Consider the following 138997-nt stretch of genomic DNA (forward strand, 5'->3'; position numbering starts at 1 on the left):
ACCGGAGACAGTAACGGACATTAGAGAAAGTATTTGCTCTTTAATTGTTTACTTTTTTCTTAAATTTCTAATACGTGTTCTAATTTGTTAAAAACACATTTAATCAAAACAAATTTACATAATGTACAATAAATACTTTTTGTATCAATAAATAATATTTACATGTCAAAGACATTATTCACATAGTGTATAATGAAATACATAGTACGTACAATTAACAAATTTTGCACATTTGCAAAACTAATAAATAAATAAGTAGGAAAAGCGAGATAAATTAATTAGATGTTAGAAGTGCGTCTAATTTGAAGTGAAACTTTACGAAAAATATTTTTTGTTATATGGAAAAGAATTACAAGTGTATTTAGGTGAAAGTAGTAAACGAAACGTGACTAACAAATTCAGATGAAGGAGGTCACGGTGTCTATTTAATTGAAATAATCCGGTTTTAACGGTTACTCGATTCATTCAATAAATCGAGTATCCCATCAATGTGTTAATGCAATTAGATTAATTGACGAGAGCACCCTGTGTTTCAGTTACTTAATTGAAATCGTTGCCTGAATCCTTTGGAGCCGTCGGGTCCCTGTGGCATTCGAACGATGTTTTCGGGAAACGCCGCGCTGTTACTTCTAGATCTTGCACACCCATTTTCGGACGATTGGCTACAGGAGGACATTCTTCGAGTAATAAAACTGGAGCCGTCCATGCTGATACTGCTGCAGGTGCTGTATTTGCGCGGCAAAAACAAATTTGAGTCGCTGGAATCGCGGCTGCTGTTCGACATGCGTCGTGGGATGAACATGAAGTGCGCCTCTGTACTCGATGCCGACAGTCTTCTTTGCAACCAAGCGGCCGGTTCCGTACATTTTGAGGGGAAATTAATCGACGATCCTCTTCGTATTCTTCGAGGGTCGAATTTTAAGCGCAAATCTTCTGCTTCCGAGCTACTTGGACAGGATGAGTTAGTCGAGTATTCAGGCAAATCGTGGGCGATTCGAGGTTTGTTGGTCTTGTGGTTGTTTTTCTTCTTACGCTCCATGTGAGGAACGCCGTTTAGTTCGTATACCTAGAGAAATAAGGGTTAATAGGAAGGAAAAGGCGATGTGAACTTACTTTCATGTTTTCTCCGTACAATTCCTGCAACTTGATGGCGTTTCGAGCAGATTCGGATATGACAAACTCCACGAGTGCACAAACAAGGCCGTTTAGCGAAGGGTTTTTGTTGATAAACTGTCTAACGTCGGCCGGTATTGGATTTCCAGGTCTTAAAATTCGGACCAAGGCGATTTCACCGCATGTCCGAAACAGTTCAGCTACGTTCTCAATCGTCACTTTCTCAATCGGCATATGAACAGCCACAATAGTACGTGAGGGGGTGGTTTCGTCGTACTGTGGTAGCGGTTCTTTGCGCCTCAGCTTTGTACCGGCTTCATTAATCTCGAGCTTAGTCGATCGTGCCAAAGCATGCGCGACTACCCTCCAATCCTTGGTCAAGTGTTTCACCCTTTTAAAGCTAGATATGAGTTTTAAGGAGACATATCCTTCTTTGTTGCGTTTGACGTGCTTAAGTAAAAATGCATCCTTGGTGATATTTGGATCGCTAAAGTAAAACTCTACTTGGGCCACTATTTTTTCCGAAAGCTCATCGGAGGGTGGTGTAAACGGCGGTTCCGTTACCTCAGGCGTAACCTCGCAACCGGAATCTTTACCTCCACCATCTCGAGAACCGGTGTCGGACGCGCTGTCAGATAAGTCAGCCATGTGCGCACCTTCATCTTCATTTTCCGTGGTACTTTCTTTCGGTTTTTCGTCGAACGATAAAGAAACGTCACTATCGATTGAAGAGATGCTATCTCGCGGTTCCAGTATTTTACTTGTCGAAATGGGAAGAACGCCCAGTTTGTCGTTAATTTCTTGCATTTGATCCTCAATTGCGGACGGCATCTTGCACTTATAATCTAATATCACAAAACAGTTATCACTAATGCAGTCTTTTAAGAGTTCTTATGGAGTAAGTATGTCACTAGCAAGCACGTGTCTGAACTTTCGCCACTGCCACAACACACTTGTCTTATGACCTAGCTTTCATCGACAAACTGTTGTCAATATTAACATCTTCTGGCTTTTATAACTGCGGTTGTTGAAATCGTGCTTTAGAGGTGGTGTCGTTTCCCTCTCTTTTTTATAAAATATACTAATAAGATCAGTAGTCCTTGTCGGCTTTGAATTCACTTTACCTTTAGTTAGTGTCACGGTCGAGTACGTGACCTACCGTAACGCTTGCCATGTAATAGTATTAATAGTATTGGTTTATCTTTTACGATATTCCGTATTCTTAATTTTGTTAATCGGTTTTAACAATTCATAATATAAAAACTTTCTCTGGTATTTAATTGTGTGTTGCTATACCTTCGGTTTATACAATACTTGCAACTTTCTTTACCAATTAGTCTAATTAGACGTAGGTACATCTCTCTCATTTTTTTTAGAACGGTAACGTATTTTTTACAATATCCTAGATATGGGTTTCCTAAAGAAGTCCTAATACTACTATGCTAATCTTTATTTTAATGCCTTTAAGTGCAAATAAATGGCTAAGCATTTGTCGCTACCAGAACGTCCTTAGTAAGGAGCTTTAAAAGTAAGTGCATGACCTTCCTCTTTACAGTTACTCTTTTTATATACCAAAGTACCTACGTTTGGTGCATAGTTTCCAAAAGCAATACGAACTTTCCTAGGCTCCTAGGCGTGTTGGAACGTGGACATTTCATCGAATCATTAACATTACGTCACTCGAAACAAAATGCCGATAAATTTCTACAAAAATAGAGATCGTGGTGCGGTTACTGTTATACAAAACTTATTAAAGGGCAAGTCGGTCTTTGGTTTTTTACTGAAATGTTAAAATATCTCTGTCTACCCATCTTCAGATGATTGAAAAATTTTTGTTGTTGGAAAGAAAACTGCGTAGTCGGTAGTAAGGGGCACTAACAGTTAGTGGGTCGAAAATTCTTATTATATGCCGTCTTATATTGTAGCGATCCTTCTAGAACATTCTCGAGGTGCCATCAAGTCGATAAAGGATTAGCCACCGGCCATGAGGAATAAAATGGATGCGACTCGTTCTTTCTGTGTGAAATTTCTTTTCAACCTGTCAAAACAGGGTAGGCTATTAGCGCGTGGGTGGAAGATTGTGGGTTTATTAACACACATATTTAAAATTCATTGTCGAGGCACGTCGATTGCAATGCGGTTATATAGGGTGATTTATATCAAAGTTGCGTTTTTTAAATAAAACTCCCTGTATATTTTTGCATATTTCGATTTCTTGGTCAATTTGAGTGTGACTGTGTGTTATACATAATATCTAAAATGAGTCGTTTAGCTGCTATTCATCATTTTTACCACCCGCAAGTTAGTAAGGGAGGTATTGCGTTGGGATAAACAATGACACCTCACTTTTTTGACCGAAATCATTGAATAAAATTGATTCAGTGCCGAAATACACGTTTTGACGCACCAGGAATCCGAATAAAAGAAAATCTCGATGCTGTCGGTTTGTGTGTCTGTCGGTCGGCGGTTCGTCTGAACCTTATTTCCGACTAAACGGCTGAATCGGTTTATGTTAATGGAAAGTTAAAAATCTGGTAAAATGATTTACAAAGATAACATATAAATTTTATTTCCAAATTAGAGCATTTCACGTTTATTTTTAAAATACTGCATCAGGAATAGGCTAAATTGAGTAACCCAAAAAATATCCAGGTAGACGCACTTTGTTTGTCCATTGCCATCCGCGTCTTTCAATTTAGCTAAGCAGGTATTACATCTCCACTCTAAATTTTGAGATTTCAGAACTTGTAAATCTTCGCGTTTCACATTTGCACATTGACGATGATAATAAGAATTACAAGAAGTGCATTCTAACTTGTTAGAGTTACAGCTGTATCGTACACTGAACAAATACCCATTATTGCGACTAATTGCAGTGACGTGCCCCTAATTAGATAATTAAAAAGTGTATTCAGTAAAACGCAATAAATATTGGTTTAGTTGGCCTTCTTTGATAAGTTAGAAAACCGCGATAATGCACCAAAAATTAAGAAATACACGCTATGACCGCACCGTGATCTGACTGTGACGTGACCGATAATGTGAATCGGCCTTAAATCTTCATACATACAGTGCGAATATGTTACTTTCTTAATATGTAAGTGAACATTTGCCTGTTATTGCATTATATGATTAGCGTGCTCGCGTTAAAATAAATTGCTACCAGGAAAGCGTTGTGGTCCCAGGTGCAGAACTTTCATTGCGTCTTCTGAGATTTACTTTCATCGGGCGGTCCGGTTACTAGGTGATACAAAAGGGTCGATTGTATTGCACAAAAAGTTCCACTATCCAACTGGCAATGGGAGAAAACTTTGACTCATCGATAAATGTAAGTTATTTTGATTTTTTTGCATTGTGTAACAATAGAAGTCGATCGTTTTGGGGATTTTCTATAAAAATTTATACTTGAAGTCAATTTAGCATTCCGTGAACGAATTTGTATGTTTTTATAAATAACGACGGAACGCAAACCAATTAATCTTGTTAGTTAAATTAAATTTTAATTGATACGATCTTTTGTCCTGGCGTTAATTATCTAGATTTTTAGCGTATTTTCCTCATGGTGAAAAATCGCTATTGGCTGCGCTTTGTCGGTCGTCCGTCCGTCACACGCACTCCTTTTACACCACTGAACCGATTTGGGCGATATGGGGCTCATTTGAAAGGGCTTGGTCCAAAGATTACGTGTATGCCAATATTTTTTGGTTTTGCGCATGCGCAGTGTGACAAATTTTACTTTGAAAATTTATCGCTCTAATCAGCTAGCTGGTGGTGGAAAAACATTGCGAATAAAATCTCAATAAAGTTTCTAAATGCTTGGAGATATTGGAGATCTTTCCGTCCTTACCTCTTATGAGGAAAGTCTCAATCTGCCCAGATATTCGTCTGCAGGGGCATGCGGGCCGGTCTGTAATTGGGCGCAAGCCTGTCCAGAACAAGAGAGACAATAAATCAATTTTGATCTTTTGTTAGGACAATTATACGGCATTTGGCAGAAAGATTGTCTTTTGTGTATTTACGACAAGCAACATGAAAAACCTGTTTTGACTCTTAAGTTTAATCGGCAGTTGCTGATGTAAGCAAGGGTGGCGTAGGTGCGGATACGTTGACAGTATTTCTGTTGAAAAAGCTTTTTAGTTGATTATTTCCAAATGGACGTAGGGAAAAGAAGTTCACGCCGACTTCGCAAGGAAAAATTACTACGACAGGGTTAAATCTTGTTAAAAAGGAGAAGTTAAGTCGGGGTCACGCTGTCATTACTTATACCAATTAATCTGATATTTGCTATGCAGAGAGCCTTGCCCCAAAAGACCTATAAATATTAAGTTGAACACATAAGTCGCAGTCTAAATCCACAAGGTTAGACGATTCGATCATCGTATGTGGAACGGCTATTAAATTTTATGAGGTGTACAAGTAGAAAATCCTTGATCAGGCTTCCGGAGGTCGAGCAATTCGATTTTTGATTGATTACGAGATTTTCATTTTTTACTACGCCGCCGTCGAGGAATTAAAAAAAATCTACCAACTTGACCCAAAACATTTTCACTTTCTGAATTAATAATTTTTAAGTGCATTCTAGGAAGGTAACAATACCTTCTCAAAGTTGTTGCACTTGACCTAGTAATTTTTATAAACATTATCTCAACGTGTGTAAGTATACGGAGTTAATTAATTTACTTATTTGGCATTTTAATGTAATTCGTATTTTAAATTAACTTGTATGAACGGCTATGGTACGGACCTACCTTTTAATGATATTCATTGTTACTTACCGGAGCAGTTTTTGAAATATTTTCCATTCTAATGGAAATGAAGATCGTGGGAATGGTTTAATTATTAGTTAATTAAGTGCTGTTCTATTTTCCTTTTTTTTATTATTTTCAGTGTCAATTTCCGTCGAGAATACATGTTACAAAAAATACCTTCTGTTCCAGTTGGGATCAAAATTGCAAGTGCAGAAGTTTAGACCCTTGTACGCCCATTGGATTAAATTTATGAACAATTTAGTAACTTGGTTTAGAATATGCACCACCACAAGTCAGGTGTGGTTCGCCTTTTCCAAGCCGGTTCGTCTCTCAGTCTACGTTGACTGTTGCTTTTTTAGAGAGTTTTTGGCGAATCTGCAATTCACCTCTTCCTTCGAAATGAACTGTACCTTTCCCCAAATAGAAAAGATATGGGACTTCGAATTCCGATTTTACACATTCAAAATAAAGCAAATAATGAGCTCAGATGCTTGATATTACCAAAGAATATGGTTACTCTTTGATATTACTATTACAAAAATGTTAAATTTGAACCTGTCGCCACTAATAGCATTCTGATCATTTGAACATTACGAAACAGAAATCTTATCAACCGTTATCAGCAAATTTGCACGTATCTGTCTATGGTAACCGGGTTAGACTGTATATTTCCAAAGAGTTATTTATTTGTGTTTCATGCAGTTCTTCAATCTCGATGGATTAATAAAGGACAAATTCTGGTCTTCGTTTTCTTAGTTAACAGTGTCCACCATCAGCTCAGCACAACCTTTAAGAAGCGAATGTGGCAACAACGTGAGTAGGTAATAAGCAAGGCTTTTTAGAAATCCACCTACCAATTGGTAGACAATGCACGGAAAAATTTGTATATCCATCAGGTGTCAGTCACGTCTTCAAGTTTAAAATCAAATTTCTTGGTGTCATTTTTTCAATTTCCGTCAATGGGTAACTTACCTAATTGTATTTAATTCAGTTCCAAGAGCCATACACGTCTCCTTTGCCCAGGTCAGGGTTACTACTACTGCATTACGATAATTACCGTCGTGTTCACTCATGTGAAAATTAAAAGATACGTCTACTACAAACGAGGAATTAAAAAATGCTGCAATGTCAAGTTCTCCAAGTTTTCAACGGTATTATTATACAATTTCATTAATTCTAATTTTTCCACCTATGCCTACGGAGCGTAAACGATTAATAAATTTACACAAAAAACGCATCATCAGGGTCAATCAGTAGGTAAATTATTAATGCAAAAGGTAAAAGACAGGGGCCACGGTCGTAGAGGAAGGATATCCGAATAAAAGGTTATTAAGTGACCCTCTACACAATGCCAATGTAGGTATATTATGCTGAGAATGTGAAAATTTATTTATGAAAATCAAGATCAACTAACTTCCGGATTGAAAGTAAATAAACAAGGCTCTTTATAGGTACGACGTTCAATTCATCTTTTTGTGCCGTTTATCCTCAAATCGGAATTGGAGGAATAATGTGTGGGTCTGGCAGAATGCAACCTGATTTGTTAGTAAAAGATCTGAATCTTAGATACCTATTTGATATTGCTAATGTTTAATTAGTTAAAGTTTGTTTTAAAACATGAAACTATCCTTCGATCTATACTACTATAATTTACTAAAATGATACAGGGCGTTCAACTACGAGTCGATTGGTAGGTAGCAATTATCACAGATTTGTGCTATTATGAGCAACTAATACAAGCATATTTCTGAAAAGGCGTATCTGCCGTTTCAGCTAGAATTTGATTTGATTCGCCCCTTAGTTATTTTTAGTGGGATCCTGTAGTTTTTATTTATTTTTTTAATCTTCGCAAAATTTGGTATCTATAATAATTATAAGTTTTGTATGTGACCATAGACCTCAACCGAAACGTTTGTAATGAAATGTTCGTGAATAATTTTTGAGCCTGTGCTCTTCTTAAACCGTGACCAAAATTATAAAAATCTTGTAATTTGTACGCCATCTTATTCAGGGGACTTAGGTATATAAATGCCGAAGGTAGATTTATTTATTTATTTATTATCCCTCTCTTGTTCTGGGCCCTCAACATCAGGCTTGCGCCCAATTACAGAGTGACCCGCATAATGCTTTTTAGAGGTACCTCTGCAGAAGGTCTGAAGTTGTTATATACTACTCCGGTATTTACCTTACGAATTAGGGAAACTGCAGGAAAACCTAATTCGGAGTAGACGGCAGTACGCTCGAAACTGGTCTAAGGTAATTTCCATCTCTGCCATCAGAGCTGGGCAGTATTCGATTTTGTAAATACTTTTTAGTATTCAAATTCTTTAAAGTATTCAAATACTTTGTAATTAAATACTTTTATGGAAGCAGTATTTGTTTTTGTAACTCAAATACTTTCACAAATATTTAGTATTCGAATACTTCGCAAAGTATTTGGATACTTCGTAAAGTATTCGAATACTTCGCAAGGTATTTGAATACTTTAAGAAGTATTCGAATACTTCGCATAGTACTTGAATTAACCTTCCTTTTTTTACCAAAAATCGACTACTCCAAAATTTCTCGGGAAAACACTTTTTCTTAATTTTGGTGCGTAGAATCCAAAACAATTCGTACTTTTTCGATCAGACTTCCCAATCAAAAGTTATAGACTAGAAACCAATTTCGAATGAAAATTCAAAGGGCTGTAACTTTTGAACTAATAGCCCAATCTTGGAACTGTTTGAAATTATGTGGATTCTACAGGCCACATTCTATAAGAAAAAATTTTTCCGGGTCGATCTGAGACAATTTTTTCTTCGAGCCTCAAAAAAAGGCAGTGTATAACCTTCCTTTTTTACCAAAAATCAACTGCACCAAAATTTCTCGGGAAAACACTTTTTCTTATTAATTTTGGTGCGTAGAATCCAAAACAATTCGTACTTTTTCGATTAGATTTTTCAATCAAAAGTTATAGACTAGAAACGAATTTCGAAAGAAAATCCAAAGGGCTGTAACTTTTGAACTAGTAGCCCAATCTTGGAACTGTTTGAAATTATGGATTCTACAGGCCACATTCTATAAGAAAATTTTTTTCTGGGTCGATCTGAGACAATTTTTTCTTCGGGGCTCAAAAAAAGGCAGTGTATAACCTTCCTTTTTTACCAAAAATCGACTACACCAAAATTTCTCGGGAAGACACTTTTTCTTATTAATTTGGGTGCGTAGAATCCAAATCAATTCGTACTTTTTCGATCAGACTTCTCAATCAAAAGTTAAAGACTAGAAACCAATTTCGAAAAAAAATTCAAAGGGCTGTAACTTTTGAACTAGTAGCCCAATCTTGGAACTGTTTGAAATTATGGATTCTACAGGCCACATTCTATAAGAAATTTTTTTTTCCGGGTCGATCTGAGACAATTTCTTTTGAGGGCCTCAAAAAAAGGCAGTACTTTTAAGTTATTCAAATATTTGAGAACAATTTAGAAATGTTTAGGGAAAGTTTCCATTGTCACAAAATCAAATATAAAAATCCGATACATCTGAATACCGAACTCGATAGTCTACGTAACTTAAAAACAATAGGGACCTTTCTTATATCCTTAAGACCATGTGTACCAATTTTCAAAGCGATCGCACGTTTCTAACAAGTTATCATGCACACGGACAAACGGATGGTCAAAAATGGATCTGTTCCAAAATCGCTAGGATTAATTTCAGAAAGGCGTACGTATCATGTGCACGACGTACGATCGCTTTGAAAACTGGTACACGTATTCTTAAGGATATAACTGGTATAAGAAAGGTCCTGGTAGGTAACTCCTATATAATAATATAATAATAATACGCTTTTACTCCCCTTAAATTTGTATATAACAATAGAAATATAAAAAAAAGCTAACCCCATACAAAGTATAACTTGATTTTTTAAGTAGTATTAAGCCTTTTATCTAGTATACTATTTTAAATTTTTAATGTATTTGAGTGACAAGTATTTAAATACTTTTTACTGTATTCGAATACTTTTCAAAGTAAGATAATGAAATACTTTTCAAAGTATTCGAATACTTTTTATATAGTATTCGAATACCTTTGATAGTATTAGAATACTTTTGAAAGTATTCGAATACATTCTAAAGTATTTGAATACTTTTCAATGTATCTGTATCTAGTATTCGCTTGTGCTGGACGTAAAAGTATTTAGTATTCTAATACCTTTGATTTGTGTAAAGTATTTACTATTTAGTATTCAAATATGTACTTTTTGAAAGTATTCTGCCCAGCTCTGTCTGCCATAGATGAAAAATTCACCTCAACCCAAGTTCGAACACCAGACCTCCGGATCCTAGATCCTTAACATTAATTTTCAATCCCTTGTCCGCTTCTATTTCTCTTTTATTTGAAATTTAACTTGTATTCTCCTATTCGTGATTGGGCGAGTTTTGTTCTGAATTGTTGTGGAGTTTCCGGGCATACTAAATTAAGGGGTGGTTTCAGGTTTGTATGTTTTTGAGTGGTGCGCTATTAAATCGAATTGCGCATCTATGCCATTTAATGGGAAATCCAGTTTAGTTAAAGCACATGTATGTACCTAACTTTCGCCGTCTCAGAAATCACAGGATAGGAAACATTCGAGTTTGACAAAAAGTTACCCTCGAAAACAATGCTTCCTTTGTGTTGATTCGACTATAACCAGGGATCTAGTTGATAGAATCATTACCCTGAAGGGTAGTATATCGTTGCAAGGGTTGTGCCCCTTTTTGAGCAAAAAAATGAGCGGAGCATTAACAGCAACGGAATGGAAAACACGTTGAGAGCCAACGACTAGTAAGTATGCAGAAGGATTTTCAAGTTAAAAAAAAACTAACCGAGAAAGAGCCATCCCGAGGTTTGAAATAAAACATTACATTTTGCAAAAACGCAAGTGACTGGAAAGCATGTTTATAATAATAATAATAACTATCAAGCGTTGTAACACCAATCTGAGAATCTATGAAGTTAAAGTGGAAATTGAGACGTAAGCCGTGATGTATCTAATTTATACTGGCATTCGACCTAGTTGTCCTCCAAATAAATGATCCTTTTCACCTGATAAAGACGCGTTTAAGATGAACAAAAATAGAAAGCTTTGGAAGTAGTTACCTTTGTGGAGGTGCCTGTACTTTACACTGACCTTTTCGTAATCAACAGAATTTAATTTCGTGCAATCTCAAGTTCGTTTGCGTTCACAAAATTCCCACGACAGGCCACGGGGGGTAGCTTTGAGAAAATTCAAAGTGCAAAACTGTTGAAGCACAAGTTGTAAAGAACCCTGTAGTATTATTAAAGTCATTCACCTGACGGCATTCTCAAAATTAAAGAAATCAAAGTTGATCGGGGACATTCCATTAAATTAGATTTGAACCAGGGGACCTATCCAGGGGTATTTAATTTGGTAACTTAGTTAAGAATCCACACATTAATATAACGTATCCTTTGTTTGCTGTTCTCACTAGTGACGGTATCCTTGGTACCTAGTGTAAGTGTAACCCTTGACGAAGTGCTTAAATCTTGAAGTAGCTGGTTGAGGATAGTCTCGTTTTGACCATCAGCACGTATATCTTCGTCTGTTGAAGTTGCTGCATTGATACCAAATGAGGAATATAGTCGACGTTTGTTTGCAAGATGTATAAAATAGTACACTAATTTGGTAATGCGCTTAATAATTTGTAAGTGATGATCTAATTGCATAGTTTCGCCCTCAGTTTGCCAATTTAGACTCTTACCCAACCACGTCGTGGACCAGCACGATTACATCACTTTGAGGTGAACGCTTTTAGTATCGTTAGACATAGCAGTAAATTAAAAGCGTGCATGCCTTCTTTAGCTATGGTGAATAAACACCTATCACGCTATTAATTTTTAATTTTAATTAATCCCTTAATTAAAAGAAATCGTTTCTTCAAATTTCCAGTTAACTTCGAAAAAGGCAAACGTTTGTTCTAGATCTTTTCATTGCGCAATTGCGTTAGGGTTTGGCACAATTTACGCGGTAAAATATCTTGTCTTATCATGTTGCACAATCTCCAACAATTTGTTATTCTTTCAATACGCAATGAATACATATTAGTCATAGGTACAGAACCCGTTAACCTAATTTCGCGATGGGTAAAGGTGGCTTTTTCAAGAAAGTCTTAAAATTTCTTTTAGGCAAACGCCAAAAAAGCGCGTTAACATTATATTAAACGAGTACAAACTACAATCACAGTAATCGAGGTATCCATGGCCTAGTTTAAGTTTGGTGATGAGTGACCCTTTATCAAGGTTTTCAGGTACCACTCTGTATATTATATGAAAGGACTGGTTTTACGCTCCGCACCTATTTAATTTAAACGATTATTAATAAATCGATTCGTAACGTTTAATTAATGCCATTTATAATAATAGATCTTTTTACGTGTAAGTGTAAGTTTGCTAACACTTCTATAATTAAGCTTTCATGCGCAGGGGTAGGTAGGTACGTTTTCAGAAGACATGTGATATATACGTGCACGAGAAGATATTGAATTTTTTTAAGGTAATAAGTGAAGGTTCTCTTTGGAAGTCGCTAATAACAGTACAGGCACAATAAAAAGTACACGGCCAGTCAGTATCCTTTCTGATTCCGGACAGCGAATTTTTACTCCCATTGTACTGTAGGTATACATACGGCTCGTGGTACCTATACCTACGTCATTATTTATGAAGAAGTAAAAAAGTCACCAATTTGTCCTAATTCATGCATATCTAGGGCGGTGTTTTTTTTTCTTACTTTTCAAAATTAAGGGGAGGAATTAGGAAATAAGTTTACCTATTATCGTAAATTTTTGACATAGCCCATGGTGGTAGAGAAAGCATGGATGGACAAACGCAAACCTAATGGACATTTTTGGAGTTACTGTTAAGGCTATTTAGGTATACGAAAGAATATTTCGGTAAATGCACCGCACCATAAAAATGAAACAATAAAAAATTGAAACAATTTCTAACAATTCAGTAGGTAATCGTCAATAAAAATCACGTTGAGTATAAAAATAAACTATAGGCTTCTAAGAAATGTTTATACATTCGAAAACCGGATGCAGGATACGCAATGCGTGTTACATTTGGGAACTAGGAAGTACGTACGAAATTATTCGCAGAAAAAGTGTAGGAAAAACCTTGATAAGTTAAAGGAACAAGTTGTTAACTCTACACATTACCTATAGGCGCGTTTCAAAAAAAGGGTGGTAATTTGGTAACTTTCACTATCTTTAAGGGTATTGATTGCTCTGCTCTGGCGAAATCATAGTATCGACAGTTTAGTCCATTATTTCCACTGGGGCCATAATCTGTCCCCAGAATGTACGAATGGCCGTTTGGACCGTCTAAGATTATTAATTCGTTTGGTGTAGGTAAATATGGACACAAATGCAGTGCGCGGGTGAAAAACCATAACCAGACATTCTTTTTTACTGCAATTACTGAACAATGTGTGTTTTTCATTATCTCATATACATGTAGGTACTTACCTATATATTAGGTTTAGATCTAGGGCAAGTAACTTTTTCTGCAGAGAATGTATTCGAAAGTATATATTTTTATCGTTTATTAAAAGCGGCGAAAGTCACGATCGTTTGTTATAACAGGTCATCCAACATTTATTTTTATTAATTTTATGAAGATACAAATTCGCCAATTTTTAACCTACCGCATAATGGGTGAGGTAACAATTAGCGCAAGGAATATTGACGTATATACACTCTCAACTTAGGTAATTATTGTAACGACATATGTATAGGCCTAAAGGTAACTGCTATCGGAGCAAATAGTTTATACGGAGTGGTGACTTGACGAACGCACCATAGGAATTTCAATAGTAATTTTTTAATTTCCCATTATTGGCTTCCCTAATTATTTTAGAAGTAAAGTCTATTTAGGTTTTTTGTAGAGACAAAAATTACCAATCCGTATATACTATTGTTTCCTATTTTATAAATTCAGAAATAGTAAAAATTTAAAAATTAAAAACTGTCGCGTTTATAAAGTCGGTAATGCCATGGAATTATGAATTCAAACAAAAGCGCCTACATTTGCCATTAGTTGGCTTTGTTTGATCTCAAACTGCCATGGCACCACGGATTTTCTTAACAGCGCCAGTTTTTTGTTATCCAATTTCTTGGTTTCAAAGTTCAAAAAATTAAAAGGTATAATATGCATGGATTCGTAATTTTTTTCTCTACAAAAAACCTAGATACACTTTATCTCTAAAATAATTAGGGGAGCCAATAATCGGAAATGGAAAAATTACTATTGAAATTGCTATGGTGCGTTGTTCAAGTCACCGCCCGGTATGCTCGAACTCGGTTAGTTTGATTTTGACAAAAATGGTCATTGGATTAATTTGAAGCGATTTTGTGTTAAGAACGGTATAAGTTATGGAGTTTTGTCCGCCTTTCAGTTCATTTCTCAAACTACATAAGTACTGTGTAGGTACTGTTAGTAGTTGTATGTTTCTTCTCCCTCTCTCCACCTCTATACAGTGATGGTGTACTTCAAGGCTCATTTTCTGCAGGAGTCATTCGACAGTGTCCCGGCCTTTAATAGACCTGTCAATAGGTATATTCCTACCGTGTTTCGGGCAGGGCTTCTTCCTTTTGGATGGATGGTACCTCTAGTATACCGTTGGTCAGCCGTCTCTTTGCTTATGTTGCATCCTCTGCAAGAGGACGTTACTGTCAAGCACATAGGTACATTTTAGGGTCCAGAAAGTATCTGCATAGGCAATCTTGTACAGAATCTTATCAGGCTGAGTAGGGTTGTCAGATTGGGAGTATTAAAATACACAGTAATTGAGACACGTTTGTCCGATGGAGGGGAGGATAAGGGTAATTGTATAGGGAGTCTGGAGGAGTGGCGATATATTTTTAGCATTATGCGGGTCACTCTGTAATTGGGCGCATGCCTGTTGAGGGCCAAAAACAAGAGAGGGATTAAATTAAATATTGAAAATACTATGATAAAATTCTGCACATTATATCAACATTTTTGTTGCAAATCAAAACCCTTTGCAGTTGAAACAAAAACTACCAACAAAAAATAATTGTTCATAAATTCAGAACAGTTAACTGTTATCGACTATCTACTTGGTTACAGCAGAATTACTAGTTTAAATTTGAAACTGCAAAAATTCTGAACGTCTGGCAACCCTATCTATTAGATGGCCTCTCTTGCTAGACAAGTATCAATATGCAGCAAACAAAAAGTGAAAAAAAAAAGAGATAATAATACATTTAATTACAACAAAAGTCTACATCTAGATTCAGAGTCAGTCGGGCCCACCCCTATTAATGTAATCCATCTCGGCGCTGTCTATTGGTGCACGTTTATACCTCGCAGGAAGTTGATAATCGAATATTGGCTCAGATTTTTGCACAGCAGGTGCAGCCTTTTGTGTTGTAGAAGACGATTGTGAAGTTTCCTCGATGATTACCCTCTGGTGTTGTTCTCGAGAGCCATAGCGGAACTTTATTAAGGGATTCCTTAAGGGCAGGCCTAGATATATGCACCTTTTTGGTATTGCGAACAGCATTTCTTTTCGATTGTACACTGCGAAACGTTTCGAATAATCTTCTCGTTGTTTTGTATGTATAATAACTTACCTGTTATGATATAATCATTACTGTGAAAACATTAAGGTTAATGATGTTGGATGTGAGGTTTTAACGCTAGATGTCGCCATTTACAAGAGCGCAAAGTTTGAAAATGAGTTTTATTAATAATCAGAAATATTGATAAATTTCGAGAAAATCGATTAACCAGAAAATGTATTATTATTGTTATTCCCTAATGAAATAAATTGTGTATTGAATGAGTCAAAAACCATACGTACATTCTTAATGGAAAATAGGCAACACACCATACATCACCGCAAATTTGAAAGCTTATAAAGTTTCAATGAATTTATTTATTATGAATAAATTAAAGTTATTGCTAAATGGCATATGTAATAGCATTCGTTTATAATTTGCCACGAAATTTAGGAAAGATTATAGATTTTAAGTCTGCGTATCACATCAATGCAATAAATAAATGAAACTTAGCTCTCACATGTTGTCTAGTAGGTAGCTTGCGGTATATACAGTGTTGGGAAATCCGCCAACGCTCAACTGATCTTCAGTGGTCTGGAGTGCAGACTTCAAATCTGTAGTCGATTAGCGTCGAAGTGGTTCGATTCCACCTGTTGAGCGTTTTTAAATTGTAACCAACGTGCATATCTTTTGAAATTTTATAGATACAGAACTGTTTTGGTATTGAATTTAAAGTAGGTATAGGCATAGTAAGACCTAAGTGGTACTCTTCTACTCTTTGGCAAAACTATCAAGACGTTATGTGTACTAATTGGCGTAGAAAATGTGCAATTTGTGCCACAAGCAACGGACCAGCAGGAAAGAAGAAACTGAGGGTATCAATGAGTGGGTAGTCCATTTGAAAGAATGGCTTGATGTCGCTGGAAAACAGGGAACATGACCGCCATGGCACCATGGACTATGAAGCATATATACATACATATGAACATTATAATAATTAATTTTTGGCCCAGTCAATTTACTACCAAAATCGACAAATAAAAAAAACAGTTTTGAAATTTGACCACAATGTTCTTTGGACTTACCTTTTGGACATATCCAAAAACCCCACAAACATCTAGGGGGTGCGCAACTGATCTAAGGTGCGCAACATGCCGCCATTTTGAATTTTAGGTCTATTTTTTGATTGAATCTTCTCTTGTTCCGCCATTTTGAATTTTAGGTCTATTTTTTGATTGAATCTTCTCTTGTTCATAAGTTTGTTTTTCATGGATTCATTACTACAAAATAAAATGTACCTAAGTAAACATACGATGTGGACGGTACTGTGCTATGGGCCTTGGATCAACGCAACGGATAACGCGGGTCGCCTGTACACACTGTGTATATAAGCTATAAAAATGGCAACATTGCAATTTTGAAAGTTCGCAAATCGCAAGTTATGTCGATCAATTACCGATGAGAACCGAGTTGTGTTAGAAGCCAAGATAATTTTGTAATTTCGCAATAAACAAAATTAAAAGGCATTTTTTAGTAACAATTTAAAAATGTCAATTTGACATTTAGAAGTAAAGTGATGATCACCTGATGGATTTATTAACAGTACTCATGTTGTCTTCAAATCAATGGCTATATTTGAGCAAGAAAGACCCAAGAAAGTATTACTAGATGATACTGAAGGTTTATCATGTGTAATTGAAAATTGGATAACAGTGGATGGTCACACTGTAAGTTAGTAAGGTCTAATGCAATCGTGAGGTTTCCTTTTATTTTAGGAATACATAATTCGTGTTCATAGAGGCCCTTTTTCTCGAAAAACTTGGCGGATACACAAGCGTTACAATGACTTTGTCGAACTTCACTCGCACTTGCAGACATCGGGCATTCCTCTCTCTTTACCCCCAAAGAAACTTATCGGTAACCGGGATCCCGAATTCATTTCAGAACGCCAACAAGGATTACAAGTATGTTCCTTTTTCCCCAGCATTAACCTACCCATTCTATTTTCAGAAATATCTAAACAGCGTACTAATGAATCCAATTTTGGTGTCTTCTCTACCAGCGAGATCGTTTGTCGACCCTGCCAACTATTGTCAACCATTTAGCGGTAATTTAGAAGATCTACCTGTTCGGAGATTATTTTCTATTTGTAGAATTAGCACTTCAACACGTATCTCTAGCACTTCGTGGTGAGGTCGGTTGGGAGGTTGTCGGACCTTTATCTGAAATAGGATGGAGATTACGCAAACATTTTTATCAAGTTAGATGTAAAACATTACCAAAAGATGAGCTAATTGCTAGTTGGACTGATTACGGTCCTGATAAGTACTTGCAAGATAAAGATATACAAGCGGTGTTTAAATGCATTACGCAGATGCAGGTGATTGACAGCGAGTTGTTAGCTTATACCAAGTTTTTTTTGCAAATTGCTGAATCCCATTGGAGCTAAGATATAAAAGACAAGTAAATAGAATTGATAAACCAAAAATAAATATGAAAAGGCAATCTTGAGGTGCAGTTCAAACATTTTTTGTTTTTCCATTGAAGCTCGGTTGTAAAAGTAGACAAAACGAAAAAAATAGGTATCTAAATAAAAAAGAACAAATATCAATACAACAATTAATTCGTTTTAAGTTACATAGATACCTACACAAATCACATTGGGATTTTGTCACTGATTATCAGCTTATCAATAATGGTTACAGACTGCATTTAATATAAAATGAGCTTCAATTGATTTTTCGTTAAATCTAGCTATTTGAAAGGGACCTTTGGCTAAAATAGCAGTCTTATGAGTTGAAGGAATGATACCGTCTGTATACTGATTTTTTTTAATTCAATTTTTAACGAGTTTGTAACACCCATATTTTTTATATAAAAGGAAACCAGCCCCAACTAAATAATAACAGCTCTAATATAGAAAAATTGGTAATTATGATTTTGAATGCAAAAGGTCATTTTTGACATAGAAGTTAAAATATGTCAAAAATGACTAAATTAAGAAGTATATGACATTATATGCGTAAGGACTATTGCATAAGTTGTGAAATTATCAATTATGATGGGCCAGTCTGCCTGTAGTACTCTTGAACTTTCTCTATACAGTGTGTAGCATTTAAGACCTCTCGTATCATAATATATACCGAAAAAAGTCTTATATCACAGAGGGCTTGCTGTATTCCAGTGGTGTATCATATTTTAAATTGTGTTTTTTTAAATGGAACACCCCATATTTTATTGCAGATTTTGAAAGTACTTAGTTTTTAATGTAACATGTTATAACTTTGAGGCATAGGCTAAGACCTCTTCCACTGTCAAATTCCTACAAAGCGCTGATCGATTATTTATTATCTAAATAAGGTAGGGGAAAAAGTTTTTGATCATAGTGAAAAAGTATCATACGGAAGTGATTGACTTTTTCCCTACCTATTTAGATAATAAATAATCGATCAGCGCTTTAAGATACCTTGGTAGGTGTTTAATCGATACATCGAAATTTTTTAAATCATTAATGACCGAATTAATTCCAAATAACAAAATATCGACTCAAACCGTTAATCTTTTGTTTTTGCGACATTGTCAAACCAACACATGCGAAATTATGGCTTACTAGTAGGCTTGGACACTTCGCGACCCGAAGGACCAACATTCAAATGAAGTATAACTTTTGTTTGAAAAGTTATTTTAAAAAAACTGTTCGACAGTTTTGTTCCTTAACTCGTTTAGTATGTACACACAAATTTCGTGGAATTATCTCTATTTTCGTTGTCCCGCCAAGAATTGCAGTGGAACTTTTTTTTTCGAATTTTCAAAAAACTAATTTCAGATTCGTGATTTTCATGTTAAAAAACCCCAGATACCAAATTTCGTCGAAATCAGAATTTTTTTTTGCACCCCTAGTTTAGGGGTGCGCCCTTTAGGGGTAGGAATTTTGAAAAAAAAATTGCAAAATCGGAAAGAGCATACCCAAAAACCTATCAAAGACATGCCACCCGACTTTGTAACTCTTATGGTTGCTGGAAAAAAAATTAAAGAGAAATGCAGATTTCAACACTCTTTGGGGTGGCTCCCAAAACGAAACACGTTGGACCCTCGTTTATTTGGAAAAAGTGCTTGTTTTGATGCCCTTCACAACCCGATTTTTTTTTTCGAACGGTCGTGTAACACCCTGTATATAACCGATACCATAAAGTTGATAATGATATAACCCTCTATTTATTTTCGTTTGTTCCAAATTTCATTGTTATGCTCAGACGAAAACAAAGTTCACCCCTTAATGAATTAATATTACATTACAAATTACGTTCTTTTAATTTGCACAATTGGGCCAGTGTTTGTTGGGTCGCAACTACTAAAGATACTATTTTTTGCATTTGGTAGTTTAAAGCTCTGGGCTTTCGATTGATTAATTTAAACTAAATTTGACAAAAAAGCACCTGGTTCAGCACTTCGCTCAAAAACAAGTATATGACTTGCTAGCCTGATGCATATGTGTTGGTGTTACTCTAGCTTCTCATTTTTAGCATCCGTTTATATATCCAATTGAGTTATGTCTATGCACAGATACAGGGGGCCTTGTAGTACGTAGTAGTAACAGTAACGGTTCGTTAAGAGATGCTATATGCGGTGCCAAACCTAGGCTGTCGTTCTTGAAAAAGTATGGCAATCCTAAAGGACATAAACCGTTAAACTGTAGTCAAATTGCACTGTATGGTAAACAGATTTTAGAAGCTTTAAAATTTTTAAAAGATAAGGGGTTGTTTTATGGTGAGAGCGGGAAATTATTCGAACCGAGTGCTTATTTCTATTTTTATAGGGCATCTGCATAGCGGTAACGTAATTATAGAAAACGATAGGGTAAGATTATTAGATATTGAGAATGGAATCCTCGGGGTACCTTCTTTTTATCGGCCATACTTCATGCAACACAAACGGATCGGCAATATGGAGGCGATCGACATATATTGTTTTGGTCATACATTGTATGAGATGACCTTCGGTGCTCCCCTTCAAGAAAGTACAGTCGACAGTTTCCCTTCTGAGTGCTCACCACTATTACGTATGAATAACGAATCTTTTTAAACAATACGTCTTGTACAAATAATTGTTTAGGATCAGTATTAGAGTCAATTTTATCATCGGAAAGTTGTAAAAATGGTTTACCAACTGTCGATAATTTACTGCAACATTCGTTTTTCGCACCAGTTGCTCTTCAATTATCTCCAAATGATAAAATGCAACTCAAAATACCAACGTCCGTTAAAGAGCAATTAAAATTAGCTCAAGGATTATTGGAAGATCGATTGAAGGAGGAGCAAAAGTTGGTACGCAGTCAGAAGCGACTTGTTAGGGTGCAGGAGATGATGAGCTCTGAGGAGGAAAAGAAAAAGCAGCGGCACAAAAAGGTAAATTTAATTGTTGTGTGCGTTTGATAATTGTCTCTGCTGTAGAAACAAGAACAAAAATTGGCAAAAGAACAGCTTCTAAAAGAAAAAAGTGAACATAAGGAGGTCACAAATGGGGAGGCGGGAGATAGTGCTACAAGCACTAGTACCACCGCATCGATTGGTACTAGCACACCTCCTTCAATGTCAGGTGAGTTCATTCTCACTCACTAATTTGTTGAGGTCAAAGGGTGTGTAATATAAAGAGGCCAAAATTGCATACTAACATTTCTGGCATTGAGTCGCTTTGTTGTAATTATTTAATTTAAAAAAAGTTGTTAAGTGCCTAATGAATTTCCTAGAAAGTGGAAAATTTGTCTGATAGGTATTTTCGCACGATGTGGGCGTTGTGTACGGGTGCACCATCTTGTTGAAACCAACTTTCCAACTTTTGCTTTTTTGTATGCCGTACATTGTGGTATTAGTAATAAAAAATAGTACTCCATACTTTTTTTTGGGTCATATAAAAAAATAAGGTTGATGATTTCTCCGAAACGAAACGTATTGCAAATTTTCCAACTGAGTCTTGTAGAGCTCAAAAAGTGGCAATGAGAAGGTGTTTTTTTTGTATCTGTTCAAATAGCATCAGAAAAACCAAAATCGAAAAATTTCGGGGTTTCTGGCGTATTTTTGGGAGTAATTAGAATTTTTTGGTTTTTTTTAAAGCATAACAATAACCACCTTTTTTCTAATTTGACCATCGTTGTATCTTCTATGGTCTCTGAGAATCCCATGGTAAACATCCTTATCTTTGACACATTGTATAAGTTGCTTTTCTTATTAGAGGTAGTCTTAGGTTTATACTTTGGTTTAGAAATCAATATTTATTACTGCCCACAGTCCAGGATACATGTGAGTTACCAAAAACTATACATTATTGCAGACCTGTGTACATCTATTCGTGAAATAACGCTGGTTTGTAAATAAATGTTATCGTTTTAATGATTATTGAAATTATTGTTTCTACTAATATAGTTTTAACATCGTAGTTAGGTAATTAGGCAATTGTAAACTTCTAATTAATTCTTGAATGAGTATTGAAAAATATATAATTAGTATGGGTTTGCATGCCTCCCACTTGTCTTTCAGTTTTCCATATGAGAGATTCAAAAGTTCTCACTTTCTAACTGTTGTACTATGTCTAGTTTTCATGGAATGTTTGACTTGGTAATAGTAAAAATCTTTATATTAAGTAGCCTTTGACAATGTTTTGTGTTTTCTTTGCAATTTTTTTTACGTGTCATCATCTGTTTAGGTCTGAGAAGATGCTAAGGATACATGGTACAATTTCTTTTGTCGTGCATTTTGTTCCCTTTTTGCTTGTTTTTATTACACACGCTTTTGTGTTATCTGCAATGTGTTTGTGACTTACAGGATCGTCGGCTGCTCCATGTCCGCCACCTCCGCCACCGCCACCTGCACCTTTATTAACAAATGGCGATTCGACGCCAAAGGAGGATAAAAATCGAAATGCCCTTTTAGGTGCAATCTGTAATTTTAACAAATCGAATTTACGGAAAACCACCAGCCATAATACTTAGTTGGCTTTAATTTTTGTACATACTAATTAAATGACTTCCTTTCTTTGTAAAGTTTCACTCAAATTAGTGTGTACATTTTTCGTACCAAATTGTTATAGCGAACCCATTTTTATAAGTAACAAGTTGACCAATGCAATATAGCATTTATATACTGCATAATCCGATATTGTATTGCGTATTGTGATAGTATCTGTATGTAACAGAATTGCTGTAGAAGTTAGGTCCACTAGTAATAACATACCAAACTTAAAACTAATTTCATTTTTGAATTCTTTAGACTCGTATAATATAAGTATACTTTTACAATATTTAATCTGCATTCAACTTATTTAGGTATTGACGGGATGTAAGGTTTTGGGACATATCAGAAAACCGTTCTATCATTCATCTCAAAATTTTTATCATTAGAGTTTTCTTCAGCCAACTTGCACAAAAGTGTTTTAAATGGACTAAACTATAATCAGCAACTCTACAATTTTAATCTCTATTTTTTACATGATAAATGGTGTGATTTAGGAAGTAATTCGAAGTGATCATTACTGAATAGGCAGCTATTCATATTGATTGCAAACATTTTGTTACCATCGTAGTTTTAGCATTTTAACTTAGTCTTTAGTGTCGCTTGTAAATTAGATACACATTGTTTTCCAAAATTGTACAATCTAAACATTGGGTCCATAATTGTAATGTTGAAATTCCTTTTTGTAAAGTCCTAGTCTGCTTATTTAATCTATGTAATTGCATGGCAAATAAAAATTTTTAATCAAATTTTGTGTATTTAGCATGAAGGGAAGCCTAAATTTTACACAAGGCTTCATAATGGCCATAATAAATAGTTTGTTCTTTCCTGGGTTACCACCTCTGCAAAATTTGGGCTGTAAAGGAACATGCATAATTAATATTGGCATCACAAGGTGTTTCTTTTTAAGCGTGCATATTTGTACAGGGTGCACATTTTATCTGGATCATGAATATATCTTCAAAACGAAATTTGTGTAAAAGAAGTATCTAAAATTATTTAAAAAAATCGCCACTAATGTAGGTACTTTAATTTTATGACCAGTGATGTACTTTCGCATGGTCAAGGGCGGCAAATCTTTTTAACTTTTAACTAGTTTTCATGACCCTTAAAGATAACACTTTTTAGCGTATTTTCCTGAAAGTAAAAAATCACTATTGGCTGCACTTTGTCAGCCGTCCGTCACATGTACTACTTCTACATGACTGAACGGATTTGGGGCTCATTTGAAAGGGTGCAAAGATACCGTGTGTACCGATATTTTTGGTTTTGCCCATGCCCAGTGTCAAAAATGTGGTTAAACGCCTGTGCAATACTAATTTCTGGCGACGCAAGCCACTGTACTATATATTTCAATGATTTTCGATACAATCAATTCGATTATGAAATATAATTATAAGCCTGTATGTTGCTATATCCAAAAAGTGTACTCTTTAATAAAAAGTAGGTATCGAAAACTAGTTGTTGCCACTGACCACAAATTTAAAGTACACAGATTGGTAGCAAACTGTTTATAATTTTGGATTCATAAATAGATTCTTTGAAAAAGTTTTGTTTTGAAAATGTAGTTATTCCAACAAAATGTTCACCCTGCATGTATTAAATTATTAGAAACAAATGTATACAGGGTGTTACATATAAGTATGTAAAAAAATTGCGTGGTAGAGGGGATCAAAACAAACTTTTTTCCAAATAAACTGAGGGTCCAACGTGTTTCGTTTGGGAGCCACCCGCAAAGAAGTGACGAACTGCGCTATTGTGACCACTTTGTCCGTCCGGTCGCTATAGCATTGAATTTATAAGTTATAAATTTAATGCTACTAGTTCTTTACTTTTTTCGCTATTTGGTTCATTTGGTGTCAAGGCTTGCGCCAAGGAAGCAATTTTTTCTCTGTCGCTTAAGAAAAAAATTATGGTAAAAATCTATGTTTTTCATGTGAAGTACCATAATTTTACACTTATGCCGTTTATTAACAATCCTCGAGATCGTTTATAAGTTGTATTGTTATCTGCCCGTCTGTATGTCCGTGTGTAGTTGTGCACGATAACTTTTGTATTTGCATAATCAAATTCATTACACTAAGCGGGGACGGCACACTAATATTAATATGCACGAACTGAAACCTGTTCGTTAGATACCTAACAGTTTAAATGACAATACTTGGAAACCGTAATGTTTTAACTTCCTTGTGATATTCTTAGGGCGCACTGCAATTGAGTATGATTTAAGCTATACTTATTACAATTGGCAGTTGGTCAGAGTTCTGGGGAAAAAAGAATTAAGCAGAGGCACCTAACTCTCAAGTCGAAACGACGGACTTTCGCACCACTTTCAAATCTCGATAGCAGCCGACTTGGATGGGACGGCACGATAGAACTCCTAGAGTTCTTTTTATGCGTTGGACGTGAGACATACGGGGAAGGAAATTGAATAATACTCAGCGTTTTGTGAGGATGAGAAATAAACTACGACAACAAAATGCAAATCAAACATCTCAAATTGTACAATAAAAATCAGGTATGGGTCAAAGAGCGCTGTTGTCGGAGTGAGCCCTGGATGTGACTTTTCAGGCTGGTGGAGCGTGGCGCGAAGTCGAGCTGGCAAGCCGAACTGGTTCTTCCATTCTGGGGGAGGCCGGAGAGCTGGTTGTTTCTTGATGCGCCGTCGAAGCAGGAATTGCCACAAATTAATGAACCCATGAATTTGGCCGATTTGTTTATTAGAGGCAAAATCTTTGTTGTTGTTGTAGGTTACATTTAATATAAAAAATGTCGTTAAAAAAACTGAAAACAATGATTTATTATGAGTATTATGACAATGATTTTTTAAAACAGATTTAACCACCTAATTTTACTGATTAACGATAAATAAGACTAACCATGTAAAATATGGATCTGGTAAATAGATCATTTGAATCTGGAATGGGTAGCTAGATTCTAATTACATGAAACTTTCAAACTACAGACATGAATGTGCTAGCTAAGTAGGGATAAGTATATGAGGGAGTGGAAAATTCAAATTTATTTTTTTTTACTTGGTTTGGTATGTCTTAAAAAAAGGGAAAGTGAAATAATAATTCGTTTTTTTCCACATCTGAGTTTAATGCAACCTTTTGGCTGTTTAAAGGTCTACACAAAATGTTGTGTGCATCTATATTACCTACCTGTATACACAATATGCTAAATTTTAAGTTCCTGTAATATGAAATACCTTACCGCAGGTGCCAATTTGCCGCGGTTGCATTTAAAAATAAACTACTATCGTAACACTGCCACTATGCGCTAATTACTTATACAACCATTCTCTAATAAAAATGATTGAAAAGTAATATTTTATGAACATAAGCTAGGAAGCTCAATACTATAAATAAATAAATCTCGTCGGAATATTTATATTACTTTCGTCTACCTCTTTGAAGCTTATTTGGGAAGAGAATAGAAGCTAATTTCTCTTTGGTAAAAAGTCTCGCTCCCCAATGCTTCCAAACATGTTCTAACATCAACAACAGTACGCTCAGTAGAATTCCACACCCCAACAAACCTAACGCCCAGTAAGCTTCGCCTAGTCCAACTTCAACCTCTAGGTATGGGGTGTAATCAACACATTGCGGTTTTCGAGCATCCCAGTGTACTCTTAAACGATGTAATATGCCAACTTCCATTTGGTAAACGTTGCTGCAATTTATAATCAGCCGTTTGTTAGCAAATTTGATTTCCTATTACCAGTACATGAACATCTCGCGTAGTGGTGATTTTTTTGATAAAGGCATATGAGCGTAGAGAGGTTTGTAAAGTTGTACCTCGGCCAATTCGCAGATTGCCCTTTCTTCAAATACACGTTCGACGATGGGATAGCTAGTGCTAGTTTGGGTATGAAAGGCGAAACCGCCGGTTTTAACTTTGTCTAATCCTTCTGGAGGTGGTAGGAAGTTTGTTTTATTATGAGGTTGTTTAATTTTCCTATTATATAGGGATATAGCCACGGGATCGGTGGTTGTCTGAAAAGATCTGCTAGCTTAAAACTATTAACACTATCTACCTGAATATAGTCGATGTCGTATAAAATATTTTCCATTCCAACTTCCAGTGAACTTTTCAACAAATCGGACAAAGTTGTTATTGTTTTCTTTGGCGGTAACAATAGGAACGAAACGATACTCGCTGAGTAAAATTGATAAATGAGAAAAAAGAATATTAATACACTGAGTATCACAATTCGACCACTTGAAAGAATGGGTATGTAGGAGAAGCCTAAGGATATTTGTTATTGTTCATTTTGTGCTGGCTTAGGTAATCTCACCTTGCTGGCAAAGTTCCCCGATGTTATAAATGATTAGGAAACTCCAACTGCTCTCTCCAACATTTGAAGCTGCCTCGCTACCCTTAAGCAGTTTCACTTCGCTTGATACAATAACTCGTAGAACAAAAACTATGAGTACAAGCGCTAATAGTGTTGACATCCAAACTGAACCACTCAGTGGTCGAAAGTATAATTCATAAGAGCTAGAGGTGCTTTTCGGATGTCGAAAGAGAAATACTGATCTAAAGTGTTTCCAAAAATATTCCACTTCAATCAATAAAACGTAAAAAACTCACTTCATTACCCAGTTACCGTATCCATAATCAATCACCTTCAAACGAAATAATTTGTATAACAGAGCCGCTATACCAAAATCTAATTCGTCGTATTTTAATTTTCTTACTAGACCGTTTACATCACCATCTGGTTGCACATATCCCCAAGAGTTAATGATGCTCTTTTCCATTCTGAAAAAAGAGGAATTTCTAACTTCTACAAGGATAGTTGCAGTATTACGAAAAGTTGTAGAAATCTTGACAAAGATGTACCGCAACAGCATTAAACCGACTGAATGTGTTGTTATTCTTTTCCGCGTCACTCTGAAGGTACTCATCCAGTGTGATGCTTATATTTTCTGGAATCTGCGTTGAGTTAGAAACTAGCCCTCTACCTACTCTCCAACATACCACCATCGCGGCTTTAAAAATTGTCCCAGTCATATTTCTACGTTTATAGTATTTATTCCAAACCAACTCGACGTTATATCCTTCATCCCCATTGTAGAATCCGCTCTTTTCTACTTTTAAATCCCCCCCTCTTCTTTGAGAGGGATTGTACACGTCGAATATTGTCCACGTTAATGGTTGGGTGGTGTAATTTGGTGTAACTAAGCTAATGTCTGCGTTAATGCTTAAACTTACGTTTTCAAAAATATTCGCTAGACTTTCTTCGGAGGCGAAAACCAACCAATGATAAGTCTCGAAGAAGAATTTTCGGTTTCCACACTATTGCAAAAATGATCAGTGCGAGTTAACTTTGTTCGAGTACGTACCTCTATGAGGAATGGTTCAATATCTGGACAATTTCCATCAATAATAACCCCTATGTGATAGTGTTGCTTTTCTAAAACGCTCTGTGAGGAGAATGTTCGATTGGAAACGTCATGGAATGAGACTCTTGTATCATCACTTAGAAACAGTTTCATTACTTCAATATTTTCTGTAATACGACAATGAATATATACCGGCTACCTCTGTCCCACCAAAGAGTATCTTATTAAGTATTCTTTGGTCCCACTTACCTTGCTTTGTTGAACAATGAAAATAAGTAGCCATAGTGCAATACTTCGCTTTTAAAAATTCTCGCACCAAAGAATAATCAAACATAGCGTTCGCCATTACAAATATGAAAACGGTGAGCAATAAGCACAATAAGGACATTGTTAAGGTAGGTGTTGCTGAAAATTTCGAGACCAGTAACTTTTATTATGTTTCGTAATTGAAAAGTCAACAGAAGCTCGAATTATAGATAATAATTTGCACACATCAATTTCATTTTAAACGTAATTTCAATATTTGATTCGGTGATTGGTAGGAAATTACAATGGAAATTAATTATTTACAAAAAAAGAGCTTTGAGAGATTTAAACAAGGTCCAATTACTTTATTTACCTATTTTCCTAGTTACTGGTTATAATGACTGTACTATAAGTTGTACATAAAATGATAGAAAAAATTGGATACCTACTATACTGGTATGTAGGCGTCTTTTATGGATAATTATGCATATTTGCACTTCCTGTATCGACTGGCATGTTTAGGTAGTCTAAACTTCTAAAGAACAAACATAGTTTTGAGAGTAATCAGATAGTTGCCCACTTGCCGTGTGTGGAACCTTTCTGAATATAATAGATCTTTGGCTTAATTTAAATCTTAAATTTTTTGTATCAACCATCGCGGCATTCTCGATTTGTACCTATAGGTAGTACTTGATTCTGTGTATATTTTATGGGTGAATATATAAGATATCTGAAGCATAATGATCTATCGACGGAACAAACTTTTTAAGAATCGCGTCTTGGATTCTATTTACAATTTTGGCTTCAAATTCAGTCCCAAAGGAAGTTTCTAAAGTTGATTTTTTGTAAGATATATTTCTATATAGAAGAAAGAATGAATATTTCTGGAAGATTCGTAGGACAGTTTTTAAGATCTTAAAGGGAAAGTTGTACTTATTTAAAACTTCCGAGAAAGTCTCAAAAGAGAATCCTCGAATATTTCTAAGGTTGCCCAATATAAGCTTTGTAAAAATGTTAATGTATTTCTAAGAAAATTTACAAAGACGAATGGAAGCATGTAGTAAAAGTTGTGTGTAGGTTTTGATGTCAACAAATAGCTTAGGTAATAGTTTTCCACCTCTTTCAAGTCTGAAGTGATTTACCGCTTGAATTTACTTTTTGTATAATTTTCTTGTCACAAGTTTGGGTTTTCATTAAACGTTAAAGATGCAAATGGTCATACTTCAACTTATAATATATTTTTCATGATCTTTGCTAGAAATTACCTATACTGCTTGGTATATGATCGTAATGCCTCAAATTTTACAAGCAATTTCAACAAGTTAAAAAAGTAATCGTAAACGATTTACAAGACGAATGGGAATAAAAAAGATAACATTTTTAGCAATGTTTATCATACAGTGGTGGCAATTTTCCATTTAATAAAAACAAAAGAAATTGTCAACCACTTATTGGCTACCGAAGTATCACGGCACTGTAACCCATGATTTCATAAATTTTAAAATAATTAGTTCACGCACCTTTACACAGGCCAGCTTAGCCTATCAGATCATAAGGTTTTTGTTATCATATAATTAAGCGACTATTTCCAAATTGAAACAATTTAGATTTAATAAGTTTTATTTACAACAAACTGCATTTCTTAGGTGGATTCATTTTAGCGTTAGTACTACAAGAAAAATCTGAAGCAAAGTTTGGGTTTCTTTGTATTGGTTCATTATGTACAAAGAAATTGAAGTCATAAGCATCCTCGAAACACGAATCAGTGAGAGCTATTATCCAAAACAGCTGATTTGTACTGTACCCCGTGCCTTTAGCCGGCAACTCTTCTTCATTTTCCTCAACCCACTTTTTGTAAGCGTTGTAGGCTACTTTCAACCCAACAATTTGTCCCAATTCTAGTATTTTATAATCATAGTATTGCACCTAAAATATCTACGTAAAAACGAATTTGCATTGCCATGTCTACGTACCATCAAACTCTTGACTTCCTTTTGCTCAACGCAATTAGTTTCTTCTTCGTAGTTTTTCAAGGTTTCTTCTGACCAACGTATTTTCTCTTCAAAAGCAACGTCAATGCTGGTGATCACTTTAGCAAACGTAACTGCAAGGTTTTTACCAATTGTCGCAAAATTCACGTACATCGGTCCATATTCGTCGTAATACCAGTCTTGTAAAGCCCCAATTGGTAGCACTAATTAACATATATAGAAATTCAGATATAAATAATCTAACAATGCATGTCGCTTTACAACTTATGATACTTACTGATCGCATTTTGTGTACCAAAGTAGATAGTGTCTGTATCGAGCAAGAATTGTAAGTAGCGCCAGTCCTGAGAGTGCTGCTGGAATCTGGCATTATTCGAGAGCGTATTCAGCGTCGTTTTGAGGTTCAGGTACATTTTAAGAAATCCATCTTTAGGTATCTGTTGGCAATTGCTAACACTAATGCAATTCGAAAAACCAAGTACTAACCAGATTATCTTTAAACAAGTCGTGGTACGTAGAGTGAATTATGGTATCATTTGTGATGCCAACAATTTCAGTCATTGTATTAAATTTATACCTAAACTTCTGTTTGTCACCTTCGGTCATCCACTTGTTAATGTTGAACAAGCGCTTAAATTCCCTTTTCACGTGATTGAAGATGACGGTAGCGCGTTCTCTAGAGTTATTTGTTAAAAATTTTTTTCCGTAGGCTACAAATGATGACCATGGGCTAAAACTAAGCAAGCCTGAACATCCAAATGCGAAAATAAGGACATACTTATATCTGAGGATTTCTTTGCAAATATCTACGCGTGTTCTTTTCATATCATAAATGTCGAGGCTTTCGGATATTATTATCGAGTAAAGATCATCCACGGCACGCCAAAACATATAATTGGCTACTGTTCTGCATATATCGGTTTTAGTAACAAACCAGTAATAATCTACCATTAACTTACCTTTTTGGAGATGCTCGTACGAGCTCGAGAGCAGTTTTAACACAGTCCGTGTACATAAATTCCAGGTAGTCATCAGGACGGATTGTATGTTCCGGTTCCGTTAGCGAATTGATATAATGTAGCCAGTCTAAATCTTTGTGCTTTTCCTGAAACTCATTTGCCAGAGCTCTTGTAGGTGGTTCGTGCGTATAATTTATGTGTTTTACTCTGATCTGAAAATGCAATTAATTACTTTCGTAAAGGAATAGGATTTGGGTGACCTCTTGAATTTTTTTCATAAAATCCAACATATCTCCAATTTCTCGATCAAGTGTAACGTCATCATTAGCACCAAACATTACGGCAACTTCTTTAACTCCTTTCGGCATGCCCATATATGGCGGCGGATAAAGCTGGGAACAATTGGGATTGCATGTTTTGTATCAGTATGTATTTTAGCTACCTTCACAATTTGTTTCATGGGATTTATACTGTCGACCATAACATCAAATCCCAAAATTTGATCATGCCTCAGTCCATATTTCCGAAATTTGGACACCCACTCCAACCAATCGAAACTCTGTTCCTCCCAGCTACTACCAACAACAAGCGGCCATCCATTTAAATCATTAAAAATCTCTTTTAAGGTTTTAAGCGACTGAGCGCCTTTTTTATCAGCAATACAAGCCGAATAGAAGTCTTTCTCGTAATTAAAGATGGGACTATCGGTTTCGTCAATCGGTTCTTCCAACAACTCTTGCAACCGTTGCGAAATTTTATTCTTCAAAAGCCTCTTGGGATAGTTTTCTGTAGACGTTACGTTCGCCACCTTCCCACACGCAAAGCGATAGAAATCTTCGCACGGATCTACGTCTTTATCCAAATGTTCCAATACCCGCGCGGCTATCTGCATGCATTCAGGTGTGCCGCAGGTACCTCGATTTTCTGAACAAATAAATTATTGCGATCCATCGCATACTTACCAATTTCAATTCGTACCGTATGAACAATGAACGCTAGAATGACGACACTTGCAAGTATTAATCCAAGTAAAAGGCACTTCTGCAATTTTGTTCGATTTCGAATTTGTCTTGTGCTTTCAGCATCGATTGGTAAATGGGGACTAAAATCGACAATAGGGAAAAAGTGAAAGTTGACAGTATACATACATTTGGTTTAATTCCATTGATACCAGTCTTGTCACATGAAACTATATTGGCTTACTGGCTGCTGTAATTTAATTTCCTGTTCGTTTTGACGGTCGCGTTATGGCGGTTACATTGTGCGAACAGATTATAATAAATCAACGCCTTTCGTGGGAGTTCATCAAATTTTTCTATTCAAAAACTACATTACTATTTATACACGGTGTCCATTTTTCGAGTGCCACTATGGGGATCTCACTTATCTCAAGAGATAGAAAGTTGGTTAAATGGGGGCAAAGTTGCCAATTTTCGTGCTGGATAAGAATCTGAAAAGAAATTTGAAATATCTTCAATAGTTTGGGAGATATTGCAAAAAAACGAAAATTTCTGATTTTCGTTTTTAATTTTTGTTATGATAAACTAATCGTAGTAGACATTTCTAATTGACACATTATTCGGACACTTTTTAATGGAGATTTCAAATATGGCATCCTGCTTTTAATAATTTTCAAGATGACGGAGAAACACGTGGAAACTTTAGTTTTTCTTATGGGCGCCATTTTAAATTTTCACATTTTGAGATTACTTCTTTTTTTCTCTTTACAACGATATACACACATGGTGGTTCAGTATCACATTTTTCCTAAAAATACAATTTTTAATTTTTTGAGAAGAGTGCTTTGGAAAAACAAAACGTTCTTTTGTTGTAAATAAAAGTTTGACAGTTGGATCCATCTGTCTGGTTGCAGCGTTGTCAGAGAAGTAGAAATTCGATTTTCATCTGAACAGAATTGAACCTTCGTTTTGCAAGAAAATTATAATTAAAATTAGAACAAAATACATCACAACATGTGTTCAAATTGCCCACCTCCTAATTTTGAGCATAGTGCCACTCTCTTCCTAAGATTTGCTATGGCCCTTGACACATCTCTTCTTCTAATCTTGTGCCTGATAGTGCTCACTATTCTATGACGAAGTTCATCATGGTCGGCTGGCAATGTTTTGTAAATTTCATTTTTCATTGTTCCCCACAAAAAAATAGTCCAAGGGAGACAGGTCAGGTGACCGCGCCGGCCAGCGTATGTCGCCACTATTAGCAATAGCATTATTGGGAAACAATTCCGATAAGCATTTCCCAACCCTCCTAGCATTATGGGGCGGTGCGCCATCTTGCTGGAACCATATCGAGTTCAAACGATGAAGAGGAACGTTATTGTCAATAAAATCGGTTAGAAATGTCCTCAGGAAATGGAGGTACCGATCAGCATTTAGAGTCTCTTAAGGACCAATTATTGTATCGCCCAATAAACCGACCCATACGTTAACGCTAAAACGTAGTTGTGGTCGTCGTTCTTGAAATTGATGAGGATTTTCAATTGACCAGTAATGTTCATTGTGGCAATTAAACATTGCTGCCTTGGTAAATTTACACTCATCAGACCATTATGATGTCATTAAGGAAATTTGCATTTTCTTGAATCTGATGATTGGCAAACGTACAAAAAGCTACCCGTCGTCCATGATCTCCTGGATGGAGCGTTTGGGAAATATGAATTGCCTAAGCCCGATATTTGTCATTTTTAAGAGTTCTCCAAGCAACTTGATGGGATGGCAAATTCAGCTGGGCTGCAACTTCTCTTGAGGAGACAGACGGATTTTACATGATTACAACTACTTTCATCATTTAAAAAGTGATGATGATGAGATTGGTAGTTGTAATCATGTAAAATTTTTACCGCTTGCAAAATTGCCTGCTCCTATTCATCGGGTCTATCACCATATTACTGTCTACATCTTTTAAAAGAGCCATAATCGCCTAAGTTGTGCAGCAAAGAAAAATACCTCAAACTAGGTTGTTGCCGCTCTGGATAACGCTGCAAGTATGTTGCAGCAGCCATGTGGGCATTTCGATGAGAAGTGTATTAAATTTGGATCATATCTCTTTGATCTGCACTTGAAAAAGGCATTTTCGCAATCCAACTAGCATAAACCTAAATGACACTACATGAAATAAGTCAACCTTTTGTTCACAACAAAAGAACGTTTTCTTTTTCCAAAGCACTCTTCTCAAAAAATTAAAAATTGTATTTTTAGGAAAAATGTGATACTGAACCACCATGTGTGATATAACGTTGTAAAGAGAAAAAAAACGTAATCTCAAAATGTAAAAATTCAAAATGGCGCCCATAAGAAAAACTAAAGTTGCCACGTGTTTCTCCCTAATCTTGAAAGTTATTAAAAACAGGAAGCCATATTTGAAATCTCCATTAAAAAGTGTCCAAATAATGTGTTAATTAGAAATGTCTACTACGATTAGTTTATCATGAAAAAATTAAAAACGAAAATCAGAAAGTTTCGTTATTTTGCGATATCTTCAAAACTATTGAAGATATTTCAAATTTCTTTTCAGATTCTTATTCAGCACGAAAATTGGCAACTTTGCCCCCATTTAACCAACTTTCTATCTCTTAAGATAAGTGAGATCCCCATAGTGGCACTCGAAAAATGGACACCGTGTATAGAAGAAAAACGATGGTTACTTTGCTTATGCTTTTAATTTGCTTATTTTGTAGATTGCATTGCCAATTTAATCTCTTGAGAGATGAAATCCCGAAGCTAGTCCCGAAGAGTAAGAAAACGTGTCCGGCAGATAACTATGTATTTACACCTTTTTATTAATCCGCGAACTTGCACCTCATTGGGTAATTGTGAGTTCATTCAGTTTGCACAATGCCATAAAAGATGGATAAAAACAAAGATAGTGAAATCTATACTCCTGTCTACCCAAAAGTTTATTAATCCCTAACATAAAGCATATGCTTTACTTTAGGGATTATGAAGTTTTGAAGTGCAATAGGTATATTAAAAATGTGAAATTAGCTCACTTGGCTACAATCAAACTTTCTATGCAATACCTATACGCAACGATTCTGAAACGAGACCATTCACTGGAATGTTGCACTAACTATACGCATAGTGTACATACATAGAATTACCACAACGTCTGAGCGCCTACGTACTAAATTAGCGTTGTCTGGAAGCAGCATTTTTATTTGGAAACCGTGACAAATTGACACATTTTAATAACGTACCTAAGGTGCTTCTGCATATTACAAAATGCAGTTTCTCACCATTGATCCATTAATGGCCAAAAAGATCAATGATTTATACAGGGTGGCCATTTGAAAACGAAACAGAGCCTATTTTGGGGACCTCAAAACATTTACGAAAAAATCCTGGGACCCGTCAATTTTTTATCCAAGGGGGAACCATTTTTTTGCTAGTTTCGCCCCCCTGGGGGCAAAGCTATAACGGGGGTGACAAGTGCCCCCAAAATTTTAAATCGAATGGGGGGTCGAGTGATACCTTATTTTGAAGGTATTTTATGTAGATTATAACTCTTAAGATTTAAATCAATTTTATTTTAAGTGCTTACAGCTAAACTCAATCAAGTAAATGTTGAAAATGTTGGCCTTCGACTTCCATACAATAATACAGGTTTTGTTCAAACCTTTCCCGTACTTTTTGCAAAACTCCTGGGGTGATTTGACGACATTCATCAATTATTCTTTGTCGCAAGTTGTCTAACGATGCTGGCTGACTAGCATACATTCTAGTTTTTAAATGCCCCCATAAAAAAAATCTAACGGACTTAAGTCCTGGGAACGGGGAGGCCATTCAATAGCTCCTCTTCTTCCAATCCATTGTCCTGGAAACGTTTGGTCCAAATATTGATTAACCCCTGCAGCATATAGTAGGGTGGCGCACCATCTTGCTGAAATACTAGACGATTTTCCAAGTACTCGTTGTTATTTTCTAGTATCTCCACTAATGCTGGATGAATCGTATTTTCTAATAACTCCAGGTACATCTCTCCTGTTAGATTGCGAGGTAAATAGAAGGGGCCTAGGATATGATTATCAAAAATGCCAGCCCAAACATTCAATTTTTCGGGATGTTGTGTATGCACCACACGAAATATTCTGGGATTTGAATCAGCCCAATAGAAAAAGGAGCATTTATTTCAACTCATTCAGGAAGTGGATAAACCAGTATCATTGTTCAATGTACCGATTTTGCAACTAAATAAGTTTAAAGTGCTATTTGTCACTACTATGATTTGACAACAACAATTGACAATCACTATTAAACTTCAAAATGTTGCTATAATAACGCTCTCAACAATAACCAAAATTTAACTAATTCATTTACATTTTTTTTCATAAGAAAATGTTGACACGTTTTTATAACTTTTATTAGCCCCTGTATCGGCTAGGCAAATTAGTAGCGATTTTAAAGTTAAGGGTTATAATCCACATAAAAATACCTTCAAAATAAGGTATCACTCGACCCCCCATTCATTTAAAATTTTGGAGGCGGTTGTCACCCCCGCTAGCGCTTTGCCCTTAGGGGGGCGAAACTAGCAAAAAATGGTTCCCCCTTGAATCAAAAATTGACGGGTCCGAGGATTTTTTCGTAAATGTTTTGAGGTTCCCAAAATAGGCTCTGTTTCGTTTTCAAATGGCCACCCTGTATAGAAATCATTTTTAATAAACCGCTTCAAACCAATATAGACAACCAGCTACAAACACAGACGGACGGACAAAAAGTTCAAAATTAAATCAGTTAGTCCCTTGACCATTGTTTACCTATTACTCAAAACAGAATTGTAAAATTCGAAACCGCGAGTTGTCGTAAAGGTACACAACACAGACCTCTTACCTACCTGTCAACTAATCAAAAAATAACCAAATTCCTTTGTATGGATCCTTATAATAACAAAATGTTATAGAAATCTGTCCGTGGCAATAAATTTCCATAGGTCGGGCCCTTTGAAGGATATTAGATTAGAAAAATTGCGAAAAAATATAAACTGGTTCGTTTTTGGGGTGATACAGTCGAACCTTTGAGATTGACTCTTGTTCAAAATTGCCTCTCGTAGTATGGAGTAGTTCTGATTATAGGTCTACTTGATAAATAAACAGAGCAAGTGTGATAGCGTGCAAATTTTGAGTGGTGATTAGGGGTTCCAAAAGAAATTGCTGACCTAGCGTGATGCATTTATTACTTTGATGTTCACATCACTTCACTGCTCCAGCTGCGTAACCTAAGAAAATGTTACCTGAGCATTTTCTGAACTATACTAATTATTTAGGAATGCACATGGATCTCTTCCATTTCTTGGGGCATAGTATTAAAAACGTATAGTACACAGTGACCCCCGTCCGAGCGAGATTGGTGTAGCTTTAGTTATTACTGAAAGACTGAAACTATAGAGATTACCTAGATTAAATAGGCAATGTTCTGCAGTTTTGTGTGCTGTTTGAAGTTAAATATTTTTTGATAATCGTAATTGGGGTTAAAATTAATTCAGGGTGGCGGATACTGATGTAAATATTAACTTTCTTTTGTTAAATTGGTGCCATATTGGATTTTTGCATTATTTAAAGTAGATTGTTTGTTCTTTTTTACCGACCTAACCTACTATTGAACAAAGAATATCAGTAAAATTAATTACTTGTACATTTGAATCAAGTAGGCTTAGTAATTGTATTCATTACACTCTTCGGATATCAAACCACTCGATTTGTCTCGTCATTTGAACATCTCTTGGGAATCGAAGATTCATTGCAGGCTGTTATTCAATCATTACGTAGATTTTAGGATTTTCCGATATATTTTTTAGATGATTTTGCAGTAGGTAGTATGTAGGTACACTCGTATCAATAAAAATGTGGAAAATCTTTTATTGCACCAATTATACTAGAAGAGTACCTTGAGCAAAGATTTTACAGTCGAAATATCCCAAATAGATATAATAATTTCCCAGAATAATTATTAATAAAATGGACTGTCCTTACTCCTTAGTTTAACAATAATGTAATTTAGTACGATTGTCTCCCAGACCCTTATTATCCTTACTTAACTTTGGCCTTTATAAAGTGAGTAATACGAGGATTGTACGACTACGTGATTTGTTCAGCATAGAAATTTTTCCGTAGGTACCATTTTTTGGCGTCATTGCATTTTTATGTTGTTTACCAGAAACAACTAGATACAGATAATTATAGATACAAAACAGGAAATAATGGACACCATTTTAAGAAATTGGCACTAGTCAGATGCAAGGTTGTTATTTATAAAGCAAGGTCGTGTATACTATTAACATGCCATTTACGAATTGTTCATGACTTTGATTAGCGAAATACCTATATCTTTGAACAAGAGTGTGAAATACCAATAATTGTCCAAACAAAACGTAAACTTCCGTAAATTTGCGGTATGAGGGTCTTGATAAATACAAAGGTAACGTTTCCTATATTAACAAACGCAGTCGACTGATTCATAGCCCCATGTCAGCGCCAGTTTAAACAATTATCACATGTGTATTTATTTATAACAAAATACGCGACTATTTGGAGATAATAGCTCAAACCTTCAACCGTATAAACACTACTCAAAAAGGCACAAGTGATTAACACCTTGAGATTCACGTCAAATAAAAATTAGACGTTATTAACTAAGTAAGTATATAATCTAGATTCTGCACGCATGGTCTCATAACGAATCCAAACTTACTAGAGAAAAGATTGTACAAATTATTCAACACCACATGGTAAGTTGATATTTTTCCATGATGTAAGTTCAATAACAGTTCATTCTGATTACAGATGAGGTTATCGGTTATGATTGCTTTAGCGGTGTTAGAATCAATAGCCGCCAGACCAGAGATAACTCGAGATGTTAAGATTGAATTGCCTGGAAGTGAAAAAATTAATCGCCGATCACCTCAGGAGCGATACTATTCACGCTACAGCCCAGCTCGAGACAAATCATCCGAAGAATACTTTTATGTTTCGAAGAGATCACAACCAAACAACGATGAAAGCGGTTTAGGGCTCAATCCGCTTTTGCATGTGAAATCGGAACCGCTTGGAGCAGGTTCGACGCTTGATGAACAAAAAGAGGATCCGATGACACCGGAGGAAACCGGAATTGTTTATGTTCCACTTTTCGGTGCAAAGGACAGAGATGGCGTTAAGGGTCGGGTCAGAAGGTCTAACAATGATAACAAAAAAGGTGTCATTGGAACCCCCGCCGATTTAGAAACTGCGGAAGACATTGTTTTCAGACCGCTGTTCAGGCATAAGCAGCGATTGCGACAATCGAATTCGGAGAGCATTTTTGGCAGCAGATTGGTTTTCCAAAATCAGTACTCTTAATTCATCATTGGAAGCGGGGAGGTCCAATAAGTCTGATTGTTATCGATATGTGTATATAACTATTATGTCCATTCTTAGTATTTAAGTTAGTTCTTTTGTAAAGTTGACTGAATTTATTGTATTGTTAAATCTTTTTAGTTCAATACAGAGATGAACTGACCATCAATTATTAACTATTCCCGAGATCGTATAATTTTGTATTGCTGTCTGTCAGTGTGCATGTTAACTTTGTTTAGGAATGTCCGATCGCTTATAGATGCGTAAAGATCTCGAAGATCGTTCGGTATTCAGTTGTACCGCATGGGAGATATCGTCATGGGATCTACTCTGGAATTACAACTCATACAAAAAAACAGTATTTTTTCCATACCAGACAAAGGAGTCACAATTAAATTTCAAGGAAGCTGAAATGAAACCAATTTTAATCATCAAAAAGTTTAGTCTCTTGTTGGGTTGCAAAAACAAAAATGAGCAGGCCAAAAGTTTAAATTAACGTGGACTAGAAAATTAATGTAACAGTGAACAATTTCCGGAAAGTTTAACAACAGAAGAAACTAGAATAATAAATAACAGCAAAACTTTCGATTTAATAGGTATTAACGTTACCTAAACTATAATTTTATCATTGGGGTCACATTGTATTTATTTACATCGTACCTATTTACAAAATAGGCCACAATATACCTGGTGAATATTTTAAAACCAAACATACGGAATTAACATAGGAAAAAGGTTTTTTGCTCATTGCTAGCCATGTTAACTTAGAGATAATGACGCCAATCGAAAGAAGATTTTTTCCTTATCTAATGATATACGAAATACGAATTAGTTCATTTTCAGGAGTATTTCTCACAATTTTATCAAAAATTCGGCAATAAATCCACTTACCAAAATCATTAGCAGATTCAAACGTCGAAATCAATATCAGTTTATGACAACTGGCGTTAATTTTTTTGTAAAATGAGGTTCACTGAGGAAAAAGTACATATTTATAATAAAGAACGTTTACGGCGGAAATATATTTACTCTAGTAGGTATGCAATATTTGTTTTCCGTGCCTTTTAATGAGCGTCCCATTCCATCTGTGTGAAAACCTATTTCAATTCTTTAGAAAATTTCCATGGCTTAACATGATTTTGCTAATTGGATTCATTGTCGAATTTTTGTGGAGTGGAGGCTAGGGACGCGATGTAGCCGTTGGTGGGGCCAATGGAAACTGGAGGATAGGGGCGCGATGTATTCGTCGTGGAGGGCAAGAACCTGATGTATCGGTAGATGGGGCCCAGGGAAAGCGGAGGGTAGGGAAGCGATGTATCCGGCGTTCAGTTCAAAGGAAAACAGAGGACAGGGTCGTGATGTATCCGTAGAGTTCAAGCGAAAGTGGATAATATCCTTAAAGTAACTGAACTGTGGAGAATTCATTGCCTGAACCACATTTGTAATTTTAATTATTATTGTTCGATTCATACAGAGGGATTTGGTTATTTTTTCATTCGTTAGGAATTTATATTTCATTTACGTAATGATGTTCCTTTGAATGAATCCAAATTTTGAGTTGGCAATTGGCATGTTTAGTCGCACAATGGTCACTGACCAAGATTTACTAATTCCTTTTTGGGGTAAAATGAATTAGGTACAACTCGAAAAAAATCATTCCAATGGACTGTAACTTTTAATAATGCTCTCTAGTGATCGTTTCTTGTTTCACAAGTTTCACAGCTACTCTTGACTAACTACGACTATACGTTTTGTGGATAGTGTGCGTTTGAAAGCGAGTACTTGCTTTTTTTTAATTTTTGTTCTGAAAGTACATTAGTTAGTTATTTAAATAATTAAAAAAATGTTGTCATAACAATGTCCATAAAAAAGTATATTTTGAACTCTTGTACCAGATCTATAGCAGTTTGATGGTTTAACTTTGGTTTATCCCTCGGTTTATCCTGTAAGTATAGTAGGTAGGTACTTAAATTTTGTGCTTCTTTTGTTTTGCTTGTAAGTAGGTGGGGAAAACCATCATTTCTTCCTGTTTTGTGGGGAAAACAGATTACCATGTTAACGATCTTCAAAGAAAACTAGCTACTTACCTACATTATTTGCATTTGCATTGCATTAAATGCCTTATACCTAGGTTGAATTTTGTCTTAATTTAACTTCATTTAACAGCTTCTTTCGTTTGATCTTAGCGAATATGTGGAATTTGATGATCTTATAATGAAAAACCTCAATCACGCTAACAGGCAATTAGCTACCTACAGAAATAATTAGTTGTAGCATATTATATACAATAGCTTTTTAAATGACCATAAACGAATGAGTTAATGTTAATTGCCAAAAAGATGAATGACTTGTGTGAAAAAACTGCGACCTTAAAATAGCGTATTTTTACCATAAGTTGAATGCTCGTTCGTTTCCATTGCAAATTGTTAATTTTTTTGCAAACTGGTAAAAAATCCTTACCATTAGTATTCCGTACCTATATCACGCACTAGCATAAGATGGGGTTACTAAAAATCACAAAATTCATTTATTTTTTCGTTTCGTTTATTTTTGAAATTTATATAATTAGTGAAACTTACATCGATCAAACTCGAATCAAGATACAATAATTTGAACTGGCCACTATAAAAAATTCGATCCCGAATTATAAACAAACCGCGGTGTAAAGCTCGTCAGTAATGCAGCTGATGAGTTGTTTAGAATGAAACTTATAAAACTAAAGTCCTTGCATTTCAATTAGGTATTTACCAGTACCCGCCGCGCCATCCCCAGCCTCGTCCCCAACCCCAACCTCCAAATCCTCGGCCATACCCGTAATTTCCATAGCCCCAACGTCTCCACGGGCTACTGTAATAACTTCTCCATCCACTATAATACGGTCTCCTGTAGCCCCATCCCCAAAACGTGGAATCTGTGTCTAAATCGGATTTATCGGGTTGTCCAACTGCGGGGTTGTCGTCAGATAAAGGGCCTATGTCTTCCGGAAGCGCAGGTCCGCTTTCGGGCACGGGGTTGGGGCTGATCTCTGGCACTTTGAGATCTTCGGGAGCCTTTTCAGGCAGCTTCGTCTCTTCCCCTTTCGGTTGTTCGGCTTGTAGGGGCGACTCGTTTTTTTCGGGCGCATCCAGTGGAATGCATTGGGCACTGGCCAAAAGCGACGCAACTAGTACGAGAGCCAACATCTGCAAGAAAGTTTTTAACTGGAAGGTATACGATAAAGTAAATACCAAAGCGTACGTACCTTCAATGCACTTTTCGCGCACAAACGTTGATCTATAACTTTGATCTTCATTAGCTTTGTGGACGTTTTATAGGCAAGGAGACGAAGGCTACCGCGGCTGTTGACCGCTAAGACGATGCTCTTTGGCGGTGGTCAAGGCTGCGGCGAAGATTAACGTGAATGTGTATATAGTAAATCGTGAATCACACGTTAACTATATCCCAAATTTTTATTGATCGGAATATTTTTGTTTACGTTACGAACAATACGATTGCCAAAGTTGTTTACGAAAACTAGGATGTAGGTGTAAATATCAAAACAGTTTGACATTAATAATTAGCGATACTGCTCCTTGTTGTTAGCGGGTTAAAATGTAAACTTTTGTAAAAACACAAAAAAGTTAAAAATGGAGTGTTGCGACATCAGGTATAGGTAAATATGCGTCACATCAATAATATAATGTACACCTGGATGCTGCACGTAGCACTTTGTTAACATATTCTGAACTACGTAGTTTTTACATTTTGCAAAATATTCAATCGACGTTCCGTGCGTTCACCGAAATACGGGTCCGGAGCGACGCCCCATTCGTTATAAAGCATAAAGCTTCCTTTCCGCCAAAAATATATCCACCTCCTAATGAATTAAATTGTCAAGTAAGATCCTAGAGTATTATACATTGTAATCATAATAAATAAATAAACTATATTGCCGAGCCGAATTGGATCGATTAAAGCAGGAAAATGCAGCTCAAATGGCCAAAAAAAATCATTTTTCATCAAGACAATGCACCAGGTCACCAATCGTGGAAAACAAGGAAAAACATGTTGCCGAATTGAAGTTCGAATTGCTTCCGCGCCCACCATATTCAGTATTAAACTACTGGCTTTTTTCAGATCTCACAAGAATGCTCCAGGGAAAAATACCTATATGGCTCCGTTGGTGAACTAATCGCCGCTACAAACGACCATTTTGGAGGCAAAAAGAAAACATTCTTTAAGAAAGGTATAGAAGTGTTGGAGGAGCATTGGGAACAGAATATAGCTCTGGAAGGTGAATATAGTGCAGTAATTATCGCAAAAAAACGGCAAAAAATAATTCGTGTAGTTCTAATTTTTTCGGGAATGTGTGCGAGAAGGTCCCCTGATGAATGATGATGATTGTGTAAGTCCCAAAGCGATTTCGGTGTCACCGGCGGAAGGTGACCAATTTTCTTATGGCAGATGATGATTGAAAAGGTTAAGGGATTGATTCTGTCCCACCAGATCGGTATAGATTGTAAAACAAATATTTGAATCGGCATTAGTTTTACTTTTATTCGAGGTCCGTAGGTATATACAAAATTTCATTTAAATATTAAAAAATTTGAAATTGCGCAGGTGAAAAACAAATTTTTTTATTCGGCATTAGTTTTACTTTTATTCGAGGTGCCTATATACAAAATTTTATTTAAATGTCTTAACAAATAAAAAAATTGTGATTGCACAAATACAAAAGTTGGATTGCGCATGCGCAATTTTATTTATTCATCTGCATAGTTCCCTGAGGTTTAAGGAGTATTTACTAACACAGAAAAGCGGACATTCATATGTTCTTTGTAACCTTTGTAAGAAACCGTTTTTTGGAGGTTTGGGCAGTTTTTGGGTTGTAACTTTTTGGCTCCTTAGTCTACGTAGCCGAAAAACAATAACGACCTTTCTTATATCCTTAAGAACATGTGTGTCAATTTTCAAAGCGATCGGACGTTTCTATACAAAGTTATCGTGCACACGGACAGACAGCAATACAATATTATAAACGATCTCGAGGATCGTTAATAACCGGTACAGATTTAAAAGGCATACCTATCTTACTATAATAAAGCATGGGAAATAACACGTACCTAATCCCCTTACGTGTTATTTCCCATCTTCCCCAGATGCGATTTGCATTTGTAAATAGAAGAAATACCCAATTTTACAGTAGGTACCTAGTTTTGTGGTTTACTTATTTAAAGCTTAGAATTCTTCGAAATACGAAAATTGGGATGCGTGCGTGAATTTTTGGAATGAATCAATTACGTTATAAAATATCCTTTATGATCAGGAATTTTCATGTAACTCTCACTAAGCAAGGTTAAGAAACATTAACAGGCTAGGCACATGATTAAAATGACTCAAATTAATTGAGTAGTGTACCTAGAACCCCCTCATAAAATGCATGCTATTTTAGATTTATTACATGACAAATCGCATTTTATGGACCATTCAATGACAAAAAGTAGTAGGTAACAAGAATCTGCACTTTTTTTTTATTATAATGTAAACAATATATTTCAGTGGGTCAAAGATAACTGTATGTTATTCAGTGATACAACCCAGCATGAGATAACTAGAATGGCATAAACAATTATGAATATTCTATATACCTACTTAAATGGGCAAATCAGCATTTATAAATATCCACGTATTAATCAAAACATTCTTGTTTTCTGAATTTAGATACGTTAACATTAGTTTTCGCTTATACAATTATTTATAGCCACTTTTTGCATTGAAAATACTATTTTGCATTTTTTAAATTGTAACGTTGTAGGAGAAATAGGAGAAAATATACATCATACATCAAAGTAAAAAGATTCCTTTGCATATTGTTTTCAAAATGCCTGGTGCTATATTTCAAAAATCATCCCATCTTAGAATGCTTTTAGATTAATTGACGTGATGTACAACCCTTAACTCATATTTAACTTTGTTGCCGGCCATTCTCAGTATCAAATCTGCCCCACACCAAAGAGTAATTATTAAGTATTCTTTGCCCACACGATGATATGGGTTTATATTGTTTTGTGCTATTGATTTCATATAAAGCACAGAAGAAACAAAAAGTCAGTGAGTGACAATGGAAGTCAAATCAATGGATAGGTAACTATTAGGTACCTACATCATATTTAATAACCACATTAAAGCAACTACGATATATAGATTAGCGTCAGAAAGGAAATAAAATACCTACCTACCAGAGATTTATTCAAAAGGTCAAAGATTGTTTATGCTACGCTCTTTTATACAAACAGGATGGCAATAACTTTGAAATTGATTACATTTTTCACTTTTTTTTACTAGTCAAGGAATCCCACTAAATGACTTATTAGTTATTGATATGCTCGATATTTATCCATCAATGATAGAATCAAGAAAAAGGAGAGATGCACAGTAGGTGTATAGTAATTTACAGAAAAGCTTTATATTTTTAATTAGTAAAGCTACTCAAGGCCAAATAACGTAGACAACAAACAACCCATTTAGGTGCGTTTCGAAAAACAAGTTTTCTTCATTTTTTTAAAGCCCGCAACATATCTCAGAAAGCAGGTAATTTAAATGCTATTTTTATTGGTAGTTTAAGCAATTAGGAAATATACAAAATTATTAATTATACGTATGGTTTTGTTTTAATTCATTTTATCCTTGTTGGTAAACATTTATTGTCTCTTTTACTTCATTGCTGAGGTTGTCAATCTACATTGAAGCCGTTAGTTTTGGAAAAGTAACGTTAGTTTTTCTATGTTCCTCTAAAAATTGCTAGTCCAGTTGACTAAGATTTATTTGTTTATATATGTAAGTTGTTTTCATAAAACCATTGCCTAGTTCTAGTTCTTCATTGCTAAAATTTAATTATTCTATTCACAAGGAGAGCCCAACTAGAGAAACACTTACTCACTTAGGCACTCCAAAGGGCCATCTTACGCTCTTTCTTTCGCAACGATTTTACCCTGCCCGATTCCGGATAACTATGGCCAAGGATGGCGAGATTTACCTACTCGGCGGTAATTTCGCTCGCCTCTTCAATTTGCGCCGTTTATCTCATGTTCATAATCCATTTCAGTTTAAAAATCCCTTTCGGCTCGGCCGATCAGGTGTAGGTAGATTTCTTTAAACGCATTAACATATAAGTGTCCGTCATTTTATTTCAATTGACTGATACACGAACTTTACCGAGATATTTATGAGTTTCACCAACCCTTAAAATTTGGTCGAAATCGGTTCATAATTATGAAAGTTAGAGTGTTTTTTGGAATAGTGATATATATAAACCTTTATACTGGTACCATTACCATAGGTAGATAGAAATCCACCTAAAACACTACCACTTTTAGAATATAGTAAAATAGAAGCCGAAACAAAAAATAATTATTTATACCTAGTGATATTCATGGCAAAGATAGGCGATATTAAGCTTGCTACTTTTTTACACCTATAATTAAAATCCTCAAGAATTTGCATCTTTATTTAGATTTATGCTTGGATTTATGGTTTCTGCTATAAAATGAAGTACCTATCGTCTTATATACCTAACAAATAACTATTTTTGAAAAAAAAATGCATAACGGAAAATATCAATGTACTCCAAATCTTATGTATTATCAAATTTATTCCATTTTTCTGTTAAGTTTGAAATCCTGGTTGTTTTATGTATTTAAACACTTATTGTTACTGTTCATAAGCACATTCAAGTTTCTCAAGTGTGTATAAAGATTATATTATAATTATTTTAATCTAGTCGGCGTTTTTAAACCTTTTTTTTGATTTGCGATCCAATTTTCTTTTAAAATTCTTATTGTCCTCTCCCTCCTTTCGTTTATGTTTGGCAATGCCGGCCGAAATTTACGATTTGTTTCTTTTATGGTGTGTGTATTTGTTAATTATAGTTCGGGGACTTCGAAATTTTTATTGCAAAATTATGAATACATTTTATTATACCTTCAATAAAAACGAAAAAAATGTGAAATGTGTATAAACAAAAAAATACATATATTCGCGAAGGGGCCGGGGGCATGAATATACCATTTCCATTTTTTTTAAGCAACAGTTGATGTATTGCTGGCCTGGGATTACGATAGCAGCCGCTCCTTTAAACTTTTCTTGTAATTTCCAACTCACGTGCTTGACCTTAAATGCAAGGGTATTTTGTTATAAAACGGAATTACCAAATTTTTGTATCACGGCTTTGAGGCGCACTTGTTCGTAGAAACGAATGATCCTCCAAGCTCCTTATTTGTCTCTTACCAGGTGATTTTCAAGCACTATTTTGTCATAAATTTGTTTAACGTCTTGGTTCTCTGAATTTCTGCATAGTGGGTAGTTGAGCGTGGCAGCTTTTTTATAAATAATGCTGATGCTATGTTTTTGCACTCTTTCGGGCGGCTTTATCACATTTTTTAAACCTCATCCCCAGGCAATTTACGATTTACATTGGTGGAATTCCCAGTAGAGCCATCTCACTTTCATGTCGAAATGACATACGTTTCGCACCACCTTCGAACCTTCATATTGGACAAAAGAAAACCTGGCGACGATGGACGGTAACTTTTTCCTAACGTTCGTCGCGAAAAATTCCTGTTTTTCGGCATTTGCGCAGAATCTCTCTTGAATTGATTTTTCACAAATCTCTTACAAGATTTCGGTTGCGCTCAAATGCACTTTGAACCATGCTCAAAATTTGAATCATGCTCAAAAGTCTGATAAAATAGGAGAATTTCATTTACGTTGGTAGGTTCCAACCCAGTTCGGGAAAGCGCATAAACAGTCATAGGATTGCACCTTGCATTGCACTTTAAAAAAGTTATAAAAATACGATAAATTCCTTCGTTTGACAAAGCGTTTAGAATGTTATCCATAATTTTTTAGTGTATTCCCGAAACTCTAACGCGCATTTCAGGGATACCTTTAGTATTTTCTTTAGCAATATCTAGGTATAATTCGATGGAACCTAGAAATCCGTGAAACAGCTTATACAGAAGTGCCTAGTAAGTTGTGGGTTTGGTTCTAGGAATGGCCCGAGAAGACAGTTCCAAGATTGGGTTACTAGACCAAAAGTTACAGCCCTTTGAAATTTCGTACGAAATTTTTTTCTAGTCTATAACTTTTGATTGAGACGTCTAATCGAAAAAGTATGAATCGTTTTGGATTCTACGCACCAAAATTATTACGAAAAAGTGTTTTTCCGAGAAATTTTGGTGTAGTCGATTTTTGGTAAAAAAGGAAGGTTGTACCTGCCTTTTTTTTGGCCGGAAAAAAAATTGTCTCAGATCGGCCGGAAAAAAAATTTCCTTATAGAATGTGGCCTGTAGAATCCATAATTTCAAGCAGTTCCAAGATTGGGCTACTAGACCAAAAGTTACAGCCCTTTGAAATTTCGTACGAAATTGGTTTCTAGTCTATAACTTTTGATTGAGACGTCTAATCGAAAAAGTACGAATCGTTTTGGATTCTACGCACCAAAATTAATACGAAAAAGTGTTTTCCCGAGAAATTTTGGTGTAGTCGATTTTTAGTAAAAAACGAAGGTTGTAGGTACACTGCCTTTTTTTTGGCCGGAAAAAAAAATTGTCTCAGATTGGCCGGAAAAAAAATTTCCTTATAGAATGTGGCCTGTAGAATCCATAATTTCAAACAGTTCCAAGATTGGTCTACTAGACCAAAAGTTACAGCCCTTTGAAATTTCTTACGAAATTGGTTTCTAGTCTATAACTTTTGATTGAGACGTCTAATCGAAAAAGCATGAATCGTTTTGGATTCTACGCACCAAAATTAGTACGATAAAGTGTTTTCCCGAGAAATTGTGTTACGAGAAACTTTGCAGTTTTTGCAAGTTTTCATATTATTGTAAGATCACCACGCCTGATAGCCCTTTATTTGCCATTTTCCCGTGTTGGGAATACCTGAAAGCCCTAGAAACTACCTAAGGAATTGGACCTGGGTACTTTTTTCTGCGCTTTTTTAATATTTTCGTATAAAATCTATAGTTTCAAACAAAAATAGAACTTATTTGAGACATGGTAACTGAAACGATTTAGATATGATTCCGCCATGTTCATCAATTATATGCAATTGGAATTGGATATTCATAAGAGTTTTTGTTTGAGATTTTGTTAAAGAAGAATGATGATGGATAACAAGTATATATTACAGAATTGCAATTATAAAATTAATGTAAGTACCTATGTAGGCAATAATATTTAACGAAAACAATACCATTGAATTTGATAGTTATAAATTCAATGACAATACAATGGGCAATAACAGTAACTGCCATATAGATCTGAATAATGAATATTCCTTGATAGATCACTAAATTCCCATTTCCATCTGTAAATTTTTCAGATAGATTTGGTAACTGTTTTGAAAACAGTACTGTTTATTTGTATTCAGTTTGTATTGCTTATTTGCAGAGACTTGCTATAACTAGACTGCGCTTAACGTATCTAAGGTGTTGTCGACACAGTATGCAACACACAATGCACCGCGGGGCAAAAATCGCTGAGATGATATGCAATATAATGAAATAAGCTGTTATTTTAGATGTTCCGTTTATTAATCATTCTCGTGATTAGCTCGAATTAGTAAATTTCTGTTGAGAATAAACCAATAAACTTAGGTTAACTTGTGCCTATCAACATGTACTCTGTCGATAAATTTTTAAATAATATGCTGGTGTTCAACGGATAAAAGTTTAAAGGGCCAATGGATCAGAGCCATTCGAAGAGAAAAATTTACTCCCACCATAGTGCATTTGCGGGGAAGAAGCCGCTTTTAGAAAGATACCTACGAAGGTGTTAAACAATAATGCAATACCGAGCGTTTTCGACTTTCCTATACACTTAAAATAACGTAGAACTATTATTCGACATCCTTTACCAGCAAGACAACGGCAATACCTATTTGCCTATTAGGTATAGACGTAACTAAGTAAGTACTTACTGGTACTAAGTATATTTGAGGTTTTGTTACAAGAAAAATAGCTAAGTCTGTTAAATGTTCCATATGTGCAGATGCGATATTCGCATCAGAGAGTCATTCAAGGCTTTTAACTAGAAAAAATCGTGGAGGATTGTTGCACGTATCAAGCGATGCATTAAAAATTTGCCAAATTGATGAAAATGTGTTCAGGTTTTTCATTCAATCCACACCACAGCGCGTTGTAAACAAAATGGTTATCAGCAGTCTAAGAAAAATAAATAACACTTACAGCCCATTTGGGTTTTTGGATAGGCATATATTGAAGCAAAATCCGCTACATAATCATATCTTACTACTTACATCTTTAGTTTTAAGAGTATATTTTCCCATACGTGTTCACCACCAAAATACACATATAAATCAAATTAGGACTAGAGTAAGGCAGTTATATACCAATTTAGTTCAAATAAAATACCAATAAATTCGATTAAAACAGTTAACAGCTATATGTTATCTTTTTTTGCTACTAAAATTTAGAATAAACATGGCTAAAGCAAGCTGCAGAACGTACGTCTGCCCCGCGATGAACAGTTGGTTGCCTATCCTATCTTGACAACAGGCGTTTATAGTAAAATCTACGTTACGCGCGGTCTAGTTATAACAAGTCTCTGCTTATTTGTATGATGTTATGAAAAAAAAGCATTTGTATGATAAATGACATGTATGAGAATAAAATTTTTCCGTTTATGTACTTTCTAAATTAATTAAATATGGTAGCCGTTTGTCATTAAAATCATTAAACAGAATCTGATTCTGATTAGTGATTACCATAAATAATAATAGGTTAACCTAAGATTATGTGAAATGGTAGTGAAATAAATTCTTCGCAAATTTACTGTAAACATGTGTGATGCATGTTCCGATTTTCTTCAGTTGCTTATTTCTTGTAAGTTCACATTCACTTGCCACCAAAATCCATCAAAGACTTTTAAATTTTAAATGGTTGTTGGTTGCACACTTTGTGCAAATGCCAAATTACATCAGTACAAGTTAGAAACCTCCTAATCTATTGTGTTTACGTTGTAGATGAAGCAAATTTGTGTAAAGAAATCAACGAACAGCCCACATTAACACGGCAAGATATTAATACAATACTGGTTTATGTGCAGGCATGGGTCTCCAGGTGAGAGGAAGCTTTTTGTTATGGTACTATTGATGTTTCATTTCAGGCAATGCATGTGTTGTTATCGGGACCAAAAAAATTTAGAACGTTTCAGTTGTATCACGCAAGGAATTTTATATCTTACAATATTACATCTAAAGGAGCTAGGTGATTCTAGTACAGACTCGGATAAGAAAGACAATGATCCCGAAGATAGAGTTAAGGCAGAGGAGAATTCAGCCGACGTCCAGGAAAGAGATAAATTATTTATTTTGGCATCGAAAATATTTCTACTGAATTTCCCGCTTTATGTCGCTTTCAAGCATACGGCGACAAACAAAATTGATGATTTAACTCAGCACGAGATTCAAAGTTTAAATTCGTTTTGTGATCTTCACGATTCCGAAATACCGTTGTATTTGTTAAGGAATGTCACATTATTTTGCAAATTGGGCGGTTTACACGTGATGACTGCCTGTTTTACTTTCTTGTCGCCCAGTGAACTACCTGTGTCAACCGCTCATGCGATGATTTCAATAGGTGAGCGAGACTGACGACTTTAATGATCATACAAGCATTTTTTTTAGTGTGCAATTTGAAGTTGTGGATGAATTTTAAAAGCACAGTTTCTTTATTGGTTCCTCTGCGGTCTTGTGTACTTAGGTATATGTGCAAATTATCAGATCAGGACTTACGCACCCCCACAATAAAGGGCATGGCAGGTTTGTTTTTGATATGCCGATTTGTGTAGAACAGAAATTGACATAGTATATAATTATCAGCTAAGCTATTTCACATTTTATTGACATTTTAATGGACATTTTTACACATATTGTTGGAATCTGGAATTGTGGAGATTTTTGAGCAATTTTTCAGCAATAATAGCATTTATAAATGGGAAACAATTACTCTAATTTAGTGAATACCACCTTCAGCATCTCTAGGTAATTTTCTGCCACTTCTAGTGAAGTGAATAGTAACAGATTTAATTTTTTTCGGTCTCCATAATAAATAGCATAATATTGTTATATAAGTGCATAGTTTAAAAGAGATCTTATTGAGTAGGTATTTATTTATTATATTTTAGAATTGATATTGTGTATTACATCACTTATTAAGCGGCAGAGCAAAATGATGGAGGTTTTAGAGGGAAATCACGGTGTCCGTCTGTCTGTAAACACGATAACTGACAAACACTTGGGGCTGATTTGGTTCAAACTTTGCACAGTTGTCTTATATACCGCATGTAACACTCCTATTGAATGTGGGTCAAATCCAATGATCTGTAAGCTGATAGATATTTTTGTGTAGGCATTAGAGGCATGCTGAAAATTTGTCCAATACTCCAATAGTACAGTACAGTACAGTAGGCTCGATCAACTACCGAAAAAAAGCAAAGAATTAACTGCACACATTTTCATTAACACCTGACATACCTAATTCTTGAATACAAAAAGAAAAATCTGACATGAAATCCTATCCAGGTTGCAGAATGGATTCGAATAACACACTATTACTTGATTGAGAATGACAAATTTTTGCGCTGCTGCCACGTTCTCGCAAGTCATACGCAAATTTGACATCGTCAATCTAGGCAGCGCCGTTTTCGCTCAAATTGATGTAAATACTGGTTCTTGGCAGATCCACTGTACTTGACGTTGTCACAAAAAAACGTATGGCTTGATTAACATTGTAATAGTACATTATATATCAAGGTAGAGAAGTCCACTATTATTGCCTGAGCACCAAGATTACATCTCGAGGCGCTTGCGCCGAGGGGTGTAAGGTGCGAAGGCAATAAGAGACTTCTCTACCGTGGTATATATACTATTTTTTTCACTACTAGCACTTGAAATCCTCTAAATTAACATATTATATTGATAAGAGAGTTAACGGTTGGACAGAATTGTTTGTTTCTTAATTTAACATGTCAATCAAGTACGTGGAAGTATAAGTCAAACAGGCCGTATTTTGTTCTGTCATTGAGATTTTTCAAAGAGTAATTTCGTTCGAATTTTTTCAAAATGTGATAATTTTAGGTATGTAATTTCTCTGGAAATTGCGAATGGTGGCAATTATTCGTTTTAAAGAACTTGTCTAAACGTTCATGGAGCGAAATTTCGGGTTGTGTTTTCTAAAAGTGACAGCGTGACAGTTCTCATTATTGACTACTAGTTAATAATAAAAAATTATTAACCACTTTGAACAAATGCCGAGAAAGCCTACTTTACAAGTGAAAAAAAGGTTAATAATCATGTCATCAGACGCTAGTAGTGAAAAAAAATTATAATAGCGCTCAATTTAAAATCGGAACGACATAATATCAAAATTTCATAAAAATCACTCCATAAATAAAAAGTAATGCACACGCGCCAGTCCATTGCAAATTATGTATTCACTTTTATGAAAAGTATCTGTAAGTAGGTAGTTAAAATTTCGCTCAGGTATAATGAATAACATTTTGGAAATGCGCTTGCGCAGAAACGGGAGCTTATTTGACATTCTTTTTTCGTTTAGCTCACCCTACATGTTGGCACTTGTTAAATAATGTAACAGTGACATCACTGCTTGGCCCATATATTACACGGACTGCTAATTGCAAATATAATATGGTTAAGGACATCGCCTGAGTAAGTGAGTTTCAGGGTAAACGACTGTGTCCGAAGTTGTGTGATGAGATACGATTTGAGACCGTCAACATTTAAATTAACAAACGTCAAATAATGAATCGCTTAGATGTGCCAAAAAAGCAAACCTATTCTTATTTGTAGACGTACATAAGATAATTAAGAAAATTTAAAGCTTCCCATATTACATGGTTGCTATAGAAGCTGCTTTTTACGCGATCATGGTGGTGTTCACACGACTTTAGTTTACCCTGAGATTCACATACCCTAAAGTCACTAAATATAGAAAGTACCGCAATCCATTGGGCTCGTGTGTTAGAGAGAGAACGCATGATTTTTGCCCAAAAATGGCGGAAGTTACCAGATTCTAGTAACTTTAATGTTAGGGATTGTTCCATCTGTTTGGAGATATCTGTATATATTTTTATAAAACATGACAGTACTATGAAGTTAGGTTATAAAAAATGACAGCTATTCAGATTTTATTTGTCAATTTTTTAAGTTGGCAGCAAATTTGCCCAAAAATGGCGGATGATTGCGGTACTTTCTATATCTAGTGACTTTAACATACCCACGACTACAGCGCCCCCTAGCCGTAACCGCTCATTTTGTATTGAAAACGTAGGGCTAATAGCAGTATGTATATACTGTAAGGTCTAAGGACTACTGTTTCAGAAAAGAATGACACCGACGTTTACGAAGGTGCGCGTAAAACGTAGTTGTATGACGTTTAAAATGAAGTTTTGTTTTGATTAATTGTTTGGAACTCAATGCATGATAGCAATATGACCGTGGCATCCAAATTTATACTTTATTTTACTACTTAATCTTAAGTAGCAGTAGTTGGGTTTACCTAAACAGTAACTACTTGGATGCCAATATGAAATTTACCCTATTTTTTCATCACTTTTATGACGCTTTTAATGCAGCTTTTCCCAAAAAAGTTATTAGCCTGAATAATAAAAGAACCCAAATCAAATGGTTTACTCGCGACCTTAAGCAATTGAAACAAACCTATGAGTTAGTTTGTGAAATGTATTTAAATTATGGATCAGAAAATCTTTTGAGGTTGAAACGAAACTGTTATACATCTTATAAAAAAGCTATAAAAAGGGCTAAAATCTCTGCACATAGTGACGCAACTAAATTGTCGTCTAATCCAATAGGTACTATGTGGAGTATTATTAATTCCCACAGACGTTCATCAACACAAGTTTGTTACAATATTAAGGCAAATGAGTTTAACGATCACTTTTCTAGAGATTCCTATGATATGAATGTTTTGCCAACTTCTAACCTTAATCCAATTGAGATTTGTACTATCGACAATCGTAATCCAAAATTTAGTTTCGATTTAGTACCACCTGTTGAAGTTCGAGAAATTCTAATATCGTATCTATCCGATCGATCTCAATATGTCCGCATTGGTAATGAACAGTCCAGTACACTAGCAATTACAAAAGGAGTCCCCCAAGGTGGTATTCTTGGCCCACTCCTGTTCCTTCTTTATATCAATGACCTTCCTAGTTATATTTCACCAAACAATAATTACATTCTATATGCTGATGACATTACTCTGTTGCCCAGTTTATATCTGAAGCTCAATCTCTCTGTGACAAAACTAAAGAGTGGTGCACTGCTAATAAGTTAAACTTAAATTCAACGAAAACTGAACAATTGTTATTCTCTTTAAAACGCCATGATGTATCTTATTCGCCATCAGTAAAATTTGTTGGAATACACATTGACCCTAAGTTGCAGTTTACTCTTCATATTGATTATATTCAATCAAAACTAAGTAAAAATCTGTTTGTCTTGCGTAGATTATGTGATATGGTGTCGTGTGATGTCCTCAGAAATACGTATTATGCTTTATGTCATAGTTTGTTATCTTATGGAGTTATTGTGTGGGGTAATTCGTCAGCAAGTAGCCAGTTATTTAGAATACAACGTCGCGCAATAAGGATCATTGCGAAGCTTGGTTATAGAGTGGCCTGTAGGTGTGCTTTTACTAATCTAAACATTTTGACGTTACCCTGTTTATTTATTGAATCGTGTTTGAGATTTGCAAGAAAGAACATTTTAAATTATCAGCAACAAGCTTTTTATCACGATTATGACACCCAAAATAAAAGCACTGTTCGTCTCCTTTTATTGAGACTCAACAAAACTCAAAAAGGTTTTGAATACATGGCACTAAAGTTTTTCAATTGTTTACCTGATACCGTCAAAGCACTACCCAATCGAGAATTTAATCGCTGTATTAAAAATGTTCTTTTAGCTCACGCCTTTTACTCCACGGATGAATTTATAAATTTCGATTTTAGTTTGATGCTATAGGTTACAATGGGGTCATCCCGGCTTCATTTTTTATTTCTGATCTACAAAGTACATTAAAAATAAAAAGACCCATGTGTCCTCAATTTAAATTTGCGAGTAAAATAAACCCAAAATAAATTATTGAAAAGCTGTGTTTTTAGTCCGAATTTGAAACGTTTCAGTCTAAATACGTCACAAACCTACAACCAATCACGTAGAAGTGAGCCGGCAACCTTGTGCGAGGGTCTGACGTTTGTCGAATTTGACGTTTTAAGAGGCATGTTTAACGCGAAAGAGAACGACAAGTGACAAATGCCTGTGACAGATGACGCAAGTTACAAATGACATTCTCCTGCAATATTGCCAAGTCGTTATGTCATCTGAATGGTTCTAGGAGCTGATTGGTCGGGTTTATTACGTCACAGAGCCCGCCACAATCACATCGTTTTGAATAAACCCTTAAAACCGCACATGTTCATTATTTTTTTTCTAGTCAGCCTCTATTTTTAAATAAACTTTTACTGTCCAAAACAATGTTTTATGGTTTCAAGCACATGCTTATTAAATTAGAACTGCGAAATTCAACTATACTGTAAACCCCCATTTAGAAATATGTTTGATGACGAGTGTATGTAATTCTTGTTGATTCCCTAAACACAATAAACTTTATTATTATTATTATTATTATTATTATATATATTATATATGCGAGATTGTAAATTTTCTTTAAAAGTTATTTTCTTAGTTATATAGCCATATAAAAGGTCGCATTTACGCGTATGATTGGTCAAACAGCTGGGAAGTTACAAATAAAAAAGAACCGCAGCTGAGATCTCAAACTCCCAGACGGACGGACGGAATTCACGCAAGTACGCTATAATGGATCCTGCATCTGAATCAAAAGCAATAAATTTCTAAACTAAACGTTCGTTAATACCCTATGTCGATTTCTATTCTTGGGATAGTGCTCTGCTAGCTACATTAACATTACGCCCATTGCATTTAAACTTTTTTTTAGATTTCATGTGGAATGTTATCAAAGATCCGTTGGACACACCCATGGCTTTTGATATCGACGGCCTCGACTTGGCATTCAAATATTTTACGTCGAGTACCTTAACGATGCGACTGGCTGGTATAACGCAAATAAATAATCAAATAGGTGTCTTGGCAGAGTTGTGTGTTGGTGAAACGTTACCGGAAGCCGAAGCGGCGCCAAGGCATATGGCTGATTGGCTGATCAACAATAATATCATTGTTCACATATTTGGTCCAAATTTACACGTGGAAGTTATTAAACAGAGTCATATTGTACTGAATTTCCTAGCTATGCAAGGACGGATTACTTGCGATCATATTGACACAATATGGGCTGCTGCCCAACTTAAACATTGTTCGAAAACTATTCACGATTTGTTACCTGGCCTTGTAAAGCACTTATCGGCAGCACCTGCGTTACATCTGTACAGTCTACTGTTTAAAATGGAACCAAAGGATCACACAGAGCAGGTAATTATGATAACATTTGTTTTCCGCTCATATTACTAAATCAGAAACTGTACCTTGTATTGAAATAAGGTGCTATTAGTATAAGAATTGCTAGATGACCTAGTAAATTCCCCGGTTTGCATCTCTTGGTTCGGTGCAGTGCTATAGCACTTCCCATCGCCTGCTAGCCTTTATATATGCTGCAGCTGTTTCTGTGCAGTTGTTTGCTCAACTTTTGGCCACCATATAACTGCATTAACCCTGTGTGTCATAGTATCATTTTTAGGGCCATCCCCTACAACCCTCCCATACAAGATGGGTACCGAAATTTATAACGCAACACGAGCGCGAACTATTAATCATTAATATTTCATTACGGCAACGCTGTTAGAACTCCCTGAAGCACAATTCGATTTGTAAACGCCTATTTTTTCTTAAACGCTTCCAAACACTCGCGAATATTCTCGAACAAACATGTCACATTTCCCGGAAAGAGTGCGTCACACCCACTTTCGTTTCTTATCGCCAATGACAGATCTTTTCTGGCGCTTCGATGTCTATTGGGTTTCTAGAATATTCGCTACAATATCTTACGCGCCGAAGCACGTTTATTATAATATTTATTCAGTACATAATTTTTATTAATTGGGTTCATTCCCTATTTAAGGCTGCTTGGGAAACTTCCTCTTATTGCCGAAAATGTCCCAATAAAATTCGTCTTGTTTACAAATTGCAACTAACCAATTTGCACTTTCAGACACTATTTTTGGCATCAGCTTTAAGTAAATTTATATGGACAAGGGGAGGCGCGGGAATTGACGCCGGTTTAATCGGATTGGCAGCATCGGCGGCCGGAATCGCGTTGCATAAATGTCCGAGTTCGTCAGAAAATAGCGTTAGCATGGAGCCAAGTAGCGAAGAGGATCACGTAAGAGTATTTGTAAGCATTGCTGTCATCTTACGTAGTCGTATTGTTTATAAGGGGGACAGTTCGGTTCAGTCGGATAGTCACAAATCGGAAAGCGAAGATATCGATGGAGTCGAACTTGATGAGGAAATGGAAGATCCTCCGATCGTGGTCGATGCCGAAGATTCGCCGTGTAGAGTAGCTAGAAAAGGTTTAAATTTAAATGATAATAAAGCGTTGTGTGATGGAAGTAGCAGCGAGTTTGAAATGGAAGGTACTAGACCAAGATCTCGCTGCAAAAATTTGGTATCAAATATAATTTAAATGAAAGCTTGTTAACAACAAACGTTACAACAACTGTTGTTAAGAAACCTTTGTTTAAATTATTTATCATACGAAAATTTTAGAGTGAGATCCAGGCCTATGCTGGCCATGCAATTTTTTCCTAATAATTTTGGTTTTTTTACGTAGGGGATCCACTTAAAGTTGTACCTATCAGGAAAAATCAGGGGTCTATTATTTCCAATCGAATTAGGGGATCAAAGCGGCAAATGTAAATTTATGTTGGATTATTTCAAACTGTATAACTTGTACTTGTAGATGCCAATTAAGAAAAAAGGTAGATGTCACAGTATTGCCGGAAGGTGTCGAAACAGTTAATTCAAGTAGTTCTCATGATGAGGCTGACATTGCTTGCCCGTTCACAAGGAAACGTCGGAAACTATTACGTAAGACTAGGAATAAAGTTTTTAAAGGTGAATTTTGACATTTCGCTGTATTAATTAATTGAGATTGTTTTATGTAGCGAAAAAAAGTAAGCAACCTCATAATGTGGCGAATGTGGAAGTGCTGAGCGAAGTTGATGCTGATAGCGAGCACGATCTTAAAAATTCAAGTTTAAAGGATGCATCTAGTATTATTTTGGCTAACGAAAACAATCGTCTTGTTGAAGCGTAAGTGTCAATATGGAGATTAATCAACCTTAAAATTGTCAAATTTAGGGGACTTAAAGAAGCGGTCTTTTTGGAAGATAGTTCGTCTTGCAGCGAACTCAGCAAAGATACACATGGTTTGGAAGGCCATGATGCCACCTGCGTTAATTCCTTGTTAACTATTCACCCTCGAGCATCTGAGTAAGTATCAATTGTTTACCCTTGACAATGATCAGCATTAAATTGTAGACATATTTTGGAATTATTGAGTGGAGAAGAAGCCGAAGCGGAAGGCGACGCAGATGGAAGTTATTCTTCAAGAATGAGTACAAAGTCTGAAAAAAACATGGCAGACTTTGATGGCGAGGACTCTGTTTGTGAAGAGGAGCTTGCACAGTTAGCTGAACATGTAATATATAACTAAAAATCATCTAACCCTCTGTTATGGCAATTTTTTTTAGGCTCAACTAAACCTTCACACCTTAGCCAACCAGTCTTCTCCAGAAAAATCACCAACTCACCTTGATCCAAAACTTTCGGCCTGTTTTCAAATCGATAATGTCTGTCAGCCGGGAAATACTTTACTTTGGGATTTGGTACAGGATAATAAAATTGTGAGTGGTACTTACTCTTGGGGATTAATACTCGAGAGTCCAATTTTTTAGGGGTTATTGAGCGAGGGACTCGCATTGGAAGCCGAGAAGACGCTATGCAATTTATTATGTTTTAATACGGATCGTCTCATTAGAATGAAATTTATTGAAGGCTGCCTGCACAACTTGGCGAATAATGTGTAAGTACTTGATAAAGGCGGTACATAGTTTTTAATTATATCGAACTTACGGCCAGATGCACAAAAAAAAATAATCCAGGATTATTGTTTAATCCGCTTTTACGACATTTGATTGGCTTTATATTGCAGTAGGCAGCCAATCAAATGTCAAAATCCTTGTTCAAACTCAGATTTGGCAAATAATGTAGGATTTTGATTATAATTCGCTTTCCTGCAACCGGCCGTTAGAGAAGCGTCTTTTGTGTGTTTCCCTTTTCTCGGGCGTCAATTAAGTTTTTTATAAATCGTTCAAGGTCTCGGCAACGGAATATCGTATAGCTTGCAGGTTTTCGACTTTATATTCGTTCTATCATGTTACTCCTGCACCGTTTTTTTAATATTGCCTTTATTTTATAGTGGGCGGAGTGTTAGCAAGTTGCTACTCTTCCCACTCAACCCACTATACAATCACAAACAGCCATACCTTACCTGGGATTCGAACCCAGGACCCTTGTAGCCAAAGTTAGAGGTACTAACGCAAGCTCATCTGAGCTACGTAGGTCGGTTTTAGTGTAATAGTTCCCGATCTGTCAGGTTACACACAACGGCGGCCGTTTGTCCGTTCGTTCGGGCGCCTTTTATAAATCTACTGATAGCTACAAAAAGGGTAGATTATAAAGCAGGCATGGGCAACCTTTTTTTCCAAGGGGCCAAAGTTTAAAATACAAATAAAAAGTATGTTTAAAGAAATCTTTTTGGTCTTTTTCTTTCGTAAAAATCATTAAAAAAAAATCAATAAGTACTTTTGAAAATTGGCACAATTTTGCATACAAAGTTTACCAGATGTGGATAAAAAATCCCCAAATCCAAATTTTCATTTATGCTCTTAAGATTTATTGCAATGTATGGCTTAAAAATGTTGCTGAATCCCAAAACGCGCGTCTTTTATTGCCCCACCCGGTATATATCGCGACGAAAATTCTGGAAAATACCTGGCGATATCAGTGAAAATAGAAATGCATCTTCAAAGAGGCTTTCAAACGTCTTGGAAGCTTCGGATTGCGTCCACTAGATGCTGCCATCCGACTGTACCTTGCTGTAAAGTCACTAGATATAGAAAGTACCGCAATCATCCGCCATTTTTGGGCAAATTTGCTGCCAACTTAAAAAAATTGACAAATAAAATTTGAATAGCTGTAATTTTTTATAACCTAACTTCTTAGAACTGTCATGTTTTATAAAAATATATACAGATATCTCCAAACAGGTGGAACAATCACTAACATTAAAGTTACTAGAATCTGGTAACTTCCGCCATTTTTGGGCAAAAATCATGCGTTCTCTCTCTAACACACGAGCCCAATGGATTGCGGTACTTTCTATATTTAGTTACTTTAATAATCATTAAAGTCACTAGATATAGAAAGTACCGCAATCATCCGCCATTTTTGGCCAATTTGCTGCCAACTTAAAAAAATTGACAAATAAAATCTGAATAGCTGTAATTTTTATGACCTAACTTTGCATAGTACTGTCATGTTTTATAAAAATGGGTCTTGGGTTGCCCATGCCTGATATAGAGCCTTAGGGTTTACAGCATTAGTTTCGTACTGGCGTGTTATTCCTGCATCGCTTTGTTTACAAACTGAAGGTCATTCTCATTGCCACAGTTATAATAATAATAATAATAATAATGTTTACAGTTAATAATTTATGAATTTCAGTCAAAGGTTGCCTTTTATATATCGACCTGTATCTTTGCAGCGGAACATTTAGTTAGACCATGGACGAATGGGGGGGGGGGGATTACCGGCACACATAATTTTGTTGCTATTACCATCTTATTTAGTGTTTCAGTTGTTTGCCACTTGCCAATTACAGCATAAGCCAGAAAAACTCTGTAGAATTAAAGAAAATTGAGGTTTATGGTATTATCCATTTTGTAATGTACAAGAAGGTCACCAAAGTCGAGCCCGTTCTTTAAGCGGGCCCTTCTCCTTATTAACAAGGCCCTAGCGAGTTCATAATTTTGCTGTGTCTGTCTATCTGTCTCTCCGTTAGCACGATATATCGAAAACGAATCGACCGATTACGATGAAATTTTTCAGGTGGATTCCTTACCACATTTGTAGATCGGAGTTTGTGAATTGACAATGTAGGTAAATGTAGCTTTTGCCATACGGGGTGTCAATTTTAAAACTTGCAGTCGGCCATATTTTCCAAACTAAAGAAGATATTGAAAATCGCGTAAAACCGTTTCGGGGGTATCGAGAGGGAACCATAATGACATGAGTGACAACCCCCTTAACCCTCCAGCCCCCTCTCTTCAAAAATCCTAAATGGCAACCCCATACTTGTGGCACATCGTTGGAAAGCTATTGAAAAATGCTTTCCAGTGGTACCAATAAAGTCAATATCCATTAAGACAAATTAACAAAAATTTAATTATTTAATAATAATAAGTAATAATAATAAAGCTTATTTAATGTTTTGTAGAACAGCGTACATACATAAGTCAATACAAAAGCAAAATAAAAATATTACAAATGTAAGAACAAACAAAATTATAACAAAAAGAACTCTGTACTGAAAAATTCCTCATACGAGTAAAACGCTTTATCAATAAGAAATGCTTTAGTTCTTGATTTGAATAAATTAAAAGGTAAAGCCTTAATATTGGGAGGAATATAATTATACATTTTTATATTGATATGATCAAAACTGTTTTGCGTCTTACTTAAACGGCAAAAAGGGACAAATGCATTTAATTTGTTGCGGGTGTCATAATTATGAACATCGCAATTTTTAACAAAATAATGTTCATTGCGCTTAAGAAAACAAAGACAAGTAAAAATAAAAATAGATGGAAGCGTTAATATTTGGTGATCAATGAAAGCTTGCCGACAATCATCTCTAAATGAAATGTTAGCAATAATTCTAACGGCTTTTCTTTGTAATTTAAATAATTGCCTCCAACAAGCAAAGTGACTCCAAACATTAATAGCATAAGACAAGTGGCTATGTATGAGTTTGAGTGCAAAATAGGCACTTTTAAGAATATTCATAGTTACATTACTCGCTAATCTACGCAAAACAAATATATTTCTGCTTAACTTCGTAGCAACAAAATTACCGAGAACATCAAAATTTAATTTACGATCAATACAAATTGCTAGAAATTTCACATATTCAGGTGTTGATAAATCATGTGATAATATGGATACCGTTTTCATTGTATTTATATGTAATAAGTTTATAGTGCACCAAGCTCGTTGAAGTAATTCATTGGAGTTATTTAGTGCCCTGTTAATGTGTTCGTCTCCAACAAGTAAGGTAGCATCATCTGCATAAAGAAGGCAGTTTTCATTTCCAGAAATAAAGCTTGGCATATCATTAATATAAATTAAAAAGAGAAGAGGCCCCAGAATACTACCTTGGGGTACTCCTTTCGTTATACAGAGTTTTTCTGATAGGTTATTATTTATCCTTACACATTGAAACCTATTTGTAAGGTATGATTCAATGAGGAGTTTGCTAGTAACATCAAATCCATAGACTTTCTCGAGCTTGCCTAATAAAATTAGATGTTGTACGCTATCAAACGCTTTAGACAGATCTATGAAAATTGCACAAGCGTGTTCACCTTTTTCAAAGCAATTAAGCGTAAGTCTTACAAATTTAGCGATAGCGTCAGATGTAGACCTCCCACCACGAAACCCAAATTGATTATGACTGAAGAGTTTATTATCTTCAAAATATTTAGCAATTCTTTTATTAATCAGTTTTTCAAAAACCTTCGAGAAAACTGGTAAGACAGAGATGGGCCGGTAATTTGTAACATTATCTACGTCGCCTTTCTTATGTAATGGTAAAACTGCTGCGAGTTTCAGTTGATCGGGAAAAATGCCAGTTAAGAACGACTCATTAATTAATTTGGTGAGAGGTAGAACATAAACACTAACGTTTGTTTTTATAAGGGTCGTGGTCACGCCGTATATGTCTTTGCATTTACTATTTGATAAAGAAAGTATAGTGTCTCTAACTTCAATCGGTGATACAGGAGTAAGTGAAAATTTTAAATGCGAAGCTATCCTAATGTTGCAAACCCTCGAACTATCACTTAAAGTTTGATTTATGTTAGTTTTCGCCAGATCGGATTTGTTAACGAAATGTCTATTAAAAGTATCACAATTTATATTGTATTTAATCACCTTATTTGAATTTCTATGAGAATTAACAATTGACCACATTGTACCAATAGGATTCGAAGAGGAGTTTATAGCCGCACTATTAGCAGAAATTTTAGCATTTTTAATTGCTGTTTTATATTTATTAAAAACAATTCGTTTGATATTACGAAGCTCTTCGGATTTATCTCTATCATACATCTCACATATGAGCTGATAAACACCGCGGAGATTTTTTAAATCGTCAGTGAACCATTTTATGTTAGTGTCTTTGTTTCTTCTTAGTGTTAAAGTTTTTTCCGGAAACGCGATGTTAAATGAGTCACAAAAATTTTCAAAAAACACACTGAATTTTTTGTTAAAATTAATACTTGTGTCGTTAAGATAGCTCCAGTCGCACTCGTTCAAAATTCTAAATAAGCTGAGGGTTCCGTACCTAGTAATCGGCCTGTACGTCTTAACACTATCTACACTTTCATTACATTTAGTTTTACCACATTGCACAGTAATTACCTGACCATAATGATCAGAAAGATTTGTGTCCAGAATATTACACTGAAAGTTATTAACTCCGAAGTTGATAAAAATATTGTCTATGCAATTTTTTTTGCGTGTAGGTACCACAATAGTTTTAATAAAACCGTAAGCACTTAATAAGTTGCATAATTGTGTAGCATTATTATCACCTGTTTCATTAAATGATACATTAAAGTCTCCTGCGATTATTATATTATTGTATTTACATAACTTGGTTAGAATTTCTTCAAACTGATTTACGAAAATTTGAAAATCACCCGAGGGAGAACGGTAACATGAAAGAATAACCAAAGCGTATTCCATGATTAATACTGAAGTGACTTCACAGTGCACCTCTACAGACAAATTGTTGATTACCTCAAGGGGTTTACAAACGAGACCATTTTGTTTGATCAAAATTAAAGCCCCGCCGTGTATTTTGAACTTTCGACAAAAGGCAGATGCCACTATCCAGTCGTTGATTCTTAAACCTTCAACTTCATCGTATTTCAGCCAGTGCGCAAATGACATTAAAATTTTTTCCTTGTAAATAGGCTTCAAAAAGACCTATTTTATTTAACAAAAAGAAATAAAAATTACGCCATGCCTATGTTCAAGATTTGGTCGCTAAATTCGAAGAAATGGGATCTGTTATCAATAAAAAAAAGAAAGCAACCAAGATTGCTTAAGAATTCAGGTTGAAGTTCTTGACCAATTTGCCATAAATCCCTCAATGTCAACATTTTGTTTTTTTTGTTAATTATTAAATTTTTGTTAAATTGTCTTAATGAATATTGCTGGGAATATTGACTTTATTGGTACCACTGGAAAGCATTTTTCAATAGCTTTCCAACGATGTATCACAAGTATGGGGTTGCCATTTAGGATTTTTGAAGAGGGGAGCTGGGGGGTTGTCATTCATAACGTCGCGATCATCTTTAGTTTGGAAAATATGGCCGACTACAAGTTTTAAAATTGACACCCCGTATAATATGCAATGCCAAGCTATAGCCATACCCAAGAGCTCGTTTGCTATATTTGTCTCTTCATTGTCGGTCTAATAGGGAGGTTTGACATTTTTGGTATTCGTTTTATTTTAACTCAACTCGAGAAATTTTGTTATTAAAAAATGATCAGAAAAAAATTGGGTGCAAAATATTGATATTTACGTCCGCTGTAAGCACTTTAAAAATCAAGGGCCGGCGCGAAGCATGAAAACGTACCTGTGCGCGAGACTACCCCGCGTGTAGTCAGTGCCAGAAACATTTGCCGCCGCGGCGTTAGCAAAGTATACGAATTCACGTAAATTGGAACCGATTTATTTATTGTCTCGAAAACTCCCACTGGACGTGCTGCAGGATTCGGACTGGCCTTTAACTCTAATTGTAGAACCTTAGAGTTCTTATAGTTTCACTAACTATAGACTATTCGTTCGTTCGGGCGCCTTTATAAACCGATCGAGATCTCGGAATGTCGTAGATCCCTCCTTGTTTCAACATTAGATATCTACAATCAAGTTATTCTTGCATCGCTATAGTCTGAAAGCAGTAGCAGTCTGCTACATAAAAAACTCGCTGAAGTCTGGTGATGGCACATCAGAGATTTTTTTTAACTTATTCTGGTATGTTCTGTTTCCTTCTCCCTTTTTCTGGAGGAGGGTAAGATCATTTTATCTAATAATCTATTTATACAGGCTGATAATAATCTTGAGTAAGCAATAGGATATCATTTCTAAATTGAATGTACCCCTTTAAGTATGTGATTGTAACTTCACATCTTCTTAAACTTCAAAGAAATGCTTAATTTTCAGATCTGTAATAGTGTCACTACGTTTACTACCAAAGTTGCTAACATCATTCCAACAGTTTCGCGGGTTAGATATGCACCATATCACACACTGGGCGGAACGTCAACACCACATGATGGCCCACTTTTTTAACAACTTAAAGACGTATTCGGCCGAACCATCGAAAGCGTTACCGTTATACTCCCATCAAATGCAAGTTCAGGTACGCTTACATTTTCTGTCGGCCGTATTCTCTCCCCTTGGATCACCCCAAACCTTTAAGTAAGTATTCCCACATTTTTATATGGTTAGCAAATAAGGGCGGGTTTTAGATTGAATTTACAACAAGTTGATACACTTTGGGAATGTCTAGCACACGACCCTGAATGTTCAGACGAACTCTTTAGTTGGTTACTATCGCAATGCAAGAGCTCCGAGTTGCATGCATTAGGAAACGCCGCACTTAAGCGGCTATACGTTATACACTTGCCCAGTTTGCCACCTGAACACTTTAGTATGACATGTTTGAGTCTGTTTCAACAACTCTGCAATCTCGCCCGAATTGCCACGGCCAACATGGACACACACGGTCAAGATGGATACGTCGTCGGAATGGATCATATGTGGAAAATTGCGTTGTGCGCGAATAATACCGGTATCCCATTCCTACTTAGCCCACTAATCCGCAACGTTCTTGTATTGTAGATGTTAGTATGGCAGCGATTCAGTACTTAAATAGTTACTACATGGGTCAAAATTTGCAACACGAAGGTCAATTCGTATGGCAATGCATGACACATTTAGATGCGGCCACACAAGATCTCATCGGTGCAAAAGGTTCTGGCGCCGAAGAAGCGCCATTACTTTGCATACAAAGAGGCCTCCTATTACTTAAGACGCACATGGAAACATTTCGCCGGAGATACGCGTATCACCTGCGCCGATGGGATTTAGAAGGAAAGGGCGTTGGCAGTCATTCTGCTTTAGGCGATCGATCCTCGGTTCTAATCAGGTTGATTATTCAGCATGCGGGAATGTCCGAAAGATGCGTGTTAGATTTGCTCAATTCGGATTACATTGCCGATCTTCGGGCGGAAGTAGTCACATGGTGGGAGAAACTATGCCAGGTAAGTTGATTGTGGATTATTTGAAATGTCTACGAAGTTTGATTTAGATGAAAAATTCGGAATCACACGGTAGATCGAATAATTTGGCGCTTCTCCAGGAAGGATTCATACGAATTATAACCCAAGGACAAGAATTAAGTACGGATTGTGATGAAAAGACGTTAGCCGAAATGGGGTTTAAGGATAATCAAGTAAAATGAGAAAGCTTCAATTTCTTTAACTACATGAGATTGTTTCCAGATGATTTATATACAAATTGGTGCAGGGCGTGGAATAAAGAAACGCGATTGCATGGATTCGCCATCCCTGCAGCCGCCTCCTCCTCGAGAGTCAATCCCCACGCTTCTGTTATTAAAAACAAACTACTTTGAGCAACTTTTCGATTTAATGCATATCTTAAGTTCCATGACAACAACAATGAAGGGTGGTGTAAGTATTCGTAAATAACGCTGTGCTGCTTTTATCAAAAATGATTTCGTTTAGCACGAAATTCCGCATACAAAGGCTCAAGTTCTTAGTCGACGAGTCTGGGATATCCTCAGCCTATTACCTACAAATCCCACCCTGTTGCAAGGCTTTCAACAATTGAACATGACTCTTAGTGAACTGTTGGATCCGTCCAGTCCCCAAAAGTTAATGTATTCGATTTACATTGTCGAGTCGCTCAGTATTAAAACAAATTGTGAGAAAGGAGACGTAAAGCGGCAAGAGCCGTGGAGTCAAGTTTTCATACAGCAAGGCGGTCTTAGACATCTTTTTGATATTTTTATGTCAGGTAAATTGAGAGATTTTGAATTAGATCAGATTGTAAGGATAGCTCGTAGGTGTACTGCAACAGTCGGCAGACGATGGGAGCGAATGGCAACAGGATTGCTTAGCGTCACTTTTAAAACTTTTATGTCATTTAGGTGTCGAACCACTTCTGCAGGATGTTAGACCTAGCAGATCTGAAAAAATTATTATACCCAGTTTGAACGAGGTAACATTCCAACAATGTTGTTTACTAACAGTTATACTTGGGCATTGCAGGCGTTATTGTCCATGATGAATGTGAAGGAAACGATGCCACGGTTAACCAGTATTTTACAAGAGGTATCTCTGCCTAGAGATCCAAATTATTATAAAACTGGTTTTTGGGGCAGAGCTCAGGTACGGTTGAAATATGATCTGTAAATGCACACCACTGTTTTGACTTCTAGGTTGTGCATTATGCGATGGCTTTGCTAGTTTCATGGTTGCACTGTAGTGAAGAAGCTAAACAGGCCTTGTTTCAAACTCCAAATTTTTCTGTTTGGTTACAAAGATTGGTAAGTATTGGTAAATAAAACGCTTATTGATTTGCATATGGAAAACCATTTGACCTTTTTGAAAAAAATTTCAGATGCGTCAGTTTCGTAATAGTGTAAGGGCTCATAGTTTTTGCACAGGTATTTAGTGGGTTGAATTGGTAAAGCAACCTTGACTGAAACATCGCCCACTTAAAAAAAGTTGGCAATGAAAAATAAAAAACCTTTTCTTTTTCTTTTGTTCACATTGATTCTTGAATAATCAATAGTTGACTTTTGCATTCAACTTTGATTAACCGACTTTTACCTTAGTCTTATAGAGTTAATATAGTACCAAGTGGTGATAGTACCTTTGATATATTGATACAATTATTTTGATAACCGATTATCAAATAATTATTTGACGATTGATAGATATCGAGAAAAATATATCAAACATCACAATTATTATTATCAGAATTGCAGCAGGTTTGCAAATATTCCTAGCGCATATCTTGTAAAAAAAACCTTTTGTGCAGTCAATTATTATTAATTATTTTTGAATGTACAGGGTGTTCCATTTTTACGGTGTATATAAATAATTTTTAAACATAGAACACCCTGTATATTTTGACATGTTAACCTCCGCATTGAAACTATTCATTGTTTGGTTGCCATCTTATTAAATTTTTTCGGAATAATTCCCCATAAGCAAGCCTTACTTTGATGAATTGTAGTGACTTTGTTTTTTTAGTTGGCTTTAGTGATACAGGGTGTTCACAAAAAATTTCCGAATTTCAAAGTGCTATAACTATTTTTTTTCCTTGTGGAACTGCCACTATTTTATTTCGCTATTCGATAGTAATTTGTGTTGTCTTCAATTTTTATAAAGGATGTCCTGTATCTAAACCCCGTAGTTTTCAGGTTATTCAATATTTTTCACGAAAGTAATATCTACCCTTTAATTAATTACATGTTTATGTTTATGCCTGGGAGTAGGGTGTGAGTTTACAATGTATTTTTTATGGCAATAATTGCATGGCTGATTGTGACTGAACCCAAATTTGTTCGTTTATTGTCATGATGGACATGGAATTATTGCCATAAAAAATACATTGTAAGCTTCGAGGCAAAAATGCAAGGTTGATTCCCAAATGAAATACTAAGTGTTTAGAATCACTGTTTGTAATTTTTTTTCGAGTGACGTAAAAATCCAATACAGCGTCCATTTAAAATAAGGAAGTTGATGTCAATATCTCGAAAACCGCCATTTGTTACTAAAATATTTGAATCTCGATTTGAATTTTTTAAAATGGCGATTTTCACTTCTTTCCAATTATCTACGAAACTAATTTTTTTTTAAATATCGCATCGGAATATCCATCAGCATCAAAAACTACACAACTTTGCCAATTTCACTGAATCTGTAAGTTTAATAATAACAAAGATAGCCATGTTATCCTACTCAATTTAAGACACCCTGTATATTAAGAAGATAGGATAGATGGAAGGCATTCTGAATAGTTATTGTAATTACTAATTACATCAATTTTATTACATTTCTTTTCATGTGTGTTTTTATAAAAATTTAACTCAAAGTCCAGTGCGCCACACAGACTGGAACTGGTATCTTTTATAGGCACTTTCACTATCCATCCTACAGTTTTCAAGATATTTAGTGCGTTCTTTTTGCATGCGGCAGCATAGCTCTGGCACCTCAACCAAGAAAAATCTTGACGATTAAAGACTGCGCAATGTTTCTTATTTATGGATGTACTCGTTTAAATTTTAACCAAAGAGCATATTGCACAAATCAGATGTGGGCATGTGGAAACTACGCAATGCCAACTTTCATATTTATAGAGATATATATTTTTTTAATTTGAACCAAAGATTCTTGTAGTGAAGGCAAACATATTTTCCTTTGTACAGGGTGTCCCATTAATAATGGTCACAGGCCATATCTATGGAACCGTTAATTGCACAGCTTCGGGGAAAAAATTTTGTTAACAAAAGGGGCCAAGAGAAATCGCTGGAAATTATTTTCAAGTTTGTAACTTCGCCGCTAGAGGGCGTACGATGCATGGTTAAGTAGACAAATGACTTTTTTCCTAAAATATACCCAACAAACATGCATAAAAAATACATGCATAGTAATCTTGTATCAATTTTGCATCATTTTGATGGAGCGCAAATTGCTCTAGCTTATAAAATATGAGGAGTGGGGGAAGGGGAACTTCTCTTTAAGGAATTGATTGTAACTTCGGATTAGATTAACAGATTTTCACATAATAGGTCTTGTTGGAAAGAGCTCTCTTCGTGGAATCAGATTTTACATGAAGAGAGTCTATTTAGTAAACGTGATGAGTGGTAGAGGGCGCGATGTGACATTAACATAAACTTTGCAAGTTTTTTTAAAAATTTCAAATGGAACGATATAATTATTATATTATATTATCAAATAAGATGAAAAAGTGAGAATATCAGTGAAACCGCATTTTGATATCTGTTTTCTAAGCAGAGATATGGGGAAAATACGAACATTCACAAATTTTAATTGCAATATTTATATTCATCAAAGTTGGATTTGAAACAAATGAACACATAGCAACCGATAATTATGTCGAAGTGAATGAGGGGATGGCAGTTCAAAATTAACACTCAATCTAAGCTTTTTAATTATGAGCAACAAAAAAATGATTCAAACTTTAAATCAGAGTAATATGAATTAAGTAAATAATAAAAGAAATAATAATTATAATTAACGTAAATGTTCAATGTCTGCCATTATTTTCGACACAAAGACGAGTCTCTGCTGTGTAGAGAGAATAGTTGCTTTAACTTCAGCCATGACTATGAATTACATTTCTAATTCTCGTCACCATATCATTTCTTGTAGTTGGCCTTGTTAGAAAGACTGTGCATCTTTTATCCTTTCAAACAAATTTAAGTCTAAGCAAGTTAAGTCGAGTGACCTAGCTGGTCATGAACAAATACTTCCTCTTTCTATCCATTTGCCAGGATAACTCAAATTCAAACACTGTCGCCTCGACTCTCGCTTACCAAGAAATGTGCCGGGCACCCATCGTGGTGATAATTCGCACGAATGCGTTTAATGAAAGGACTGATAAACTTTCTTTTATTCTGTTTTCTTTTGTTTCAAAGCCAACTTGAATGAGCATCAATATTGCAATTAAAATTTGTGAATATATTCGTATTTTCGCCAGATGTATGGTTAGAAAACAGATATGAAAATCCGGTTTTCACTGATATTCTCACTATTTCACCTTTTTTGATAATATCATATAATAATAATATCATTCCATTTGAAATTACCAAAAAAACCTGCAAAGTTTATGTTAATGTCACATCGCGCCCTCTACCACTCATCACATTTACTAAAAAGACTATTTAATAAAATCTGATTCCGCGAAGAGAGCTCCTTCCAACAAGACCTATTTTGTGAAAATCTGTTAACCTAATCTGAAGTTACAATCCATTCCTTAAAGAGATGTTCCCCTTCCACCACTCCTCATATTTTATGAGCTAGAGCAATTTGTGCTCCATCAAAATGATGCAAAATTGATACAAGATTACTATGCATGTATTTTTTATGCATGTTTGTTGGGTATATTTTAGGAAAAAAGTCATTTTTCTACCTGACCATGAATCATACGCCCTCTAGCGGCGAAGTTAGAAACTTGAAAATAATTTCCAGCGATTTCTCTTGGCCCCTTTTGTTAACAATTTTTTTTTCCCGAAGCTGTGCAATTAACGGTTCCATAGATATAGCCTGTGACCATTATTTTTTATTATTTTTTAATACTACCTACATTTATTGAATTGCCAAATTGACACTTGCATACTGTCTGTCATTCTTTTGTTTTTTTATTATCATGGCCCACTCTGGTGCATAAACATGTAATTAATGAGTGCGGGTGGGTACTTTTTAAAAAAATATTTACTAATGAAAAACTACGGGGTTTAGACACAGGACCTCCCTTTTCCCTTATAAAAATTGAAGAGAAGAGAACACAAAACGCGATCGAATAGTGAAATAAAGTAGTGGCAGTTCCAATTGAAAAAATAGTTACAGTATTTTGAAATTCGTCAATTTCACCATTTCCTTGTGAACCACCCTGTATCATTGAATTCAATTTTCTCATGTAGAAAAAAATTAGTAAAATGCCTGACAAAAAAGTGAATAGCTTTCAATGTGCAGGTTAACAAATGACATCGACTCAACTAAAAATATACAGGGTGTTCTATTTAAAGAAAAGGTAATTTACATCGTAAAAGTGAAACATATATTTTTTACGAGGTATGAATAAGCTAGGAAAGACCAGGAGTTCTAAATGAATGGCAAAAGTCATCTTTTTCGACTGATGATGGTGGGTAGAGTACTTGACTTTGGTGAAATCAAGTGGTGAACAGAGAGGACGCAGCCATTCTTAAAATGGATATATTTTTGTTGTTGGACCAATGACATTGTGGATCAACTATAACAAAATATAAAAATACATCATTTCTATTTTATTGAAGGTATTGGAAGATCCTGAACCTGCGGTCAGGAGAGAGGTGTGTTCAGCTCTATACAGATTATGTTTAGGAGTGTCGAGTAGGACCGACGGAATCGACACCAACTTAGTTGCACCAATGTTATCCCAATTGTTAAATTACTTGAGTGTTGCAGAAAGCATGCGACCTCAAAAAGTAGAGGTAATTATAAATTAGTCCTTGTACAACTTGCTTCATGCCAACCTCTACAGATTATTCAAGCTCCTGAAGAGGGGAAGGAACCGTACGGGCCTGCATGCAGAGACTACTTTTGGTTACTATCGCGATTGGTTGACGGCCTACCTAACGAGATTGTAAAAGGTGTGACCACTTTACGTGTTCCTTAATAATCACTTCCGTCTTCCAGAAAGTTTAGATGAGCCGAACAACTGTGTGGTTGACATTAACGCTCTTACTGAAAAAATAGCGGTTTCTATACTAACCAGGGACTATCTGGAAACTCGTCACAGAACAATTGACGATGACGGACTGGTTGGACTTTTCAATTTATTAGCAAACTTATTAAAACATCGACCACCCTGTCAAAGTAATAAACTTGGCCAGGATTGGTTGAGTAAAATTTTTGATTTTCTTTTCGAATTGCCTAATCCCAAAATGCGCCACGTGCCGAAATGCAAGTCGGCGCGATCAAGAACTGCAGCGTTTGATTTGTTAGTCGAGCTAGTAAAAAATGCGCCCAAGAATTACGCAATTTTGCATGAGAAGCTATTAAAACAGCACCAGCCTGGTCCTAACTCACCGTATCCCTGGGATTATTGGCCACACGAAGATGGACGATCGGAGTGCGGATATGTAGGTTTAACAAATTTAGGTGCTACTTGTTATATGGCGTCTTGCATGCAACATTTATACATGATGCCTCAAGCCCGTATTTCAATACTCTCCGCGAACACTGAACACTCTAAACATGAACCTACTCTTAAGGAATTACAGCGTATGTTCGCCTACTTGTTGGTAAGTTTACTAATTTGAAGAACGGCGTTTATGTTATACAATCGTAGGAAAGTGAGAGAAAGGCTTACAACCCAAGAAGCTTTTGTAAAGTGTACACTATGGACCATCAACCTTTAAATACGGCCGAACAAAAAGATATGGCTGAGTTTTTTATCGATTTAGTTAGTAAGTTGGAAGAGATGACACCTGCCTTGAAGAAAGTTATTAAAACTCTGTTCTGTGGTGTTATAAGTAACAATGTTGTATCTTTGGTATGTTAGATGATTGAAATCGGAGGTCTTAGTAATAATGCCATTATAGGACTGTGATCATGTTAGTAGAACTTTAGAAGAATTTTATACAGTGCGCTGCCAAGTCGCCGATATGAGAAACTTGTACGAATCTTTGGATGAGGTTACCGTAAAGGATACGCTTGAGGGTGACAATATGTACACTTGTTCTCAATGCGGGAAAAAGGTGCGAGCGGAGAAGAGGTAATTTCAGCATTTACGGCTATACAAAATTGTACATTTCTAGTATCACTTTAGGGCGTGTTTTAAAAAATTACCTCAAATTCTATGTTTCAATACGATGAGGTATACGTTTAACATGTTAACTATGCTTAAGGAGAAAGTAAACACCCACTTCTCGTTTCCATTGCGGTTAAATATGGAAGGTTATGTTGAAAAGCAGCTAATGCCACAGCAATATCAAGGTAAGCATACATCGTAGATTATTTTGTGTTAACAACGCCCATGCTTTTTTAAGAAGAGAAATTGAATTCAAATGACTTTGAGGAAGCGGAACAGTATGAGTACGACCTAATCGGAGTTACAGTCCACACGGGTACCGCTGATGGCGGTCACTATTATAGCTTTATTAAAGATCGAACCGCTGGCGCGCGCGATAAGTGGTTTCTCTTTAATGATGCCGAGGTGAAGCCGTTCGATCCCAATCAGATTGCCGCCGAGTGTTTCGGGGGGGAGATGACAGTAATTGGCCTTATTTACTTATGAATGAGTGCTGCAGCAATTGATTTTTTAGAGCAAAACATATGACAGCGTCACAGATAAGTTTATGGATTTTAGTTTCGAAAAAACAAATAGCGCCTACATGTTATTTTATGAACGTTGTCCCAAACCGACCGTCCCTATGGAAGGTACGGAATGCCAGTCGACAGCTCTCGAATCGGAATTAAATAGTATCTCACCGGCGTCTCCTACCCCAACCACTTTTGAGCTTAGCAAGGAACTTGAAGATTGGATCTGGGAGGATAATATGCATTTTATACAGGACAAAAACATATTCGAGCACACCTACTTTAAGTACGATAACTTAATTCGTTGTAACACGTTTTGAAATTTTTTCTCTAGCTTTATTTGGCAAATTTGCGGTTATATTCCTCAGACGATTTCGCCGATACAGCCCGAAATTACTCAAAAGGCCGCTCAGCTCTCAACTTCTTTTTTTATTGAAACATTTATTCATGCCAAAGAGAAGGTACCTTAAGTGTATTTCGGTGCATGTTACTTACATTCACTTACAGCCTACAATGGTGCAATGGGTGGAGCTTGTTACAAAGCAATTTAACGCTAGCCAGGATGCCTGCATTTGGTTTTTGGAGCACATGGTGGACGATACTTGGTGGCCGATGCAGGTATTACTAAAATGCCCCAATCAAATGGTACGACAAATGTTTCAAAGGTTGTGCATTCATGTTATTCAACGGTTAAAGTATGTATACAATTTATGACTGATGCAATCATATCGTTTTCTATTGCAGACCGTCACATTCCAGTCTGTACTTAAGTGTAGATAGTGTACTGGATCAAGATAAGAGAATTGATTTACCGGAAGGCGGCATAAAAACCGAACTGATTGGCAATGCCTCCTGTGTCACTAAATTTGTGAAAACCTTACTTTCTCTCGTAAGTAATTTATTGACGATAGATACAGTAATGAGAACAAACTGGATTTCTGCATGTCATACACGGCAGTTGATGAATTTAAGGGACAGGTTGTAAAAAGAAAGGTATGGAATATCTGATCAATCCTGTGCATAATTTCAAGTCATGTGTGATTTGTGGTACTATGTCAAATACTGGGGTCTATTCAGCACAGTATATTATTTTGCACAAAGTGACCTAACATTAGACTGAAGAAATACTTGCAACTGTTTTTGTTGTAAGAAAGGAGTGAAATTTCCCCTTGTTAAATATAGAAATTCTGAAGTAAAACTGTACTAAAATCAAATCAATTATCATTTGCCGTCGGCTAGCTTATTCTGTACTAAATTTTTTACCTTTTTTTATGGTTTTGCTTACTGTAGAAGTTTTTCTTTGCTTCTCTAAAACTTACTAGGTACACAATTTTACACCTCGCCGGCAATAGAACAACACTAAATGTTTATTGCAAGTAATTTAAAATTATGTTTCCACAGTGCATTTTCCTTCTCAAATTTGAACCAAAAATACATACACAGAGCGATTCAAAAAATTCAACGTGATAGTTGGCCGGGCGGTGATATGGTATTTATCGTGAATGGGCCTCAATAGTCAATACACTTATCAGACAGACCTGTCAATTATTTCGAGTTGTGAATTATTAGTTATTTACATAAAAGTCAGGAAAGTGATACATTACTGTCGAGGAAGTATTGAAGTGCGAGGCCACTTTGGGGCTGAGTACTTTAATTTCCGAGTCAGGTAATGTCATTTTACTGACGAGTTTTGTATTAAATTTTACTCGAAATCGTATTTTAATAAAAAATTTTAATTTTTATATAGAACTTTGATTAATGTCAATCTGTCAGTGATGACAAGTCATTACAGACAATTGGAAATGTCACAAATGCGGCCGGTCAAGTGACAGGTGCGGCCAGTAAAGTGACAAGCGGCAGGAAACATAGTCTGCTTTGCCTCATGGAAACTAAAATTTCATGACAGAAAGTAGGCATGAAAATGAAGGTTTCAGGACGATTTTGGGTAAAAATAAAAATTCCATTGCTGACACAGAAACGCTTGATATCTAGATACACGGACATTTTTTTTACACAATCATATAACAAACTGCAATAAATAAATTTGGGTAGATTGATATATTTAAATTACGGAATAAAAGTTAAATTCTTAACGAAACTTGACTCTACTTTAAATTCAATGGGCTCTTCAATTTACACATTATTATTTATATTAGGCATTTAAAATTGATTGAATCCTTTAATATCAATTAATCATAATAATAATTATAGTCTGAACTATAGACTGAAAATGGACCACTTCCTGCAAAACGAGAAGTAGTTCCAATTTTTTTTGCACGTCATGGAAGAATATCTGGGGGTTAAGAATCCAAGTTTTCGACCTTCCACCTCTTGTGCTTCCCCGTACCACCCTTAAAACCAAAGAAATTTGGTTGGTTTTTTAGTTTTTCAATCATATCTTTGTATAACTTCACTTTACAAGAAAATATTGTTATCAGAAATTGTAGACTATAAAATTCTACACAACTTTGATATACACTACTTTGTGAAATGTTTATTAAACACGATATATACTATAGAGCTTCAGAGTTGCTTATATTTTTAAGAATTCTAAAATTTGTATGTAGATGATTTAACCAAATTTTATACTTTATCTCTATAATTAAGAGTTTTATAAGAAAATACCTTGAACTTATCGTGGTATAAATTTCCCTACCCTGCTCCCTTACCAAAGGGGATGCATAATTCAACTTTCAACTCTTGCTAGTGGGGATATTTAAATCACTGTGAGATTGTAGCGCTTTCCTAATATACGTTTGAAACAAAAAAATTATCTCACTTCAGCTCAGCTTCATCCTTCACCCCCCCCCCACAGCGGTTGGAATATATATTTAAAGAGGATTATATATAATTATAAATATATGTAATAAGCGTTGTACTCTTTGCCTAATTTATCAATCGCCACAAGAGCGTTTAAATATCTATTCCTACCGCGGGGGGGGGGGGGGGGATGAAATTGGACTCAAGTGAGACAATTTTTTAATTGCAAACGTATATTAGAAACAGTGGCGTATTTACAGATGGGCCGGACGGGCCATGGCCCAGAGCGGCAGATTTTAAAGGGCGGCAAAAACGGAAAGAATCGTTTTTTTTTCGTGTATTTAATTAATCATGAATAAAAAATTGCGTTGTCAAAGACAATACCTTCCGTTTTACCAACCTTATAATTAAGATTTTGTTCTGAAACAAAAATTGCCACAATGTAGTAGTCAAAGTGCGTAATCAACGTACTCAGTACTTACTGCATGTGCAATTGTACAGTAACAGCCTACTACTAGTAGCAGTAGCACAGATGTTCTGTGGCCTGTGGTGGTAGTAGTAGTAGTTCTAACTCTCGGAACTGCCGACTGCGGCGAGCGTTGCCGAATTTTGTCTCAGCCTCTTGCAACTTCGCACGACTTTGTGGATCATAGCATAATAGTATTTTCAGTATTTTAATGTTACGCATACCAATAGAATCTGATCTGACGAAGAAATTGGACTTTGACGACATAATAAACACTTTTGCCAAAAGCCAATCCAGAAGGAAGCTATTGTAAAATGTAAAGAAAGACATTGTTTCATGTTTTATGTATGTTAATACATTATACATTATATTTCCTTCGTTTGTCATCACTAGCAAGGGTTGCAAGTTTCATTATTATGCATCCCCTTTGGCACAGATCTACACATACACAGATTGCTAACCTTGTGCATTTTTTGGGAAACAAATTTAGGTATACTTAAAAGCGCCCTCTATTGCGGAGCAGTACAAACATGTACCGTTTAAAACTGTAATATGACGCTTATGGATTTATCCATTAGATGTCGCTGCAAAAAATGTAAAGCGGTAAAGTGTGCATAATTCGAATTCGTTATTCGTTATTTTTGGCATTTGATATTTGTAATCGGTGAATTTATTTTGTGATTTGTTTATAGACACGTATTCAAGAGATCATATATGTATACTTAACATACGTATTCCAAATCTTATCGGCGTGGTAAAGAGTGTAACGTTAATTATGGCAGAGATATACATAGTTTTTAAGTATACCTTTGCGGTTAGCAATCTGTCAAGACCTTTAAAGCTGCAAATAATTTCCGCCCGCTTCAAAAAACCTTCACGATTCTTTAAGAACCTGCCCTATGTTCGTGTGTATCTGTGACCACAGGTACCCGCTTTTAATAACTCCTTTACGACGAATGAGTAGTGTTAAATGAAACAATTATGGCTCAGCGTACCTCTTATCATATCATGTCACTGTAATAATACGAATATTAAGGAATTCGAATTGTGCAAACTTTAGCGCTTTAATTTTGTTTCAGCGACATCTAACGCATAAATCCATAAGTGTCATATTACAGTTTTAAACGGTACATGTTTGTACTGCTCCGCAATAGAGGGCGCTTTTAAGTATACCTAAATTTGTTTCCCAAAAAATGCATAAGGTTAGCAATCTGTGTATGTGTAGATCTGTGCCTTTGGTAAGGGTGCAGGGTAGGGTGATTTATACTACTATAAATTCAAGATATTTTCTCATAAAACTCTTAATTATAGAGATAAAGTATAAAATTTGGTTAAAACATACATAGAAATTTCAGAATTCTTAAAAATATAACCAACTCTCAAGCTCCATATATTTTTTAATAAATATTTCACAAAAAAGTAGTGTATATCAAAGTTGTGTAGAATTTTATAGTCTACAATTTCTGATAACAATATTTTTTTCTAAAGTGAACCATTAAAAAGATATGATTGAAAAACTAAGAAACCAACCAAATTTCAAGGGTTTTGGGGGTGGTACGGGGGAAGCACAAGGGGTGGGAGGTCGAAAACTTAGATTCTTAACCACCAGATGACTGTCTACGACATGCACGGATCTACTTCTCATTTTGCAAGTTAAAACCCTCTATTCCCTGGAATATTATACTAAATGTTAAAGTCTAAAGATATTCAATATTTCTCAATACTTAAAGTGGTACATCTGATTTCCATTTCCCGTAATTTTCTAATCAAGCTCTATGCGATAGTGAAGTTATATAATACTGTCATAGGATTAGTTTCCAAGCTCTTTCCAAGATATATCCATTTGAAAATCGTCCAATTTAACATGGGCTCTTATGGAGAATCCTCCCAGCCTGACACAAACATCATTTCGGGATGACACTGCCCTCTACAGATTCCTTGTTTCATTAGGAATCCAATGTTAACAGGCAAAGTACTTGCCATTAGATTAACTTTCGAGTTATCTGCGTAAAAACTGTTTGGGCGGGTTGATGTGAAGTTGTGGCCTTGAAATTTGTTGTAGCAACCTATCGAATGAGAACTGACAACCGTCGCATCCTTCAATGTAATGGTAAATCTCTTCCATTGCTATTGCAATCTCCACCCCAATTACTTTTTTTGGTCAAATTTACTATCTAAATTTCGACACCCTGCAACTTCCCTTAAACCCTTAAACTCAAAATGTATCATATTTACAACGAAAATTCGAGAAAAATATACAAAAAATTCAAATCCATACTTGCTTCTACTGTTACATACTATTCCATATGTCAGTTAGGAAAATACATGGTACTAATCTTGAGAATTATTTTAGATGGAACATGGCGCAAAAGCACATTTGAAACATTTAACGGAATACTTTGGCTTTTTATACGAATTTAGCCGAATGGGCGAAGAAGAGTCAAAATTTCTCCTAGTAGCAGGCGCTATAAATACCATGGTGCATTTTTATTTAGGGCAGAAGGCGCACGATTTTGTAAGTTGCTTCTACCTTCACCCACACATTCTCTAACCGCTTTTTTACAGATTGACGTGAGTGATGGAGAAGAGGAAGAAGAAATCGTTTCACTGCCAACTGACAAATACAAACCCGCCTCGTTGGATAAAATGATTACGCTTATAGCATCATTAGTTGAAAAAAGTAGAGATGTAGATCTGAAATTACGTCTCTGTTCTAAAGATTACAATGCAGTAGCTGGCGGCAAAGTAAGTGGTTGAATTTTTGCCCTATCACATCTATTAACTCGTTTTTTTAGGGGTTTCCCTTTCTATATCAGCAAATCAAGGATAACATCAATCTGCAGCAGACGCGAAACTTAATTCACTCACTTTGTAGGGGAAATGAGAGGTTGGCGACTCAAATTATAGAAATGATTGCTCAAGCAATCACTCGCCATTCTGATGTATGTTTTTGCTTAACTATATTCTGTAGTGATTGTCGCTGTTACAGTCTTGCCAACCGTTCTTTAAGCTTCTAACTTTACTAACTGAATGTGGCACGCAAAACATTGGCGGACCGTCGGGATTGCCGTGTTTTACTCAGTTAGTATTGCAGAGAGTGTGGGAAGCGGCCGAATCTTGTCCTTACTCTGCGCTTGATTGGTTAGCTTTACAAGTGACTAGGAGTCGTCTGGTGCATCAATGGGTGCTATCATGTATGGATTCGTGGCTGGAGCACTTCTTGATGGCTCACTCTCATCAGCGCGTGCGCAATGGTGGCATTTGCGCCATATGACTTACAAAATTTCATTTGCAATGTTTCTAGCTGCTGCATACCTTTTGGTGTCATTAGTACCGAGCACCCAATTTCGACAGGGTTTTCGAGCATCGCATCGATTTCGGGAGCCTCATTTAAACACAGATGCACAAGCCATTCTCCATCAAATATACACTGCTCTCCTTCGACTGTTACCGGCAGCAAAGCATTACACAGACCATCAACAGCATGGAACTGTCAAACTTACCACTTATTTCGCTTTACTTGTGCATTGTTGCATATCACGGTCTGAAAAGTTGATGGTTAGTTGTGTGAGTGTGAGGAACAGTTTGTAAAAGCTATATTTCAGTTTGGCCAATATTTCTTGCAATTGTGGCATTTGTTCCATCCGAAACTGTCAGAGCCATCGATTCCGGCACATCATAACAAGCAGGCGTTACTCGCCTTCTGGAATCATGTTTGCACTGACTGTCCCGAGAATATACAACACATGCTGCAAAATGGACATGTCACAAAGAATATAGCATTTAATTATATACTGTAAGTAATCACACAGGTTAAACAGTTAAATTGTCTTAATGAATATTGACTTTATTGGTACCACTGGAAAGCATTTTTCAGTAGCTTTCCAACGATGTATCACAAGTATGGGGTTACCATTTAGGATTTTTGAAGAGGGAGTCGGGGGGGGGGGTTAAGGGGAGTGGAGGGTTGTCACATAACGTCATTTTGGTTACCCCTCGATGCCCCCGAAAAGGTTTTGCGCGATTTCTTCTTTAGTTTGGAAAATATGGCCGACTGCAAGTTTTAAAATTGACACCCTGTATACCAAGTTATAGGATAAAGTCTTGTCAATTTTAGACACACAACAAGTATTTGTATGGCTGTATTTGTACAAAATAGTGACGTGACAAAACATTATCCAACTTAGATCATATACAGTGTGTCCCAGATCGGGTGGGATTGCATGAGTAACTTTGTTATTATTAAGGATAGAGGATTGGTTAAATGGGCAATGTTTTGCAGTTTTAGATGCTTATTTAAAATTTCCTTTTGGAAATTCAAAATGCCGCATAGGTTCGACGTAAATTCAAAAAACTAAAATTGGTCATTTCCTTGAATGTCTTATATCATCGAAAGTATAAGAGATATTAAAAAAAGTTTTATATAAAAGTGCCTGTCTTTGATACGTTTAATTTAGAATTGATGTCAAAAAAAAATTCAAGATGGCTACTTTTGAGGAACATTTACCAACTTCCTAAAGTTATATAGGCGCCATATGGGATTTTTAGATTACTTGATACATTATTTAATTCTTATTTTCAACGAGATTCAAGGCAACAAAACAATGAAAATAATTACATCACATGTTTAAAAAAATCAGGGACGCACTCATGAGAGGGGGGGTTTGGGCATTACAACTCCCTCCAAAATTTTATATAAGCATTAGGTCTAGAAAAATTTGATTTTTATAACATCACTTATTGACTTATTATCCATACTTACATACCTACAAATGGTGATATAACTACAAACTATCCCCTTGAAAAAAATCATGCCATTATCCAGTTAAAGACATTTCAAGACACTTCGCTTTATTTTACACAATGTATTACCATTGATGCATTGTCCCAGGTCACAATTTGTAGGTTGTTTATCCGCAAGAATATCGAAACTAACAGTTTTACTAGTCCGAGTATATGGACAGATGAATCTTATTTTTCTAACTGTGAAGTGTTCAAATCGACATTATGAACACTACTCGGCACAGGAAAACCTACATGTTGTAGTTTCACGCCGAAATCAAGTAATATTTTTATTAATTAATGTATTTTATGGCATAATGGGAAGTCATGTAATTGGACCGGTAATCTTCGATGGATCTTTTACTGCTCACCATTATTTACAAATTCTCCAATAAACTTCCTTAAAGGATTTTTCTCGACAACGTATGTTTCGAAGGAAGGCTTAGTTTATGCTACCTACCAACAAACTGGCTGCTCAGGTCACAATTCACGAATTATGTACAGTACATTAAATTATAAAAGTAAGTACTTAATTAAAAAATAAAAGTAAAGTGGAAGTAGCTACCACTACAATAATAATAATAATCATCAATGGCAACACGTTGCCTAAACTAAACTGTCTCGAAGTGTGTTTCACTAATAATGGCCAGTATTTTAAACATCTGGTGTAATTACTTTCATTGTTTTGTTGCCTCGAATAGATTTTGTTTTGTTTTTTTTTTATTCGTCACAGACTACTTGATTAAAATACAAAAACCGTTAATATAACTGGTATCTGATTTTCAATCTTATGTTATAATAGCTCGTTGAAAAGAGAATTTAAAAATCTATCAAGTAATCTAAAAATCCAATATGGCGCCCATTTAACTTTAGGAAGTTGGTAAATGTTCCTCAAAAGTAGCCATCTTGAATTTTTTTTTTACATCAATTCTAAATTAATCGTATCAAAGACGGTCACTTTTATATAAAACTTTTTTTTATACCTCTTATACTTTCGATGATATAAGAAATTCAAGGAAATGACCAATTTTAGTTTTTTTGAATTTACGTCGAACCTATGCGACATTTTGAATTTCCATAAGGAAATTTTAAATAAACATCCAAAACTGCAAAACATTGCCCATTTAACCAATTCTCTATCTTTAATAATAACAAAGTTACCCATGCAATCCCACCCGATTTGGGACACACTGTATATAGATATAGCGTTCAGCCATTAAATCAGTGCCAATATATGTGAGAGAGATAGCTATACAGTAGAATACCGAACATGCGCACTGAGTTGCCTGTCAAATTGACATTCCCGACATTTCATTGGCATGTCACTTCCGTAGAACATAAAGGGGTTTACGGTGTTATTACAATAGAAAATGCGAGTTTTTATGAAAGTAATCATTAAATTGGTGAGTTTAATTTGTGGTGAACATAGTACAGAAAGTGCAATTTCATTTTATGGGTAAGCCATTTTTGCGACGTTTATGGTTATCAGCTGTTTACATTCGAATGCTACTGCGCATGTGTGGTGTTCTACTACGGTGCAAAATATATCTCTGTCTTTGTTAGCTATGTTGGCACAGATGCTCCTTATTGAAAGTAAATGGGAGGCCATATCATCACTCAACTGTCCTCTGTAGACAGGAAATATGCAAAAAACGAAGAAGGCGCGAAGTATTAATATTATTATAGAACAAGAGGGACAAATATATCCCATTATGTGTCCGTTCCAGTATATGTATAGATCAATGGAATAAATTTGATTTTCAGAGCCGATCATGATGATCAAGAGATCGTTCTTTTCAATCGCGCCATGTTACCCGCGTATTACGGTCTATTGCGAATGATGTGTCAACAATCGCGTACGTTTACAAGACATTTGGCTCAGCATCAGAACCTTCAGTGGGCCTTCAAGAATATAACGCCGCATCCGACGCAATATCCGACCGCGGTGGAGGAGCTTTTCAAATTGATGCAGTTATTTGTTACGAAGCATCCGGATGCCAGTGAAACCGAACTCAGGGAGATTTGCAGTTTTCGTAGGTCTACTCTTCTCGCATACTTACAGGTGATTATAATATAATCATTTTGAATGGTAAGTGGTGACACAATTCTAAACATAGAACTTGAAGCTTCGTTCATTTGCTGTTCTGTAGCTCAAACCTTAGTGTACAGAATAGAATTGTGAGACAATCTTCACTGAAGGTGTATAGACATTGCGCGTTTGTCAATATTACACTCATTTAAAGATTGTTGGTAAAAAAAATCCTAGTGCTAGACAGAAATCTGAAACTTGAACTGAACTGATAATAATCTTTTTTGAATGTTTACATAGTTAATGCAATAATGTGAAATATGTATAAAGAAATTCTACGGTACCCCATAAATAACAATTTTACTTCCTCGGAATAATAAAACAGATGTTACAGTACCTTCTATCTTGTCCAGTCTTAATCTGATGTTGCGTTAACATGACATAGATTGACAAATAATATGATCAGGATCAAAGTTTAAAAGTGTACGCGGTCTTGGTGTAACGTTTTGGATTGTAAATCATCATCACTTTGTGTCCCAAATTTCTTAATTGGTTAATCCCAGGGTTAATCCTTAATCCCGCCGGTAGGTAATGTGAAATTTTCTTGATTAAATAGTACCAAAATACTACTCTCCACATGAAAATTCGTAATAGGGTACATGACAGTGGAAAAAGAATAAATAAATTTTTGTTTCATAAGATAGAGTAAGGTGTCAGAGTATCGCAAAATAACTTTCTTTGGTAATGTACACGAGAAACTATTATATTTTAGTAAAACTAAAATTAAAATATAACGACATTTGTCACGTGATATCAAACGCCAATCAGAGCGCGTGAAGTCATTATCCTAATCCTCTATGCGTTTGTAGAGTTTGGCTATGTTTTTTAATTTAGTGCTTGTTCCATTTTATAGTGATTATATTATCCTAAATTTTAGTTTTTAAAACCAGATAAGAATGGAAAGTGGGCATACGAATGCTGATAGCAGCAAATCTGGCAAACATTGATGAAATGATGTTGGGAATATTTTTTGCATCAAACAGATTTTTGTTCATCAGAAAACTACCATAAGTCTTGTAGGTTTTTGAGTTAAGCTTAGATTTTTTACAAGAAATGTAGTTATTTAAGAGGAATGTGTACTTAAGCTGCTTTGTTTTTAGGTCATCGAAGCTATCATATGGAGATGATTCAGTAAGCTATGTCCACTTTAAGAGTTTTCTGTTACGAACATTTTGTAGATAAAGGTCTAAATTTATAAAGTAGTTCTTAAAACAAATTTTTTTGGAAAAACAGTTTTTATGGCGGGCACTATTATGGAACCTTTCATTGGGTGCAGTCGAACAGAAGACTCTGGCAACTTATGCATAGTTAAGTCAAAATTGGCCCGCAGCATACGGTTCACGCAAAGCTCTATGCAGTTTCCTTAGTTGTCGACGAGGAAAACAATTATTTTCTTTGCCTTACCATCAAGCTACTTTTACAACCCCTCAGAGTCTAAAGGAGTACTAGTGTCGATAAAGTCTCCTTTATCACGTTTAACAAGTCATGATCTAGTCCGATTATTTGAAACTCTACCGGCAAATGTCTCAATCGGATTCGGAAGTTGTCCAAATTGTCGTCTACCGCACGCCACAGGAGTTAACGTATGTGAAAAGTGTGCTACTCATGTCAATATAGTTTTCTATATTACGTTTAATGAGCAATCGTCGAAAACCCTTTTGGATTTCTCTACTCCATGAAGCATTTGAATGATACCGCATCCTTGGAACCAGATTTACCCGCCTGGGATACTTAGCTGTGCCACAGAAAAATGTGACTACTGAGCCCTACACCACGACAAAGTGTACTCCATGGTAGGGCACCACTTACGGTAGTTATAATTCATCACGAAATCTTTTAAACTAAACGCTGGGGTTATGTGTTTATAATTGTCAGGACTGTGACGTCACAGACACCGCCATGACACAAAACAGCGTTTTGGCGCTAGAATAAAAATCTACAATTTAAATTGCATAAATTTGCAATAATATGATTTATTTTGCTGAAATATCATATTTTAAAGTTATAGTAGAGGTATACGAACAGTTATAACTGGTTTTAAAAAATTTGTCATCTACCCTATTGTTTGTATTTCATTATTTCGGTTACCATCCTGTTGTGTTACTAGTAAGGACATTGGCCAAAAAATGGGATCAAGTCGTAATGGTTATTTTGTTTTAGTTTTGAAGTTTCATTTTGCAAAATTGTAGTGTACCTAAGAATTCTAAAATGTCTGCTTGTAAAAATACTTCTAAAGGAGCAAAGGTTTCTCGTAATCCTTTCATTAACTACTTTCTTAAACTGCTAATGGAAAATCGCGACAAGCCGGTCGTTGAAGTGGCAAAAATGGCAGGCTCTTGCTGGAAAAGTATGTCACCCGAAGATAGAAGGCCGTATTGCGAGATGGCCGCAAAAGCGCCGTGGGTATTTCGGAGGCGAAGGAGGAGCCTTGGCGATAAACGACGCGAATCAAAACGACACAGATCAAGACAACACGGATCAAAGCGACACCGCTCAAGGAGTGCAAGTAGCGGAAAAGAAAAGAAGAGAAGTAGTTGTTGTTGCCCAAGCAGCAGTCGAAGATGCAGCCAGTGTGATATGTGAAGGAGATATCACAGATTACCCTGTGGAAATATATTTTAAACTCTAGTTTGGTAAATAAATAAATTGCGACGTTCGCCACATTTTGATCTAATACCATAGCTTTCACATAAGCGAGTTGGTTAATTGTCACTGGATGAACTATATAAAATATCTACGGCCGTTTCTCATTGATCACTTTATATTTCGCGATGTCTGCACCTATAAAATCTATATACCAATTTCTCTTTTTTTCTCATAAGGTTGTCTCACTATTTTGTTATTTACACTATCCTAAAACCAAAGGACAGGTAGTTACCAATTTAAATTAACTCTGTGTTACCATTTATTCGAATAACATTGTTGCATCGTGTGTCCAATTTAACATGGTATCTTGCAGTGTTTGGACGGCCGTACTAGTTGGGGAACATTGATCTCTGCATTTCGAATACTGGTCGATTGCGATGACGATCGATTGTACATAGTATACAATGGTGGTTTACAAATTGTATTTGAGGTACTCGCGCCTCTCGAATCAAAACATAAATTATCTAACCTATTTGTAGTCTTTTCAAAATTTGCACGTTATGCTGCACGAAGCTACCGCCTGTCACGTGTCCGGCGATCTTATCGAAATTTTATCGATACTACTTGATATTGTTAGATGCGTGCGCAGTTATAGGGACCCGAAGGATGCCAGAGGCATCTTGCTCGCATACAAAGATTGGTTGGAAGTATTACGTAAGCTGGCGTCATTGCTCAATACGTACAATCCTTCAGAAATGCGTTTGTTGTGCATTGGTAGGATAAATGTAGCATTTGTTGCTGCGTATCTAACTTTGATGTTTCAGAGATTCTCAAGGAGTTTATATCGATAATGCCAGGAGAAGTAATGCAAATTTTGGTTCCCTTGCTTTCACACTGCCATTCTGCATTTCAAGATAGTCACGATTCCGCTGTCCCTTTGGGCCCCTACTTTCCACGTCGAGGTCATCAGTTACCCCCATCCACAGGTAAAGGTGTTACTAGACCTTTAAGACCGATGGTGCAGATGACTGTCCCTCACAGTCAGTTGGAGTGTAGCAGGGTACGTACTTTTTATTTATTAGAGATGAATATACTCTATTTAACTGTTACAGGGTGTTGACCCTGAATACGATGAAGCTTTAGATAAGTTCTTCACACCATATCACGAATTTATAGACATGCTATGTAGATTAGCAGTGAAATCAGAGTCACTGTCTGAAATTGTTATCACATTAAGCGCACTTGTTGGCGTTGAAGCAGTTCCTCTTCACTCCACTTTCTTTCCAAAATTATGGCTTGACGTTTTAAGAGTACAGGTATGCCTTAATCAAATTAGTATGACAAATGTAAATATAGTACAGATAGCTCATGACATGGATTTAACTCACCAGGTGCTTAAATCCCCATCATAGTCGCCAATTTATACCATAGAATGAACTATCTGTAGCATATTTACATCGGTGTTCAGTTTCAATGACTAAAAACCTTCATTTCAGCATATGGACAGAAAGTATTCCTCCATGTTGACATCCTCGAATTACTTCGTCGATTACATCGACGCCATTTTGTTGGACGAGCGGTCGTCCCTAACTGTTGATGTAATCTACGAATTTCTCATCACATTCTTTCCTAAAGTATCTGCCCACGTTCTATCGGAACAGACTTTAACAATGATAGACAATACAGTAGTAGGTTTAAGTGAGCAAGTAAATTCGGTCGACCTGAAGAAAACCGCCAAACGTTTAGCGGGCGATATACGTGCATTAGTGTTAGTTTATAGTAGTCCAGAGGCCGTACCTCCGCCATTACTAACATCGACACTTCGACAACTTTGTGGGAGAGTGCAAGCTGAAATTGTAGCGCTGGAGCCTCCTTTGCAACTATCGCCATCTACTAGTCAGTCGGATAATAATAAAAGTCACGGTAATAAAACTGATAGTGATAGTGCAATTGTACCAAGTACCTCAACAAATGAAGGCACTTCTTCACAAATCGAACATCACAAATCTGAGAATGATAGTGTCGATAGAAACGAAAGTGATTCGGAAACCCAAAATACGAGCAGTAGTGATGACAGTATTGAAGAACAGAAATCTCAATCCAGTGGGCAGTTAGAAAATTTAAAGTTGTTAAACGCATCCATCGAAGCTCTTCTGAACATTGTTGAAAAGAAAGGATAAGACCAATATGCTTTTTTTAAATACATCGGAATAAAGAATGTGTTTAGTATTAGTCGAGCGACAATGTGTGGTTTTTTTAAAAAAAAAGCTCCTAATTAAATATTAAGGAATTTTTTTATAGTTATTTTTTATAAATTTTCAGTTTGCTGATGTTGCTGTTGCGGAAACAGGGTTTGCCATTGAGTTCATATTAAACATTTATATTCTTTTTTTAGTGTATACATAGTCAAAATAGTTAAGACAAATTTTCTAATGTATTTAATGTTTCTGAGGAAATTGAAAATATTTCTAATGCTACGTGAAAATTCATTTCTTAAAAGACTGTTAATAAATTGCTCTGAGATATTTATTATTTTTTATAGTTTCAGTTTTTAAATTTAATAAAACTCAAACAGTAAATGTCAGAGTTTAAGTCTTTCATTGTAGGTATTGAAAAACTTATGGGCAGATTCACTAAATCCCTTGCTTGTGTAGACAGGACATAGTTTTGGGTAAATTTCATAATGGCTAGGAGTACAAAATGCAGATACCTATATCTGACTTATACAGTATTTTTAAAGCAATAAAAACTGAAACCATGACATAGCATCACAGCTTCTGTGTTTTGATGGTGAATCATATTGTTAAAATCAGATGTGAAATTCGCTTTCCCATGTACACTGAAATGTTTCTTGTATGTGAGAAGACAATTTAAAAACTGTTTGCTCGAGGGTTCCAACTATTACACAAAATGAATAAAATCGTTTTAAGGAAATATACCAAAGTGAAAAATCGATTCAGCCTCAGGGTTGAGGACCCTTAGGGGAAACTAGCGCCATACAGAGTATATGTGGGAACAGCAATTAGATCTTTATAGCGGCCCTAAACCAAATACCGACTTCCTAGCCCAACATTAGGCCTGTGTTTCGCGCCAAAACTTGATCGATCCTTTATTCTAAGGTACTCGCCGGCCTCCCACGCTGCACCGCTCCCCGCGCTCTATTCTTAAGGATCGACAATATGAGCACGAGTGACCGGCAATATAATCGCGCAAACGCAGTCCGATTCGCGCGCTCGCACTGGTTGAAGTACGCACGTCAGGCTTTTTTAAAAAATGATGAATAGATGTCATCCACCATCTCCGTTGGCAAGGACATTGATGTAATTAGCTTTTCATTATACCTCTCCGAAAGTACTGTCTTTTCATGTATCCCAAGCGCACCGAAAGTAGGGTTTTCCCGTGCGAGCGCACTGGAAAACTTTTTCCCGTGCGCTACGAATAATCACGTTTGCCATAGCTATCCCTATCCCATGCGTTGCCATGCATACCGCGGATTGACTTTGACATATATGTCAACCGATTTTTTACCATTGTGTTAAAAATGGATTTTGGTGAAGGCGAAATTCCCGCTAATATATTAAGGGAAGCTGCAGAAACCAGTTCCCAACTATTACCAGCGAAATCAAAAGAGAGATGCGAAAAGGAATATGAAAAATTTCATAACTGGTGCATTGAAGAAATCGTGAAAAGAGTACGTTATGGAGTAGGTTTTCAATGATTAAGAACATTCTTACGGTAAAAGAAAATGAAAACGCTAGCAAATTGTGCAAAACCGACTTTTTGAAGCGTCAGACCGTCCGCTATATCCCAAAAAAATCAAAAGTTCTGTATAACAAGGGAGCAATTTTTGAATGAAGCTGCAGAGATAAAATGGTGATTACTTACTAAGGTTATTTTAGTATTCGGAAATTTGGAGCAAGATGCAGGGGAGACGATACAATTCGCTCGACTATTGATGATGCGTTGAAGATAATGGGGGTTTAAGGGTCATAAGACAAGCAACAGAATTTGTTGTCAAATTGGATTTGGACTTCAATGTAAATAATTATTCTCCGTTATTTTCGGAGAGGTATGATGAAAAATATCGTTCATTACACGTCCAGAAAGGCTTTTCCCGTGTTTGCATGACTTCCCGTGTTCGGCTTCGCCTCACACGGGAAACGTCATGCGCCCACGGGAAAATCTCCCTTTCTGGACTGGTAATGAAATATACTATTACTAAAAATTGCATAGTGCGCACGCCACAACAGTTTCAGCATTCATCGTATTTATTTATTGTCCCCCTCTTGTTCTGGGCCCACAACAGGCTTTCGCCCAAAAATGTTGTTTGGAAAAACTTGAGTTCTTATGGCAGGCGCTCTTATGGAAATTTATATTGGGTGCAGTGGGTACAGAAGTGTGTGTTGATTCAAATGTTACATCTGTAATTATAAATTAAAATTAAAAATATGTAGTTGCAAGCCTATTAAGAGATTATAACAGCGACTAGGTATAAACAGCCTCGAAAAGTCCTAAAACCTATACGATCAGGGTGATGGGGTACCCTAAAAATCACTTACAGGCTGATGCGTTGACAATGATTGCTGTTGAAACGCTTTGACTTAATTGTGGTTTTCAGTGATTCCTTAGGTTTAGATTGCTTGACTTCAACGGTCATAATAATAATACCGTTTATTATAAACCATCAGCTAGTGTATAAAAGGATAAGGTTCGCCAAAATGGCGATCTTCCACCCCTCCTAAAAAAACAATAGAATGATCAGTACAGACTAATATAATATAAACAAAGAATTGATATTATACGCATATAGATGCAGAAATGGTGTATTAAGTACATATACAGTGCGTAAAGCGATGGGGTATAATACAAGAGGGAATTTTTTTTAAAATATTGATTTATGAAAAAAATTTATTCTTCATAGATTATTATTTCCATCCACTCTTGACAGCACACTTGATTAATTAATTAATTAAGAGACCACGATAAGAGACTTCCTGTTTTACCGTTCGAATACGAGCATTACTCAACTTCATGGTGTATGTGTTTATTGTAAACCATGCTCAAGTTGTTGACAAGAGAGAGGGCGGCGGAAGTCGGCCATTTACAAAGACCACTTATGACACTGATGTTTTGTTGTGGCTTTTCGAGTGACAGAAAATAATGGTTAGTTGTTCGTCTTGTGGTTGTAGTAAATCGGCAAAAAATAAAAGTTTGGGAATTACATTTCACGTGTAAGTAATGATACAGACATGTAAATTTACAAATTTTTTATTGCTATTGTTTGAGGTTAATTAAACATAAGTCATAGGCGGAGTAGCCACATGGGCGTTTAGATATTTTTGGTATAAAATGTGATACCTACTGCCACCGAAATATTTGTGATTGTATAAAAGTAATAAAGAGTTTGATAATTAGTTCTAGCTATTAAAACTATCAGTGAAATACTAATTAATTCCGTACATATATATCTCTATATATAATATGTCATTATGTATAGCTTTCCGAAAGATGTACAAATAAGAAAAGCTTGGATCGAATTTGTAAACAAGGAAGGATGGGTACCCATAGGCATAAGTTATTTATGTTCTCAACATTTTGGTGAACAACAATTTGATCGAACATCCATGCTCAAAGTGAGATTGCAACCAAATGCTGTTCCTACCGTGGAAGTTACACGATTAAAATATGTAAGTTAGCAATACTCTAACAATAGAGGTGCGTATAGTGTACGTAATTATTATTTTTAATTGCAGGAAAGGTCTCTTAATTCTATTCACACAGTAGTAAAAGTAGAAAAAGAAAATGCCGTGCTTGTCACGCCTGGCCCTTCGAGAGAAGAGAAGTTTCCTACATCGGTACTAGCAACTCCAGTTTGCTCTCAACAGTTGCAAGAAGATACTCCTCGTAATAGAGCGTTGAAAAGGAAGATATCTGAATTACAAAGAAGGGAAGTTTTAAAAAACCAAAAAGTTCGAAAACTGCAAAAAATAATATGGCGACAAAAGAGACGTATTTCAGTTTTAAGCACAATGCTAGCTGAATTCAAAAAGAAAACTATAATCTTGGAAGAACACGAAACTGTTGAAGATATTATTCAAAGGCTCTTTCAAAAAACTAGTAGATAGTCTACAAGTAAAAAGCAATCATGAGAGCGTTTGCTGTAACGACTGTAGGTAATCAAAAACTGAGTTTAGTTACTTAGGTTACTGAAAGACTTTGGAGTGCTTATAACTAATATTACTTTTGATAGAGCTACTACTAACTAGCATAAAGTGCAACTTATTAAACTGCTAATATAATGACGCATTAGTTTTATTTTGGGTTAATATTTTGTATATCCGGATCCCTGTTTTGTAGGAAAGATATGTCCACAATGATTCCTCATGATGTGACATGTAATCGTTTTATTAATAATTTTTTATAATTGTTGGTATACTTATACACACTATGACCTATGTAGTCATGCTACCTATATAAGTATACCATTGCATAATTCAATGGTAGTACTGTGACATAATATATATCTACACAATGAATATGCTATAAAGGTATAATATCCTACAACTATAAGGGAGGTGCGCCACTGGTACAGGAAACTACTGCCCGCCATTTGCAAAAGCCATCGCGTCTCGCGTAAATCGTTCATATTCTCCTTCCTGGGTATTTTGTAATTCATTACTCATTCCTATAGTGAAAAAACGAATAAAACCACTGACGCGGTAGAACTGTTGCATATCAAGTAGGATGAGTTCGCCATTTACAATTACGGGTATCTACACGTATACCCTGCTGATCTTGGTCAAGTCGATAGCATTATCACAGAGCATATGAGGCGAATTTGCCAATTTGTTATCTACCTTTGGTATCTACTACGGAAAACTGCAAGACGCATTTTACGATTATTTTCCCAAAGCTCGCACAGCTGTTGTACCTATTTACTTATGTAAACCCTTACAAATATTGAATTTTGTATATTTTTGGGTATGGTTTATAACTGATGCAGAGTAGGTAGTACCTATAGGTAGTTTACATTGTTCATATCTCGTAATTATGTATGTATAATTACAAATACAACCTTAAAAAAATAGGTTTAATTATCGTGTATAAGCCTCCCCTCCATGGGGTGACCTCAACCATATTCGCTAATGGAAAATTCCGTGGCTGCTAACTGCTAACAAAGGATAGGTCGAGTTTATTTTTACGAGCGAGAGAGAAAACGTATACAACGTAACTTTTCCAAACGTGTTGTAACGATTATTTTCAACTTGCGCAGCTGTATGAGTACTTTCTAGAACGTTCGATGGGAGTTGGGGTATAAAAGCAAATTTTGCCTACGTGCGTTTACAGTAGTGGTACGTATGTACATAAAGTGAAGTGCAACAACAGTGGTCGTCGTGGGACATACGGTTTATAAAAGGATTTGTATAATACTTGCTTTTTGCAAATATTTGTTTTAAACTGTTTTGGTTAACTTCCTATCTTACTAGAGTGTGAACTTTTGTTTTACCATTCTTATCGCAATTGAGTACCTATTCTAAGAGAAAAATTGAATGAATGAGTAAGCACGCTAGTTTCCTTAAATTACCATTAATGTTATTATTTTTCACTAATATTCCCCCTAATTTTCGTGTCAAATTATTAATTCATTTCCAGAAGAATTTCACCATATGCTGTAAACTCGGTACACGTCACGTGATAGACCTTATCGAGTAAACGTAAATATGGCCGCCGAGGTAGGGCGCGGTCGTTGGGCGCCATCTTGTCACGTACGCAGGGTCCTATTATTATGGCACCTATGTTAAATTAGGTCGAGGTTTGGAATTGATGTATTGATTTTGGTGGACGTTCGCGTCTATTATTATAATGCGCCACTCATTAGGGTGGTTTTGTTTTTAATTCATAACTCCTTAGAACTTTCTAGAATATTTCGACGTGTGCGACGGTTATATAAATAAGAGATCGAGATGGATTGTTCGTTGATTATAGTATCCTGGAACCGGTTAATTATACTGCGCAGTTGGTTTCTTTGTTCTATAAATGGGCCCAATCGTGTATAATCGTGTCGAGTTGCTCAAGGACTAATCGGTGAATGACGTTTGATATTTTTCACGTTTACATAATGTTTGCATAATATTTTGTATCGCTCTTTTAATATTTATAATAATATTATCTATAGTTATAATATCTATCTGAGGAAGATGATTCTGAAAGTTGGCGTTTGTAAATACCTCAAATTTTTAATACCAATAAATTCGACTTTAATTAGTTTAAGTGGTTACAATTCTTAGTAGAAATCCTTGACGAGTTGTCAGCCCAGTGGGCTTGAATCAGTAGGTATTACTTGATCGATTGGTTTGCCGATAAATCTGGTGAAGATTATTGTCCATGTACCTAAATCGGAGATGTTCGTGATGTAGGACGGCGCAGTTGGTATAAATTACCTAGTTTAGGTAGGTACCATGTAAATATTTCTAACTAGATCAATCAAGAGATCATTTAAAAAAAATTTAAATAACGTCAACGTGATTTTTATTTGTTCTCATATGGCACCAGTATCCCCGAATCTTTATTAAAGAATTTTCTTGGCAGCATCTTTGTTGACTCCCATTGCCTGTAGCTGGATATGTGGCATTAAACCGCGTAGCTCTTTTATGGTAATACCAACGAAGATTATAATTAAGTCAATTGTTAGGTCTACAAACGTTTAACTAAGTCACTATATGTGGGTAAAGAATGCCACAAATCGGCAATGGTGGTTGATGAAGATGGTGCATCTTGTCTGACTTCATAATTAGGTAATCAATGGTACTGGTGGTAGCTGAGAAGATGTTGGGTGTTTCAGAAGCGAGTTGAGGCGTATTGGAAATTTTTAAAATGACCTTATCCGTAACTACGTAAACTTTAAAATAATACATAACGCCGTCGGGGAGTAAAGTAGAACTGGCGCGGAGAATAGGATAATGTATCAAGTGGCACAAATACCGGTAGCAAAATGCGTTATGGGGGATTCCGTTCCCTTGGCCCCCCCCCCCCCATTTTGTTGAATTAAAATATATTTTGAAAATATTAATTAAATATTATATAGCTTATAGGTATAGCTATACAGTAGCATTTATGTTAAGTAAGCAATCGTTTCGCATTTTTTCGTGGTAGTTGTGCATTTTCACCTAGGTGAATAAACAGCGTATCATACGCGTATACACGGTTCAATCGATATACATCCCAGACTGAAAAAGAAAGAAAATTTGGCAATTGTCTCAAACTGCAAGAAAATGTCTTTTAAATTTGATAGACGATTGATTGCTTAATAATAGACGGCGTTTCTAAAACGTTATAATAATAATTCATTAAATAATTACTTCTAAAATATAGCATTTAAAGTGAGTGTAACTGATTCGCTTACATAAGTTATGTTGCAATAAATGTTTTCAGGGCGACCATTTGTTATAGGTACATAAGAAACATAAAAAAGTAATCCAAAGGTATAGGTACGTAACCTATCTGATAAAATAGGTGAGTTTATGGAGTATATACACGTAAAAGGCGTCAGAATACAATTGAAATAGGGTTTGCCCATGGTAGAAATTAAAATTACTAAAAAAAATATAGCATACGGTTAACGTGATTTTAATATAATGGTGATAAATGTGGATGAAGGAATTAAAAAAATTACTATACGTATGATTTTCTAAGAATATACCACATTATAAATATTGCCCACGACTGACAATAGGCACAAATTTCCAACGATCCATCACCATTATCTCACCACAATTTCGTATAAATCGCATCTAGGCAAAGGTTAAAGGGTAGTTACATACCTACAAAATAATGAAAAATTTTCCTGGTACACAAAAGAGAAAATATATTATACAATCAATATATAGATACAATAATATTGCTCAGTAAAAATGTTTGAGAGTAAATATAAAAATTCAATAATAGTAATGCGACATTTATAAATAGGTATCCTTTTTATTGGGTTATGCCAGAAAACTATCGATGCAAACTTATAAACTTTCTGATTGATTAATGCAAATTTTATTTCATTTTTGGCTTTTAAGTAGACGGAGATTTAGCATAGAATGCTCTTGGAATTGATAATTTAATACGTAACTGATGAGTAGGTACCTATAATTAATGGTGATATATACGTGGGAAAATTACACAAGTGTTTGAAAAATACTTTAGGCACTAGATCATGATTGTTTTACTGTTTTCAGGTATTTCAAGGCATGTAATGTGCACAAATAAAATATTTTAACGGATTTACAAAAATAGAATAAAAATTTTTTTGAATCGTAAATAGGGGAGAATAGGTAAACAGTACCTATCACTTATCATATCCCTATAAACACTAAAATATATAGCATTAAAGTAAGCTTACTTAGAAGGTAATAACTTGAAACATAGTTATGTTCCATTAAATGTTTTCAAGACGACGAGTGTTTGATTACACATTGAAACATACAAAAGTAATCCAAGGTATACGCAACCTAGATATCTAATAAAATAGGCGAGTTATGGAGTGTACACGTAAAAGACGTCAGAATACAATTGAAAGACAAATAAATACGATAATTTGAATAATTAATCCCGAAATTAATCCCAAATAATGATGGATCCACCAATACAATTGAAATAAGGTTTTTCCATAGTTGAAATTAAAATTACTTAAAAAAGTTGCATAACGTTAACCTGATTTTTAATCAAATTTAATAATGGTGATAAATATATATGAATTAACTAAAAAAATTACTATGTAATTTTCTAAAAATGTACCACATTATAAATACTGTCTACGACTGACGATACGTACCAATTTCCAACGATTATTATGACCACTTACCACAGTTTTAAGTACCAAATAGGCAAAGGTTAAAGTATACATATATACGAAACAATAAACACAGAAAAGTATTAACATATAAAATATATTATTCAATCAATATCAATAATATCGCACAGTAAAAATGTGTGAGGATAAATATAGAAATTCAATAATAGGTAGTAAATATCCTATCGAAATCGAAAACTGTCATTAATTTCTAAATTTTCTAATTAATTCAAGTTTGATTTTATTTTTGGTCTTTATTTTCAAGTGGGCGGAAATTCAGCTAAGGCTGCATCTAATCTGATAGTAGGAGCCTATAATGGTGACATATACGTGGGAGAAGTGTTTGAGAAATATTTTAGCCGCTGGATCATAATTGTTTCACTGTCTGCAGTTATTTCAAGGCACATAATTTACACACATAAATTATTTTAAGTGAATTACAAAAATAGAATGAAGCCTTTTGAAAACAGTATCAATTATCATATCTGTAAATTCTAAACTATCTAGCAATAACAAGCTTAGTTTAGTATCATAAGCACAATCATGTACCTGCAAGTAGGTATTACCTACCTACCGAAACTTGATAAGAAGGGCCGCTTGATGTGATGGATAAAGAAGGTAGTAACCTGAAACATATAGTTATGTTCCATTAAATGTTTACAAGGGGACGATTTATTACTATACATAGTAATCCAAGGTATATGTAACCTCGGTATCTAATAAAATAGGTGCAGAGTTTATGGAGTGTACAGTAAAAGACGTCAGAATTTCAATTGAAATAAGGTGGTCTATGGTAGAAATTAAAATTTCTTAAACGTTGTATAAGTAGGTAAATTTTATAATTGTGATAAATATGTATGTATGAAGTAGAGAATTAAAAATTACGATATAATTTTCTAACAAATGTACCTACCACATTATAAATAATGTATACGACTGACAATAGACCCAGTTTCCAACGATTATCGTGAATATTATGTCTTATCACAGTCCCATATAGGCAAACGTTAAAGTGTAACATATAAAACAATGAACAATTTTCCTGCCACGGTAAAAATATTTGAGGGTAAAATATAGAGATTCCTTGAGGATAACTTTTTATAATTGAAAGCACTAGGTATCTGTCCTTGAGGATAACTTTTTATAATTGAAAGCACTAGGTATCTGTCGCGAGGTATTATTAAGAATAAACTTTTTTTATATGATAACATAAAAACATAATCAAATTTTAAAGTATGGAATTAATTAACAAGTATTTTCATTAATTTGAGTTTTTCTCTTAAATTTGATTAGGTATATAATATAATAAGTTCTTTATGTTGCTATATCTAAAAAAGTGTCCTCTTTAAGAAATATGTAATGGAAACTAGTGGTAGTTATTAAAAATATGTCTCCTTTGATCATGCAGAAGTACGCAACTGATTACAAACTAAAAGTAGGTAGATTGGTAGCAAACTTTCTTTAATTTTGGATACCATAAAAAGCTGTTGTTCTGAATATATTCAGTGTCAGAGACCACATTTTCACCCTGGTGTAATGGTTATACGCTCAACCAACATAATGAGATGAACCCAAATGTCTTTTCAAAGGTAATGTGGGCAATCTGTGTGATTCTCATCATATCTAGTATGGACTAAGCATGGATAGAAGGTTAAGGGTGTAAATATGTTAATTGGAAAATAACAAAGTTGGTTTAGATTGTGAAATTATTATAAGGATACCTATATTATTTACAATTCCACCAATGACCTACTGTGCATTAACAAAATGACAAATTAAAATGTTTGATATGAATCGCATTAGGTAATTAATTTATACAATGCATCCGCAAACATACCTTGCTTCTAAAACCTGGACTAGTTATCATTCTCTATTGTAAAGCATCTATTCATTAGTTTTTTAGTGGCCTTCTTGAGCTCGTCTAACATCAGTATGTCGAATTCCTTCATAAATGCAATTAATTCCTTCATTGATAATCTTATTGCCTAAATGAATTAAATCGCGTAGTTTTTGACAATGAGGAGTCGGAGTTTGCGGGAGGTAACTATACTAAGTCAATTATTAGGTCTACGAAGGATTCGTTTTATTAAATCAGTATAAGGGTGCAAGATAAAATCAAAACACGGCGGTAGTATCAATGAAGATGTTTTGGTAAATCTGATTATGATTTTACTGGTGTTAAGTGAGTTCATTTGCCTACATTTTGAGAGGATAGGTATATTCACACGACGTAAAATCTATCTGATACTTGGTTTCAGTACGTTTATAGGAAAAAGATCCATTAAAATGGGTACCTATATACTTGTCACAAAGACTTGTTGTTATAGTACCTAGGGCAATAGGTGTGGTCAAAGGCAAAAGTAATGACCATAATATCTCAACCGGAGCGCACATACCTACTTTCCGAACACATTGTTCAACCTTAATACAGTCAAGGTTTACTGAAATAACTTCCCAACATTTACAACGCACCCGTCATGAGCTGGAATGAGATTTGGTCATATTTTACTGGGAGACTTAAAAAAACCCATATATTTTAAAGGGAAATGGATTTATGAAGATAATTAATATTTAATTGTAACGAACTGTTACATTTTACGCAAATATGAATTGCATAAATACTTCAGTATAAAATACATTCAAATACCATTTTCACTATTTGTTACCTACATAAGCAACAGGTGTCATATCTAACAATATAACTAATAATAAGAATGTATCCATTGAGGTAAAGGTATATTGTCAAATAAGGTTGTTAATTTGAAATAGACATCAGAATGTGAATTGTTAAAGTAATTAGTAGGTACCCAGGCAGGTATTTGTCTTAAAAAAAATTACAAATGGGACATGTGATTCTTTAAATTTTCCAAACTCAATGGAGATAATAATAATAAAGCAATACAAAAAAAATTACATAATTTTAGATAACCTATGATTCAATATATACGCAAGCAGAAAAAATGTTTTTTTCTTAGACTAATTTTAAATTGTTCTTCACTTCGCACCACCATATAACGATGTACCTAATTCTCAAGTCAGAAGATAACTTGTTAGAGTCGAAACTAGTCGCGTATATTAATAAATAAACAGCAATTATGGCGAGGGTTGAGTGTTATCATTATTAATTTCTACAATTCAATATAAACCCATTTTGAGTTAAAATTACAACATTGATACCTCCCTTTATATGATGTATATTAGACCTTTGTCAAATCGGGCAAACATTCTTCATTTTGGTTCATAAATTACGATTCGACTGGGGCCTATTGAATGCCGAAATAATCCGTTTGTGATAAGAAACTTATAGAAAGGGACTTCAATGTAAAATAAATGAATACAGTATCTCAGCAATGAAAAGGTTTATGTTAATCTTAAACCCGGCGCCAATTACTATACCTTCATTCCAAAAATGGCGAGGGACAGATTAAAATGTTTGATATGAATGGTATAGGTACGTACTATTTTTTTTATTATACCTGAATCACAATCTCCGTTTTAAACACTCAAATGCGTGCGAAAAAGGGCCTTTAAAACACACGTGCTTTAAAGTTGCTAAGTAACGATACTTCAAGTATGACTTTTGAAACTGTCATCTGGATGAAATAAAAAATCCTCTTAGGTCGCTTTCTGTAAATGCAGAACATTTCTTTGGCTTTTGTACCTATCCTTTGGTTGAAGCTTTCACAAACGCGCGTAATTTAGGGTATGCTTCCAAATCTGTTCCACTTTTTAATCGCAGCATTGCTTTAAAGTTTTGAATGAATGCACCAAAATATAGAAGATTTAAATACCTTTGACATTTCCTTCATATATGCCAGCATTATGGATGCATTTAAGACTTTATTCGTAAGTAACTTCCTATTCCATCCATGGAAACAACTTTTCATATTCTTTATAATAGGCTTTACTGGATTTGGATTTTACACCTACCAACGTTTGTTTAGATTTTACAACAATCGATTTAATGGACGGTGTATTATCTTTTTCAACGGAAATCGTTTAATTCACAAAGACGGTGATTTTTATAAGCAAACGTCAAGTGACATTTCCATGGCAATCGTGAAATTACGAACACCCAGCCCACTTAATTAAACATGTATTCGAGTATAACGTCAATATGACTTCATTGTATTTCCTATTTTTAAATTATACTGCAGGTATAATAAAAAATACTATAAGATACACACGTGTTATCCGCTTTGCGTCGTGCCCTTAAACTCGTTGCGCGTGCTTTAAAGACTTGATTATACACTTGTATCTTAATATACTATTATAGGTAATTTTGTGAAATTGAATCCCAACAACATACTGTATTGAAAATATCTGCTACATGATCTTGCCCATGTAAATAAATATTGGGGTATTTGCCCCTAACACTGGATTAGATTTACATAAACCTATCACTTGTTTCTCTATGGTATAGTTATTACGCATCCATTCAGTAGTCTGTTAGTGGTCTTCATGAGCTCATCTCACATCAGTATGGTCGAGTTCCTTCATAAATGCAATAACTAATCCCTTGATTGATAATTTTATCGCCTAAATGAATAAAATCGCGTAGCTTGTTTGACAATAATCAGGTCGGAGGTCGACGGATATAACTACTAAGTCTATTATTAGGTCTACGAAGATATTCGTTTTATTAAATCAATATAAGAGTGCAAGATATAATAAGATATACCTACTTAACATTGCGGTAGTACCTAGGTATCAATGAAGATGATTAGAATGTACGACATCTAAATATGATTCGTCTTAAATGAGCATTTGCATATTTTGATCAGGAATGAATACATGGTACCAATGAGAATCTATCCCAACCGACAAACAATTAAAATTTAGTAACAGTTTATTTACCTATTCAAAATTTCAAACCACCCTAAATTCCTGCAACCTCCTTTATTGTTTTTATTACCTAATTATAGTATAAATTACAAAGTCAACCAGTCCAATCGATGTAGACTTCTTCTTTGGCGAAAATCTAAAAAATCAAAAAATTCCCTCCACTGGAGCTGCATTCATATGCACAACGTTAAACATACTTTCAATGGGCAGCCTCGATAAAAAATCCTCTATTTATAAAGCCGAAGCGTATGCTTTACTTCAAGCAATCAGAACAGCTGTTGAATTACCTAACGATAACTTTAACATATACCTAAGTATTCCCACTCCGAAGCTATTTCCAGCAATAACTGTCCCATAAAAATTAATCCTTACAGCCAAAGAGTTACTATATAATGATACCGTAGCCAATAAAGATAAAAGAAAAATAAAGCTCGAATTCCTGCCCATAAAGGTATTACTGGCAATGCCCCAGTTGTATCGGTAAAAATTCCATTCACTGATCTCATAGAACATTTCAAAACACATTCCACATGCTCGCCAAACAAGGGCAAACAAAAAGTAAAAGACATCCTTGGTTTAATAATAAAAAAACTTACTAGAAAACATATTGTCACAATAAAGAGGTGCAGATCAGATCACTACAATCTTGCGTCATCTTTCTAAAAATTAGGAATGCTACCAAATAACAGCTGCAAATGTGGTCATGAACTCCAAGATATTAATATCATCTTCGAAAAGATTTCGCAGATGAACTTCAAAATTCATCATTCATATACCTATTCCCGTTGAGGCACTTCATTAGGTATAGAAGTATCTGATTACCACCGCGTAGCTCAAATGGAGGGCAGTAGGTTATGAATTACAAAAACGTAAAATTATTGAGAAATACATGGGTCATTACTTCAGTCAGTGAGTGCTCAATCAAGGTATATACATTGCCGACGAACCCATAAGCCTGAATGTGCAAGAAATGATACGTAGGAGTATTAAACCTCTGTATTTTTTAAGGACATTCGATTTGTGAGTATAATTGTGAGGGGAATTACGATCTGGTAGACGTATAATATATTTTAAATGAATTGCACAACCAATTAAAATTTGTGATTCAGTGTTATGAAATAAATAATTTATTTTGAAATGTACTTTGTCTGGGCTTGTTGATTTTTAAGCAAGTAGGTAACTACCATAATGAAATGTAATATACGTTATATTTATACGTTGAGCGAAATCAAAAGTGAACCTATAGATTGAACATTGTTGTTACAATAGCATTAGATATTATCAATTATCATGTACCTGTAAAAACAAAATGTGTAACAGTAGGTACCTACCTAACTACATTACCTACTTAGGATTAAAGAAACATTATGAGTATGATAACATCACGGATTAAAGAACTGTTTAGTCTATGAATGATAGTATTTAGAAAAAATTGAAAAAGGGAGCTGTATGGGTTTCTTTATATTCAATGTGTCTGCAACGTAACTCAGAATTAAACAATTACTGATGTAGGTGTAGGTTGCCCCTTTTTGTGACTAAAAAAATAGTCAGACGGGCGGTACGCGATGGATAATATTTCTGGTGATACTAGGGGTGTATGCGAAGTGTTCTGTAGATGTTAAACTTTTCTTGTAAGGGTTTTATATGAATTTTTGTATACTTTGGGTGTAGGTTTCACCATGTCAGACGGCCGGTACGTGTTTGACAATCTTTCTGGAGGAGTTACTAGGGGCGTATGTGAATTGATCTGTAAATGTTGAATGTTAAACTTGCTATATGAAGTTTTTATACTTTCGAGTTAGATTTCACTCTGTTAGACGAACAGTAAGCGATTGTCAATTCTTCTGGGGATAAGTACTTATTCTCAATTTGAATAGCCTAATAGATGTTAGGGACGTGAAACCTTTTTTGTAAGGGTGCTATTAGAATATTTTTATACTTTTGGGATATAATTCACCCTGTCAGACGGACGGCAAGCGATTGACAATTTTTCTGGAGATACTAGGGTTGTATCCGAAGGGTTCTATATGATTTTTGTATAATTTACCCTGTCAAATTGGCGATAAGCGATGGTAATTTTTTTAGATATACTTAGGGTCGATGCGAATAGTCTAATAAATGTTAGAAATTGAAAGCTACTTAATGTTGTTGATGAAGATCATTTGAATAAACATGATTTGTGTTACTGGTGTTAAATAAAGAACATTTTAATATTAATGAATAATTAGTACGAATGAGAGTATCCATACTTAAACTAGTGTCATACAATGAAGCAAGGGCGTAGGGGAAAATGGGGTGAAACGGTCAAGTCAAAAAGTGACATGTAGGCCCACATTTTTTTTATTTTACGGAAAATTTGTTTACTAATATCTTATTTATCACACATGTACTTATTTATTTACCCCGTTCCGCCCCATGCACGGAGTGGAATGGGGTACACATATGTTTTATTACCAAATGATTGGTAAGGCGGAAACAATATTAAATAAAGAAAATCTAATGGTTCTAAAAACTATATTATTAACGATCGATATTCTAAAAGAATATTATACAAAAAATAACAAGACACAAAGCCAAAATGCGAAATATAGAAATATAAGAACAGAAAAACAAATGAGAACAAAACAAAGCATATAATTATATACTAAAACGAATGGAAGTACTGGACGTTATTTACGCAAATCACAATCATACTCAAGTTATAAAAAATTAAAAAAAAACTATTTATGTTTGGCTTCGTCTGTGGGGCGCAACCGGTATCCCAATCCACCCCACGCGCTTGTGTTTTATTAAGTAAAAGGTAACATAGATGCGTTCCACTACATTGCTCCCTTACAAGAGCTAGGTTAAATTTTTGCTCGAACGTATATACATTTTTATAACAAATTTGGTAGAATAGATAAATGCATATTATATAATAAGTTTTGTCGTTATCATTAGCTTCATGCCTTCATCTAACATCAGTATCGTCAAAGCTTCTTCTCAAACTTAATAAATAATCATCTTTGTTGACATTTTTATCACCTAAGATAATAAAATCGCGTAGCTCTTTTCACAATGACAAGATCAAGGATCGGTGAAGATTATCATTAAGTCAATATTATTAGGTCTACAAATATATTCGTTCTGTTAAATCAAGGTGTACAAGATATAATAAAAACATGGCGATAGTGTTGATAAAGATGATTCACAGTAATTAACCATGATTCGCGTTACTAGTGTTAAATGAGATAGTATGCAGCAAGTGTAAATGTAAGAGACAATATTATAATATATTCTTCTCTCAAAGATTACCAAAAATTCACGAATTAGTTCTTTTTAAATAATATTTGGGTATCTATCCCAAAGCCTAGGTCATTTCACTCGTTTTTAAAAATTTTAATCGAAAGCTCTTCAAATGTATACATTTTTACTTTTATGCTATTTACTTTTAACTAATTAGGTTAATCTAATGATGAACGACAGCAAATTGGTGAAGAAGAACCTTTTTCTAAAGGAAAATTAAATAGAGCTGTGTTATCAATCATTAATATATGCAGTACAGTGTTTAGTACTGACATTACTTTGGATCAAAGTTAAACAGTATAGACTGTAGGTACCAACCAATAAGGTTTGGATAAAAACTCACCAAAAAACCGGGTAAAACCATGCTTATTGAGGTATCTAGGCGCCATTAGGTGTATATCGGTACAGCTTCCCGACATTTACGGCTAAATCTATCTTTTGGTACTCACGTTTTTACCAGTTTTGCTCATCCATAAGACAATAATGCAACAAAAGAGTAAATCAGTTGCATCCCAAGAGGTGTAGGTGTAGGTTGTCGAAAATAACAAAATCAACTCGGCAAAATAGTTAATTTTATTTATTTAAAGGTTTTTATAAAAAAGTTGGTAACGTATGCATTACTGTGATTACATTATAGTAATTTTTGTCTATTATTGGCTTCATGCTTTAATCTAACATCAGTATCGTTGAAACTTCTTTTCATACTTAATGAATGATCATCTTCGTTGACATTTTTATCACCTATTATTAACATAATAAAATCGCGTAGCTTTTTTCGCACAAAGACAACATCTAGGATCGGTGAAGATTATACCATTAAGTCAATTATTAGGTATACAAATATATTCGTTCTGTTAAAATTTAAACATGATTCGCGTTATTCGTGTTAAATAAGAAGCTATGCAGCAAGTGTAAGACGCAAGGTTATAATATATTCTTCTCTCAAACGTTACAAAAATTTTCTGATTATGGTAGCTAGGGCAATTAGGTGGGTAGATACATCCAAAGAATATTGGTATACTGCAGCTAAGATGCAAGGAATAATAAAACATTGGTACAATAGAAGGTCATAATATAATTTTGAACGCAATAAATATTAAATATTTAAGATTATGGACGTGTTAATATAAAAAGATGCTGTTAGGGATGTTTACCAACCTAATAATTTATAAAAGTGTACTTTAGTGGCAAGATGACATGGAATTTAATCATTTCTAATGTTCTCAAAGGAGATATACAAAAAATGTTTATGCTAGTAGTGCACTACTAATCTGCCTAAAATTGACACCCAAACCCCGTTAAAAGTGTTGTGCAATATTTTGAATACGAATGAACGCCCGGAATCCACGCAAAATGATGCTTTGGATAAAAAGTCAATCAGAAAATTTATTTAATAAGTAAGATTGCCAGAGGGCCAACGACAACAATAAAATAAATTTTTCTCCAAAAAACTATGCAAAACCATACTTATTGTGATAGCTAGGTAATAGTAGGTGCATATTGGGTATAGCTCACCCAGATTTACGACTAAGCCTATCTTTTGCTAGTAACGTTTTTGGCACCCTTACTCATAACACAATAATACAACAATAGGATAACTCAATTGCATCTCCAAGACATTGGGGTTGTGGAAAATATCAAAATCAAGTCAGTAAATAGTTAATTTTATTTATTTATATATGATTTTTATAAACAGTTGGTAACTACATACGGTCATTTTTATCTATATTGGCTTCATGCTTTCATCTAACAATAGTATCATCGAAGCTTCTTCTCAAACCTAATAAATAATCATCTTTGTCGACATTTTGATCACCTAAAACAATAAAATCGCGTAGCTTTTTTCACAATGACAAGATCAAGGATCGGTGTAGATTACCATTAAGTCAATTATTATAGGTCTACAAATATATTCGTTTTGTTAAATTAAGGTGTACAAGATATGATAAAAACACAGATGGCGATAGTGTTGATGAAGATGACTTGAATTCACATTTAAAGAAGATTCGTGTTACCTACTAGTGTTAAATGAGATGCTATGTAGCAAGTTAAATATTTTGAACATGAATAAACATATGGTACCACAAGTCAATACCTCAAGACTAAATCAGTTAAAATGTGTTTATATAACTACAAATGTGTAATTTTTTTTATTTTGAGAGAGTGAGAGAATAGTACTTATAAAAATTCAATACAAGTACCTTCTTACACTTCGCACAAATTTTATCTTTCATGGGACTGAAGCAAAGTGAAATCTTGTAGTTTCTTTCGACGATGTCGGGTAAACTTTTGCCATGCAATACAAATTCTTCACATAAGAGCAACATATGAAGCGACATTCTTGTGAATTTAAATTATTATTAGCATGCTACATCAGTAATGACAGAACCGATAATTTTCCAGTAGATTGAAATTGGTTATAATTTACCATTGAGTATTAATAGTGATAAACGCTCGAAAAATAGGAACTATATGTAGTTCATTTTGGCACCTAGGCGAGAACCGCCTTTAGGGAGTTTGAGTGCCGTACAAATAAAAAATCAAAAGAATGCTGTTCAGATGATACACATACAGTATGATACATATGTAGTGAGTAGCGAGCGATCATAAATCAAGGAAATATAAACGAGTATTTAAAAAGTACCAGCAAAGAAAAGGCTACGTCAATAATTCCATACTAATTGAATAAATATACATGATCAATTACTATATACTTTTCCCTGTAAAATGTTTTAAGAATAAGGTACCTACCTTACCCACTTATGGTTAAAATTAGACATTAGGAGCATACTGATATAAAAAGGGATGGTAATATCTTCCAAAAATTGATAAAAATAAGTTATGAATGTAAAATAAATCAACGCAGTGTAAGTCGCAAGCCATAATGTTGAAATTATGGATGTTTATAACAATATCATCCTGTCAAACGAAACACAAACAGTTGGCAAAATGGGACATTATGAGACTCAATATAAACATTCGAAATGAACAACCCATTGCAAAATTGAACAATTCTTTTAGATAGACAAATGAATACTATTTTATAGGATTGGTATGCTAGTTTATGCAAAAATTTTACATAGAACAAAATGGGTAAATACACTAACGTATTTATTTTGCATTTTATTTTCATCTAGAAAGATTTTGGTAATGTAAAACCTCCTAAGTATGGTCTCCGTGGTGTTAGGCGTTCATTCATTTGCTCTTTAACTGTATCGCTCCACGATCACATTTAATATTACCGTATCGAAATTTATTCACAACTATAATAATTAAACATCTTTGTTGACTACTTATTGCCTAAACTAGTAAAATCGCGTAGCTTTTTTGATATCGACGAGAAATGAGTGCGATGAAGATTACCAGTAAGTCAATCATTAGGTCGACGAGCATATGTATTCGTTTGTAACACAAGAGATACAATAAAAATATGGCGATAGTGTTGATGAAGATGGCTTGAATTTATATGAAACCATGGCCTAATGTTAAATGAGATCGTTTGCTTATTCAATATTTTAATCATGAATGAACACTTGGTACCGACGAGATCATCCACACAACAGTGTACTTATTTTGAAATTTTATAATATCTAGAATTCTAAACCTAAAAAGGGGACCAATATGCTTAAGGAGATAGAAGACAACACAAAAACAGATTTATGTGTCCAACGGGTAATTATTATATAGTACCTAGGGGGTAGTTTTTATTGGTATGTAAATAAGGTAACTAAGAACAGAAGTGAACATTCTCAATGAAACTTGTACGTACATGAGAAAGCATTACGTATGTGACATCTTTAAAAAGACACTTTACGGGACTCAATATAAATTAAAAATGAACAAGGTATCGCAACATTGCTCAATTTCTAAACATCTTTGTTGACAATTAATTGAAGTACCTGTATTTCCCCCACATAAAACAAACAAAAACCGCCGACCCATCACACAAGCCGATAACAAAATCATAATTTAAAGTAACATTTCTGTTAGTGCTAAAATTATAGACTCTACATACACTTGTGGAAAAGCTTCCCCTTAACTACGCATATATAACGACGTATACAACATTTTTAAAATACCAACTAACAAATAAACAAAGCTACGCCTAAATACAACCCTAACTGAATTGATCTTATTTAAAAACATTGCGTAATCGTAAACAAAAGTCTCTGCAAACTCACATTTAAAAACCAGCTAATACTATAAAACAATTACCCTACGCCGCGCAGTATGTTAATTACAAAGGAAAATAAAGGTTAAAATCCCCTAATTTTCACACTCACTGCCATCTATCGATGTTGTACTATCTTTTGACTCTCGATGGTATTACGCGTTCATTCGTTTTCTTTATCACTGCGTGTATGAGCTCATCTAACATCAATATCACAGAAATAATAACCAAACATCTTTGTTAATAACTTATTGCCTTAACTAGTAAAATCGCGTAGCTTTTTTGACGAGGACGAGAAATAGGTTCGATGAAGATTACTATTAAGTCAATTACTAGGTCGACGAGCATTCGTTTGTTAAATGAAGATAAGCGTAAGATATATAGTAAAAATATGGCGATAGTGTTGATAAAGATGATCTCAATTCCGATCCAAACATCATTTGTGTTAGATGAGCTTGTTTGCCTATTCAAAACATTGAACGCGAATGAGTGCTTGGTACCAATGAGAGTACCTATCCACACATCGGCAGTATAGTCATTCGAAAACTATACATAAGACTCGAAAAATATAGGTCCCCTATAGTGATTAACATATCAAGAAATGCTAGACCGCTAGTAAAGGAAGAATTATGAGTTTTTTTATGCGTATCTAAATATTTAAATAATTTAGCAATATTTAAAAAAAATGGGAACAAAATGAATCAGTTTTAATTTCTGTTTGATTTAGAGACAATTGAAAGATCATCCGGTTATTAGGTACAAGTAGACCTTAAGAGCCACATGAGGTACATTATTGTTAGATATTTTTCACATTATTCACATGAGAATTTGAGGGAATCCAAAAATGATATTTATTGATTGGAATAGTTTTTATTGCTCAAGTGATGTCAACGAAACAATTGGAGTTCAAAATTAAAAATTAAATAAATTATAATATTATTATTATAATAATAAAAATTAATTAAATTCAAAATCTTTTAGTAAAGAATTGGGTAAACTTTTAGTTGAAAAATCAGGCGACTGACGAGCAGGTGCATTTTTCGTACAACGCATAGCGTTAGAAATACAGAGAGGAAATTCTGGGTACCTTGGAAAATTCATCAGAACTCGAAGAATTATTTTCCTTGGCACAATACATTAAACATTATTGTAATGGATTTTATTTTGTAGTCAAATAAGTTTGTAATTAGTGTTATATAATTAGACAAATAGATGAATCGGTTTATTATTGAAGAAAAATTGGAGTTCTTGAATAGATCTTTATTGAATGGTTTTAATAATGCAACACCACTTCGTTAAACACCTTAATAAATAAGCAAAACCTTAAAAAAAACCACTCAAAACTGTTAATTTTCAAATGCAGCTCTTCCTGACACCAGTTGTGAGTGAAATGGTTCATCACGTTACTGCATTTCTTTCTGATCTAGAAATAATGACGTGAGGTAGGGATTCCACTTTTGGTAATAAAAACACGTATAATATTCGTATATGGTGGTAATACCTAGGTATTATCATAGAATTTTACTCTTTATGGTACTAAGCATTCATTCCTTTGCACTTTATCCTTATTATTACCTTCATGGACTCATCTAACACCAGTATCGTCAAATCTTCTTCTCAAACTTAATAAATAATCATCTTTGTTGACATTCTTGTTGCCTATAAAATCGCGTAGCTTTTTGAGAATGACAAGATCGACGCTTGACGACGATTATCATTAGGACATTTATTAGGTCGGCGAGCATATTCGTTTGTTAAATCAAGATATGTGTACCTATAACACATAGAAAAAACACGGTGATATAGTGTTGATGAATATGAAATTCACATCTAAACATAATTCGCGTTACTAGTGTTAAATGAGATCGTTTGCCTATTTAATATTTTGAGCATGAATGAATGCTTGGTACCCAGTGAGAGAACTAGTCAAATGTGAAGCTATTACGAAAGAAAGAAAATTTAAAAAAAGTGAATACTACATTACAACAAAAAGGCAACATTAGATATGCCAGAAAACTACGGAAATAGCGTTTACAAATTTACTCTTAGTACAATCAATGGTGCCAAATGTTGGAGAATTACGAATTGATTTCTATGTAGCTGTAGGTATAATATAGTATTTTCTCAGGCTTAGGCGCCTGCATTAGAACAAGACCTGTCTCACCATAACAACAATATAGGGGTATGTTCAGGACGTGTGTTCGTGGTTTATATGTATAATACAATGGTATAATATTATAAATATATATAAATATATAATAATTACATCTGGCACATATGCCAAATAAGATGGTGAAAAATACCACGGCAAACAAATTCAACAAATATATTATGCCCCCATTTAATACATACAGAAACACCCGATCCATCGTACAAGCCGATAACAAAAATCATACTTGAATGTAAGTCATCTTGCATTTTCAAAGATAGGTAGTTGTAGCTAAGTATTATTTTCACAGTTAGAAGTATTCGCTTTGCCTTTTGCTAAAATAATTGCTTATGAATCCACTACACTTAACACCAGTACCGTCGAAGTTTATTTAAAAGCACCAATCGAACATCTTTGTTCACATACTCATTGCCTGGATTGAAGATGTAAACTCGCGTAGCTTTTGTAACAGTGATGTCCCACGCTCGACGAATACTATGATTAAGTCAATTGTTAGGTCTACGACTACAATCGTTTGGTGAATTATTATCTGTGTCTGTGAGGCAATGGTGTTGATGAAGATGTTGCACAACCTAATCTTTTTATTGATTCGTGGCACTAGTGTTAAGTGTAAATAATGAATGAATTTCTAACACGAATATAAAGGGAAGGCAAGTACTTCAATCGAGTGAAAACGACTTTGAGTGAATTTTTTTGGATTGCTTGCGTAGTTTTGGTTTTAAAAAAGTGTTCGAAAGATACAAATTATACTATACAAAAGGTTAGTTAGTGTTCTATAGCGTAAGAATAAATAGAAAGGCGCTTCCGTTATTTTTTGCCCACACGATCTCATCTAACACCACTATTCCCGAACATTGTTTTTCAAAAATTCATTCATTGAACATCTTTGTAGACAAACTATTGCCAACATTGGGAAAATCGCGTGGCTTTTTTTAACAGTGTTAACTACGTTCGAGGAAGATTATGATTAAGTTAATTATTAGGTCGACGAACATAACCGTTTTGTTAAATTAAATGTATAATGAAACATAATACATGGCGATGGTATCGAGGGAGATGGTCTTAATACGTAAAGGAATTCGCGTTGTTGGTGTTATATGTGAGGTGTTGCTGGCATATTTTTAGGGATAATATATTGATACATTTCTCGATATGTCACCTTACTATTTATTTATATCTTGTATACCGATTATAGTGATGAGAATGCAGTGAAGTTCGATCACATATGTGTTACATACAACATGGCGCGCACAGACATGAGTGCTTATGACTCACCCTAAGCTAAAAACACAAAGCATGGCATGCTCTACACCACGAAAGTCAAAGTTCCACTTATGTGAAATGCGTAACCAAAGTACACGTGGCATAAATCGGAGACATCGAGGCCTCGCACAAGCGCTTAAGCATTAATTAGCAATTAGCATCTTGTAAATCACATACTACCACATGCTAAATGAAAAATAAACCTTATAAACCAAATTAAACACTTTAACGGAGTGGATGAATTTTTATAGACACAATAACACAAGGCAAAACTATATGAATATATCGGAATGCCTTACAAAGGTCCTTAAGCTAACATTCGCTCATTTAACACCTCAATTTGATGATTCATTGGTTCGAATTGAACATCTTTGTTGACAATTCCATTCTTCAGTTTGTAAACGCGTAGCTTGTTTGACAACGGTATATCTACAGTCGACGAACCTAACGATTAAGTCATTTATTAGGTCTACTAAGGATCCGTTTTGCTAAGTCAATACAAAAACATTAAAAAAATTGCAGTGGTGTGGATAAAGATGTTTATATGTTAAGTGCGTACATCGTTTACTTTAAGGGTGGGTGTTAATTGAGAGGATGTCAAGCGTAAATTGAAATTTAACTTCAAAAACGACCACCTTAATCCCAGTTTAAAACATTAGAAGCGTTGAGAAGGTCGAGAGAGAATGAAATTTGGTATATTGATAGAATACAGTAATTAACTGAGAGGTAGCAATATAGTTCGTTTCAACTATCAAGAGAATCTAACCCGTACCCAAATGGGTTAACAGTAAACACAACCAGTATTGGACCATAATATGGAAGAAGAGGGGATATTACTTAAAAAAACGTATTAAATAGATAACATATTCCAATCGACATAAACATAATATCAAATATTGATAGCTTGCATACGAGTGACGTTCATTTAGCCCAATCCCCTCACTACGAAAATTGGCAATCTTCTGTTTGTAGAACAGGGCGATATCATTGAAACACATTCAAACTGCGATATATAGCAATAGGTATAGAAGTATGGTAGAATCGCCTTGAAAACTAATAAGAACTGTTGCGATTTTTATGGTATGAGCCTAGAATTGGCAAGAATTAAGTTATGCACAATTGATTTGGGTATGGTTAGCAACTCACTTCTAGATTTCCGCCAAATCAACTTTTCGATTGGTGTTGGATCCTCCGCATGTTCTTCTCTTTTTCACTGCACAAATGGTTTGAATAAAAACAACTTTATTGCCTAGCACTTCTTACATCAATGTTTCTTTGCTATAAATTACTGTAGTGCGTGATACATTAGTTAAATACCTACCTTGTGTTTTTATCATAGCATTTGTTGTAATTGTGTAGAGACATTACGTATGTATGGTATCTAAATGTGTTACCATTTATCTATGTCTATAAAAGGTTGACAAAATACTTATACTAATAAATATTGAAAGAAGATGAAGAAATGGAAAAGTATTACAATGAAAACTCCTAATTGAATTTAATTAGAAAACTCCGTTTTTATTATAGAGTGTATTGTTGCAAATAACGATTATATAAATTAAAAATAAGGCTTCGATGATTACCATGAACTAAGAAAACATAAAATCAAACCAAACATACCGGTCAGGTTCAACATAAATATATAAACTTATTTGTAGATTTACTTATTTAATTATTTATAGATATTATAGATTATTGTTACTTACATCTTATTATTTTGTTTGCCGGAATTTTTAGTGTACACACATTTATTCAAGTAAGTGCGTATAGTTACAGAATACAGATGCATTAATCCATTGAGTAAGAGGAAATGTTATAGTAATAAATACACTTCGTACAGTAGTGGGACGGGGATAATTACACTAGATTTTACGTTACGCTTGTAGGATTTTACGTTACCATTTTAGAGGTTGTCATTTGTCAGTTCTTTTATTTGAAGTAGCACAGGGACAAGGTAAATGAAATACATGTTGGTTAATTTCTTAATTAACATTTTCGTAACTCATCATCTGAACAAAATAATCTGAACAAACTGTGGTCAAATTGCTACTAACCTCGACCAGAGTCGCATCGAAGGGCAGATTCGTAGTGTTACAAATTACCACAGAATCGAGGTACAGATGTCCCCGAATAGAAAATACCAAACCAAAGCGACAGACCGCACATAATCAAAGGCAGTGCTTGAAACCGTGTTAGGTCTCTTCGAACATCGACAATGGTTCTGACTTTTCTGACTTATTTAGATGAGTGCCTACTAAGCATTTCTATACTACTTGCACCACCTCTATCGCTAAAACCGACGGCGCGAACAGATCGCAACCTCACCTGACTTTCCGCTCTTTTGGGCCAGATTTTATTGGCTTTGTATGGCATTTTATGTTTTCCGGTAAACTCCTTTCGTTGATTGCGTCCTTAAGTTTTCGGTCTACTACGAGCGACTGATAAACAACAGTACTCGAGACCGAGTCTCCACGGGAACGCGGGCTGGTAGTAGGGGTTAAATATAGACATGGTTTACCTAACCGAACTCAAAGTTGGCGGAATAAATAACGTCTTTATTGCAATCGGTGTAGTTCAGCCTGACTTACAGACACCTAATTGACCTTACTGTCAACTGTACATAACCTTTTACAACCAACCCAAATCAGTACAACGTTCTTTGAAACTTATTAGAAAGTGAACACAAAACCTTCCCCATACACTTGGAATAATCTTTAATTGTAATGCGACATGTTTCGGCTAACAAGCCATCATCAGGCCTAAAATGTTGTACGATTACAAATTTGTCTCACAAGAGTGATAAAACTTACAAGATGTCATAATATCCGAACGGCTTCGAAATATTAATAATACAAGTTAAAAATTAATCGACCTTTGAAACATTTCAAGGCATAGTGCAAGTGATAAAATTATAAGAGAAACAATCAAAAGGATTCTTTCAGTTAATATAATTTACTAGCAGCTTGCGTATTAGGCAAACTTAATTCTAATTATATATAATTGGCAGCGGAACGCGTAATTTCACAAGGGCTAAATTGTAATTATAATTAAGTACAATGCATAATTTCGACAACGTTAAATTTAATTAAATCTGTCTTCGAACCACACCTCCATCGGAGGCATTTACACCACTAAGTTTCGGGAATTATAAACAAAAGCGATATTATGTTACGTATTCAATTCAAATATTTAATAAAAATCAAAAGATAGGCCTTTGTAGTATTTCTATGACGGATTTAAACTGAATGAAATATAAGAGATTAATTAAAAATTAAACCTTCGGACATGGAACAGCATTGTTGACGAATGGTGAAAGTGAATATAAGCCAGAATATTAACTAAAGTTGTACAAAAGTAATGTGTAAGCGATAAGAGCATCTACTACTTTACATGATATTTTAAGGGGGTACGTAAAGTTCTCAAATAGTTCGAATAGGTTTGAATTAGTACCTCCTGCCGGACATACTTACAGTAATAGTAATTTATATGAGAATTGAGGTTACTGCTCTTTTTGCAATTTGTAATGGGAGTTACAATATTGTTGATAAAGGCTTTAGGTTCCTGGTTCTATTTATTTAAATCATTCTTACAAATTGAAAGGAAATAATCCGTAAAGTTACATTAATAATTAGAGATTGTACTTTGAAAATAAATTAACTCAAATTAATTTCTGCAATTTTATACTCGAGTAATCTGGTGAGACTACCCAACCTTAATATTAGCGTGCTTTCGAAAGAAACCTTTTCTACCCCCCTTACAAGGAAGTTAACAATGTAATCAAACAAACTATTACAGTTACACCAAAAATAAAGTATTTTATTATTTTTATATTCTACTGATTTATTATATATTAATTAATAAACTAATGTCTAACGAGACTAAAAATACCCATACAGGCCCAGATAATTAATTTTATGCTAGCAAACACTGAAACAGGCAATTCTAGAAGAGCAAATCCAAATCATTAAATAAAAGCTTCATTAAGACGCTTGAAAATTTGCAATCTCGTTATAAAAATACGTTAAAAGTACAATGTGATATTTTACTTATAGGTACAAATTTCCTTAACTTACAGATATATACCTAATATATAACAACAATATATAGAGAGTGAAAAGCCCCTTACAAATTAAACAACGAAATTAAGTAAAATAGAGCAAGAAACAAAAATTGATTTTAGGTTCGTCAAATACCGTGGAAAGAAATATATTATTTATAAATAGATCGTAAGTGTCTACTTTCCGATGCTATTGTATTACCTGTGAAAAAAGAACCCTCCTACCGAATCACAAATTATTTTAATTACAACAAAATTACCTACAAATTACCAATTATTTATGAATTTTTTATGTTATACATTTCAAATGTTACTTGTTCCTTTTATTTAGACCTGGCGAATATTCGTCGCAAGTTCTTTATGTAATTTCATATTTCTTAAAGCAATATTGCATAACCCTAGTATACGTAGGGGTAATCTGCTAAAACTAAGTGTGATTATCGACATTTCAGGATAAAGAGAAAAAGTTATTAAATTAATTATTCATTAATATATAATAAATGTGTAACCATAATAAATGTTTAGTTGGTATGGCCATGAACTCGTTCCTCAATACAATGAAACTGAGAAGATTATATTGTGTAAAATTGTGGTGAATTTGAAGACGACGGAGTACTATGGAAAATGAAATCAAATAAAACCATAAATATCAAAGGTGTGTGGAAAAGTAAAATTAGAAAAATGTGTGTGGCGATTGTAGTACAGTGGAGTAACATAATTAAAAGTCAACCCGTTAAGATACTTAACAATGTGGTTAAACATTACAGCAGAGTATTAATATAAAAAGTAATCTAGTCGTTAATTATAGTAAACCAAAACATTTAAATACATTTATTTGTATATTTATTATTAATTTTTTTTTATTTTATTGACTTACTAACTACACCGTACTATAATAGGTACAATAATGCATTTAGCCATTTGATTAAATAAAAATAGTATAATCATAATATTACTAATATACATGAGAAATAAAAGGACTTTAAAGATGACAATTATAAGTGATATTTATCAAGAATATGTGTATTACATTTTATACGGTCCATCGCTGTACTTCATTTAACAGTAGATCAAGAAATTGATATCGATAGTTCACTTTTGTTCCTTAGTTGTATATTTGCTAGTTATAAACGTCCCTACTGTTAGAAATTTATTATTTATTTTATTTATTTATTATTACAGGAACAAAGGTTGAAAATGTAAGAACTGACCAAGAAAAAAACCAACCAACAAATTAGGTAATACAAAATAATTGTTTGTAGAGTAAATTCATAGGCTCCACTGGAATTCCTAAAGAATTAATATTTGACACACATAACATATACAATAAACATTAAACATTATGATAAATTCACATAGTTTGGATATTTAATGGCCAGACCAAATATGCTACACTCCACATAGAGTTGGTTCACCAAGAACCAAACAAACATATTAATTAGAATGTCAGCCTTGTATGAAATTGCTAAGAGCTAGTCTCTCTTAAGGGCATTTCGCACAGAAAGGATAAGTACATAAAATAAAGGGCGCATTGAGATCAAAATTATAACAACAATATTAACAGAGCAACCCTGAGGTAACATGACAGATTTTAAGGCAAAGTCGCAACGTTGAAATCCCAACAGCCGGGAATTTGGATGATTTATGTTAAAAGTACAGAAAACAAAGCAAAAGCGAATAACATAGAACATATTATTAGCGTCACAAGTCCATGGGTTCGAATAAACACACAATTGGCAATCACAAACCAAACATTTATTCCGAAATACATGAAAGAAATCTCTCAAAGGAAGAAAAGCGTTCAAAGTTTGTTTGGACACATTACCCCGCACGTAGGCGGGCGACAATTAAAATAGGCAATCTTCATCTTAAAGTTACAGCTTTTTCTGAATAATCCAAATAATCTGATCGTAGAACGTTTGCGATATTAAGCGCGCTTAACTCATACACAAATGCTGACAGCTTCTGAACTGCACTTTGCTTTATAACAGGGAATTAGATGACAAAAATAACTGGGTTGATGATAAGCTGATACATTTTCTGTAGCTGTTCGAATGGTAGAAACTGTTAGCTTTTAATAAGAAGAAAACCTTAACAAAAGGCCTCGCTATGGACTACAACTGCTTGCTTTCTCAACTCAACGAAACCTTGTCTGAAGTCGGACACCACGCGTTAAACTTCTTACGCCACTTTGGTTAACTTGGTTCTGCACACATTTATTATAACAATGCCTGGGAATTTAGCATAAGCTCTACAGCCGTCGCGAAACCAGCAGCTACGTTTTTACGTTGACGTCAGTATTTAACGAAACCTCACTTCCACCATAAAATAAACTTCTTCAAGAATTTCAAATAAATCGCCATTCATGAAGAAACGCGCCAAACGTCCCCAAGATGAAACGTGCAATTCTTCGAAACACCTGCATCCTCGTTATCGGCATTTCTTTGAATTTTAATTAACTTTTACCTGATAAACACTCCTTATCGCAAACGAATAAATAAAAAAGTTTTATAAAGTAGGTACGCAAAATTTGGCCAGATGTATCTAAATTAATTAAATTAAAATTTACAAGCATAGACAAAACTACGCAAATACAAACAATTCCAAAATAAAAAAATTGAAACGCTGAAATACACATTCAAGTGAAACGAACCAACTTTCTGTTTATTTTGTAAATAGTCCCCCAGATCTACTTAATAAATTAAAATTATATACAGGGTGTTCCGTCATTATTTTTGGTGTGTTCATACAATATTTCTACTAATTTAGATCATGTTTATTACTTTGTCGTTGTTTTTATTGGGTGTGTATTTAAGGAGATTTGAGTAATTTTAGCATGTTGGTACTTTCACCATTTTTTATATTGTTGTTGCATTGTGTTTGTTATTAGTTGTTATTTCGCTAGCTGCTGTTTTTTTACCTTTACCAATTTTGCTTGCCATTACTTATTAGCTTTTTATGAGAATAATTAATGTTATAACGTATATATCTTTTACATCTTCTTACATTACCTCACGCACAACCGTTTGTTTTTAATGATTGTTGTGTTTATATTTGTTATCTTTAATTATATTTTCTCTATAAAGTCTATAAACGTTATTATTATTACTCTGCAGATGCACACTGTTAAAGGAAAGAGAGCAAGACTAGACAAAATCCTTGACATTGAATAAAAGCTTAAATAGTTAATTTAAAACTTAAATGAAAGCATAAGACAAATAAGCAAAACGTATTAAACTAGATCAAGCAATAGGAGACATTTGAATATTGGTCCCAACATGTTCGGGGATTTCTTTTTAATTGCGGCTAGACTGTACATATTTTTCAGTTAGTCATATTGATAAACCTTATAACTAATAGTAATTTGTATCTATTTTTCTTGTTAAGTTTGAGGGTATTCGCCAATTAATCCACCTATTTGTCGCTTGTATTGTTCTGGTTTGCGAGTTTTTGCCCATTAACTAACAGGGCATTTGAGATTTTTAGGACTGACGTTTCATACATTTATTGATGGTAGTCACCTCTCACCTTACTAGTTATTCATATCATTTTATACTGAATAATAAATGAGTAGTGCAGTGGTGTTTGAAAAACATGTATGATCTAATATTCATGTTGTAACGTAGCAATCGGCAGCTATGATAATATGCAGTTTGCTTGTTGAGCTCTCATTTACGCTCAGTTCCCACATACTGACGTTGGTGTAAAGCTCAGGCTTCCTTAGTTATTACTGGTACCTCGTAACACTCACTTGACATAGAATACATGTGTGACGTACATAACTTAAGTGTGTTGAGAATGGGTCGTGCTCAATAGGTCTGGTTTGCCGTAGCTTTAGCCTTATTTTGTGCCTTAGCTATACGTTTCGATTCCACCGTTAGGTTTTATCTTCTCACGATCGGAAGATATTACATACAACAAGGCGCACACATACATGAGTGCATATGATTCACTCGTATAATGAAAAACTCGTTTTGGTGCCTACATTCCTCGTGCTATATAAGTTAAAACTGAATAGCTTTTCGCTCGCTTCAAATTTTCGCTTGTTGTTTAACTCCTAATAGCCATGATTCAAATTTGGCACAACAAATTGATGGAGATAGTAGTATATTTCTAAAAGTGCGTTCATGTTAGTTGTGCACGAACTCGTCCATTAATCTTTTGTGTGGCAGGAGTGTTTTTAGAATCACTAATGTATGTCTTTGGTGGTTTGTATCCAAATATTGTGTTCTCTTAGTTGTTCAAGCAGTACTTACACGTTCTTGCAAGTTTTTTAAACGCCTACCAACTTTATATGCACGTTGTGTTTCATTTATTTGTGTCACGTCTATTATATTGTGACTCTAACCTGCATTAGCATGGATGTTTTCTAATGCTATGGAAGAAGTATATCGATATTATAATATGATTGTTTGCTACTTATTAGAATATGCAATTATGTTATTAGTTAAATTACGCCTTTAAAAGGTGATAGGAACGTCTATTGCCTATAGGAGTAAATCGTCATTGCCAAGTTTTTATGTGTTGGCTCCACGCCTGGTTTTTCCCATGGAACATTTCTTAATATAACTAGTTTAAAAATGTTGTAAATTTCAAAAAAATAATTTACAAGTGATGAAGTTAAAACTTTGAAATAGACGAAGGGGTATACAACGCCTACTACATCAAAATATTAAAAAATTAAAAAGTTTTTTTCTGAGTTAAATGATAAAAAATCATATTGTGCCATATACATGAAGTAAATCGGTAAATTTCGGTTTTTCTGGTATAACTTCGGAATTTTCTCTTATTCTTTACAGAATGATAATATCTCTTCAATTGCGTATTTTTTGCCAAATTTGACCATTTTCGTATCTTCCATGATTTTCGAGATCCGTATATTGTACACAGTGTATAAATAAAATGAAATTATTGAACTGAAAAGCAAGTTATAAAATATACATACTTGCAAGTTTTCAAAACGCCTACCAACTTAGTATGCACGTCATGTTTAGTTAGATATCTGCTATTTTGCTTGTGTTACCCACGTCTGATCTATTGTATTACTTTAGCCGAACTCTGTTTACCTTTAGCACGGACGCTTTTAATGTTCTGGTGTGATTATAAGTAAGCACTCCAATAGTCATAAAGTGTTCCCATAATATATTGTAACATAGACTTAATTATGCACGTGGTTTATTTATATTTACAATTAATTAACAATGTTCTTAAATAGATTGATTTTATTAACTATTATTTATCACTCACTTCACAAATGTATAACAAACTTATATACCAAACGGAAAATTTCTAGAACGATCACAGACATTCTCGAGAATTCCCCAATACCTGTCAGTTCGTGTCAGTTTCTTATAAATAAATAAATAAATAAATAAATACATAAATAAATAAAGATATAGGTAACTTAGAGCTGCTTAACTGCATCCGAAGCTCATACATTCCTCAAGAAGTAAAAGAAATCATACCCTACTCGCTTAAAACATAGAATTTTATAACCTGTTTCGTACACATCCGCCATCTACTATAAAAAAAGTCCAAATGTTCTAAAGAATTTAGTAAACCACTTTTGAGTAACACATGAAATAACTCTTGGACAAAAAGAAAAGCTTAGAAAGCTTGTTGGGACATATGACCCCGCAGGCGGTCGACAAATAAATTAAGAATTCTTAAAATTACTTACAGTTTTTTTCTTGTTGTACTGCACTCCTTCTGTTTCCATTCGACAAATCTTTTCCGCGTTAAAATTCTTACGCAACTTTGGTTAACTTGCGTCTGCACAGATTTATTATAAAAAATGACGAATTGCGTCTTTAACAGAACAAATAGGGTTGACTGCCAACCGTCGCGAAAACTAACGGGAGCAGTAGCCTCGTTTACTCGCTGTGTCCAGTATTTATGGAAACGCCACTTTCACCATCAAATAAACTCCTTTACGAATTTTCAAATAACTCGCCAATCAACAACGGATCGCTTCTTCTATATGAAACGCACAATTCTTCGTCTTCGTTATCTTTTAACAGCGATAAAACACGTGCGTTAATTAATTTTCGCCAGATAAAACTCCTTATCGTAAAGGACCAGATGTGGATTACTTCTAACACCTTATCTTAATTGAATAAATTACAAAAACGGTAACATTTGCAAAGAATGAAGCATTTACAACATTTCTAATAGGAAAAACAACACTGAGACACAAATTCAAATAAAACGAACCCACTCTGTACTTATTTCGTAAGTTATACCCAAAATTTACTTAAGAAAATATTGAAATATTTTCATATACGGGATGTCCCGTCATTGCTTTTGGCGTTTAAACCGAAATAACGTCTACATAATGTTCTTTACACAACATTATTAAAGGTATGGACACGTTTGAAAAATTGGGGATTTTGAGAGCAAGTTGGAATGTGCTGTTTTACAATAAAATGTTAAATGCCTACGGGAACAACGTTGTGGTTTATAAAACGTAACATTGATAATAATGCACTACAATCTACATAGTTATTAACCAAGTTATACAGAAACTTTATGTAAAATATTTATCGGCGAATGTCCAAGGTGATTTTGTTGCATTTTAAAACAATATTCAATTACATATAGGTGGTTAAATTGTCTTTACAAAAATACACGAACTCGAACAACACATTTCTTCTCAATAGTTTACAAATCGCTGCAACCTATGATAAGCGGCAAACTACAACGCGTACGAACCATAATTGTTTATAGTTCAGGGACTTACAGTACTAGGTGCGTTTTAATCGTTTCTTCGGCATAAATTGGGATTGGTATGATTGGCTCCACTCTCTTGCAATTGGTCTGAGGTGAATTTTACACGGACCGCTTACAGATTCCAAAAAAGGTGTGGTTGTTGTTGATCTTCTCGATAAGCTAATGTTTCTTGAAAAAATATCGTTGAGATTTTCGGCTGCGATCTGGTGGTAGGTCGATGTGAGGTGTAATGGATGTTTTAACTTAAAATGCATGACGTGTTCTGCGCCGACAACTTGCTCAGATTCAGTACCTATCGCGTTCTAACGAATGCTCTCTTTTCACTAAACGCACTCATATTTATACGTTAACTCTTTAATCTCCAAAATACATGTGCATCAAGCTGTTCAACCATCTGCCTCGCGATATTCGAAAGCATAGCACGCATATTCACTTTAAAACAGCTTCTCGGGATTTTTTTCTCAACCACCCATACTACTCGGTGGACGAGTATTTAAATGCTTGATTGTGTTATTGTTTGTTTGTGTTACTGCGTATACTGTCCATATACATTAACTGTTTTATATGTTTTGACGCGCCAATGTTACATTTTGTAATTTAACGGCATTAAAAAGTTTATTATTATTATTATTATTATTATTATAACTCTTTTTGAAAATTCTCCTAAACGTTTTTTTTTATTTTCTGTCTTGATCAACTAACACCGGTACATATAGTAGATGTTTCTGTTTCAATTTACTTCAAATTAAGCGCATCTTGGTTGACAGTCTCATTGCCTATAGAAAGATGTTTAAAATCGCGTAGCTCTTTGAATAGTGATATACGACCGAACATCGACAAAGATTATACTTAAGTCAATTATTAGGTCTACGAACATTCGTTTTGTAAAGTGAAGAATGCGAATATAAGCAAGATTTAAAAAATGGCAGTGCTGTTGATAAAGATGATTTTAACATTTGTACAGAATTCTTGGTTTATCGAGTTGGTATACCGGTGTTACTTGAAAAACTCAACTTTTACTCACTTATCAACCAGGTTGTGTATGGTCTATTGTTACTAAACTAACTGTAGCGAAAGGATAATAGTTTTCCAATAGAAAAATTGTATACACAGAGAGAGTTTTGTGTTTGGGTTGTGGGTCCACGCGTGGTTTCTCCGGTGGAAATTCTGCAACTTGTGTCTCTTAGAAATAAATCCTTTTTACTCCCTTTGTAAAGAAGCAATAACCATCATGAATGACGAACAAACAGAATACGTTTATTAATATACGAAAATTAAAACAAATTCTTGCAGTCACTCACAGAAGACAAAAACATAATTTCTAAACTGAACTAAAATATTCCTGCTAGCTAGATAATTTGAACTATCCTAGTAAACAATACAACGATTTTAATGTTAATTATAATTACTATTTATTATTAGATAATTAAAATTCTAAATGAACAAATTTAGATTATTAATTTTAACGTACATTACTACGCTCGAAACTATACGCGACCTAATTTAATTCACCAATAATTCCCATAAAAGCACAAGTACCTAATAAAATTAGTAACTTATCACTGTGTTGAAGCCGCCAGCGTTGATAAACTCGCTGTACTCGTTCAGTACTTTTACTTTTCAGCTAGTTCAATAGATTTTTCCTTCACTATAAACCCATTAATCATTAGAAATTCGTCACCCAAATTTGGAAAAAATATTATACTCCACTATGTTTTGGAGAGTTCTCATATAGGAACCTTTTTACTTTCTGTGTAGAATTTAGGACAGTGAAGCTACTTCCAAAAAGCTTATTAAATCTGAATTACATTTATTAGGCAACAGTGATATAAAAGAACAAATCCTTACAACCTCTCTAGAACGAATAACAAAACTACTCCTCAATGAAAGAGAATATTCCACTAAATCAATAATTCAATCTACTTTAGTAATAATTAATGGAAACGAATAATCCTAAACTAACGAATTCAAATAATCAAATTTAAATTCAATACATACGAAGATATACGCTGCTAAGTTTATTTACCGATTATTAGAGTAACTGCAAATATAAAAATATAATTTTAGTACTTTCAAAAACACGCGCTAGGTGCTGAACAAAATATGCTGGCTAATAAGAAAAACGCAAGCTTCGGAAATATCACATTTTTTTGTTGATATCAGCTAATGAACGCGAACTTGCTTCCAGTCACTCTTATTTACGCACTTTTAAATGGACACTTTTAGGTATTCACAATTACTTATTAACTTGGCCGAAATGGACGACCTGCGCTTAAGAAAATATGCATTAATTTGTTAATTTCTCTAACTTATTTCAATTCGTGGTTTAAATCGCAAGCAGCAGGCTTACGACTACGAATGCCCATGTTTCTTGACCGTGCACTTCGGCGTAAGCATTCCACACTTGCTAGAAATAAACTACACTGTATAATTAACGCTATTTCCGCTACACTCTAAAAACCTATACATTAGACAAATTTTTCAGTAAGAAGCAATTAATTACAATTCAATTTGAAATGGAAAAATGGGAGTCCGTTACATTCCATGGCAAATCTAGCGCGTTTCGCTTCGCGAGGCGACGAATGCTAATCTAGTCTTCGCGCACCACTTTCGCGTACTTACACGCTTTACCTTACATTCCATTCTAAAGATACCTTTGCAACGATACATCAAATATTAATTTTTATGTACAAAAATTGAAATGTGATTTATCAAAGGCAATAGATATCCATAAGAATGTTTACTGAACTACGACTCAAGGAACTATGAAACTATAAACAATACGTGGTAAATAAATCAGTAGGTACTAAATCGTTTTTCGCTCGCCTTTCGCTTTTTGTTTATCTCGCTTAATAATTGTGAGTAGAACCTTGTTATAGTGCAAAATATATAAATAACCAAAACCATGGAGACGTCATGGTGTTTCTCAAAGCGCTTTCATTCTTTTGTTACTAGTGTTACTTGTGGACGAACTCTCACATAAACTTTTCTATGACAAGATTATTTTTGTACTTTACTTTTTCTCAAGCCGATGGTTAACTACTTACACATACATGCACTAGTTTTCAAAACACCTACTAACTTTGCATGGACGTTGTGCTCGATATACATATATGTTTCTTTGTTTGTATTAGTCACGTCTAATCTAGTTATTACTTGAACTCGGTGTATGTTTAGCATGGATGTTTTCTAATGTTGTGGAATATCATACTATACCTAATATGATTTTTTAAAAGCGTTAGATTGTGTTTTGGATTAAAATACCTTTGAAATAGGGAAACCAGCCTATCTAAACTGACTTTGCGTATCCGCCATAATTGCGCGATTATTAATTGTGAATATTTTAAGAATAGGAAGCATTAAAAAGGTTGATAATATAAATAAAAAGAAATACTAGAATTTCACAAAATTAATATTACAAGTATAAGCTTTTTAGGGTGTCGATGTAAATCTAGATCTATTTTGTAATAAAGTAAATGAGAGAAGCATCATTAGTACATATTACGATTACAGCATAGGAGCACGTTTAACTTAAGATTGCAGGGCGTGCTTTGCGAAAACGACCGCCGAAGATTTGGCACTATGTAACGCCGTTTAACGAATACTGCTGTGTCACAATTTACACTGATATTTATAGATATCGCCTTTGCAAATTCTCACCCAATAAGCGCTTCCTCTTAATACGATTAATGATGTAACTCCGCTTTTTTTTCTTCAACATTCCGTTACGACAAACTTAATTCGCTGCTCTTGCTCTTAGTTTAATCACAATGACCCGCTTCATTTATCTCATCCCAAAATATTTATTTACTTTATTTACATCTGAATTAAAATTACATTTCCTAATCGCAATTATTAGGTTATATTTCTAATTCCCTTTTAGCGGTTAATTAAAACACAACAAACTTGTGTTATGAATAAACGAAATCATTGATTTTCTTACAATGCTTAAACAAGCATTCACATGATTATGGTTGAGTATCTATATTTAGATTATGCATTTTTACCAAACTACAATTTTCTGCACATACGGACGCTCGTTACAAAACAGGGCGAATGAGAAATATTATTACGGTCCCAACAAGAAATTTACTTTAATGTTGTGTAGTATAGCTATCAGTATAAAAAAGGTTAAAGATATAAAGGAATAAAATTTCGCATTTCGACCACAAGTAAATGTAATTAGAAGGTAGACTTAATTATAGTGTACGGGAAATTGAAAGAATTAATCATTACATTGTACACAAATGAAAAAACGACACACTCAAAAATGGTATCACAACGTCTATCTACGCATCAAGTTGCTCCTCTGAGTACGCAAAAAATCAGACAATGTAAAATTATTTAATTATATTCCATTATTTTATTTTATTTATTATTAATGATTATTGTGAGTCTTCGCGTTTTAATATGATTAATCGTTCACGCTAGCCTTTTCAATTCAGGCGTCATTTGCAACGGCGCGGTGCGATGACATGGAGGGATTCCGAATCCCGAAAAGCTGACCAAAATATGATGGTATCGTTCGACTTTTCCAAGAATATATATCAGGGTTTTTAAATGCGTTTCTTAAGTATCTGATATGAGATTTCAAAAAAACCGAATGGTGGATTCAATATGACGGCCAAAAATTTGTTGTTTTTACATGAAAGTCGGTACAGAGTTTTTGAGCGCACTAATTAAGAAGCTGACGTTAAATTTTCAAAAAAGCAAAATGGCGGATCTAATATTGCGGCCCACCCTTTGGTCAGGATCAGTGGTAGGAACGGTTTCGAAGTTTTCCAACAAAACTCGGTAGCCACAGTTCGACTCGCTTGGAGGAAACAGACTCCAGGGCTGTTACGGGCACAGCTGGGAAATTTAAAAGGGAAATTAAACACTCGGCAAATCATACAATTCCCTGTCGGAAATATAAGCAACCAGGCGTATATTAGTTAGCGGAATCTGCGGGAAAGTTAAAGGCAGGAAAACAATACAATGCCCCCCTTATAATTAATAGAACTGATCGTAACAAACGCTTACCGTGATAACAGTGATAGAAAGTTATTAAAAACGGAGTGTGTCGAAGAATGATATAATATCATCTATTTTTTCTTGTGGAATTGCACTGTTCACAATTAAAGATTTTGGAAATGTTACGCGCTAGATTATGATTCTTTAACTTATTATTATTGTTGGTTGTATAATTTAATTGCACTGTTTACAATTAAAGACTTTGGAAATATGCGTTTGACGACGATTTCTTATCTAAACTATTCTTGCTCTTTAAGGTGTATTTACTTGTACAGCCGTAAACACGACAATATTGATTACTATTGTCCATTGTAAATAAACCAAATGCGGGTTTTATCCCACCAATATTAATTACAACGTGCTGCCACCAGAGGTCTCACTGTTAATCTGAATCGCGAATTAACTTAAAATCACCATAAAAAACTTTCTTTTTTTACTTTTGTCTCGTTTTTCGGGATTTAGAACCATTGTGCGACGTTTTGATTTATTTTACAATTTATAGGAATTCCAATTAATGGAATAACATTGAATCTTCGTTCTCTCTTGACATTGTTTAAATACCCATAACACTGTTTATGTATTTGCTCAACTGTGCTTCTTCGCGCACTTGAAAATTATGTAAACTGCATGCTGTATTGGTATTGTATTGGTAGTTTTAAGCATGTCTTTCTTTGATGCCCAATTCCGAAAATTGAAGTTTGTTGGTTATAATCTAGAGCTAGAGGTTTGTGTGCTTGTTTGTAGCGATTTAAGTTTGTATGGGGGATGCTTTATTCAATAACTAAAGCAGTAAAAATATACCATATTTAATGCAAATCAAACGTTTGTATCTAACTGTCCTAAAAGAATATGACTCGCTTAACGTGAACAGTTTATTATTATATTGAATACTAATATCTACTTATTTGAATATGCCCTTTATTTGAACGCAACACGCGTTAGTTGTATTATTTACGTGGCAATTATTAGTAACCGCATAAAGCTTTTATATTTTGAAACAAACTATTGTAACATAATTTAAATTACCTACGTTATTTGTTTATGTACAATTAATTATTAATGAATTTATAACTGTCCTTCAATAGATTGATTTATAACAGGTGTTATACCTATACCCTCACTTATAGAGCGCGAATGTCAGTATTATCACTGCGGCATCGATGTTGGAACTTAACTTAAACACGATTCAATTTGCTTAATAGCGAACGAATTATGTATGTCCGCTTCCGTTTCGTATCGCTGGTAACTTATCTTGATGGGCGCTAGGTGGCGACCCGAAGTCTGGATATCTAGAATATTCGCTACACTATGCATATACACAGTATGTTCTTACGCATTGAGCAAAGCAAATGCAATTAGCAATTAAAAACATTCGTTTATTATTGTCTAGGATTAGCAGCAGGTGCTTGAAATCCCTAAATATTTGCTGGTTCTTGATTGGGCTTACTCACACCTCATGCAACAAGCTAAGTTCGATGCGGTTAATTCTCTCACATACATTCAGTTTGTATTGTGCAATGTTACATGTAATGCAAAAATGGTCGATTAACATGTTCCGTCGGTTGGTATCTATTTGCAGATGCATACTAATATAATCACTTTGGTATTCGCTTGCCCAATTTGCGATTTTATACGCTTGATCCGTAATTGCGTCTATCTTCTTCACCAGTCTACGGTGGATTTCTAATTTTTAGCATGCTGCTTGCGGCCGTCATTGCAAGAGTTTCGTCTAGATCGCCAAAGCCTTCGCTTAAAGACACTTAATCTAAGACAAAAAATAATTATATATATACGGGGTGCTTGAAATATAAGTAATTAAATCAACGTCAAATGAACTAGAAAAAGTTCTCAATAAGAAGTAATAATTGTCAAGAATCGTTGAAACAAACAAATATGAACAATTGATATACCTAGTACAAAAAATACTGAATTCTTTTTCGCCTGGGGTGGCGGGTGATGAAAAATTTTCCGTGAATATAGCCAGACGTGATCCAACTCGTGCGCCACCAGCTTTTTATGATTATGATGAATGATGCCCTCTCGCAGGAAAGGAGACTTATCTTGAGCTTGGACGCGGTTCTTCGTGGGAGAACATGCTGCTGGAGATGGAAACTTTGTTTTTCAGCTCCCAAAATACCTACTCATTTGTCACAGCTCCCACTAACTGATGCGCGATGTTACTACCATTATCTGTGCATGAAATTTCTATGTTCCAAGGTAGCAATAACTGCACTGATCACTGTGTATAAGGTTGCTATTACCTACACTTATTAATTAGACTGCTTGTTCTACAAACTGACTTGATGTGGGCTTATGGTTCAAACTGTTTGCTTGCTTAGTAACTGTAAGACCTATACGACTATTATTTGTACTTTTTACCATATTGAATATTCACCGAATAACCACTAAATAAGAAATAGCATGGGTCCGTTACCCTGAAAAGTATAGCTTCTCTTTCTTCGAGCACTAGTAAATACCTACAGTGGTAAATTATAAAACAAATGCAATTAAAACTACTTACATGGTGTGAAATTGATTTAATTAAGTAATGTATTGCTTGCTTAGTTGTGTGATAATTGCAATGTGTACCTAGGTATTAAAATAGGTTTGGTAACACCATTATGTTCTGCTGCTTTCACATTCGCTTGACAGGTTTGGTATCAAGTTCTGTATGGAATTGTAAAATGTTAATTTTCTTATATTTAATGAATGTGGAATGTGGTGCTTTTGAACTTACAATGGATTGTATCATGTATCTCTTACTTGTTCGCTTCAGTGAATATCGATCATATTTCTTGTCTTGATACTTTTGAAAAATTGCTTATAATAAATTTACCTAGTGTACATAAATTTGGCTACAATTTTATGTTTTGGAAACGTATTTCAAAATTGATGAAAGGGAGGTGGGAGGGACAAAATTCAAAATTTAGAAAGTGTACTATCTCGCAACTACTGAAAAACATTACGAACATTAAGTCTCAAAAGTAGGCATTAATTTATTCAACATACATCTACTAAAGGCAAACTAACCCTAAAGATTATCATGAATTTCGAAATAGAAACTGGACGTCTTTTGTGCTATATCCGCACGCATGACTACGTAGATCTTAATTTTCTTGTTTTTAAAAACTACTAACAGGTAATGTTTTGTGTTGCATTAAATAGAGACGGCTGTACATGTCTGGTAGTCTTGATATGCTTAGTAATAATATAGTTACCTACTTGTTCTACTTTGCACTTTCTCAACTCGTGCTGATAGTCATCATTTTTGCACTACCTCCTAGTCATCTTCTGGTTGACAGATTTCATAATATGTTTACATAAAAACTTGTCGTGAATTTAATTATATCGTGATTTAATATGTACAAAGAGGTCACCAAGAAGAGGGCATCCGAATGTGACCCTGTTAAATTAAAACACTCGTGCACTGGACGTCCCTTAACATAGGAAAAAACCTGGCTAACTCAAAGTTAAAGTTTCCCAAAAATATGCAATAAATCGAAATCTTGTTGACTAATTGAAAACGGAGCTTTTCTTTAAAATTTAAACTACTTAAATTAATAGATACAAAATGAGTTATTGAACAGTAGGTAAATTGAAATCATTACGATTGAAAAACCAGAGTAACGAAATTTTTACAATACCTCTATTCGTCTTCTATTGACGTTGCTTCGATCCTCATAGAAATTGTCTTGATTCAAGATTTCCCTACGTCGCCGTCGAAGGTCGTATTCGTGGTATATGAAGTTGACAGGAATCAACAATGGTCCGAAATATGTAAATAGAGTTGTCTTGCGTTCTGACCAGATTTCCTTAGCGGATTTATACGGTTTCCTGATGTGAAGGTGTGTCTTTGTTGTTAATGGATTAATTAGTGCCGCTTAGATTACGTAATGCACGCGTAAAATATTTTATTTCGTGCGAGTATAGCTTTTCTATGTTTAGTTAGCGTAATTGTAAAGGAAATTAATTTTGTGTTGCTCAAAACTGCAAGAGAAAACCACTCACATGAAGCTAGTACGAGGTTACGAATTACAAAATGCGAATTAGAAAATCTGCTACTGTAATGAACGTAGTTTTCTTTGACGCCTGAATTTTATTTAGGAACCCCGTCTTTCATCTAGTCACAAAAAATGTATAGTACCGGTTGAAATTCTAATTTTGATTAATACACACACAACACCCCTAAGCGTCTTTGAGGTTGGAGCTATCCGCTTGAGATTAATTTTCTTAAAATGTTCTCTTCACTTAATCTGCCGCAATGATTTCACTAACATTTACTTTCTTTAAAAAGTTTAGTTCGATCCTTTCGCAATTAAAATTTCCGCAAAAGTCCTTACTGTAAGGAGAGTGATGCTCGAACTACCTGCTTAAGCTGTAGCTGCTAATCTAAAACGGAACCACCGCAATTTTCGCGACCAGCGTCCCCTTTTCACCAATCGCAAGCCCAATTCTTATCCAATCTGTGGCCGCAGCGCTACATAAAAGGGAATCAACTAAACTGGATGGTTCATGCTATCTCTGCTCAAAACTCACGCATTCGAAACGCGCTTCGTTGTCTCGTCGTTAAACCTACTCGCGCTCACTCTTCATATGAAGCGGTACACATGACCCTTTACACATATACAATATCACCCAAAACTTTTTCTTAACACGAAACTGACAAGGACAATATTCTACCCTTTACATCTTACATGAATCTATTTCACAAAGCTATTTAGGTACCCTAAGACATTTAATATCTAAATCTAACTTGGGAAAAAATTCCCCTAACTCGCATTAACTCACTAAATCAGTTTAAATTCGCGCCTACACCGGACTGTGCCTTATTTTAATATTACTGATTCTGCATCAAGAAGCTGTACCTAGGGATTTTAGGATGTTACACTCATTAGCTTGAAGCGATGCTGTTTGAAGGACAAATAAAAGTTGTTAATTCTACCACAGGAATAATTGGGATCAAATAAAAACTACATGACAAATAATGTTTCGCGTAGGTACAGAAGGTGAATTCATAAGCAGAGAATATTTTTTTATTTATCTATGCAATTAGTGTGTTTTGCTTGATTATTATTAGCGTGTATAGGATAACCATTTTGAAAACAATAGATTGGCTGCTTCTTTGACCTAGTGAGTCGGCTTATGTATGACGTTGTAATAATGCCCTATAGTGATTTTGATTATATGTGTATACTTTGCTTAAGCTATCTACTTTTGACTACAATTTCGTTTTGGAAACTTATTTCAAAATTGATGAAAGGGAGGCGGGAGGGACAAAATTCAAAATTTAAAATTGTTGTCCATATTTATGGAAAATATACTTTTTAAGTATAAACTTCGTTAACAAACCATAGTGATGCTGTACAGTCGTTACTGTGAAAGCTTAAAGTTAGAAAAAATGGACAATCTGAGCATCACTTTTCAAAAATAGAAAAAAAGCATATTTTTTAAGAAAAGGCGAGTGTTTTGTTTTTTAAAACGTACAATTGTAATTCACAAGACCCCTGGATCTTTATTTTCTTGTTTTAGGTAGATTTCTATCTACCTATTGCAATAGTACCAGTATATTTATATGTTTATTATATTTCGACATCCAATCCGAAGACATTGTATAGAATACCATGTAGTTCGCTTGCTCGAACTCATATCACGAGTATTTAAAGAAAGGTTTCACAAAAAGGAAACAAAAATAGAAGTTCGACCCTGCCGCCGAGCCGCCACTGAGTTAACCTTGCGTTTCGTTCCTCGCGCCAGGCGTCAGGTGATTCATTCTTCGCTTTCTCGTGCTCGTGTTCACATTCACATCGTTGTCTTGCGTTTTTCGACGATTTTGGTATCTGAGTATAACTAAATGATTTTATTTTAGCGGTTTTTATTAACCATAGGTATTATTTTTAGGCTTGTGCATGTTTTTGGCGTTGTCGACCATAGGCCTTTTTCGCCCGTATGTATTTTTTTACTACACATGGGCAAGTCCAACAAGCGGCATCGCTCTAGGAGCAGGGGGACGTCAAAAAGCGACCTACGAAAACGCCTTCGTAGGCTTGAGAGACTTTTAGAGGATAAGGAAAATGTGGACGGCGGCCATGACAGGCAGTCTCGGCCTCCTTTTCGTGCTATTAATAGAAGATCGGATTCCCGGTCTAAACGCGACTGCTCTGATTGCAGTTACAGCAGCGTTGAAAGCTTAAGCATTGCTGATGTTCCATCAACAAGTAGGCATCTTAGACGAAGACGTTCTTTGTCTGCTGAGGCTTCGTTAAGCCTTTCGCCTGCTCCTTCTTTAAGGGCAGGTGACAAATCCCAGACTTCTTTAAGTCTTTCTCCTCACTGTGAGGCTGAGGACCTACACGGAGCGGATGGTAGACCAAAGCCTAGAGCTCCTTTGAACTCGACTAACGGCCCTGAGACCGAATTGGAAGAAAATGTACTCATCATCGACGACGGCTCTTTAGCCCTTGATGATTTTGGAGACGTTTTAGGAAATGATTGCCCTAGTACTCCAGTTAAGGCGGACTGTTTACATGAGGCACTTTCCTCAAGGTGGAACTACATTGTAACAAATGGCCTTTCGCAGGAAAATTTACTTTCCTTAACTCAACGTTATGCAGTCCCGGAGAACTGTCCGACACTTAACTCACCTAAGCTAAATCCCGAAGTTTTAGCAATTTTGGCCAACGATCGGGTGGCTCGGGACAATTTTAATAAAAGTATCCAAACGAAACTCGCAACGGTTTTGGGAGCTATGGGAAAGTCTTTGACAGCTTTGCTGAATGACAATCCTATTCCAAAAAAGTTACGTGATGAAATTGTAGCCCCTTTGGGTGATGCTAGTCGTTTACTGGCGCACACCTTTCACGACATCTCTGACTCTAGGCGTAATTTGATTTTACCAACCCTTAACAAAAACATTAGGGAGGTTCTAGGGAGAACTAAACCAGGAGATTTCCTTTTTGGATCAGATGTTTCAGAGAGCGTCAGGGAAGCTAAGTCTCTACAGAACGCAGGAAAGGAATTAAAGGCGGCTACTCCTTTGCAATTCTCAGCTTCATACAGAGGTGGTAGGAACTCTGGGCGAATTCGTTTGAAGCCTGTGTTCACATCAGCGAAAGACCAGCGTTCTTTAAACCGTTACGGCCCGACTCGTCAAAAGGGACAGTCGAGATCATTCCGAGGCCAGCAGTCCCATCAGAAGCAGGGGAAATACAGACGATAGAGCAGGTAAGCCCAATTGGTGGTAGGCTCTCACTTTTCTATGACAAATGGTGTTTGATTACTTCAAATCCCGTAATACTGAAATGGATTAAAGGCTATGCCTTGCCATTTTGTAGTTCACCTAGTCTAGAGCAAGTACCCCCAACAAAGACCTGGACGACTAAAGACACTGCTATGCATGAGGCAATTAAGTCTTTACTCAATTTAAATGCGATAAGCAAGTGCAGTCCTTGTCCAGGGCATTTTATTTCTAATATCTTTTTGGCTGATAAATCTGATGGCGGTAAACGATTCATACTTAATTTAAAACATCTTAATTCCTTTTTACAAACATCTCATTTTAAAATGGAAGACATTCGAACGGCCTTAAGGCTTGTCAAAAAAGGGTGTTGGTTCACAACTATTGATATTAAAGATGCCTACTTCCATATAGCCATTGACCCAAAATTTAGAAAGTTCTTGAGGTTTCAATTTAATCACGATCTGTATGAATTTGCATGTTTGCCTTTTGGGTTGGCTTCAGCCCCTTATGTGTTCACAAAACTAATGAGACCTGTTACACAATGGCTTCGATCTAAAAACATTATTTGTGTGTGTTATCTGGATGACTTTCTGTTATTCAATTCTTCGTATGAAGGCTCCTTACATGACACTAAGGTAACCGTAAATTTTTTGAAGTCCTTAGGGTTTTCTATAAACGTTAAGAAAAGTCATTTGAACCCCAGTCAAACCATTAGATTTCTGGGGTTTTTATTAGACTCAGAACTATTGAAAATTTCTTTACCTGCAGAAAAGAGGGAAAAAATAAAGATTTGGAGTAAAACTCTC

The 138997-nt window shown here is 35.0% G+C and overlaps 9 protein-coding genes across 13 annotated transcripts; 5 read left to right on the forward strand and 4 right to left on the reverse strand.

Moving 5' to 3' along the window:
- Nucleotides 1-210: 210 nt before the first annotated feature.
- Nucleotides 211-2208, reverse strand: LOC116159109 (la-related protein 6). Its single transcript, XM_031472016.1, has 2 exons — nt 1114-2208; nt 211-1066 (listed from the first exon to the last, which is right to left on the reverse strand). The coding sequence occupies exons 1-2, from the start codon at nt 1942-1944 to the stop codon at nt 533-535; spliced, it is 1365 nt and encodes a 454-aa protein (XP_031327876.1). The 5' UTR covers nt 1945-2208; the 3' UTR covers nt 211-532.
- A 14646-nt stretch (nt 2209-16854) lies between these two features.
- On the forward strand, nt 16855-22850 carry LOC116175933 (PX domain-containing protein kinase-like protein). Of its 2 annotated transcripts, XM_031494327.1 has the most exons (10): nt 16855-17157; nt 17206-17394; nt 17441-17537; nt 17584-17810; nt 19954-20197; nt 20247-20489; nt 20543-20835; nt 20881-21025; nt 22130-22155; nt 22249-22374. In XM_031494327.1, exons 1-9 carry the CDS (start codon nt 17056-17058, stop codon nt 22144-22146), a joined length of 1557 nt encoding a protein of 518 aa, XP_031350187.1. In that variant the 5' UTR covers nt 16855-17055; the 3' UTR covers nt 22147-22155; nt 22249-22374. The 2 variants fall into 2 exon arrangements, with proteins under 2 accessions (XP_031350187.1, XP_031350180.1); XM_031494320.1 differs by lacking the exon at nt 22130-22155 and having other exon boundaries at nt 16858-17157; nt 22249-22850.
- Nucleotides 22851-25233: 2383 nt separating this feature from the next.
- On the reverse strand, nt 25234-27948 carry LOC116160692 (ionotropic receptor 75a-like). Its single transcript, XM_031473954.1, has 8 exons — nt 27786-27948; nt 27421-27738; nt 27251-27375; nt 27031-27201; nt 26735-26976; nt 26474-26685; nt 26158-26432; nt 25234-26109 (listed from the first exon to the last, which is right to left on the reverse strand). Exons 1-8 carry the CDS (start codon nt 27936-27938, stop codon nt 25830-25832), a joined length of 1776 nt encoding a protein of 591 aa, XP_031329814.1. The 5' UTR covers nt 27939-27948; the 3' UTR covers nt 25234-25829.
- A 1685-nt stretch (nt 27949-29633) lies between these two features.
- Nucleotides 29634-32282, reverse strand: LOC116158561 (neprilysin-2-like). 3 transcript variants are annotated; one of them, XM_031471357.1, is made up of 10 exons: nt 32130-32282; nt 31944-32083; nt 31424-31896; nt 31242-31373; nt 30982-31193; nt 30801-30929; nt 30509-30758; nt 30300-30459; nt 30005-30225; nt 29634-29957 (listed from the first exon to the last, which is right to left on the reverse strand). In XM_031471357.1, exons 1-10 carry the CDS (start codon nt 32144-32146, stop codon nt 29655-29657), a joined length of 2037 nt encoding a protein of 678 aa, XP_031327217.1. In that variant the 5' UTR covers nt 32147-32282; the 3' UTR covers nt 29634-29654. The 3 variants fall into 3 exon arrangements, with proteins under 3 accessions (XP_031327217.1, XP_031327216.1, XP_031327218.1); XM_031471356.1 differs by having other exon boundaries at nt 31424-31905; XM_031471358.1 differs by lacking the exon at nt 32130-32282 and having other exon boundaries at nt 31424-31905; nt 31960-32074.
- Nucleotides 32283-38299: 6017 nt separating this feature from the next.
- LOC116181495 lies at nt 38300-39488 on the forward strand. Of its 2 annotated transcripts, XM_031501885.1 has the most exons (3): nt 38300-38629; nt 38688-38721; nt 38777-39488. In XM_031501885.1, exons 2-3 carry the CDS (start codon nt 38719-38721, stop codon nt 39326-39328), a joined length of 555 nt encoding a protein of 184 aa, XP_031357745.1. In that variant the 5' UTR covers nt 38300-38629; nt 38688-38718; the 3' UTR covers nt 39329-39488. The 2 variants fall into 2 exon arrangements, with proteins under 2 accessions (XP_031357745.1, XP_031357737.1); XM_031501877.1 differs by having other exon boundaries at nt 38303-38721.
- A 2431-nt stretch (nt 39489-41919) lies between these two features.
- Nucleotides 41920-42727, reverse strand: LOC116158753. The gene is made up of 2 exons (XM_031471583.1): nt 42567-42727; nt 41920-42507 (listed from the first exon to the last, which is right to left on the reverse strand). Exons 1-2 carry the CDS (start codon nt 42615-42617, stop codon nt 42070-42072), a joined length of 489 nt encoding a protein of 162 aa, XP_031327443.1. The 5' UTR covers nt 42618-42727; the 3' UTR covers nt 41920-42069.
- An 8312-nt stretch (nt 42728-51039) lies between these two features.
- LOC116182146 (ubiquitin carboxyl-terminal hydrolase 34) lies at nt 51040-91109 on the forward strand. The gene is made up of 46 exons (XM_031502649.1): nt 51040-51209; nt 51350-51446; nt 51493-51965; nt 52013-52147; nt 57390-57880; nt 58617-58787; nt 58842-59040; nt 59238-59319; nt 59367-59521; nt 59572-59719; nt 59768-59899; nt 59948-60107; nt 60160-60312; nt 60364-60491; nt 66984-67241; nt 67292-67614; nt 67665-68086; nt 68134-68277; nt 68327-68515; nt 68570-68861; nt 68911-69065; nt 69116-69235; nt 69286-69393; nt 73894-74070; nt 74121-74229; nt 74276-74883; nt 74931-75134; nt 75184-75356; nt 75411-75577; nt 75631-75854; nt 75907-76187; nt 76236-76362; nt 76409-76596; nt 76646-76790; nt 81481-81642; nt 81693-81872; nt 81923-82069; nt 82117-82381; nt 82432-82685; nt 82733-82923; nt 85674-85971; nt 88958-89074; nt 89124-89358; nt 89409-89644; nt 89697-89900; nt 90081-91109. Exons 1-46 carry the CDS (start codon nt 51167-51169, stop codon nt 90762-90764), a joined length of 9954 nt encoding a protein of 3317 aa, XP_031358509.1. The 5' UTR covers nt 51040-51166; the 3' UTR covers nt 90765-91109.
- A 2513-nt stretch (nt 91110-93622) lies between these two features.
- Nucleotides 93623-94886, forward strand: LOC116182156 (THAP domain-containing protein 6-like). Its single transcript, XM_031502659.1, has 3 exons — nt 93623-93815; nt 94082-94271; nt 94338-94886. The coding sequence occupies exons 1-3, from the start codon at nt 93745-93747 to the stop codon at nt 94707-94709; spliced, it is 633 nt and encodes a 210-aa protein (XP_031358519.1). The 5' UTR covers nt 93623-93744; the 3' UTR covers nt 94710-94886.
- A 41845-nt stretch (nt 94887-136731) lies between these two features.
- LOC116174831 lies at nt 136732-138172 on the forward strand. Its single transcript, XM_031492836.1, has 2 exons — nt 136732-136787; nt 136853-138172. Exon 2 carries the CDS (start codon nt 136920-136922, stop codon nt 138168-138170), a length of 1251 nt encoding a protein of 416 aa, XP_031348696.1. The 5' UTR covers nt 136732-136787; nt 136853-136919; the 3' UTR covers nt 138171-138172.
- Nucleotides 138173-138997: the final 825 nt, after the last annotated feature.

This window comes from Photinus pyralis, unplaced genomic scaffold, assembly GCF_008802855.1.
Source record: "Photinus pyralis isolate 1611_PpyrPB1 unplaced genomic scaffold, Ppyr1.3 Ppyr1.4_LG1, whole genome shotgun sequence".
Lineage (NCBI taxonomy): Eukaryota > Metazoa > Arthropoda > Insecta > Coleoptera > Lampyridae > Photinus > Photinus pyralis.

Bases quoted from the DNA above. Each gene is read 5' to 3' on its own strand.
- LOC116158753 (XM_031471583.1), bottom strand. From the start codon at position 42,617: ATGAAGATCAAAGTTATAGATCAACGTTTGTGCGCGAAAAGTGCATTG. The intron at 42,508-42,566 runs GTACGTACGCTT...ACTTTCTTGCAG, and splicing joins GCGCGAAAAGTGCATTGAAG to ATGTTGGCTCTCGTACTAGT.
- LOC116175933 (XM_031494320.1), top strand. From the start codon at position 17,056: ATGGCTATATTTGAGCAAGAAAGACCCAAGAAAGTATTACTAGATGAT. The intron at 17,158-17,205 runs GTAAGTTAGTAA...CTTTTATTTTAG, and splicing joins TAACAGTGGATGGTCACACT to GAATACATAATTCGTGTTCA. The intron at 21,026-22,248 runs GTGAGTTCATTC...TGTGACTTACAG, and splicing joins CACACCTCCTTCAATGTCAG to GATCGTCGGCTGCTCCATGT.
- LOC116182156 (XM_031502659.1), top strand. From the start codon at position 93,745: ATGGTTAGTTGTTCGTCTTGTGGTTGTAGTAAATCGGCAAAAAATAAA. The intron at 93,816-94,081 runs GTAAGTAATGAT...CATTATGTATAG, and splicing joins TTGGGAATTACATTTCACGT to CTTTCCGAAAGATGTACAAA. The intron at 94,272-94,337 runs GTAAGTTAGCAA...TTTTAATTGCAG, and splicing joins AAGTTACACGATTAAAATAT to GAAAGGTCTCTTAATTCTAT.
- LOC116182146 (XM_031502649.1), top strand. From the start codon at position 51,167: ATGTGTGATGCATGTTCCGATTTTCTTCAGTTGCTTATTTCTT. The intron at 75,357-75,410 runs GTAATTTCAGCA...GTATCACTTTAG, and splicing joins AAGGTGCGAGCGGAGAAGAG to GGCGTGTTTTAAAAAATTAC. The intron at 76,363-76,408 runs GTACCTTAAGTG...ATTCACTTACAG, and splicing joins TTATTCATGCCAAAGAGAAG to CCTACAATGGTGCAATGGGT.
- LOC116158561 (XM_031471356.1), bottom strand. The intron at 31,194-31,241 runs GTCACCCAAATC...TTGCATTTTCAG, and splicing joins TTATGAAAAAAATTCAAGAG to ATCAGAGTAAAACACATAAA. The intron at 29,958-30,004 runs GTACGTAGACAT...TAGATATTTTAG, and splicing joins AGGAAGTCAAGAGTTTGATG to GTGCAATACTATGATTATAA.
- LOC116174831 (XM_031492836.1), top strand. From the start codon at position 136,920: ATGGGCAAGTCCAACAAGCGGCATCGCTCTAGGAGCAGGGGGACGTCA.
- LOC116159109 (XM_031472016.1), bottom strand. From the start codon at position 1,944: ATGCCGTCCGCAATTGAGGATCAAATGCAAGAAATTAACGACAAACTG. The intron at 1,067-1,113 runs GTAAGTTCACAT...TTATTTCTCTAG, and splicing joins TGTACGGAGAAAACATGAAA to GTATACGAACTAAACGGCGT.
- LOC116160692 (XM_031473954.1), bottom strand. From the start codon at position 27,938: ATGAAACTGTTTCTAAGTGATGATACAAGAGTCTCATTCCATGACGTT. The intron at 26,977-27,030 runs GTGAGTTTTTTA...GAAACACTTTAG, and splicing joins TACGGTAACTGGGTAATGAA to ATCAGTATTTCTCTTTCGAC. The intron at 26,686-26,734 runs GTGAGATTACCT...AAATATCCTTAG, and splicing joins CGGGGAACTTTGCCAGCAAG to GCTTCTCCTACATACCCATT.